The 141816-nt window shown below is 29.6% G+C and overlaps 18 protein-coding genes across 23 annotated transcripts; 17 read left to right on the top strand and 1 right to left on the bottom strand.

Annotated features, from left to right (window-relative positions):
* Positions 1–1613: 1613 nt before the first annotated feature.
* On the top strand, positions 1614–5396 carry LOC114185962 (beta-glucosidase 24-like). The gene is made up of 14 exons (XM_028073953.1): positions 1614–1921; positions 2208–2332; positions 2554–2623; positions 2939–2997; positions 3100–3175; positions 3282–3368; positions 3477–3564; positions 3665–3920; positions 4042–4157; positions 4239–4471; positions 4558–4589; positions 4681–4783; positions 4877–4988; positions 5071–5396. Exons 1-14 carry the CDS (start codon positions 1654–1656, stop codon positions 5252–5254), a joined length of 1809 nt encoding a protein of 602 aa, XP_027929754.1. The 5' UTR covers positions 1614–1653; the 3' UTR covers positions 5255–5396.
* Positions 5397–9562: 4166 nt separating this feature from the next.
* Positions 9563–13397, top strand: LOC114185963 (cyanogenic beta-glucosidase-like). Its single transcript, XM_028073954.1, has 14 exons — positions 9563–9835; positions 10180–10304; positions 10530–10599; positions 10913–10971; positions 11074–11149; positions 11256–11342; positions 11451–11538; positions 11640–11886; positions 12011–12126; positions 12236–12468; positions 12564–12595; positions 12694–12796; positions 12902–13013; positions 13096–13397. Exons 1-14 carry the CDS (start codon positions 9568–9570, stop codon positions 13280–13282), a joined length of 1803 nt encoding a protein of 600 aa, XP_027929755.1. The 5' UTR covers positions 9563–9567; the 3' UTR covers positions 13283–13397.
* Positions 13398–19484: 6087 nt separating this feature from the next.
* Positions 19485–22414, top strand: LOC114184779 (beta-glucosidase 24-like). Its single transcript, XM_028072090.1, has 13 exons — positions 19485–19646; positions 19743–19833; positions 19930–19988; positions 20100–20175; positions 20277–20354; positions 20444–20531; positions 20657–20912; positions 21043–21158; positions 21269–21480; positions 21576–21607; positions 21697–21799; positions 21948–22059; positions 22150–22414. The coding sequence occupies exons 1-13, from the start codon at positions 19485–19487 to the stop codon at positions 22319–22321; spliced, it is 1557 nt and encodes a 518-aa protein (XP_027927891.1). The 3' UTR covers positions 22322–22414.
* Positions 22415–28510: 6096 nt separating this feature from the next.
* Positions 28511–31622, top strand: LOC114183693 (beta-glucosidase 24-like). Its single transcript, XM_028070806.1, has 14 exons — positions 28511–28613; positions 28714–28897; positions 28999–29068; positions 29182–29240; positions 29356–29431; positions 29533–29610; positions 29701–29788; positions 29914–30169; positions 30283–30399; positions 30514–30724; positions 30811–30842; positions 30939–31041; positions 31185–31296; positions 31375–31622. Exons 2-14 carry the CDS (start codon positions 28736–28738, stop codon positions 31544–31546), a joined length of 1536 nt encoding a protein of 511 aa, XP_027926607.1. The 5' UTR covers positions 28511–28613; positions 28714–28735; the 3' UTR covers positions 31547–31622.
* A 699-nt stretch (positions 31623–32321) lies between these two features.
* Positions 32322–34404, top strand: LOC114183692 (endo-1,3;1,4-beta-D-glucanase-like). Its single transcript, XM_028070805.1, has 7 exons — positions 32322–32506; positions 32713–32734; positions 32908–33034; positions 33163–33253; positions 33372–33461; positions 33820–33920; positions 34225–34404. Exons 1-7 carry the CDS (start codon positions 32359–32361, stop codon positions 34366–34368), a joined length of 723 nt encoding a protein of 240 aa, XP_027926606.1. The 5' UTR covers positions 32322–32358; the 3' UTR covers positions 34369–34404.
* Positions 34405–43344: 8940 nt separating this feature from the next.
* On the top strand, positions 43345–45324 carry LOC114183723 (endo-1,3;1,4-beta-D-glucanase-like). Its single transcript, XM_028070840.1, has 7 exons — positions 43345–43581; positions 43701–43722; positions 43856–43982; positions 44210–44300; positions 44412–44501; positions 44669–44769; positions 44904–45324. The coding sequence occupies exons 1-7, from the start codon at positions 43434–43436 to the stop codon at positions 45048–45050; spliced, it is 726 nt and encodes a 241-aa protein (XP_027926641.1). The 5' UTR covers positions 43345–43433; the 3' UTR covers positions 45051–45324.
* A 3372-nt stretch (positions 45325–48696) lies between these two features.
* Positions 48697–51235, top strand: LOC114186171 (endo-1,3;1,4-beta-D-glucanase-like). Its single transcript, XM_028074198.1, has 7 exons — positions 48697–48947; positions 49067–49088; positions 49276–49402; positions 50051–50141; positions 50243–50332; positions 50676–50776; positions 50915–51235. Exons 1-7 carry the CDS (start codon positions 48800–48802, stop codon positions 51059–51061), a joined length of 726 nt encoding a protein of 241 aa, XP_027929999.1. The 5' UTR covers positions 48697–48799; the 3' UTR covers positions 51062–51235.
* A 5593-nt stretch (positions 51236–56828) lies between these two features.
* On the top strand, positions 56829–60188 carry LOC114186172 (endo-1,3;1,4-beta-D-glucanase-like). Its single transcript, XM_028074199.1, has 7 exons — positions 56829–56986; positions 57934–57955; positions 58228–58354; positions 58978–59068; positions 59161–59250; positions 59419–59519; positions 59882–60188. Exons 1-7 carry the CDS (start codon positions 56839–56841, stop codon positions 60026–60028), a joined length of 726 nt encoding a protein of 241 aa, XP_027930000.1. The 5' UTR covers positions 56829–56838; the 3' UTR covers positions 60029–60188.
* A 3377-nt stretch (positions 60189–63565) lies between these two features.
* LOC114186170 (beta-glucosidase 13-like) lies at positions 63566–69058 on the top strand. Its single transcript, XM_028074196.1, has 13 exons — positions 63566–63778; positions 64434–64503; positions 65148–65206; positions 65356–65431; positions 65530–65607; positions 65751–65838; positions 66156–66411; positions 67129–67244; positions 67399–67616; positions 67719–67750; positions 67849–67951; positions 68571–68679; positions 68777–69058. Exons 1-13 carry the CDS (start codon positions 63611–63613, stop codon positions 68946–68948), a joined length of 1545 nt encoding a protein of 514 aa, XP_027929997.1. The 5' UTR covers positions 63566–63610; the 3' UTR covers positions 68949–69058.
* Positions 69059–73202: 4144 nt separating this feature from the next.
* On the top strand, positions 73203–79342 carry LOC114185600 (DNA topoisomerase 6 subunit B). The gene is made up of 19 exons (XM_028073432.1): positions 73203–73570; positions 73660–73712; positions 73811–73908; positions 74022–74127; positions 74357–74494; positions 74699–74750; positions 74869–74933; positions 75068–75174; positions 75251–75353; positions 75515–75600; positions 75680–75876; positions 76346–76461; positions 76587–76672; positions 76941–77013; positions 77447–77538; positions 77910–78048; positions 78130–78224; positions 78328–78502; positions 79035–79342. The coding sequence occupies exons 1-19, from the start codon at positions 73480–73482 to the stop codon at positions 79179–79181; spliced, it is 2019 nt and encodes a 672-aa protein (XP_027929233.1). The 5' UTR covers positions 73203–73479; the 3' UTR covers positions 79182–79342.
* Positions 79343–80571: 1229 nt separating this feature from the next.
* On the top strand, positions 80572–85159 carry LOC114183576 (glucose--fructose oxidoreductase-like). 2 transcript variants are annotated; one of them, XM_028070649.1, is made up of 13 exons: positions 80572–80683; positions 80782–80909; positions 81016–81156; positions 81476–81524; positions 81763–81780; positions 82787–82902; positions 82968–83081; positions 83600–83650; positions 84010–84098; positions 84178–84238; positions 84366–84440; positions 84520–84630; positions 84825–85159. In XM_028070649.1, exons 2-13 carry the CDS (start codon positions 80784–80786, stop codon positions 84951–84953), a joined length of 1080 nt encoding a protein of 359 aa, XP_027926450.1. In that variant the 5' UTR covers positions 80572–80683; positions 80782–80783; the 3' UTR covers positions 84954–85159. The 2 variants fall into 2 exon arrangements, with proteins under 2 accessions (XP_027926450.1, XP_027926448.1); XM_028070647.1 differs by having other exon boundaries at positions 84822–85159.
* A 6236-nt stretch (positions 85160–91395) lies between these two features.
* LOC114183195 lies at positions 91396–97937 on the top strand. Its single transcript, XM_028070122.1, has 13 exons — positions 91396–91511; positions 91590–91717; positions 91805–91945; positions 92393–92441; positions 92665–92682; positions 94906–95021; positions 95092–95205; positions 95727–95777; positions 96379–96467; positions 96547–96607; positions 96718–96792; positions 96867–96977; positions 97559–97937. The coding sequence occupies exons 2-13, from the start codon at positions 91592–91594 to the stop codon at positions 97685–97687; spliced, it is 1080 nt and encodes a 359-aa protein (XP_027925923.1). The 5' UTR covers positions 91396–91511; positions 91590–91591; the 3' UTR covers positions 97688–97937.
* Positions 97938–103205: 5268 nt separating this feature from the next.
* On the top strand, positions 103206–105323 carry LOC114184778. Its single transcript, XM_028072088.1, has 6 exons — positions 103206–103329; positions 103596–103657; positions 103739–103949; positions 104024–104226; positions 104341–104785; positions 104888–105323. The coding sequence occupies exons 1-6, from the start codon at positions 103206–103208 to the stop codon at positions 105304–105306; spliced, it is 1464 nt and encodes a 487-aa protein (XP_027927889.1). The 3' UTR covers positions 105307–105323.
* A 6-nt stretch (positions 105324–105329) lies between these two features.
* LOC114184777 (mycosubtilin synthase subunit A-like) lies at positions 105330–108625 on the top strand. The gene is made up of 2 exons (XM_028072087.1): positions 105330–105506; positions 105614–108625. The coding sequence occupies exons 1-2, from the start codon at positions 105330–105332 to the stop codon at positions 108623–108625; spliced, it is 3189 nt and encodes a 1062-aa protein (XP_027927888.1).
* Positions 108626–108960: 335 nt separating this feature from the next.
* Positions 108961–111380, top strand: LOC114184776. Its single transcript, XM_028072086.1, has one exon. The coding sequence runs from the start codon at positions 108990–108992 to the stop codon at positions 111378–111380; it is 2391 nt and encodes a 796-aa protein (XP_027927887.1). The 5' UTR covers positions 108961–108989.
* A 1160-nt stretch (positions 111381–112540) lies between these two features.
* Positions 112541–115521, top strand: LOC114183779 (FT-interacting protein 3-like). 3 transcript variants are annotated; one of them, XM_028070910.1, is made up of 2 exons: positions 112541–112676; positions 112881–115521. In XM_028070910.1, exon 2 carries the CDS (start codon positions 112915–112917, stop codon positions 115237–115239), a length of 2325 nt encoding a protein of 774 aa, XP_027926711.1. In that variant the 5' UTR covers positions 112541–112676; positions 112881–112914; the 3' UTR covers positions 115240–115521. The 3 variants fall into 3 exon arrangements, with proteins under 3 accessions (XP_027926711.1, XP_027926712.1, XP_027926713.1); XM_028070911.1 differs by having other exon boundaries at positions 112553–112676; positions 112876–115521; XM_028070912.1 differs by having other exon boundaries at positions 112553–112700.
* A 6066-nt stretch (positions 115522–121587) lies between these two features.
* LOC114184958 (ETHYLENE INSENSITIVE 3-like 3 protein) lies at positions 121588–124732 on the top strand. Of its 2 annotated transcripts, XM_028072384.1 has the most exons (3): positions 121588–121903; positions 122560–124336; positions 124430–124732. In XM_028072384.1, the coding sequence occupies exons 1-2, from the start codon at positions 121869–121871 to the stop codon at positions 124304–124306; spliced, it is 1782 nt and encodes a 593-aa protein (XP_027928185.1). In that variant the 5' UTR covers positions 121588–121868; the 3' UTR covers positions 124307–124336; positions 124430–124732. The 2 variants fall into 2 exon arrangements, with proteins under 2 accessions (XP_027928185.1, XP_027928184.1); XM_028072383.1 differs by having other exon boundaries at positions 122560–124732.
* A 2508-nt stretch (positions 124733–127240) lies between these two features.
* Positions 127241–136283, bottom strand: LOC114182984 (pre-mRNA-splicing factor ATP-dependent RNA helicase DEAH7). 2 transcript variants are annotated; one of them, XM_028069793.1, is made up of 19 exons: positions 135969–136283; positions 135738–135815; positions 135505–135646; positions 135141–135362; positions 134720–134790; positions 134053–134266; positions 133663–133833; positions 133404–133549; positions 133066–133163; positions 132484–132592; positions 131512–131689; positions 131185–131414; positions 130916–131092; positions 130441–130512; positions 130156–130332; positions 129881–129942; positions 129630–129782; positions 127827–129551; positions 127241–127664 (listed from the first exon to the last, which is right to left on the bottom strand). In XM_028069793.1, the coding sequence occupies exons 2-18, from the start codon at positions 135741–135743 to the stop codon at positions 127952–127954; spliced, it is 3828 nt and encodes a 1275-aa protein (XP_027925594.1). In that variant the 5' UTR covers positions 135744–135815; positions 135969–136283; the 3' UTR covers positions 127241–127664; positions 127827–127951. The 2 variants fall into 2 exon arrangements, with proteins under 2 accessions (XP_027925594.1, XP_027925595.1); XM_028069794.1 differs by lacking the exon at positions 135969–136283 and having other exon boundaries at positions 135738–135834.
* Positions 136284–141816: the final 5533 nt, after the last annotated feature.

Below are 141816 nucleotides of genomic sequence, written 5' to 3'. Positions count from 1 at the left end.
TCCTAGTTTGTCTTCCTCCACCGTTGTTGGAATCTTCCATGGCCACTTCACCATTGTTTTTTTATTTCCACAAAACCACACAATGAAAGACATACAACTAAAAACTCACTTGAAAACGGGTTCGAGATTGTGTGAACACGTGAAATTATTACGAGGGTAGTGCACAAAAAACTAAATATGAAGAGGACAATTTAGTAATTATGCCTCATTCACCTTCTAATCTTACCAACACTAGTGGGATGTCATTTACTACCAATCCTACTAATCCTCGCTCCATGTCCCTTTCCTCACCCCTCACTCCAAAAACAACCACGTATTCACTTTCTAATCGTCTCTTTCCATTTCTCATCAGTAAATTCACCAAAAATAACACAGTTTAAAACAATCTCACTTTTAACCAGATAAAGTAAAAGAGTGGTATTTCCACTCGAACTTCGGTTGAAATTACAAAATAAAAAATTAAGTAGAATTAAATTTGTGTTTAATTCTAACATTTTCTTTTCATTCAAAAGTCACGAAATGTCAATACGAATTTGTTATAAGAAGTCTGAAATCGTGTTATTTATGCATAGTTTCCCATGACAAAATTATGTCATGCAAATATGACTTGTCATTACAAAAAAATCTCTAAATTTGGTATAATTTTAATAATTAAAAATAATTAGTCATTATAATAATCAATTCAAAAATTATTTTAATTATCGAGAATCTTTAATTTATAAATTAGAATTTAAATTGATCACTATGACTAATTATTTTTTATTTTTGAAATTAATCATTATTTAAAAATTTTCTTGTAGTATATTCATATACATAAAATTTATAAAATTTGTTATTTCAATAACTATTATTTAAAATTACATTAATTATTAAAAATTCCGAAAATGTAGTTACAAAAGTATAAACAACTACTATTTTAATCATTTTGTTATCTTTTATTACTAATTTGTTTGACTTCATAGTAAGCATAAGAAGAGTCTAGATCTAGTGCAGGGATATAATTTGTGGAAAATCGAAATTAGAAGTAATAGTAGATCTAGTAACAGATACTAGGTTTTGTGAGCAATCGGAACAGGGAAAATGAGAATGGGTGGGAGCGTTGAACTTTCATCAGATTAATTGAAAAATCATCGGCACCTTTATGTGTTGAACTGACTAGGAATTATTGTAATTCCTCTTAAAAATTCCCTGTTAAAATATAATTTTTGTAGTGTTTAGTGTAGAGATGTAATTTTTTGAAAATCGAAATTAGAAGTAATAGTAGATTTTTTTTCTTTTTTATAATAAGACTCTTTATATTATTTCATACTAAAACCTACATTCCACTTCGTTTCGTGGCACGCGGAGCTTGTAACTTTTGAGACTTGAATTTAGTTATAAGCAACCTTCAATTCCCTCGTTTGCCTTTGGGTGAATAAATATGGAGTTAGATAATCTTATTTATCCATTTTGGAAATATTTTCGAAAAATACCCACGTGGATGGTGCAAAACCCTAAACTTTGAAAACACGTGAACGGTAACAGACATCAGTCTACACCGGGACACAACTTTTTAATAGCTGTAGAGGGTTCTTCTGCATGTCATAAACTCTATATATAGTGGCTCATTCAGAGGCCAAAGATGTGAACAATTTGTATTCTTTGAGGAGAAGAATGGCTTACACACAAGCTTTCTTGCAGCTCCGTGCCCTAACCACCCCGGTCAGAGCTTGGCCACACCGGGAAGTGAAGAGCACCACACGAAACCACATTGTTTGCAAGGCGGAGAAGGAGGACGTGGAAGAGGGTGACGCCTCCACCCTCAGCCTTCTCTCTCGCAGATTGGCCCTCGGCACTGCCCTCATCGGTGGTGCTGCTGTTGCTGGCACTAAGGCCTCACCTGCAGATGCTGCTATTGCAAAACGCTCTCTGGAGAAACCTAGTATTTTACTCTTCATCACTTCTTTTATCACTCAACATCTGCATGTTTCTTTTTAACGTCTTAGTTCTAATTTCATACCTCGGATATCAAAAATGAATGTCAATCTTACTGTCTATATGTCGTATGTTGTTGGAAGTCTACTAGAAATAATTTCAGTATTTTCGAAATGTTTATTATCTATAGCATAAGATATTATTTTACTGTATCAGTACTGCATTAAGCAGAATCAGAGTGTGGTAATAACTGAACATGGCATGTAATGAGTTTATTGTGTTGGGTACTGTAGCAGTTAGCGTATTACCAGCAGTAAGTACTGAGGAATATCCTGCATCGGTTGTGGAAGCTCTTTCTCTCAATCGAAGCAGTTTTCCCGAGGGCTTTGTTTTCGGGACAGCGTCCGCGGCTTACCAGGTATATGCACTCCATAAAACATACGTATGCTTTTGTTACATTTTATTCTATTTGTCGCATAAATAAATTTTTTTATTTTGTGTAACTAAAATTTATGATACGTAAATGTTTCTCTATATATAAATTAAACATCACATCACTTTATTCTGATGAGAAGTTAAGCTTTGAGATTTCAACCTAAACTCACGTGATTTTGTTATGTTCATAATATGTACCTACAGTACGAAGGAGCGGCATCTGAAGGTGGAAGAAAAGCAAGTGTATGGGATGCATTCACCCATAGATATCCAGGTTTTTCTCTCTTTCTGTCTCTAACATTATATCAAGGAGAGGGGAAAATAATTTCTTTCATTTTACTTTATTTCTGTTTTAATAGTTAGTTGTGAATATCTAATTACTTAAGTGAAAATAAATAAATAAAACGCGAAGGAAAAAGAATAATTAAAAGTAGTATAATTGCACGATGAGAGAAAAGTTATAAGAAATAACAAAACTATTTGAACTAAAACAATTATACAATATAAATTTATAAAAAAAAAAAATTGTTTCTAAGATTTTTAGAGTTTATATTATATATTCTTACTACAAATTTGTAATAACTTGCAGAGCGGATAGATGACAGAAGCAATGGAGATGTAGCAGTTGACGAATATCATCGTTACTTGGTAAAGTCCAATTTCTTAATGATCATAACGTAGAGTAGTCAGTTATCTTGTCCTTCAAAACGATTCATTAAATTTTTATGTTGTTTTTCATTTATATAACAGGAAGATGTTCAGATAATGAAGGATATGAATCTGGATGCATACAGATTCTCCGTCTCGTGGTCTAGAATAATACCAAGTGAGATCAAAGTTGATGAACTATTATTGTGTTTGTTATCATTGTTATGGGATCTTTCATTGTTAATGATTTCAATCTTCTTTTTTCTTAAATTATTGATATATAGATGGAAAAGTGGGCGAAAACGAGGAGGGTGTAAACCAAGAAGGAATCGATTATTACAATGACCTCATCGATAATCTAATAGCCAACGGTGAATATCCACGATTTCCTCTCCTGGTTTTTCTTCATTAAAATTTACATTTGAAAGGAGTTTCTTAAGTAAATGACAATAATCATGTTTTACATATTAACCTCGCAGGTCTAGAACCCTATATCACACTGTTTCACTGGGATACTCCCCAAGCCTTACAAGAAGAGTATGGAGGTTTCTTATCTCATCAGATTGTGTAAGTTATTCAAAACTTATCCTTCATTCAACAAGAGTTACTTACTATTTATTAAGTTACTAATTTTAAAATCTATATTTTGTTGTATTCTTGATTTCAGAGATGATTTTAAAGACTTCGCAAAAGTTTGTTTCAAATACTTCGGAGACAGGGTGAAACATTGGATCACTCTGAATGAACCATGGTCTTATAGTAATGGTGGTTATGCAATTGGGGCCTTTGCACCAGGTCGATGTTCTGAATGGCAAGATCCAACTTGTCTCGGTGGTGATTCAGGAACAGAACCATATATAGTTACACATAATCTCCTACTTTCTCATGCAGCTGCTGTAGATGTGTACAGGAATGAGTTCAAGGTTGTTTTTTTATCAGAACTTTTAAATCTTCAAATTTTATTAGATTTCCACATCGCTACGAGTGTTCAAGTACTTTGGTACAACTCTGTCACTAAATTAACGTTTGAAACACTTTATCCAGGAAAGTCAAAATGGAATGATGGGCATAACAATTATTGCTAATTGGTACGAGCCATATACTGATGCCGCAGAAGATGTAGCCGCTGCGAAACGAGCACTTGACTTCATGTTTGGATGGTAAGTGCTTAACTCTACATAAGTTAGAAACAAACAAAAATAATCTGAATTTGATATTTTGATTTGTGACAATGATTATAGGTACATGGAACCATTGACATCAGGAAAATACCCAGACACTATGCGTAAATTAGTTGGTAAACGATTACCAGAGTTCAGTGCAGAAGAATCAACACTTCTTGCTGGTTCATTTGATTTTCTTGGATTAAACTATTACACCACTAACTATGCTGCGAATCGACCCAAAGTTGAACCTAGTACTACATCCAAAGACGAACCTAGTTATACTACTGATGCAAATGTCACTTATCTAAGTGAGAAATTCTCTATCTTTCAATTATGTAAATTATATATCTTGAATTTCTTAATATCTCATCTTGCTTTTGTTTTCGTTGCTCAGCTGAACGCAATGGTATTCCGGTCGGTACTCCGGTATGTATATGAACATGTCAAATTTTAATATTATTATTATTATTGTTATTTTTATAATTTTATTTCATGTAACTTCATATTTATTTTGCAGACCGCTTCTGATTGGTTATATGTATGTCCCAAAGGATTTAAAGACTTGTTGCTTTATACCAAAGCAACGTACAATAATCCTTTGATTTATATAACTGAAAATGGTAATTATACAAAAAAAAAGAATTATTATCTTTGAAATATAGTGTAAAGAATTCTCTTTTAACATAGTGACGTTTATTGATTTTAAATCACAGGTAGAGGTAACGATGTGAATGATGAAGCACAGACACTTGAGGAAGCTCTTCTTGACATTTATCGAATCGATTATTATTATCGCCATCTTTATTATCTGCTTTCAGCAATCGGGTAATGGTTTTTCTTTTTGTTTTTCCTTATTTGAATCATTATTTTAAAATCTAATTTGAATTTCTTATGTTAATTTTGTAAGGGAGGGCGTGAATGTACAAGGATATTTTGCATGGTCGCTGTTAGATAATTTTGAGTGGAAGAATGGTTATTCAGTGGGATTTGGACTGAACTATGTTGACAGAAACGATGGTTTGAAGAGATACGCCAAACTCTCTGCACAATGGTTTACGAATTTTCTTAAAAAACCATCACTTCCCAAATGATGAGAGCATCTAAAGCAAACTTCTGTTCAAGACTTTGGAAAGACTCTCTAGTGTGATGTTGCCAGTTTAATGCATTTCAATAAAGTGTGTGCTTGTTAAACTTTTTATCAATGCAGCTTTTAATAAATTTAGTTATAAATTATTTCCTCATTGTTCTTTATCAGAGAAAACATATTTATTTAATTATTCTTATTCGATTTCTGTTAGAAATTCAATTATAAGTTTAAATTTTATATTAAATAAAAATGAAAAAGTTAAGTATTATATAAAAATTAAAATTTTTAAATTATGATTTTTATTAGAAGCCGTGTCAATTACCGAATTTTGACACCTATTCTTTTTTAATTTACAGTTACCCTGACCACAAAAAAAATAGTTTTTCACTTCAGTAATATATGTTTCTGTTGTCTTCAAAACTAAAATCTAATACAATTAAAAAAATATTTTAATAAAAAAATTAAAGAAACAGACCTAGATTTTTAATCACAACTGAAGTCTATTTCCTTTCAATTTCAAAAACCTAAAAGAGCATATTCGATTATATGTTTCGATTCTAAGAACAAATCTAGAAATTAAAAAAATGGGGTCGAAAGAAAATAAAATTTAATATAAAATATATAAATTTATATAAAAATTTAAATAAATCTCTTTAATATATTTAACACAAGTTTTCCTTACATACTCTCTTGAGTTTTATTAAGTTCTGGTGCATTAGGATAAAATTGTTGAATTTTTGCAAAAAAATAAAATTCAAAGGATTTTGAATCAATTATATTATTATCGTTTGTGAATCATTTATAATACTTCACAAGATCGAGGTTCTTATTAATCTAATAATTACGATGCACTGAATAATCAAATATTATTAAAGAAGTATTGAGCACACATTAACATGAACGGTGTAACTAAAGCGTGTTCTAAAGTATATATTCAAAAGTATGAGATGGAATTATAATTTTCACTGCTCAGAACAAGAAGAAATACGTACTATTACTTCCTTCTTTGTTTTTCAATATGGGTTGGGACAACAATATTACTACTATTAATATTTTTATTCTTGCTGATAAAAAAATATACTATTATCATAAATACACATAACAGTTTTTCAAAGAAAATATTGGAGTATAAAAATTAATTAGATATTTAAAAAGCAACTATGATGTAACTATCTCCTTTAGATATAATGTTTATTTTCTTAACTTTTATTAAAATTATTTCTTATAACATATATACCACATCAATTAAAATATATTATTATAAAAAAACCAAAAATATATAAAGTGAATTATAAGAACAATTTATTAATAATATAATAAATATAGCTCAAATATTTTTTAATTTAATAAATTAACGTAAACAAACACACACAAAAAGATAATTGGTGTATACACACGTGTTTTAACCTAATTTATATAAAAAAAAAATGGAAGAGAAAAATCCTAAAAAACTCTCGTTAATGCAAATTATGCTCGCACAAATTACTACCTTTTTTTGTATATAGATTTGAACAATAAGATTAAGACTGATCGAAGTTTCCTATATTAAATAATAAAAACACGCTATAAGCCAATTTAAATTAAATAATAAAAACACACAAGAAGCCAATTTAAATAAATATTATAGAAGAATATCATCAATATTAGTTAAACCTACTCTAATTTAAATAGATATTTAAAATAAATAAAATTAATATTAACTAAGTCGACTTTAACTAAAAAAGTTAAAAATAAATTAAACTAACTTCAATTCAGTTAACACTAAATTAAAATAAATGACAGAAACGTCCATTTAACCTATTTTAACTTAATTAAATATAAATATTAAAATTATAGTATATTACTATGAGTATATATGCTAACTTTAATATAATTAATTTTTCATTTTAATTTAAAATTAAATTTGACTTAATCTAATCTAAATTGATTCTATCTACGTCAATCATACCACTAATACTATTAATTGACAGCTAATTAACAATGTTTTTGTAGTGTATAAATGTTATGCTTTAATATTACTAGTCAATTTACATTTAAGGAACTGACCCAAATATTCAATGCGTTTTCATGTCTATGTACATTGCACATTGTAATTTACAAGAATATGTATTCACCATAAGACACATTGCTCGCAATTTATATATTTACCATAATTAATTTAATTATATTTTTCATACAAAACTCAATTCAGCTTAAGCTTAAAAAATATTTAAAAATTATCATCTCAAAAAACATAAGGACTTCTTCAAATATAAACAGCTAAATATCATTTTAAAAATATAAAATGGACAACCTTATAATTCTAAAATTTAATTGTCTGATTAAAAAAATAATAAATTATATAAACAAAAAAAAATTACACTCCCATTAAAAAAAAACGAAATAGTCACATGGTGACTTCACTTAAAGTTGTCATATGTGAAGACTTCCATTTAAAAAAATTAAAAACAAAACTGTCTTGATTAAAACTATTTCTGCTCTATGATTATGTCCCTTATGACGACTTCTTAATTAAAAAAAATATTAACAACTTATGCTCATAATGAAATCGTGCACCTAAAGGACTTATTTATCCGTATTCGTAATATTTTAGAAAAAATACCCACGTGAACGGTGCAAAAACCCAAACATTTAGATCTGTGTAGACTTTAACATAACTGTCCATGAAATTTAATAAAATAAAAACTTTAACATAGTTCATGAAATTAAATATATATATATATATATGAACAAATTAGAAAAATAGTTATAAATTTATTGTTAAAAATTTCATGGACAATTATGTTAATATTTTTTTATAATACATTTAGAAAAGAATCTCATTTTTTTATATCAGTAAGAATGTCAATTTGTTTATCACTTTTCAAATTTAAAATTTTTCTTAAGTTATCTAATTATGAAAATAAATTAAATTCATCAATATCCAACAAATTATCATGTTTTAAAGATCATTCAAGGTTAAAACATTTTTCTTTTAAAAGTGTACAATGTAATGATTTTAATTTTGTAATACTAAATTAAAAAAAAAACAAAATATCTTCATATATTTTAAATTATTCAAATCTATTTTGAAGTGTGGTAATTATTTTATCTACGATATACAAAAATTAGTTAATTCTAAATGATATTTTAAGAGATTTTACAATTTCATTCTCAACATTTTCATGCAATTGTTTATTGTTACTTTTCACGAAACATAGGATCTATATTCATTGCAAAGCATTTTACTTGGCATAAATCAATAAATTTTCATTTTCAAATCCACTTTTTGTACTTTTCAACGAATGAAACAAGGAATGTGGATATAACTAATCAGAAAGAAAAAAAATATATACTAACCAGAGATCAGGATAAAAAGATTAATACACAAACGAATTTCAAAGAATGTAATTTTCCAAAACACTAAAAAAACTCTAGGATAGAAGAAATAAAAAAACAAAGATAGACAAAATAAATCATAAAGATATAAAAGAAGAAAATAGAATCAAAATTTACTATAATAAAATAAAGATAACTGAATATTATCTTTATAATTTACTAAAAAAAATAACTCATTAATTATTATGTTTAATACATATAAAAATTAACACACAGTAATAATAATTTAATTAAATTTTATTTCTATACATAAATTTATAATCAATTTAAGAGGAGTATATTAATATTAAAAAAATTGATTTTTTTTCCTTAAACATAATTTTATAATTAATTTAATAAAAAAATATTGATACTAAAACTTTTTTAGGTTTTTTTAGGCATAAAACAAGTATTTTATCTGTTTTACCGTTGAATCATCCTTGTTATGGAAATAGTGAAATGATTTTTTTTAAATAAAAATCTATATTGCGTAAAAGAGGGGATACAACTTTAGTCCTTTGCATATACTTATAAAGAAAATTGTCTATATTTTGGTTGGCATATGTTATGTGAGGTACAATCTAGTTTTATAGCTCTTTATAATGATTATAGTATTTCATACTACCACCTATATTCCACTTCCTTTCATGGCACACAGATCTTGTAAACTTCTGAGACTTGTATTTGGTTATAAACCGACCTTCAATTCCCTTACTAGTCATTGGGTAAAAAATATGGAGGTAGATACACATATTTATCCATTTTTGAAATATTTTTGAGAAATACCCACATGGACGGTGCAAAAACTTCAACTTTGAGAACACGTGAACTGTGCAAACCTAAACACTGGAACACTAGTTTTAATAGCTGTAATGGATTCTTGTACATGTGATTAGACTCTATATATAGTGGCTCATTGAGAGGCCAAAGAATGTGAGCAATTTGTATTCTTTCAGGAGAATGGCTTATACACAAGGTTTCTTGCAGCTCCGTGCCCTAACCACTCCTGTTAAAGTTTCGCCAAAATGGGAACTTAGGACCACAAAACCAAACCGCATTGTTTGCAAGGCACAGAACGAGGATGTCGAAGACAGTGATGCCACCAACCTTAGCCTTCTCTCTCGGAGGTTGGCCCTCGGCACTGCACTCATCGGTGGTGCTGCTGCTGCCGGCACTAGGGCCTCACCTGCTCGTGCTGCTGATGCACAACTCACTCTCCAGAAACCTCGTATTTCACTTCTTTAACCAATCAACTATTTGCATGTTCCTTTTCACGTGTCACTTTTAAATTCATATCTCGGATATCGAAACTCAAACTTAATCTTACTGTCTATTTGGTTTGTCCTTTGTAGCTTCTAATTCTTAGTATGTGACAAAAAAAGGAAGCTGTTGAAGTACTTTCCGTTTGAACGCAGATCATATATCAAACATGAATTAAACGATTTCCACGTTTTTAAAATGTTTATTATATAAACACAAATATAATGTTTTAAACCCTTTTTTGCACTGTATCACTAGTCCCACAAGGACTGAACATGGGTTGTAACGAGTTTATTGTGTTGGGTACTGTAGCAGTTACTACATTACCTGCAATAAGTTATGAGGAATATCCTGCATCGGTTGTGGAAGCTCTTTCTCTCAATCGAACCAGTTTTCCCGAGGGCTTCGTTTTCGGGACAGCATCAGCGGCTTATCAGGTATATGCACTCAATCAAACATACAAATGCTTTTGTTGCAGTTTATTCTATTTCTCACACATAGCAAATGTTTATTTTATGTAACTCAAATTTATGATACGTAAATGTTTCTAAATATATAAATTAAACATCACATCACTTTGCTTTTTCTTATGAGGAATTTAACCTTTGAGATTTCAACCTAAACTCACGTGGTTTTGTATTGTTCGTAATATGTACCTACAGTACGAAGGAGCGGCCTTTGAAGGTGGAAGAGGACCAAGTTTATGGGATAACTTCACCCATAGATATCCAGGTTTTTTTTCTCTTATATCAAGGAGAAGGGAACATACTTTCTTTGATTTTATTTTTGTTTCTATTTTAATTGTTTGTTGTCAATATATCTATTTCAAAAACGCGAAAAAACGAGGAAAATTAAAAAGTATAATTAGATATCGAGTGAGAGAAATTAAATGAAATAACAAAATTCTATTTGAATAAACAATGATAAATTATTTCTTATGATTTAAAAGAAATGTTTCTAAGATTTTTAGATGTTATATTATATATTTAAAACTTAAGAAAAACAGTAGATGATAGTCTTAATATAAATTTGTAATAACTTGCAGAGAAGATAGAGGACAGAAGCAATGGAGATGTAGCAGTTGACGAATATCATCGTTACTTGGTAAAGTCTAAATTCTTAATGATCATAACGTAGAGTAGTCAGTTATCTTGTCCTTCAAAACGATTCATTAAATTTTTATGTTGTTTTGTATTTATATAACAGGAAGATGTTCAGATAATGAAGGATATGAATCTGGATGCATACAGATTCTCCATCTCGTGGTCTAGAATAATACCAAGTGAGATCCAAGTTGATGAACTATTATTCTGGTTGTTATTATTGTTGTTGGATCTTTCATTGTTAATGATTTCAATCTTTTTTTTTTCTTAATTATTGATATATAGATGGAAAAGTGGGCGAAAACGAGGAGGGTGTAAACAAAGAAGGAATCGATTATTACAATGACCTCATCGATAATCTAATAGCAAACGGTGAATATCCACGTTTTCCTCTCCTGCTTTTTCTTCATTAAAATTTACATTTTAAAATACTTTTTAAGTAAATGACAAGAATCATGTTTTACATAATTAACGTCGCAGGTCTAGAACCGTATGTCACAATCTTTCACTGGGATACTCCCCAAGCTTTACAAGAAGAGTATGGAGGTTTCTTATCTCATCAGATTGTGTAAGCTTTTCAAAATTTAGCTTTTATTCAACAAGAGTTATATATTTAATAATGTTAACTTAGGTATTCAAAAACCGATTTTGTCGTGTTCTTGATTTCAGAGATGATTTTCAAGATTTCGCAAAAGTTTGTTTCAAATACTTTGGAGACAGAGTGAAACATTGGATTACTCTAAATGAGCCTCGGTCTTACAGTAATGGTGGTTATGCAGCGGGGGTATTTGCACCAGGTCGATGTTCTGATCCAACTTGTCTTGGTGGTGATTCAGGAACAGAACCATATATAGTTACACATAATCTCCTACTTTCTCATGCAGCTGCTGTAGATGTGTACAAGAATCAGTTCCAGGTTCTTTCAGTCTTTATGAGAACTTCAAATCTTCATATTTGACTAGGTTTTTGTATTGCTACGAGTGTTCAAGTACTCTGGTATTTCTCTTTCACTAAATTAATGTTTGGAACACTTTATCCAGGAAAGTCAAAAGGGAGTGATAGGCATAACATTAATCACTCATTGGTTCGAGCCATATTCAGATGCCGCAGAAGATGTAGACGCTGCGAAACGAGCACTTGACTTCATGTTTGGATGGTAAGTGCTTAACTCTGCATCAGAATATCATCACTCTCTAAAGAAATGATTATATATATATATATATATATATATATATATATTGAAGAGAATGTAATAATGATTATAGGTACATGGAACCATTGGCATCGGGAAGATACCCAGATAACATGCGTAACTTAGTTGGTAAACGATTGCCAGAGTTCAGTGCAGAAGAAGCAAAACTTGTTGCAGGCTCATATGATTTCATTGGATTAAACTATTACACCACTAAGTATGCTGCTAATCAACCCAAAGTGGAACCTTCACCTACGTCCAAACCTCAACTTAGTTATCTTACAGATGCCAATGTCAAATATTCATGTGAGAAAAGAAAACCTCTATCTATTCATTATTTAAGTTATATATATATGTTGAATATTTTAATATAACATTTTGCTTTTGTTTTCATTGGTCAGCTGAACGTAATGGTGTTCCAATAGGCACACAGGTATGTATGTCATCATGTCAAATTTTAAGTTCATACTATTATTATTATTATTATTATTTTATTTTATTTTATATAACTTCATATTTATATACCTGCAGACTGGTTCTAGTTGGTTATATGTATGTCCCAAAGGAATTAAAGACTTGTTGCAGTATACCAAAGAAACGTACAAGAATCCTTTGATTTATATAACTGAAAATGGTAATTAATTATATAAAAAATAATTTTTATTGTCTTTGAAATATATATATAGTGTAAAGAATTTTACATTAACATGGTGATATGTATATTGTTTTTGATTTATAGGTAGGGCTAATGATGTGAATGATGAGACACAGACACTTGAAGAAGCTCTTCTTGATATTTATAGAATTGATTATCATTATCGTCATCTCTATTACCTACTTTCGGCAATTGGGTAATGATTTATTTATTTTTTACATATTTTAATTGTTGGTTTTAAGTGTAATTTTGAATTTGTTTTGTTGGGTTTTTATAAGGGATGGCGTGAACGTAAAAGGATATTTTGCATGGTCACTCTTTGACAATTTTGAATGGAAGAGTGGTTATTTAGAAGGATTTGGACTAAACTATGTGGACAGAAACGATGGTCTGAAGCGCTATGCCAAACTCTCAGCACAATGGTTTAAGAATTTTCTTCAAAAACCACCAAATCGCAAAGGGTAAACATTTGTAGCACACATTTGATCAACACTTTGAAAAGACTCTAATGTCGTGTTGTTTGTTTAGTACATTCATTTCAAAAAAGTGTGAGTTGTTAAATTTTTTATTAATGAAATGTACCTTTTAATTTCAATAAAGTGTGAGTGTTAAACTTTGTATTAATGAAATGTAGCTTTTGATAAACTTTTACTGCCTTTGTTATTTATTACAAGAAAACATATCCATTTAATTATGTTTATCTTTTAAAGTGAGTTGCAATTAATAAATTTGGAAAATACAAATATCGTTTGTGAAGGAATTTGCTTAAGTTTAGTCAATGTAAATTCTTACTAATTTGGATTAAAACATAAAAGTATTGGTTCATACTCATTTAGCCTGTTATGATAATTCTAAATTCAAAAGCTTACAAAATTATAATTAAACTTCTATTACTTGATAAAAGCAAAGATTTATTGGGACTGAATTATATGAACTCAACTCAATTCAATTTTTCTATATTATTTTGCAAACCAGTTCCATTATTATTGAGCCAAAAAATTATAAAAGTAAAGTTGATTTAAAAATTAAAATTTGTACTTATACAGTTTTAGTTTTTATACAATATGTTTTTTTAATAATAATTTAAATTTTAGGTAAGGTTACACGTTTAAACAATGTATGGTGATAATATAAACATAATCTATCTCATCCCATGTGCTTGGATGACACGATGTTCAATATCGTTGGTTTCGGATGAGATTTACTCCTATTTTATACATTTTATTAAGGTTTAATTAGGCAAATGATATCTATCTATTTTTGTTTAAATGTTTCAGTTTGGTATTCACTTTTAAAATGTGTCAATTTAGTCTTAACTTTTGAAAAAGTGTCTTAATCAAGTCTTTTTCAGATAAAAATTACTAAAACCGTTAACTTAAATCATGAATTTTACCACTAAATCTTAATATAATTATCAATACTTAATTTTGAAAATCCTTTTAAATATCAATACCGTTAACGGTATTAATAACTTCTTGCTGAAAAAGATCTAATTGAGACATTTTTACAAAAGTTTGAACAATTGACACATTTTTAAAAATAGATACTAAACTGACACATTTAGATAAAAGTGGGTATCATCTGACTAATTAAACCTTATATTAATTTTAAAATATCCTTAAACATTCTTATTAAAATTTATTGGTTTTAACAGACGCAGTATTTGAATAGAAAGGATAAACAGTTTGAGGATAAAATAAACTAATATTTATTAAAAATTGAGAAGATAAATTAATTTTAAAAATAGAGGACTATGAAAATAAAGAGGCATTAATTATGACTAATATCGATTGATATATCACTTTTCTCTCTTAATGTATTGGTAGAATTAATAAATAGGTATAAAATAATGTGAGAATAATGATAAAAACAAGTAATGCTTAATTCAGTTTTTGTTTTTGGAAAGAAAGGACCATTCGCTACAGTGCTGCTGACTCGCGAAAATGACCCTTTCCTTATCTAGACAAAGTGTCACACCTAAAAAATGTTCTTTCTCTGTTCAAAATAACATAAAAAATTGTTTTTTCTCCTGTTGTGAAGGACATAAAACATGTTTTCCTCACATCTCCCGTCTTCCCTATCTTATTTTTTAACTAAAATAGTGAAATTATATTCAAAAATTTTGAAGTTTGGTAATTTTGAAAAACTTAATCTCTTGTTTCGATGAAGTAATTTAAAAAGATAATTCATTTATTTAAATTTAAAATTTATTATATTAAAATAATTTGTTTGGATAAAGTTTTTCTTATCAGTATTTGTTTGGATAAAGTATTTAGAAAAATTTGAGAGATTTAAGAAATTTTGGAAATAATCACACATGAATAAAACAAAATGATTTCAAATATTCTAAATAGTATAAGAAATTTTAAATCTTACTTATTTTTATTCCTCTCACTCTACTCACGAGCGTCAAGCTGAGTTAGATCAAACCGAAAATACGGTTGACTTGACTAAAACAAAAAACTCAGTCAAATTAACTTAGATCGAAGGTCAAATTAAATCAATCTGGATCGAAAGACGAGTCAGGTCGGATATAATTCTTTTAACTCAATGATGTTAATTTCTTTTACGTGTAAAACGTTCAAATTATTAGTTGAGCTGAAATGAATCAAATGTAGTAAAAAATTCAAATACTAGTTTGAAACAATGACACATGAAGAAAATATAATGCAATTGGATTAGAAAAATTATTTCTATTCATTATTAAGATTTAAGGACAAATTGTATTAAAGTTTATGGTAAGGATGAGTTTAGATTTTACATAAGTTTAGCGACCAACAAAAATATATTTAATTGAATTGATTACAAGACATTATCATGTGAGCTGACACAAACTGACAGAAACGTTGACATCTACACGCAACAATGACATTATCACATGACACAACAAGAACATAACATATGACATATATAAATATAACATTAACGACATTTATCTAAATCTAATGAAAAATATCTAATTAAAATATTTTATCAAAAATTGGGACTTATTTATGAAAATATAAAACCGTGACGGAGCTAAAATGCTCCAAAGCGGACAATACCTCGGGAACGTGGTGGTTGTTCCTAACGATGGCTGTCGGATGAACTTGGGTCGGAATTGGAACATTGGCGCCCACCGTGGGGCCCGACAACTCCCCTTCAACTTCCTTTGCCCTCGACTGGGGACTTGTTTCGGTACACCCAATAAGTCCCACATCGCTTAGAAGTCGAGGTCAAGCAAAGTTTAAATACTCTTACCTCCCTCCACCCTCCACCCTCCGAAGTGCCTTTTAAGGACAAAACCGTGACGGAGCTAAAATGCTCCAAAACGGACAATATCTCGGAAATGTGGTGGTTGTTCCTAATGATGGCTGCTGGACGAAGCTATAATGCTTGAAAGATCAAATTGAATAATCTTAACAAAAGTTAAAAAAATTTAAATTAAAACCTTTAAATTATATAATTATAACATTATAAGATTTGAAAATTTTAAAATCTTATAATTGTTTAATCATGTAATATTATAATTTTTTTACGATGTTATTTTTATAATTTTATAATCGTATGATCTTATAGTATTATAAGTTATAAGTTGATAATCTTATATTTTATAATTTTATTTACTTTTTATTTTAAATAATTTTAAATATAATTTTATTAATTAAACAAATCCTAAAAAGAATTATTTATCTTAATAGCTTCTTTCAATAAAATATTATATAACAACATTTAAATTTATATAATAGTGAAAACATATACATTACATAGATATGTATATTGACTTTTTGTTAGGATAATAAAGTTATTGTTATGGTTATAAATTAGATATAAATAATTTTTATAATTTTACTTCAAATAATTTTTTGATTTATTTTATAGATAACTATTTAATTAAAAAAGTAGTTAAGTTCAAAAAATTATCAAACGAAAAAATGATTAAAATTAAAAAATTGTCACTTAAACAATAAAACTGATAAAATAGTTATTTTAACTTAAAAAATTAATTTAAAAGATAAAATTAAATATTAAATATTGACACTAAAAAAATATTTTTTTATATAAGTAAATAATTATTTAAAAGATAAAATTAGAAAATAAATGTCAATATAAAAAAGAAATTAAAAATGAAAACTTTAGAATCAATATTGTAAGTATCAAAATTTTATTATTAAAGAAGATGATTCACAAGAGTGGTTTATTATTAAGGAAACAATAAATAAACTTTAATATAACATTTTACTTAAAATTTTGATTTTTAAAATAAGTGATAAAGTAATTAATTTATTAAATAATCATGTTGAAAATTAAATCTATGAGAAATTTTTTTTAATATATATATATATATATATATATATATATATATATGATAAGCAATCAATATCAGTCAACTATTACACAACTGAATTGAATATATATCTTTCTTATCAACTATCCTTATTCTGGAGATAAAAAGTCTATAAACATTGTTAAGATTTTAAAATTTAAAATCTTATGATTTTAAAACTTTTCTATAATCTTATAATCTTAATCGTATTATCTATCATTTTATAATATTAAGATTCTATAATTTTATAATTTTATAATTTTAAATAATTTAATAATCTTATAATGTTTTAATATTTAATAATTTCATAATCTTGTAAATTTATAATATTATAGTATTGTAAGTTTATGATCTTAAAATATTATAGTCTGATAGACTTATAATTTTATTATTGTACAATTTTAAAATTTTAAAATTTTAAATTTCATTAATTTTTATTTTTTATTTTAGTTAATTTTAAAAATAATTTTATTAATAACAATAAGTCTTAAAATAATATTTATTTTAATAATTTATTCTAACAAAATTTATTATTATATATTAGTGATAATATGTTACATGTGTGTTTACCTTTAATTTAGAATAATAAAATTATTGTTATTATTATAATTATGAAATTATATATATATATATATATATATTATTTTATTATTTTATTTTAAATAATTTTTATTTATTTGATTCGTAAATTTTTAATTAAAAAATAGTTAAGCTAAAAAAAGGGTTAAATTTAAAAAAAAAAAAAGAGTCCACTTAAATAATTAAATTGATAAAATAATTATTTTAATTTTAAAGAAAAATTAAAAAATAAATATCGAGTTTAAATATAAAAATCCTCTTTGTATAGATAAATAATATTTTAATTTTTAAAACGTTGTGAAAAGATAAAATAAAAAAATTGTTTAAAGGATAATATATCTGATATAAGCAATCAATATCAGATTACCCAACTGAATTGAATATCTGCAAGTTATATATTTTTCTATCTACTATCTTTTATTCTACACATCAAAAACCTATAAATATACACTAATACTACATTAATCCTCACTCACTTCAGCTTACACAACCTTTATTTGGTGCTCTTCATCATTAACTCTTGGTGTTCACGTCGTGAAGATCAAAGTCTGTTCTTTCTGCTCCAAGTTATCAGGTTAGAAGAAAATCAATTTCAACTATTTTTTTTATTGATAATTATAATAATTATTAATCGTTAATATTTTGTTAATGTCTCATCTCGCTTTAAAATCCAATGTCAAAAAATCATTCTCTCTCATTTTCTGTAGCAGTTCAAATCTATCATTGAATGCAATCCAATCCAATGTATACACGATTTATTGTTGTATAGAATACTTATAAGTGCCAAAAATTCTCAGAAAACGACAAAAAGAAATTAATTAGACTTTTTGTGTTGAATTGAGCATTTGCCACAATGGCAGCGACTAGTGTCTTATCAGGATCGCACTTTTTTCTCTTTTATTCAGAATCACATATCTCATATCTATATCTCTGATTTTTGCACTGAGATGATGAAGCTAATTTTAGAAAGTTACCTTTCTAAGTTTATTTATCTTTTATTAAGAAATTGTTACATTTATTATGATTTCAGTGTTTTTATAACTCTTTCAATAGAAAAGATTATCGCAATATGATTTTATTTATTTATTTTAATTTAAGCAGAAGTAGATTTTAACTTAAATTTTCCATGTAGTGTAGACTTATTTTCTCTGTGTTTTTATATTTTATATTAAAATATATATATATATATATATATATATATATATATAGTAATTTAGGTGTTTGATTTAAATTTAAGAATTAAATTTTGTAATTATAAAGTTGTGTTTTTATATTTCAAAATAATATTTAGATTATATGAGATTATATTTTAAAATAGTATGAGATTCTTTTAGATGATAACTTTTATATAAGTTGAACTAAATTAAATATTATTTATTTGTAGTGAAATTAAATTAAAATAAACTACAGTAAACATTTAAATCGAAGAAAAATTTTGATTCACACAAAAGAAAAATATATACATAAATGTTCAATCATACAATGCATGAAGACAAAATAAGAAACACGATCATAATATGAAAAGAAGAACTTAACTCTCTAGACAGATCGGCAAAAATCTACACACTAAAATCAGAAAGAAATACAAAGACTTATAAATAATTTTATTTTATTGCATTTAGAAAATCTGATACCTCATTCTTATCCACTCTCATCCGTCACTATTTATTGAAACATATGTATCATCTATGTGTTTATAATACTTACAAAGTTTTTGAGCATTATATAAAACGTTAACACGTAGCATTTTGCATTAAGCAGAAACAGTGTTCATCACTGAAGATGGCACGTAGAGGGTTCATTCTGTTGTTGTTCTTCGCTCTTACCACACTCTCAACGATTGGTTTTGCGCAACACCAGTCATCTGTTGTCGAAACTCTTTCTCTGAATCGAAGCAGTTTTCCCACAGGCTTCGTTTTCGGGACAGCATCCTCGGCTTACCAGGTAAATGTTTTTCTTATTCTTATCGAAAAACCCTTCGCATTTCAACCTAACCTTGCATTGTTTTCTTATGTTTCTTCATCGTATCTACGTGTATAGTACGAAGGTGCAGCAAACGAAGGAGGAAGAAAACCAAGTATATGGGATGCATACACTCACACATATCCAGGTTTTTCTTTTATTTTTGGCTGTGTTTTTTAATCTCTAATATGATGTCATTGGGTTGTACTTTTTAAACTTAAAAATAGTTGATAATAGTATGCTAATAAATGTGTAATACTTGCAGATCAGATAAGCGGTGAAGATAATGGAGATGTAGCCATCGACCAGTATCATCGTTACAAGGTAAAGCTCAAATTTTAGTGATGATATTTAGAACAAAGGATTAACGAAGTTTGTTTCCCAAAAATAATTAATTAAATTTTTGGATGTTGTTTTATGTTTATTATATAACAGGAAGATGTTCAGATAATGAAGGATATGAATCTGGATGCATACAGACTCTCCATCTCTTGGTCTAGAATCCTACCAAGTGAGATTGATCAAAGTTCATCCACAATTTACATTTTTGAAATTATTGTAGTTGGATCTTTCACATTAACAATTTCGATCTTCTTTGTTGTTCATATATAGATGGAAAACTGAGTGGAGGTGTAAACCCAGAAGGAATCAGATATTACAACAACCTTATCGATAATTTGCTGGCCAACGGTCAACATTCTTGTTTTACTCTTTTGTTTCTTATTAATTAAAGTTTACATTTTATGGTAAGTGACAAAACATAAATATTAATGTTGCAGGTATAGAACCATATGTGACACTTTTTCACTGGGATCTTCCCCAAACTCTGGAAGAAGAATACGGAGGTTTCTTAAGTCGTCGCGTCGTGTAAGTTATACAAAAAATCATTTCTATTCAAAAACCAGTAGTAGCATAATTACAAAAAATCTGCTAAATTTTATGATATATATGATATTTAAAATAATGATTTTGTTGTATTCTTGATTTTTCAGAGATGATTTTCGAGACTATGCAGAAATTTGTTTCAAGCACTTTGGAAACAGGGTGAAATACTGGATTACTCTGAATGAGCCATGGTCTTATACTAATAATGGTTATGCACTTGGGAGCTTTCCACCATGTCGATGTTCTAAATGGGTCGATTCAACTTGTGTTGGTGGTGACTCAGGAACAGAACCTTATATAGCTTCACATAATCTACTACTTGCTCATGCAGCCGCCGTACACGTCTACAAGAAAAAATTTCAGGTTTTTTTTTTTGCCTTCACCAAAGCTATTAATTCTTCACATTTTATTAGAATTCCACATTATTGCGAGAGTTCAAGTACTCTCTGGTACAACTCTTTTGCGTATTTAACATTCAAAACACTTCATGCAGAATACTCAGAAAGGAGTCATCGGCATAACACTTATTTCTCATTGGTTTGAACCATATTCAAATAGTCAAGCAGATAAAGACGCAGCCATAAGAGCACTTGACTTCATGTTTGGATGGTAAGTGCTTAACTCTGCATCAGAACACACACTAATATTGAAGACAATATTATGTCTTTTGTTTTCAGACATTCTCAAATTTGATATTTTCGTATGTAACAATGATTAAGGTACATGGAGCCATTGACATCAGGAAGATACCCAAAGAGCATGCGTTCTTTAGTTGGTAAAAGGTTGCCCAAGTTTTCAAAACATGAAGCAAAACTTGTTGCTGGTTCATATGATTTTCTTGGACTGAACTATTACACCACTTACTATGTTGCCGATGCATCCAAAGCCAACAAACCTAGTTATACAACAGATGCTAATGCCAATCAATTAAGTGAGTAAACCTAATTTTTATCTATCAATTATATATTTAAGTTATAAATGTTAAGTCTATGAAAATCACATTTTGCTTTTGTTTCCATTTTTCAGCTGTTCGCAACGGAGTTTCTATTGGTCCACAGGTATGTATATTTGGTCATGTCAAATTGTAGAAACATAGTGTTATTAGTTATTGGTTTTTCTATAACTTTATTTGTAATTAATGTTGCAGTTTGGTCCGAGTTGGTTATTTATCTACCCCAAAGGAATTAGAAAATTGTTGCTTTATACCAATACAACCTACAATAGTCCTTCCATCTACATCACAGAAAATGGTAATTATACCAAAATTCATTTTTATTATCTTCAAAATATATTTTAAAGTGAATAATATTTACACTAAATTATTCAAAATATAAAGTTTGTACCTTTATATGTAATTTTTGTTCTAACATTTTAATGTACATTACTTTTTATTTTTAGGCATGGGTGATATTAACACTGATCCAACACTCTCGGTTAAAGAAATGCTTCAAGATACTTATAGAATTGATTATTATTATCGTCATCTTTATTATATACTCTCAGCAACCAGGTATAATAATAATACATCATTTTTTTCACACTTTAATATTTATTTTTGTTAAATTAAGCTAATTTAAAGTTATTCTTTTTTTTCTATCAGGGATGGCATAAAGGTAAAAGGGTATTTTGCATGGTCGTTGTTGGACAATTTTGAATGGAAAGATGGTTATCAAGTGCGATTTGGACTAAACTTTGTGGATTACAAAAATGGTTTGAAGCGGCATGCCAAACAATCTGCAAAATGGTTCCAAAATTTTCTTCGAAAAGATTAAACTTCAGGGATTCTAATATTATATTTCCTATTACACACTCTATTATTATCCTTTATATAGTTTCTTTAATGTAATGCAACCTATTTCATATTAATATTCAATAAAGTGTGTCTCTGTGTTTTATTAATGTAGCGAAGCTTATTTAATTTTCATTCTTTCCTTTGTTAAGTGTGGTAGAAAAATATTAATTACATTTTTATTATTTGTACTCTTATCTTAGGGTAAAATAGAAATTTCTATAAATATTTTATTAAAGTAAAAAAAAATATTATATTTGTTAGTTTTTCTAAAAGAAATTGAAACAATATAACACTCCAAAATATATAGTTTTAGTATAACGCACCAACTACATATTATCTTCTCAATCATAATAAAATCCTAAAATACAAAGAGATAATAAGGTGAATTAACTATTCATTTTAACATATAAGAATCAATCTTAATATGGTTCGTCCTAACTATTCCATTCAACATATAAATATTATATAAATATTAGGCCTATCAAAGAATTCAACATATTAATATTTTGCACAAGTGTTGTGTTTGATTCCAGCTATGAAAAACACGTGTGCTTATTTAAGAAAGAAAATTAGAATTTCAAGATACAAACGTATATTCTACTAAATAAGATTTTTCTGAAATCTTTTTTCGCATACGCGAAGATATATAAAGAAAGAACCGAGAAAAAAAAACTGGACTTAAAATAAGTACATATACTCTTATAATAAAATAATAAATTTACTACTAGAAATTTTGATATTACATGAAATTTTTCTTACAAATTTGTTAAGAAAATTTGCAAGAAAATACTTTTTTCTACCGTTTTTTCTAAGAATTTTAATTGGTAGGTAATTTCTTCGTGGGTAATCATTTCCTACGAAATTATAAAATTTGCAAGTATGTCCTACAAAATTTGTTACGAAAAGTATTTTATACAAAATATTTTGCAAGAAAATTGGTAGCAATTTATTGCAAATTTTTTTTCACAACAAAATTTATAAATATTTCCTACAAAAAAAATTCCAAAACAAAATTTGCATGAAATATGAGTTTTTTTAGTAGTGATTATAATAAAAATTATAAAATATTATCTATTATTAAAATAATAATAGTAAGTAAATAAATTAATAAATAGTAGTAGTAATAATAATATAAATAATAATAAAATAAATAATATAAATAATAATTATCTAATTTTATTAATTAAATTATTTTTTTAATTTATAATATTATAATATCATACACAAATTCTCAAATCCATTAAAATTATATCATATTCTTTTTAATCTAAACAATTATATTTTCATCCTCAAATTTATTTAAATTCACTCTTCCAAATATATCCTTCAATCCGAAAAGTTTAAGATGTGAGATCCATTTTCTTTTTACATCTTGTTCTGTAAGGGGTTGAGTCTGACCTTTTCGAGGGCCTAAGGATCAACCCACTTTGGACCCTCAAGACCCCTCTCACAACCACTTATTCTCCATTCTGTCACCTTTACAAAAAACAGTTCCCTCTTCTCCCTCCAACTCTTGAGCAGCAGTTCTACTGGGGCTTGCACAAGTTTCTCGATTCCAACCGTTAAAGCCTCCTTCTACCACGTAAGTTGATCCCTCCTCTTGTTTCCTTTCTTTTTCAGCTCCTAAACTTTGATATTTTAAAATTATTATATTTAAAGAATAAAATTGATATTTTAAAATGTGGACAAAAAAATAAATCTATTTATATATTGTTATAGATAATACCAGTAACTAAATTGTTTGGATAATATACTGAAAAAATCATAAATAAGAAAATATAAGAAAATATAGATAATGCAATACAATGATTAATAAAATTGGTTCACCCCCACATTATTATCGGTTTGCATGGTTACTGTATATTTGAAAAATAAAAAAGTCAACAAACTTACGTGTAATTTAGTGTGGTAAGATATTAAATACTAGGAAAAACCACATTATCACGTGCGATGAAAAACCATATCATCTCATAATTTAGTGTGATAAGAAATTAAATAGAGAAAATCATTAATTATCTTTTACTTACCTATCAGTTAGAGATGTCAAAATGAGTTTCAACCCGTGAGCCAATCCGGCTCACCACGAGTTTGAGCTGGGTTGGGTTGAGAAAAATTTAACTTTTTCAAAAGTGGGTTGAACTCAACCCGGCTCACTTAATCCACGGGTTAAACGGGTTCGAGCCGGGTTGAAGGTGGGTTGGCCCACTTAACCCACCAACATTTTTTTACAATTTTTTTTAATTTTCTTTTAATTTTTTTAATAATTATTTACTATTCCTATTATATTTGTTCACAATTTCATATTTTTAAATGCTAGAATGTTGTTTAATTATATTTGAATAGTTTAAATGTTTAATTAATTTGATTGTCAAGTTATATATATGTTGATACTTTAATTTTTAACTATAATCTTTATAGTAAATTACTCAAGTAACCGTCTTATAAACAATTTTTTCTAAATTAGCATGAAAAAAATATATAGTTTTTTTATTTATATTTTGTTGAATAGCATGACAGAAAATTTGTAATATTAGCCATGCTTCCTTAGACTAATGGATATTTTCTTGAAAATAATTCTTTATATATTGGTGGTGGGCATGATCAAAATATTAGTTCTTGATTTTACTATGATTGTCATTTCATGGGTTACTTAAAAATTTATTTAAATATTTGAATACTAAAAAAAAATTTAGGTGGGTTGGTGAGCCAACCCACTTAACCCACCAGTCCGTGGTGAGTTGAGCCGGGTTACAGAATTTCTGGCTCACTAGAAAGTAAGCCGGGTTGGATTCACTCATTTTTAACCCGGCTCGTGGTGAGTCAATCCGTGTGAGTCGGGTTGGCCCACTTTGACATATCTACTATCAGTCAAAGTCAATGTTAAAAATTAGGGATGTTAAATAAGTATTTAAAAGTGGAAGAAGAAACCTCCAATTAAGTAAGTATTAATGTTATTTGGACGAAGAAGCCTCCAATTAAGTAAGTATTAATGTTATTTGGACGTTTTAGATTTTTTTGATTTCTTGTTTTTTCTGTTGAGTATTTATTTATTTATTTATTACTCCGTCATTGTCTTGTCACTGTCTCTTAAGAAAGAAAGAGACAAAGAAAACAAAAAGTGTGTTGGATGGTTTGGTACTATTATAAAACAAATTATTGCTACTATTAACACAAATTTGGATTAACTAACATATATCAAATTATTATGATTAATATATATTAACTTATTATAACTAGTATATATTATTATATATAAAATTTTCTGACTTGATATTTGAAATATGAAAAATTTATTATTAAAAAGAACTTGCAATTGTTATAATTATGAAAATTTTATTACACTACAAGAAAAATAGGATTTAGAGGTGGTCAAATATCGACTCAAGAGAAAAAAAAAAAAAAAAACTGACTCTAAACAAAAAATAGTTCAGACTTTACTGGACTGTTTTAACTCAGTTCTAAATAGTTTGTGTTAATTACTTATTCTACATCAAGTTAGAAATACAGAACTAGGAATCAATTGTAACCCTATCATTGATTCCTTATCATATATCTATACATATAATATTTATAAGAAAATCACCATACAGATATAATTTTCAATCACCTTGATTAACTTAATTTATAAATTTTAGAAATTTAATATTTTAAATAAAATATTATATTAAAATTGTTTCATTTTCTTTCTTTAATATATATAATAAATCATGCTTCTCAATTCTCTTATAATGGATTATGATAATTATTAAAGAGAATTATGATTTATTAATTCTCTAATAATGAATTCATAGTTCATAGTAATTAAAGATAATTATAATGAATTATGATAATTATCAATTCTTATTTAATGAATTATGATAATCATTAAAGAAAATTCATAATTATTAATTTAATTCTCTTATAATAAATATAAAAACATATAATTATTAATAGAATTGAATTAAAAATCATAAATTCATTTATAAAAGAATTGAATTATGAATTATAACGAATTAATAATTAACATAATTCATTAAAGAATTATTAAAGAGAATACGTAATTATATTTATTAATAATTCTAAATAATATTTAATTATTAAATAATTTAATTCTCTTATAACAAATTATAATGAACTATGATAATTATCAATTCTTCTTTAATGAATTATGATAATTATTAATTTATTATAATTCATAATTCAATTCTCTTATAATGAATTCATAATTCATTACAAGAGAATTGAGAAGTATTATTTATAAATTAGTTAATCTAGTTGATTGAAAATGATATTTGTACGGTGATTTTCTTATAAATATTATATTTATAGATATATGATAAGGAATCAATGATAGGGTTACAATTGAATCGAGTAGGAAACTATAAATTATATCTTTTAATTTTTCTAAAAAATGATAAAATAATTAATCTATTAAATAACTATGTTTATGGAAATTTATATCTGTAAAGTATTTTCTTATAAATATTATCTTTATAGATATATGATAGGGAATCAATATGATATGGGTACAATTGAATTGAGTACAATACTATAAATTATATCTTTTATTTATTTATTTTTAAATTTGATAAATTAATTAATCTACTAAATATATATGTTCACGGAAAATTATATCTGTATAGTAATTTTCTTATAAATATTATACTTATAGATATATGATAAGGAATCAATACGATATGGTTAGAATTGAATTGAGCACCAAACTATAAATTGTATCTTTTAATTTTTCTAAAAATTAATAAATTAGTTGATCTAATTTTCTTATAAATATTATATATATATATATATATATATATATATATATTCTTGTAATAAAAATATTTATAAATAATATAATTCTAATATTTTGTATATTGAAAGTATTTTATTGTGAATTTGGATATTAAAAAATCAAGTTGTAAGCTACTTTTTACTAACATATGCTTATGGCTCGAATTGAGTTATATGCGGAAGACAGAAACAATTATGTGGGTAATGGTTAACATAAATGTGTTTTTTTTTTTTCTTTTTCAGGGTGGGTTCATGGGTTCGTCCACATAAATTCCACACAAGTATATGAGCAATATGGGTGATTATGACTTTCACTATTTTCTATGTCAGATGATTGAAAGTTTTACGTCTATTACAAATAAAAGATTAATTTATAGAATTTAAATGGGTCTAAATTTTATCTACGAACTAATTTTATAAGATTATATGTGATTTAAAGTATACATTTTGATAACTGATTTTATAAAATTATATTTGATTTAAAGAATACATTTTAATATTATATGAGAATATATATGAGTTATAATTTATCATGATAAAGTTTGTTTTTTCTTAAATATATTATTTCACTCGTTATTAAATTATTATTAAACCATCTATTAACATTTAATCTTAAAATATATATATTTCAACGTAAAAAAAACGTATTAGAAATCAAATTAAAGTTAAAGTCTTCTTCCTATAAATCCACACAAAATTATCATACATATCATGTGAAACAAACATGCTACTTTTTCTCATCTTTATCTTCGTATACAAACAAAAAATTTTCTTTACACAATAAATTCCCCTTAAAAAGAAAATAACGTTATTGATACATTGAATATTTATATTATAAGAGACTATAGAACTATTCTTTATTACTAAAGAAAGAGAATGAAGCAATTTTAATATAAGATTTTATTTAAAATATTGATTTTTCTAAAAACTGATGGTAAATTAATTAATCTGGTTGAATGAAAATTATATTTGTACTATGATGATTTTTTTTTTCTCTTTAAAGTGATATCAAACCTTTATTTCATCTATTAAAGTGATATTAAACTTTTATTTTATCTATTAAAGTATTACCACGTGTAATTTATTAAAACTTTGTTAATAAAACTTTATAAAAATATAATTTTCCATATTTTTATTATCTAAATCTTTATTGTAGTAGAGTGCAAAAACCTATAAATAGATGTACAATGATAGTTTAACTATTAAATTTTGACAACTTTATCTTATAATTTTAGATGACATATTTTGAATGGTTCTTTATTCTTCTGTTTAATATCTTAAAATCACTCAGAATATATCATATAAAAATATAAAAGAAAGTAGTTAAAATTTAGTAGTGAGTCGCGATAGTCATATATACTCCCTATTTTACAAGGAATGCTCATTCGCTATCCATAGAGTTAAAGAAATTTCTGGAGATTGATCTTGAGTCTTCATCTTGGAAAATCAAACTCAACTTCCCGCAGATCTCACTCTTTCCACTTCAAGCAACGTTGCTTCAGGTTAGACGAAAGTCAACTTCAATAATTGTTTATCTATATATTTATAATCCTTAGCATTGTGTAAGGGAACGTTAACACGTAGCATTGTTGCAATAAGCAGAAACAGGTGTTCATCACTGAAGATGGCACGTGAAGGGTTTATTCTGTTGGTGTTCTTCGCTCTTACCACACTCTCACCGATTGGTTTTGCGCAACACCAGTCATATGTTGTCGAAACTCTTTCTCTGAATCGAAGCAGTTTTCCCACAGGCTTCGTTTTCGGGACAGCATCCTCGGCTTACCAGGTAAATGTTTTTCTTATTTTTATCGAAAAACCATTCACATTTCAACCTAACCTTGCGTTGCATTGTTTTCTTATGTTTCTTCGTTGTATATGTATGTATAGTACGAAGGTGCGGCAAACGAAGGTGGAAGAGGACCAAGTATATGGGATGCATACACTCACAAATATCCAGGTTTTTTTTTTTTTTTTCTGTGTTTCAATCTGTAATATGATATCATAGTATTGTACTTTTTAAACTTAAAAATCATTGATAATGATGTGATTATAAATGTGTAATACTTGCAGAGAAGATAAGGGGTGAAAGTAATGGAGATGTAGCTGTTGACCAGTATCATCGCTACAAGGTAAACTTCAAATTTTAGTGATGATGACAACATAGGATTAATGAAGAAACCAATTATCTCTCTCCCTCAAAGTAATTAATTATTTTTCGGATGTTGTTTTATGTTTATATAACAGGAAGATGTTCAGATAATGAAGAATATGAATATGGATGCATACAGACTCTTCATCTCTTGGTCTAGAATCCTACCAAGTCAGATCGATCAAAGTTGATCAACAATTTATATTTTTGAAATTATTGTAGTTGGATCTTTCACATTAACAATTTCAATTCTTTTTGTTGTTCATATATAGATGGAAAACTGAGTGGAGGTATAAACCCAGAAGGAATCAGATATTACAACAACCTTATCGATAATTTGCTGGCCAACGGTCAAAATTCTTTTATACTCTTTTGTTTCTTATTAATTAAAGTTTACATTTTATGGTAAGTGACAACGTACATAAATATTAATGTTGCAGGTATAGAACCATATGTGACACTTTTTCACTGGGATCTTCCCCAAACTCTGGAAGAAGAATACGGAGGTTTCTTAAGTCGTCGCGTCGTGTAAGTTATACAAAAAATCATTTCTATTCAAAAACCAGTAGTAGCATAATTACAAAAAATCTGCTAAATTTTATGATAATTATGATATTTAAAATAATGATTTTGTTGTATTCTTGATTTTTCAGAGACGATTTTCGAGACTATGCAGAAATTTGTTTCAAGCACTTTGGAAACAGGGTGAAATACTGGATTACTCTGAATGAGCCATGGACTTTCACTAATACTGGTTATGCAGTTGGAAGCTTTCCACCAGGTCGATGCTCCAAATGGCTAGATTCAACTTGTTTCGGTGGTGACTCAGGAACAGAACCTTACATAGCTTCACATAATCTAATACTTGCTCATGCAGCCGCCGTACATGTCTACAAGAGCAAATTTCAGGTTTTTAGTTTTAAATCTTCATATTTTATTAGATATCCACATTGATGTGAGAACTCAAATATTCTGGTATAACACTCTTACTATTTAATTAACATTCAAAACACTTTATGCAGAGCACTCAGATAGGAGTCATCGGAATAACACTTAATTCGAATTGGTATGAACCATATTCAAATAGTGAAGCTGATAAAGAAGCAGCCATAAGAGCAGTTGACTTCATGTTTGGATGGTAAGTGCTTAACTCTACACCAGAACACACATTAATATTGAAGACAGTATTATGTCTTTTGTTTTCAACCATTCTCAAATTTGATATTTCCGTATGTAACAATAATTAAGGTACATGGATGGAGCCATTGACATATGGAAGATATCCAAAGAGCATGCGTTCTTTAGTTGGTAAAAGGTTGCCCAAGTTTTCAAAACATGAAGCAAAACTTGTTGCTGGTTCATATGATTTTCTTGGACTGAACTATTACACCACTAACTATGCTGCCAATACATCCAAAGCCAACAAACCTAGTTACACTACAGATGCTAATGTCAATCAAATAAGTGAGAAACCTTTTATATATCAATTATTTAAGTTATAAAGGTTGAGTATAGGAAAATCTCATTTTTCTTTCATTTTCATTTATCAGCTGTTCGCAACGGAGTTCCTATTGGTCCACGGGTATGAATTTGTTCATGTCAAATTGTAGAAACATAATGTTATATTGTTATTAGTTATTTTGTTTTTATATAACTTGATTTGTAATTATACTTGCAGTTTGGTCCAAGTTGGTTATATGTCTACCCCAAAGGACTTAGAAAACTGTTGCTTCATACCAATAATGTTTACAATAGACCTTTGATCTACATCACAGAAAATGGTAATTATATCAAAATTCATTTGTATTGTCTTCAAAAAGTGAATATTTGAACAAAATTATTCAAAAATAAGAATTTCAATATAAAGTTTGAATCTTTATATTATTTTGTTCTGACATAAATGTATATTACTTTTTATTAACAGGCATGGGTGATATTTACACTGATCCAACATTATCTGTTAAAGAAATGCTTCAAGATACTTACAGAATTGATTATTTTTACCGCCATCTTTATTATCTACTCTCGGCAATCAGGTAAATTCATCATTTTTCACACAATAATATTTATTTTTGTTAACTCTAATTTAAATTTATTTTTGTTGATTTTATAAGGGATGGCGTAACCGTAAAAGGATACTTTGCATGGTCATTGTTAGACAACTTTGAATGGAAAGACGGCTATGTAGTTCGATTTGGACTAAACTTTGTGGATCACAAAAGTGGTTTGAAGCGACATGCCAAACAATCCGCAAAATGGTTCAAAGCTTTTCTTCATAGAGATTAGACTTTGAGGGCATTCTCTTTAATGTAATGCCAATTTTATTTAATAATATTCAATAAAGTGTGTGTTATTATTATTATTTTTTAGTTAATGTAATGAAGTTTATTTAATATTCCCTCCAATCCTTTGATATGTCTGGTAAAACAATATTAATTACATTTTTGTTATTTGTACTTTTACAGTAAGGTGAAGTAGAAAATTTCATAAATATTTCATTAAAATAATATTATATTTTCTTTGTTTTTCTAAAAGAAATTCTAACAATGTAACAATCCAAAATATATATTTGACTATTTTTCTAAACTGAACATTTTTTTAATTATAAAACTACATACAAAATAAATAAAAAATATTTACAATAAAGTTAAAAATTAATTCTATAATTATAATAATAAAAATAATAATAATAATAATTTTTTATAATAAATTCAAAAACAAACCCAAATTAGTAAAAAAGACCATTTTTCTCAACTCTATCTTCATACACGGATACAAAAAAGATATGTGATACATTGAATATTTGAACCTTTTTAATATTTTAAATGTTTACTCTTGTTAAATGCATTTATTTATTTAAACTAGTAATAAAGAGAAAAAAAGTTATTTTTCAACTTTATGGAAAGATATAAAAGAGAGAGGAAAGCATAATATATTTTAATTCTAATTTTCATTTCAACCGTTAGTTTGATTTCATCAAACGGCTTGTAAAAGACGTGGAAAAGGGTCACAGAGAAATCGTGTAGGAGAGAATCCCTTTCCTATAAATATAAGAGTAGAGGGAAGAGCATAGCATAGGGAAGAAAACAGAGAGAGAAATGGTAGGAAGTGGATGCTTTTCAAACGCTCCTATTCTCAACGCTTCGAGCGGCGTTGGCCATGTTGTCAATGTCGGTGGTGTTAACTCCTACGTCACCGGTTCTCCTCTCGCCGTTCTTGCCATTCTTCTTGTTTCTGATGTTTACGGTATTCAACAATCTTCTTCTCTTTCGATAATTCGAGTCTTTCTGTGTGAATAATTCAGTTCGATGTTTATGTATATGTGATTTCGCTCCTTTCGGTTTTGCTGTAGCATATCAGTTTTACTCATATTGCTTTCTCTTACTTCCTTGTTTTGTGTATCAGTTTTATTATCTTCATTTAACTTCAGGCGCTCAATCTCTGTTTTGCAGGATTTAAAGCACCTCTGCTAAGGTATGGTGCTTAAATTAAATTTCATTTAACAATTCAACGTCTAAACCACAAATTAAACACTCATTTAGTTTAATAATTTAATGTCTAAATCACAAATGAAGCTCGCAGTTGATTTAACGATTTAATGTAATGTGTTCCGTGTTGATCAATGTTATCTGTTATGTATTGTGAAGGAAAATTGCAGACAAGGTTGCAGCTCATGGGTATTATGTCCTGGTTCCTGACTTCTTGCATGATGATCCTTATGATCCTAAGAATTTGTCGAGGCCAACCCGTGTTTGGTTAAAAGATCATGAACCGGTTAATTCTTACTTAATTATACTTTCTTGTTCTGATTTTGACAGAGGATTCACATGTTACAACTTGTGACTTGTATGAAAGTTGCACTGCATTCTGTGTGATGCTTACATTGCATATTAAATTTGTAGGGAAAACCTTCTGAAGAAGCAAAACCTATCATTGAAGCCTTAAGAAGAAAAGGTGTTTCCGCTGTTGGAATTGCTGGTTTTTGTTGGGGCGGTGAGTGATTTTCACTGAATTGGTGTTCTTTATCTCCTCTCCTATGTGTGATTTTGCAATTTTTGGTCACCTTTGGAATAATTCACAGAATGTTCTGCGTTTTTTCTCTTTCTCTCAGCCAAGATCGTTACCAACCTAGCAAGACCTGAACTTATCCAAGCTTCTGTGCTATTACATCCATCATATATAACTGTGGATGACATCCGTGGTATGAATTCTCAATATTTTAGATTGTTTCTTAATTTACATATTCTCTGTACACGATTCCAACTTCAAGTAGTACCTTCGTAAAGGAAAATTTGCTTTAACTAAACATGTTTTCATGCAAGAACCAAGAAAAATCCCTCTTTATGAATGATTAAAACGTTTCAAAATCACTAATGTTGTTTTTATTTCAAAAAGAACACCTGTAATGACTGAGATCAGTTTTTTTGTATTTTGTTTTTTAAATCTCCTTTCTTTCTGTCTTTCATTACCATTTCTTTAATGGTCGAATAATGATACAAATCTTAAACCAGTGATTGAGATGTTTGTATTCTCAAATAGTTAATTCTTGATCTTTTCAGGTGTTAATGTTCCAATTGCTATACTTGGAGCAGAGCATGACTCCCTCTCTCCTCCAAAGCTTTTGAAACAATTTGAAGAAGTCCTGAAAGCTAAACCTCAGGTACCATGAATGTTTTTCTTCTTTTTCTGATTATGTATTCTAATTTAGTATTAACTTGATGATTTGGTAATTAACTTTTGTAATTAGTTGCGTATGTGTTTTTGATATTATTATTGCAAGTCATTGTTGTCTTTTTCTAGTTATACAAATTTGGCTAGCTTTTACGTTAGACACGTAAAATTTGAGTCGGACCAAATGATTTTACATTAATCATTTTTAGGCATCCAAAGTATCTGTTTATGGGTCAATTTTGTGTATTCTCTAGTGGAGTTTATGACTTTGTACCAATTTTTGTTTTATGCAGATTGATAGTTATGTAAAAGTATTTCCTAACGTCTCACATGGTTGGACTTTGAGATACGACCCTACAGATCCAAAAGCTGCTATGGCTGCAGGGAAAGCTCACACAATCATGATAAATTGGTTTGATAAACATCTTAAGAAATAAGAAATCTTGTAATGTGATTTTTTATTGTACCAATATGTCATAATAATTCTCTGTTTGATAAAAAAAATTGTCAGACCATATGTTATGGGTACGACAAACTGACAAAAAAAAGTTCCCAATTTCCACCTAAAATTTGACAAAAACTAATTTTCAAATGTTGTATTAATAACTAATTTAATAATCTAATTTGCTGATTTGATTATTTTAGTCTCTTATTACTTTTTAATTCAATTTAATCATTTAATTTTTTTAAAAAGATTAATTTAGTCCTTTTTTTATTGAGTTGACGTTCAGACATATTATATGTCAATTTATAAAAAAATTAATTTTTTATTATTCTTTATTAATTTTTATTAATTTTTCAAAATTAAAATTGTCAGGTAATAATGGTAATAATTATTTTTTAATTTAGTCCTTCTATCTTTTAAAATGATCCAATTTGGATCTTTTCCATTTGAGATTAAATTAGAAATTAAACTTAACCAATAAAATAATATGAATATTTGGATGGAGTTATTTTATGTATAAATTTAAAAAAAATCATTTTAATATGTATATATAATTTGTAATTATCCTCATTTACTGATTTGGTCTTAGAGAGGAAATTATATCCTTTTAAAAGATAAAGAGGCTAAATTGAATAAAAAATTTAAATAGGATGACTAAATTAGAAAAAAAATCGCTATAACTAGACACAACCATAACTTGACACTTACACGTGACAATTTAAATTAAGAAAAAATATCCACAAATTGAGATGTGACCTACACAAACACAATGCTAATATCAATCTAACAAAAATTACCAAATTAAACTTTAAAAAAAAATTAAAAGACTAAATTGAGTAAAAAAATAATAAGAGAATCAACATGAACCAAGCAACAAATTAGATAATTATAAATAATTATTGTCATAAACTAATGTTTTATAAATCAAAACATTCTATTGTTAAAATCTATATAAAATATTATGAGGTATCAATCATGAATACGTAACCCAAATAAAATATCGGTTAATCATATGTGATATTTAATAAGTAAAAAGGTTATATAATTCATATGTTATTTTATGAAGAGAGTGTTTTACATAATTTTATAAAGTAGAGAATGAAATACTTAATTTAAAGATTAAACGCAAGTTTTCATAACAATATGAAGACAAAAATCATATTTAATTATAAAAAAAATTACTATCTAAAAGTATAATGTTTGTATTAGTGAATGTTAAATACATACATTTGAATTTAAAACTTTAAATTCTGTCCTTAGATACAGTTATTAATATAACGATAAATACATACAAAAATCATATTTAATTCTAAAAAAATAATTATCTAAAAGTATAACGTTTATATTAGTGAATGTTAAATACATACATTTGAATTTAAATTTTTAAATTTTGTCTGTACATACAGTTATTAATATAACGATTGCTATTTAAATGAATTATTTCCATTATCAAAAGAAAATATATAATATGAAAATATTTCCTGTTACGTCACTTAATTAATATGATCATAAGATAATTCTCCAAACGTTTGATGCATTAATTTTTAAAAGGCACACAAGTTGCATTTTTCTATGGAATAAGGTGTATATTTGTTAAACAGTAACTCAATGGATTATCGCAAACACTTTATTTTATCAGCAAATTCAACGAATATGTTAACAATGGGCTCAATAGGAGATCAGAAATGTTATTTCCTTTAAATGTTAATAAAGAATAAACTTTGGTGGGTTATTTTTCTTACTTGAGTTGTATTATTTTTATTATACATTTTTTACTTAATTAAATTTTAAGAATTTTATAAGTATAGATATTTTTAAATTGAGTTTTTATTGTAAAATTTGATTGCATTATGTGTATAAAATCTTTACATTTTCTGAGTCCCGATGACTAATATTTAAATAAAATCAAACCCTTTGTATTAAAACTATAAAAAACTTAAAGTTTAATTATGTTTTATGTAAAGATATGTGAGTAATGATTACTTCAACCAACTTAACAATAAAAATAAACGGAGAAACATAGTTGAAAAGTATATAATTTTAGATATTCAATAAAGTGAAACTGTTTAATAGAGTATTAATAAAAATGTTTAAAGTATATAATTTTTAGATATTTAATAAAATGATTTTTTTAATAAAGTCTTAATTAAAAAGATTTTAATTTATGAGAAACTGAAATTTTAATTAAGTCTAGTTTTTCTTCTTCTTTTTTTACTTATTTTATATTATTTTATTATAGTTATTCCTTGTTAATAAGTCAAATTTTCATGGTGGATAAACCAGAGATAAAGACATATACATATTTATAAGATGAAAGAAGACACAGTAGCATAAATCTAAATGTTCGCATGATCTTTTGAGAAAATGTTTCTTAGTTTAAATATTTTTTTGGTCCTATTTTTTTTTTTTTATTAATTTGGTTTTCATTTTGTTTTGGTGTTCAATTAGGTTATAATTTTGATCAATTTGATATTTTGTGTTAATGATATTTAGATAGTTAACGTGTATGTGAATGTTATATATAAAGTGTTAGTTTATGATTTTTTTTAAATTTTTTAGATTTTTTAGTGTTTTAGATTTTTTGAATTTTTCTAATTTAAAAAAATTGTCTCCATGTCAAGTTAGTATCGTGACACATGTCAACCTGATCGTCACATGTCACTTCATCATTATGTCATTTTTTTGTTCAATTTAGTTGTATTTGTTATTTTTGTTCAATTCAGTCATAATTTCTATTTTAATGAAATAATTTTGTCTTTTTCAAATTGAGACTAGTCTAATTTTTATATAAATGTTATACTAATATTTTTATTAAAATTGACATTTTTATTAATTATTTATAAAATTTAATTATAAATTACTAAGTTTAATTATAAACTCTATATAATTGTTAGATTTAATTATTAAATAGCATATAATTAATAGTAAAACATAAATTTAATATTTCTAAAATGTTTTGATATTTTTAGATGTAAAGTAAAACATAAATATAATATTTCTAATATTTTTAATATTTTTAAATATAAAGTAAAACATAAATTTAATATTTTTAAACATCAATTTTATAAACATTAGTGTATTTATAATATAATTATTAGAAGGAAAAATTTAATAATTATGTTATATTAATATTATAATAATTATATTCTATTTAATAATTGAATCTAAGGAATATATTAAGTTTATAATTAAATCTAATAATTTATAATTAAATTTTAAAAATAATTAATAAAAATGTGAGTTTTAATAAAAATATTTATATAAAATTTTATTTTAGACTCAATCTAGAACAATAAAATTGTTTTATTTTAACACAAATTAGGATTGAATCAAACAAAAATAACGAAAATAATGAATATGGATTGAATTAAACAAAAGATAATGATATAACCCTGAGTTGATATGTGTTTCACGATGTTGACACTACTAAAAATTCTCATATTACATGAAATTTTTTTTGCAAATTTGTTAAAAAAATTTGCAATAAAACACTTTTTCCTACTATTTTTTCTAAGAATATTAATTGACAAGTAATTCCTTCGTGGATAATTATTTCCTACAAAATTATAAGAGTTGTAAGTATTTTCTACAAAATTTGTTGTGAAAATTATTTTATACAAAATATTTTGCAAAAGAATTGACAACAATTTCCTATAAAAAAAATTCATAACAAAATTTGTAAGTATTTCCTGCAAAAATAATTTAAAAACAAAATGAACAGAAAATATGAATTTTTTTAATAATATGACTTGACATGTGAACATTATTTTAAAATTTAAAAAAAAATAGAAAACAAAAAAAATAAATATATTCATATACATTAACTATTTAAACGTCTTTAGAAAAAAATGAAATTGATCAAAATTATATTTAATTGAACAGTAAGATAAAATTATGTCAAACTAAACTAAATAGATGTTGTAAAATCCTATTTTATTGAGTGACCTAATGTTAAGGGCTGCCACACTGTTGGGCCTAAAGGGTTGGCCCATATGGTGCCAAGGCCCCTAAAGCAACCAAGGTCCCTCAATTGCAAGTCATTCTGGAAAATCAGTGTCCTAACTCACCATTTTCTCTCCACAGAACCTCTGCTAGGGTTTGGAGATCTACCCAAGTTCAAGTGAGCTCAACCTCCGTCTCCCGTTAGTTCTCGAACCTAGCCTTTCTAAGTTGTTTTCGTGGTTTATGTCGGGACTCACTGTGTGAATCCAATCTCCTTTGTCGTGCCACTGTTTCAGTTATAGATCTGTCCTTGGAGCTACTGGTTTCGCTGGCTTAAGAGTCGAAGTCCAATATTAGCACTTTTCCAAGTAAGGGAAGCTAGGTTCTTTTTCGCGTTTTTGAAATATGTGGTTTGTTTTCGTTTCTGTTTCATGCTTAAATGATTGGAAAACGTTAGTTTTGGTATATTTCTGAGTTAGGGGTTCAAATATTCATGAAACTGTGATGTTTAACGTCATTTCTCGTATTCTGATGCGTCGCACAGTCGTTGGCGAGTTTCTTGGCTTGCTGGGCGACGGTGTATTTTTCTGATATGCGCAATTTTAGTAAAATTGACTTTCCCGACTCATTAACCGTTGGATTGAGCTCAAATTTTGACATGTGGTTCATAACATGCTATTTTATGGTTTGTCTGGTTGGATTGTCAATTAGATGTCTATAGCTTGAGAAATGTGTCACGCATTACTGCAATGATTTTGGTTTTGTGATAATAAATTTTCTTGAGAATTTTGGTGTAAGAATTATGGTTGTGGGTTGTGCTTGATTGTATGGAATTTCAAGTATTTAAATGTTAGCACTCATTTATTTGGGATGAATACTATTTTGTGATATATGTATGTCTTGGTATGCATTCATGGAGTGTGAATGATGAACTTTGATAAATCTTGGCATGCGATTTCAATGAAATGGTTGGTTATATATGTGGTAATGAATTCGATATGAACAATAAGGTTACATTGATGGCATGGTATTGGTATGAGATGAAGTTCTATATCCCCGAATTGGGAAGAATGGGATGGTATAAAATCAACATGGAATATGAATGAGGATGGGTTACAAAGGATGGCGTGAGGTGTTAAATGCATGATCAATATTATTTGTTTGTTTGGAATGTGATTGGTATGTTGTCAGTACGTAAATCCTTGAGATCTCTAGGTGGGATTTCAGAGTCGTGTTTCAGTGGTCGGGACGTAATTCCATGGTCCTTATTAGTGGGTGTCCATGGTGGTGCCTCATCTGTATAATTTGGTAAGGATTCAAGGTAAGGTTGCATCTTGACACTCTAAGGAGTCAGTTAGTCTCACTTAGAGCGGACTGACTCTTGTGGTGAGAGTAGCAGAAGGCCTGAAACTCACCAAGGGATAACCTTGTGTGTGAGGGATTGATTCATTGTAACACTTGTAACACATAGCTCGGGGGTGAACAGAGGTATCCACCACAAGTGCAAGCATCCGCTGAATCCGACCAGATTATATGTATCCGGATGAGTCGAGTTGAGTCTTAGTGTATTGATTGGAAGGTCATAATCTGCTTGGATGATGTATGTATATTGGATTGTGAAAGTATATCTGATTGCATGATAAAACTAATTTTGGCTCTAGCTTACCCTTCTGTTGTTTGTTGTATATTTTGTGGTGTGGTTTTTTCTTTTGCAATGATCATCAACTTATTGATGTGAGCAGAGGTGAGAACTCCCCGTAATCATCAGGGTGATGGAGGTTTCGCTGCATAGTCTGCTTGGACTGGATCTAGGTTTACTTGGACTTTCCTTTAGGGCTATGGCCCGTGTACCGCTGGTCTTTAGGCTTAAAATTCTAAATGTTGATGATTTATATTTTATACTTTGTTATGGCATCGTAGTGTGTCCTTTTCTTATTCGGATTTTCTCTTGGATAATCTAGAGGAATATTGTCTACACTCCAGGACTTTGTTTCTAATACTATTCTGCGTGACATTCTTTTAATTAGCATTATTAATTAAATGAGGTGTTAGAGATGTGGCGAAAATAAGGATAAAATGTATTTAAGCCTTGTTTTTCTGATGAATGATATTATTCAATTTATATTTTTGCATGATTTAAAGATCAACATCAATTAGAATGAGTTGACTTTTGTTGATAGTTCTAGTACATATCTAAGGATCATAATGTTATCAAACCAGTAGATTATATCTAATCTCATTCAAAACACTTAGAATTAATATGCAAACCCAAACTGAAGTGGATATAGATACATAATATCAAAATATCAAATAAATATCTTTCAAAAAAATTGTATTGAACACGTCTCCAAAAAAAAAAATAATACTTAATTCATTCTAAACACAAATGATAGAGAATCTCAACTCTATATAGGTCCCAGTGTTTGGTCATAAAATTTGATATATGGTTTTAATATGGTTGAAAGAATTTTCAAGCCATTTATATTAAATTAATTGCGATAAGAGTGCATACTCTAAATCTCTTTTGAAAAAAAAAAAAGTTTCTCTCTCTCAACCTTTTTTCTTTATATTAAATATCAGTTTATTAGTTTTTTCAGATGCTCCGACAAATGTAGTATTACATTTTTTAACTATTAAACTATGCTACTTTGTTATATTTTTTATTATAATAAATATGATCAGTTATTACACAATATATATGTATATTATTTTGGTAATTCAAAATTTTTATATTATTTTTTAATATGTAATTAGTTTTAATTGTCACATTTTGATTATTGACTACTATTTAATTTGAAGAATCTTAAATTAATCATGTACTACTCTTAGTTAATATTTAAAATATTGTTTTTAGTATTATTTGAGAATTAAGAATATGATTATTTGAATCATATTGTAATATATTGTAATAAGATTGGCCTAATAATGAATTGGACCAGGACTAATAATTGGACAGTTGACGAGTCCCTATCTATTCTAAAAAATATTATAAATTTGTCATCCATCGAACAACACGTCTTGTCTAAATAATTTCCTAAGATGTGTACAAAAAACCGTCAAGAATAAAATTCAGTGATTCTTACAGATAATTAGGTATATATATTCTGTAATTACATTGTTTTCGTATTTATAAATATTATTTTATAAAGTTCCTTTATATTCTTCGTAATTTAAAATTTTCAAATTTTTATTAACATTTTTTAGGCATGTTTAATATATGAATATTAATTTTTTTAATTTTATTTAAACTCTATTTACAACTAAGATATAATTAAACTCGATCATATTTATTTAGTTTTGAGTATTATCTATTAAAGAAAAAAAAATCTAATATTCAATTAAAAATGAAAGAACCTCTGCTTTTTCTTATTTCTAAATTTAAAATTCTAACTAATATTTTCAATGTGAATCATACATGTATACTGATTTTTATGTTAATTAATATATATAATAATTATTAAAAATTAAATATATGTCCAAATATCTTAATTATTAAATAAATAATAAAGTTAATATTTTTACAATAAAAATATAATTTTTAAATCATCATATATTTAAAAATAAAATATGATGATATTTATTATAACTTTTAGTTTGCTATTATAATTAACGAATGCATTATTAGCTGCATCTAGACGATTTGTAGATATGATGTGATGATATATGTCTATCTACTGCACCTACGAACAAATCGATCACAATCTCATAGCATTCATTTTTTCAGTCAAACCCGAAAATCATTCTTCATAAAGAAATTCAATCTAACACCATTTGTTTCAAACCTTTAGGAGCATAAAATAATTTATTAGCCACGTTTCAAATATTATATTCCAACATTACATTTTGTTCACTTTACCATTCAAGTTATTAACACTTTAATCTATAACAATATATAAAGATACATGAAGAGATTATCTCTTTTATATCCACATTTCAAAATATCAATTTTACTCTTTAGAATATAATTATTTATTAAACTTTTGAGAATTAACCGTTACTTTTACAAGTTCTTTTATAAAATTGTATATCTTTACTTCTTCTCTTTTTCTCTATTTATCAACAATTATTTTTTCATTTTTTTTTATATATTTTATTTTATTTTTAATAAATAATTTTATTTTATATATTAACTTAATAACATTATATTATCATTTGCTATTAATATAATATCACGTATATTTAAAAATGCCAAACACGACAGTACCTATGTGATGTGTGTATGATGGTATAATATAACGTGTTTATTGAAACTGAATCAATATTGAGCTGCCTTAATTAGACCTAATTGTATTCCACCTAATAGAATTACTCAGTCTCCATTGGGACGACATGTTCCCGACCACTTCTTACACCGGCCACTCATCACACCTTCCATTCCGACTCTACCAGTCAACATTGCGTGTTACTTTCAGTCTTTATTATATTCCAAATGTGTAGAGTATGGAACTCAAATGCCGGCAACAATCCTGCTCAAGATACAATAACTTAAGGACAGGAAATTAATACTACTATGCATGTGTTAGACTTTTCAAACATTTTTCTTGATAAGATTATTTTCAATGTTCAAAATAACATTACTTATTATATTTTATTATTTACTTAATTTTTAATTTATTGTGATTGAAAACCGACAAAGATAAGATTTTATAAATTTCTAAATAAACGAATTTTAAACAAAGTAAACAAATTTCTACATAATTTTTTTAACATAATTAAATAAAAAAAAGGAAGCTTCTTAGTATTTCTTAAAATACTTTATCATTATAATAACTTTTCTTAAAAATGAAGTAACAGTCACAACAAATATTTAAGAAACTTTTATGAGAGATGTGAGAAAAAATACTTTAAACAACACTTAACTGTGTATATAGGGTGGACAGATATTATCAACATAGCATAATTTAATGGCGGCTTTTATGGTATTGCATGTTTCAAACATCAAATTTTGTCTTCTTTTTTTTTGGTCAACACCAGTAATCCACATAATATTAAATAAGCAAGTGGCACGTCCTTTCAAAAGTTTGATTGTAATGACCATTAAAACCCTGCATCAGTCAGGCATATAAGGTGAATAGGAATGTGAGCATAGCAGAAGGAAAAGAGAGAGAGACAACAATGGTGGGAGGTGAATGCATTTCAAACCATCCTATTTTCAATACTTCAAGTGGTGTTGGTTATGTTACCAATATCGCTGGTGTTAACACCTACGTCACTGGTTCTCCTCTCGCCATTCTTGCCATTGTTCTTATTTCTGATGTTTATGGTATGCTGTTCTTTCTTCCAAACATTATTACTGGGTTCTGTTCTGTTTCTTGTTATAGAATACTGAAACCACTGACTTGTTCTTCTTCTGATTCATTCCTTCTTCATTTTGTCTTGTAGGATTTAAACCGCCACTTTTAAGGTATGTTACTTTCAACGACTACTAATTTACTGAGTAAGAAAATACTATTTCTATGGAGGCAACAAGGCATAAAATCAATTGAATTCTTAAAATAGTTTAATAACAAACATTTTGAATGGTTTCAACTGTTTAGGAAAATTGCAGACAAGGTTGCACACCACGGGTATTTTGTGGCGGTTCCTGACTTCTTCCATGGAGAACCCTACAATCGTGACAATGCCAGCAGGCCTTTCACTCCTTGGTTAAAAGATCATGACCCGGTTAGTTCTTACTTTACCATAATTTCTTCCATATCATTGTCATTAAGAAAAAAAATGAATCCAGATTATTTATTGAATTTTTTAGTGCTCTCCTGTGTTTACACTATATTTTAAAATTAACCATCATTAATATATTTTAAAAACACGACAGATAAACAGTACTGAAAAATTGAACAGAAAATCCAAATTCGTAAATAAGGTTCCGACACCGGCTATTAAATGTGCAGGCAAAAGGTATTGAAACTGCAAAACCTATTATTGAAGCCTTGAAAAGAAAGGGTGCTTCTGCTGTTGGAGTTGCTGGTTTCTGTTGGGGTGGTAAGTGGCTTCCACTATATTAGTGTTCTTTTATCTCCTCTTCTATGTCTACTCTGCAATTTCAGGTCACCTTAAGTATAAATCTGTAATGTGTTTTTCTGTTTCTCTCAGCTAGGACTGTAACTAACCTTGGAAAAGCCAAACTTGTTAAAGCTTCTGTGCTATTACATCCATCATATATCACTGTGGATGACATCCGTGGTATGAATTCTCAATCAGATCAATAACTTCAACTTTTTTGTGAATTCAACTTGTTATAGTGCTTCTATTTTCTTGTGAATCTGTTTTTAATGCTGTCTTTCATTTACCATTTGTTTATGGTTGAATAAAGATACAATTCTGAAAAGCAGTTATTTGATATTTTTCAGGCGTTGAAGTTCCAATTGCTATACTTGGAGCTGAGCATGACTCACTCTCTCCTCCAAAGCTTTTAAAGCAATTTCAACAAGTCTTAAATGCTAAACCAGAGGTAGAATGAAACTTATAATTAACACTTTTTAGTTATCCAATATTTGTATTTTGTATGGCCATTAATGGACATATTTAGTGAAATATCTGTGCACTTTATGAGTTGTGTATTGATTTTTGTTTTGGTTTGTTCAGATTGATAGTTACGTGAAGATATTTCCTAACGTCTCACACGGTTGGACTGTGAGGTACGATCCTAATGATCCAAAAGCTGTGAAAGCTGCAGGGAAGGCTCATAAAATCATGATAAATTGGTTTGATAAACATCTTAAGAAGTTCTGAGAAATGCTGTCATGTGATGTTTCGTTTGTATCATTGTGTCTGGTTGGAGGATGAAGAAGAGGAGCTTCTCATTCCACGTTGTGTTTGTATCAGGACAGATGTAAGAGTGTGACAGATTTAACCATAAAAATATTTTACAGAACCCAATTTTTAAATGCCCTGTTTAAAGTTATTTCCAAATATATTAAGGGCGTCGTATATTGTTTTAGATCAAACTAGTGTATGTCTTTTAAATTTTAGATAAAAAATAAAAATAAAAAAATCCATGTGACCATCACCATTCATTACCGTTCATTATTTAAGCAGTATCAACAAAAAATATCAAATTGAACAAAATTAATAAAAATGGAAACCTGATTAAAAAAATAATATTTGAATTAAAATGACAAAATTTAACAAACATAAAAACTAAATATGTATTTTAACCTAAATATTGACTCCTTTAACCTCAATAAAATTCCAATCCTAAAATGTTATAGCAATGAAAACCAAAACAATGCTTGTTGAAATACAACAATTTTGTGTGTGTGTTTGGTCTTAAATTTGCAAGCTCATATTCAAATTTATTTTGCATTAAAAGCCACAATTTAACAAATTTTTGTTCTAATTTATTGAGCTTCAAACATAAATTGTTTCAAAGCAAAACTATAAAGTTTTTCCATTTAATAAAATTTTCGGTTTTAATCAACTAATTTTATTTTATTTAATATTGCTTTCAATATTATTTGAGAATTAATAATATGATTATTTGAAATAAGATTGGCCTAATAAATAATGAATTGGAGCATGACTAATAATTGGACAGTTGACGAGTCCCTGTCTATTCTAAAAAATATTATAAATTTGTCATCCATCAAACAACACGTCTTCTCTAAATAAATTCCAAAGATGTGTATACAAAACTGTCAAGAATAAAATTCAGTGATGCTTACAGATAATTAGGTATATATATTCTGTAATTACATTGTTTTCGTATTTATAAATATTATTTTATAAAATTCCTTTATATTCTTCGTAATTTAAAAATTTCAAATTTTTATTAACTTTTTTTAGGCATGCTTAATATATAAATATATTTTTTTTAATTTTATTTAAACTCTATTCATAACTAAGATGACTAAAATCGTATTTATTTAGTTTTTAGTATTATCTATTAAAGAAAAAAAACTCTAATATTCAATTAAAAATGAAAGAACCTACACTTTTTCTTATTTCTAAATTTAAAATTCTAACTAATATTTTCAATGCGAATCATATATGTATACTGATTTTTATGTTAACTAATATATATAATAATGATTAAAAATTAAATATATGTACAAATATCTTAATTATTAAATGAATAATAAAACTAAGATTTTTACAATAAAAATATAATTTTTAAATTATTATATATTTAAAAATAAAATATGATAATATTTATTATAATTTTTAGTTTGCAATTATAGTTAAGATTAAAATACTCCGTTGATCCTAATTTTTGTACCAAAATCTCAAGTTGGTCTTCGCATTTTTATTAATCTCAATTAGGTCCTTATTTTTGTAAATTAGTATCAATTAGGCTATTTCCGTTAGTGTAGAACTAACATGTTAAGTAGGTGCCACGTGTCAGTTTCTCGTTTTTTTGAATTTTTAATTTTTTTTTGAATTTTTGAATTTTTTTTTAAATTTTTGAATTTTTTTTAATAAATATTTATGCCATGTGTTACGTTTGTAGTGTGCCACGTGTCAATCTAATATGGTGACACGTGTCAAATTATTGTATGAATTTCAATTTTGTCTTCATATTTGTTAATTTGATTTGATTTCAGTCCCAAATTTTTTTAAAAAAATTTAATTTCATGTGCTCCAAATTTAGACCAAATTTAATTTTTATATAAATGTAATGATGATATTTTTATTACAAGTGATATTTCTATTACATATTTTTAACAATATTTAATTTATTTAAATTTATATTTTACATTAAACTTTATTTAAATTTTATTTTAAAATTATAAATATATAGATTAATAAATTTTTATTCGAAATATTTGTATAACATTCTATATCAACAATATTTTAGAGTTGACTTAAAAATAACAATTTTATAAATTCAAATGTAAAATTTTAAAATAATTTTATAACAAATTAAAATAAATATATTTAAAATTTTAATATTAAATACAATTAATATTATTAAAATATTTAATAAAAATAGTCACAACATTATATAAAAGTAAAATTTGGTCTAAATTTAGTGTGTCTAAAATTGAAAATTTTTAAAAAAATTTGGGACTCAAATCAAATCAAATTAACAAATATGATGACCAAATTGAGATTCAAACCATAATTTGACATGTATCACTGTATTAGGTTGACACGTGGTACACTACAAACGTGACACGTGGCATAAAGATTTTTTTTAAAAATTTAAAAAAATTTTAAAAAAAAATAAAATAAAATTCAAAAATTCCAGAAAATGAAAAGCTGACACGTGACACTTACTTAACGATGTTAGTTCTACACTACCGAAAATAACCTAATTGATATTAATTTAAATTAATAAAATTATGAGAACCAAATTAAAATTTTGATAAAAAAAAATGAGTACCAACAAAGTATTTTAACTTATAATTAACGAATGCATTATTAGCTGCATCGTCTAGACGATTTGTGATTTTTAGATATCATGTGATGATATGTCTATCTACTGCACCTAGGAACAAATCGATCATAGCATTCATTTTTCAGTGAAACCCGAAAATCATTCTTGATAAAGATATTCAATCTATCGCCATTTGTTTGAAACCCTTAAGAGGATAAAATAATTTAGATAATAATATTTTGATCAATTTCTTTTAATCATTTTTAATTGATCATTTTCATCATTTGTACATCATATCATTTAAAAAATTCAAAATAAATAATTAAAAAAGATTAGAATAATAAATAAAAAAATAAATTAAAATATCATTATCTAAATAATTTATTAGCCACGTTTTAAATATTAAATTCTAACACTGTACACCTTCCACTCTGACTCTACCAGTCAACATTGAGTGTTACTTTCAGTGTTTATAATATTCGAAATGTGCAGAGTGTGGAACTGAAATGCCGGCAACAATCCTGCTCAAGATACAATATAATATACTAAGAAATTAATACAACTATGCATGTGTTAGACTTTTCAAACATTTTTCTTGATAAGATTATTTTCAATGTTCAAAATAACATTCCTTATTATATTTATTATTTACTTAATTTTTAATTTATTGTGATTGAAAACCGACAAAGATAACATTTTATAAATTTCTAAATAAATAAATTTTCAATAAAATAAACAAATTTCTAAGTAATTTTTTAACATAATTAAATAAAAAAATAGAAGTTTTTTAGGAGTTTTTTATAAAATACGTTATCATTATAATATCATTTCTTAAAAATGAAGTAACAATCACAACAAATATTTAAGAAACTTTTATGAGAGATGTAAGAAAAATACTTTAAACAACACTTAAACCGTGTATATATGGCTGACAGATATTATCAACATAGCATAATTTAATAGCGGCTTTTATGTTACTGCATGTTACAAACCTCAAATTTTGTTTTTTTAAGTGGTCAACACCAGTTATCCACACATAATAGTAATGAAGCAATTCAAAAGTTTGATTGTAATGACCATTGAAACCCTGCATCAGTGATGCATATAAGGTGAAAGGGAGTTAGGAATGTGAGTATAGCAGAAGGAAAAGAGAGAGACAACAATGGTGGGAGGTGAATGCATTTCAAACCATCCCATTTTCAATACTTCAAGTGGTGTTGGTTATGTTACCAACATCGCTGGTGTTAACACCTACGTCACTGGTTCTCCTCTCGCCATTCTTGCCATTGTTCTTATTTCTGATGTTTATGGTATGCTGTTCTTTCTTCCAAACATTATTACTGGGTTCTGTTCTGTTTCTTGTTATAGAATACTGAAACCACTGACTTGTTCTTCTTCTGATTCATTCCTTCTTCATTTTGTCTTGTAGGATTTAAACCGCCACTTTTAAGGTTTGTTACTTTCAACGACTATTAATTTACTGAGTTTACCTCTCTATGCTTATTCTCTGGTATGAGGCTATATATCATGTCTTCCTTTGTAAGCAAATACTATTTCTGTGGAGGCAACAAGGCATAAAATCAATTGAATTCTTAAAATAATTTAATAACAACATTTTGAATGGTTTCAACTGTTTAGGAAAATTGCAGACAAGGTTGCACACCACGGGTATTTTGTGGCTGTTCCTGACTTCTTCCATGGAGAACCCTACACTGATGGGAATGTGAGCAGGCCTTTCGATCCCTGGTTCAAAGATCATGACCCGGTTAGTTCTTAGCTTATGATAATTTTTCTTGATCGTTATCGTTAAGAAAAAAAAAAAGTTAAATGTTTTTGTCTTTCAACTTTTATTCCAAATTGGAATTAGTCTCTTTTGAATACCTTGAATCATTTTAATCCCCTATTTTTAGAAATATGTAAATTTAGTTCTTTAAATCAAATTTTTTAAATTTATTTAATGTTTTAAACGGGTTTCTCATCTAACAATTAAAAAAATAATATGTCAAATGGTATAAACAAACTAAAATACTATAATAAGATGTGTTTGAAATGTCAAATAAATTTAATGAAATTTATTTAAAAGGATTAAATTCACGAATTTCCAAAAATACAAGACTAGATCGGTTCAAGATTTCTTAATAGAATTAATTTTAATTTTCACTAAAAATGAAAAGAGAAGACCATATTAAACCTAGAAAAAAATCTAGATTCTCTATCGAATTTTTTTTATACCGTTATCTATTGAAAATTAAAGATATATTACATTGGTACTTTAACATTTTTTTGATATATTTTAAAATTTTAAAATTAATAACTACCAAAATATTTTAAAGAGAGAACAGAAAAACAATATGCGTGCACACAGAATCCAGATTTGAAAAAAGTGTTCTGACACTGGCTATTAAATGTGCAGGCAAAAGGAATTGAAACCGCAAAACCTATTATTGAAGCCTTGAAAAGAAAAGGTGCTTCTGCTGTTGGAGTTGCTGGTTTCTGTTGGGGTGGTAAGTGGCTTCCACTATATTAGTAATGTGTACTCTGCAATTTCAGGTCACCTTAAGTATAAATCTGTAATGTGTTGTTCTGTTTCTACTGTTTCTCTCAGCTAGGACCGTAACTAACCTTGGAAAAGCCAAACTTGTTAAAGCTTCTGTGCTATTACATCCATCATTTATCACTGCAGATGACATCCGTGGTATGAATTCTCATTCAGATCACAAAAACTTCAACTTTTTTGTGAATTCAACTTGTTACAGTGTATCGTAGAAATTTAAATGTGAGTCTAAATTTTATATCGAGTAAAAATGAAAAATTTGAACACTATATAAGAATCAAGTCCCTTAAAACCATTTAGATTGAGAATGGTGTCAATGTCTTATGAAATTGAATTCAGGTCTCATTGATATTTGTTCTCTCCAATAAAACCCCTCGGTAAACCTAATACTTGTAAATCTGTTTTTGTGCCGTCTTTCATTTACCATTTGTTTATGGTTGAATAAAGATACAATTCTGAAAAGCAGTTATTTGATCTTTTTCAGGCGTTGAAGTTCCGATTGCTATACTTGGAGCTGAGCATGACACTATCTCTCCTCCAAAGCTTATAAAGCAATTTCAACAAGTCTTAAATGCTAAACCAGAGGTACAATGAAACTTATAATTAACACTTTTTAGTTATCCAATATTTGTAGTTTATTTTGTATGGCCATTAATGGACATATTTAGTGAAATATCTGTGCACTTTATTAGTTGTGTACTGATTTTCCTTTGTTTTGTGCAGATTGATAGTTATGTGAAGATATTTCCTAACGTCTCACACGGTTGGACTGTGAGGTACGATCCTAATGATCCAAAAGCTGTGAAAGCTGCAGGGAAGGCTCATAAAATCATGATAAATTGGTTTGATAAACATCTTAAGAAGTACTGAGAAATGCTGTCATGTGATGTTTCATTTGTATCATTGTGTCTGGTTGGATGATGAAGAAGAGGAGCTTCTCATTCCACGTTGTGTTTATGATGAAACCAATAAATTGTATCAGGACAAATGTAAGACTGTGACAGATTTAACCATAAAAATATTTGACAGAACCCAATTTTTAAATGCCCTGTTTAAAGTTATTTCCAAATTTATTAAGGGTGTGGTATATTGTTTTAGAACAAACTAGTGTGTCTTTTACTTTTAGATAAAAATTAAAAAATAAAAAAATCACGAAGTAACACGTGCAGTCATTATTAGGGATGACAATGAGGCAGGACGGACACGAGTTTCGCTATCCCATATCCATCTCCGTAAAAAAAATTCACCTCCTCCCCATACTCAAACCCAACGGGTATCAAACTTTTGTCACATCCTCATCCCAACCGGATAACGAGTATAATCTCGTACATATACCCATTTTCTTACTACTATAATATTAATTTTAATTAATTTTTATAAAATAATAAAAAATTATAGTAAAGGAAAGATAATATTATCAAATATTCAATATTAGAAGGATGATTGTTTCTTCGATATCAAATACTTTAAAATAAATTATAATTGTTTACATTTTAAATTATAATACCAAATAAAATTTCATGAGAACCAAAACAGTTATTAAATTTGAAAATATTAATGAAACATAGTTGATAAATTTAAAAATATTTTTTTAAAAATATAAAAGAAAAACAAATATTCAAATTAAAATATATTTTAAATATTTGTTTCTTCAATCTTTTAAATTCTAATGAATCTCTTTTTTATACACTAATAAAAGTTATAATACATTATTTGATCAAAATGATACAATCATAACAAAAGTTTAAAATAAATTATAATTTTTTACATTTTAGATTATAATAGCAAATAAAATTTCATGAGAATCAACTCATTTATTAAATTTACATACATTAATGAAACCTAATTGATAAAATTTAAAAATATTTTTTAAAAAATATAAAAAGAAAACAAATATTCAAATTAAAATATATTTTAAATGTTTGTTTACTTCAATCTTTTAAATTGCAATGAATCTTTTTTATACACTAATAAAAGTTATAATACATTATTTGATCAAAATGATACAAAAAACAAATAATAATCATAATAAAAGTTTAAAATAAATTATAATTGTTTACATTTTAGATTATAATACCAAATAAAGTTTAATGAGAAACAACACATTTATTAAATTTGCAAACATTAATGAAACCTAGTTGATAAAATTTAAAAATATTTTTTAAAAAATATAAAAGGAAAACAAATATTCAAATTAAAATATATATATATATATTAAATGTTTGTTCACTTCAAGCTTTTAAATTTCAATGAATCTCTTTTTTATACACTAATAAAAGTTATAATTTATTACTTGATCAAAATGATACAAAGAACAAATAATAATCATAATAATAAAATTTTAACATACATCTTGTATCTTTTGAACTTCAATTATGTTGGATGGTGATAAAAAATATTCATGACAATTACATTAAATTTTTATATTATAGTAAATAAAATTTATTTATACAATTATAGTGAAAAAATTACAGTATGATTGATAATGAGTTAGAAAATAAAAGATAATTAGATAAACTATATCGAAATGATATTTTACATAATGAAAATAAACAACAAATAAAAATATTAAAAAATTAACAAATGTTTACAAACAATTTGAGAGACTATTGAAAGAAATGGCACAAAGAAAAACAAATGTATAATTAAGGGCATGATATGTTGAGAAATATCTTAGAGATCTAAGAAAACTTTTCAAATATCAACATATATACTAAATGGTTGAGAAATAACAAAAATTCTTTTAGCGAAACAAAAGTTCTTCAAATGAAACAAAAACTAATAATAATAAGAAAATGATTTTTTTGTATTACTTAGTAAACGAAAGGTTTGTGCTATTAAATACTTAAATTAAGAGTATTAAACATTCTCATGTGAAAAGAAAATATACAATAAATAAAAATATTAAAAAATGATAGAAATATTCAAATGTGAGACGTAAAATTTTTTTAATTGACATACATCTTTTAACATAATTACATAAAGGTTATGAGGTTATGATAAGATGGAAAATATAATTGAGTTGCGAATGAGTTTCATGACAAACCAACTAATTAGAAGAAATAAAAAATAATTATATATATATGATTACTTAATTAATTGTGAATATTTTAATAATTTAAACGGGGACGAGTATTATGGTGAAGATATGTACATCCCGATACTCATCCTCATACCCAATTGAAAAAGTCGGGGATTCTCCATACCCATACCCATGCCCACAGTTAATGCGAGAATTTTCCGTCAAAATGGGACGGGTTCGGGCAATACCCACGGAAACTGTGTTAATTATTTAGACTGTGTTAATAAAAAATATCAAATTGAACAAAATTAACGAAAATTGAAACCTGATTAAAAAAACAATATTAAAATTAGAATAACAAAAACTGAACGACCATAAGGACTAAAAGTATATTTTAACCTAAATATTAACTCATTTAACCTCAACAAATTTTCAATCCTAAAATGTTACAGGAATGAAAACCATAACAATGTTGGTTGAAATACAACAATTTTGTGTGCGTTTGGTTTTCAATTTGCAAGCTTATACTCAAATTTATTTTGTATTAAAAGGTACAAATGGTCTTGGGCAAATTTTTGTTCTGATTCATTGAACTTCAAACATAACATAGATCGCTTTCAAAGCAAAATTATAAAATTTTTCCATTAATAAAATTTTCAATTTTATTCAAGTGATGTTAATTTTTCTAACTACAATCGAATCACGCTCGTTACCATATTCATTCCTTTCGTAAACCCCAAAGACCCATGAGAATTGTATGCTTTTAAAGTTTTGATAAAATGAAAGAAAGCAAATAGATTTGATGGAGCCGTAGATTACAAATAGATTTACCTTATAATCTCCAAATCAACAAATAGAAATTTCAGAAAACTTTAGGAAGTAAAAGAAGCTTCGTGATAACATACATTTACCAAATATTTGTGCACGTTTTTAAATCTTTGTTGTCCATGGCGTCTTTCATTCAGACTCTAGGTGCTACATAGGACAAAGGCTAAGCAACATAATAGGAAGTAATAAAAAATATATATTAAATAGGAATCAAATTTAGACACCAAAACAAATAGTTATTATATTGATTATGTTAGACTCCGTTTTATAAATTAAAAACTATTTTCATTCAAAATATTCTTTATTACTAATAAAAAGTTATAATTAATTTGTAAATTAAAATTTAAATTAATTTTTAATATTAGTTACAAAAAATTTAAGTACTTATTTTTTTTATCGGTTTTAGCTATTTAGTTATAATTGTTTACATTTTAGATTAAAATAGCAAATAAAATTTTATGAGAATTAAAATATTTATTAAATTTGCAAATATGAAACCTAGTTGATAAAATTTAAAATTATTTTTAAAAAAATTATAAAAGGAAAAAAAATATTCATATTAAAATATATTTTAAATGTTTGTTTACTTCAATTTTTTAAATTCTAATGAATCTCTTTATAATACATCACTTGATCAAAATGACGCAAAAAATAAATAAGAAATATAATAATAAAACTTTAACATAGATATTGTATCTTCTCAACTCCGATATATGTTGGATGGTGATAAAAAAAATCATGATAGTTACATTAAATTTTTATATTGTAGTAAATAAAAGTTATTTATACAATTATACTGAAAAACTACAATATGATTGATAATGAGTTAGAAAATATAAAATAATTAGATAAAATATATCAAAATAGTATTCTACATGATGAAAATAAACAATAAATAAAAATATTAAAAAATTAACAAATGTGTGTCTTATAAACAATTAGAGAGACTATTGAAAGAAATCGCAGAAAATAAAAATAAATGTATAATTAAGGGAAGTAAGGACATGATAAAATGAAAGATACCTTAGAGATATAAGAAATGTAACATCCCATTTAATAATTTTTCATGCTATCAAATAAAACATTATATTATGATTAAGCATAGCAGATAGTAGAAATAACAGTTATATACACATAAGTATATACTACTGGTACAGTCATTCAAAATTTGTCATAAAAAAAATCCTAGAAGGCAAGAGTAGATGTATAAAATGCCTAAACTACTCATCAAGTTAAACTTCACAAAATTTGGCCCAAAACTACCACAGTAGTGAGTAAGGATCAATTCCTGCTCAGAAGGGGGGGCATCATCATTTGGATTCGGCTATGCTCACACCAACCGTAGGTGATCATTGCAAAGGAGAACACACAAGGACAAACAAACATAAACAAAAGGGTGAGCTAACTGAAATAAGAGAAAATAATACAATTCACAACATAACATCATTCATAACACATAGTTCAATAGTATAAATTCTAGACTCGATATCCGGATTGTGTAAGCGACATTGGAGCTCTTGGTAGCTTGCACCTGTAACGGTTCCCAGACTCTGCAGAGTCTGGATACAAGGAGTTATCACCCGACCGTTTCCAGGGTAAGTCCCCTTCGCGTCTAGGATTGGATCAAGTCCAAAGACTAGGACCTCCTGCTACTCCTCACGACATAATCCATTCTACTTTATCTAAGCGTGAATGATTATTGGAGTTTCAGGATACCAACCAATATGGATTTCACACGTCCTTACACACACTAACAAGTTCACATGAATTTCCCTTGAAATTCTATTCTAGCCACCACTCTGTATAACTCATATTCATCCAATTTCATCACACAATACATTAATAATTGACAATTCAAGCATATAAGAACTTCTTTGCACAAAACCACATTAGAACATATCATTTTACTCTCTAAAACAGAAGCTGAGGTGCCCCACTATAGTGACTCTCGCTTAAGCTAGACATTCTAGCCCAGGCAAGAAGTCATCCCGCTTAGGCGAGTCGGTCTCGCCTAGGCGAGGCTCGAACAGTGGCAAAGGTTCAAAAACTGAGTGAACTCTCGCATTGAACCAAATTGAATCTCTTTAGATAATTGGGATACTAAATTAAACAAACCAAAATATATGGGTACCAAATTGAACTTAACCAAAAAGTGGGATACCAAATCAGTAATTATACCTATAATATACTGAGGAAATTAATACTACTATGCATGTCTTAGACTTTTCAAACATTGTTCTTGATAAGATTATTTCAATGTTCAAAATAACATTAATTATTATATTTATTATTTACTTAATTTTTAATTTATTGTGATTGAAAACCGACAAAGATAACATTTTATAAATTTATAAATAAAAAAAATTTCAACAAAATAAACAAATGTCTAAATAATTTTTTAACGTAATTAAATAAAAAAAATTGAAGTTTTTTAGTATTTGTTAAAATACGTTATCATTATAATATCATTTCTTAAAAATGAAGTAACAGTCACAATAAATATTTAAGAAACTTTTATGAGAGATGTAAGAAAAATACTTTAAACAACACTTAAACCGTGTATATATGGTTGACAGATATTATCAACATAGCACAATTTAGTAACGGCTTTTATGTTACTGCATGTTACAAACCTCAAATTTTGTTTTTTTAAGTGGTCAACACCAGTTATCCACATAATAGTAATGAAGCAATTCAAAAGTTTGATTGTAATGACCATTGAAACCCTGCATCAGTGATGCATATAAGGTGAAATGGAGTTAGGAATGTGAGTATAGCAGAAAAGAGAGAGACAACAATGGTGGGAAGTGAATGCATTTCAAACCATCCCATTCTCAATGTCTCAGGTGGTGTTGGTTATGTTACCGATATCGCTGGTGTTAACACCTATGTCACTGGTTCTCGTCTCGCCATTCTTGCCATTGTTTTTATTTCTGATATTTATGGTATGCTATTCTTTCTTCCAAACATATCACCAAACATTATTACTGGCTTCTGTTTCTTGTTTTGTTGTTTTTTTTGTCAAAAATGTGTATACTTATATAATAGAGTATTTGAGATACTCTAACCTTTATATACACATACTTACAAGATTACCAAAATACATATGAAATGTAAATGAAAGACCTTAAAGTTTGTATTTAACCAATAAGTCTACAAAACTATCCCAAACTATAGTATATAATTAGACAATCTACCAAGAGGAGAATACAACACATTGAACAACTAAGATACTAGAGCAGAACATAAATTCTCCAGTAAAAGTTCACTTCACAAAATCTGCCTCCGCATACATGCCTATATAGAGCTATCAATCTTTTTAAACACCTACAACAACTTCCTTAATGACTTTGGCATGAATATGTTGCGTCCATGAAAAGTATCTATATGCGATTCTTCCTTAGTAGAAACTGAACACTACATCTGCAACACAAAAAAAAAACACTCTAGACCATAAAGTCTAGGTAATAAAACATAGATATCCCTTTACAAATATCATATTGTTCTTCCTAACTCACGAATGCTCTATTCCTCTCGCATGCTACACCTTTTAATATAAAACCTTCCTGTGGTAAAAATCTCTCAAGACTAAGTACATTCCTACTTCCAAAGATTCCAACCTCTGAAACCAGTGACTTGTTCTTCTTCTGATTCATTCCTTCATTGGTTTACAAATAGAAATAATGTTTCTATTTGTAACGTAACTGAGTTCTGTTTCTTGCTAAGAGTAGAAGATGACGATGCTTTAATTTTTGTGTTTAATTAATTCAGTTTAGTCTAGCTTTTTCCATGACATTGTTAATTCCTTGTTTGGGTGTATCTATTTGTTTGCCTCTGCCGACAGTTATATTATCTTTAACTAATTTCTTCACATGTTCATTTTGTCTTGTAGGATTTAAACCGCCACTTTTAAGGTATGTTACTTTCAACGACTATTAATTTACTGAGTTTACCTCTCTATGCTTATTCTCTGGTATGAGGCTATATATCATGTCTTCCTTTGTAAGCAAATACTATTTCTATGGAGGCAACAGGGCATAAAATCAATTGAATTCTTAAAATAGTTTAATAACAAACATTTTTTGGGTAAATTAATGTACATTATGGTTTGAGTAAATTAAATTACAAAAGATACTTCTGAAGTATTTTTACATGATGAAACTATTTGAATTGTTATGTTGCATAGGAAAGTTGCAGACAAGGTTGCACAACATGGGTATTTTGTGGCGGTTCCTGACTTCTTCCATGGAGAACCCTACAATGATGGGAATGTGAGCAGGCCTTTCGATCCCTGGTTCAAAGATCATGACTCGGTTAGTTCTTAGTTTATGATAATTGTTTCTTCATCAAGTTAAATATTTTTATTCATTCAACTTTTATTAAAAATTAGAATTAGTCTTTTTTGAAAATTTTAAACCATTTCAGTCTCTTATATTTAAAAATATATAAATTTAGTTTTTTAAATCAATATTTTTTAAATTTATTTGATGTTTTAAACGCATTTTTCATCTAATATTGAAGAAAAAAAATGTCAAATAGTGTAAACAAACTAAAATACTATAATGAAATGTGTTTGAAATATCAAATAAACATAAAAGAAATTTATTTGAAAGGACTAAATCCACGAGTTTACAGAATTGTAAGACTATATCGATTTCAAGGTTTTTTAGAAAGACTAATTTCAATTTTCATTAAAAGTTGAAGGACAAAAAATATTAAACCTTAAAAAAATAATTCAGATTCTTTATTAGATTTTTTGACAGAGTGATCTATTGAAAATTAAAAATATATTACATTGCTACTTTAATTTTTTTTTTAATATATTTTAAAATTAGTAACTACCAAAATATTTTAAAGAGAGAACAGAAAAAAATATGCGTGCACACAGAATCCAGATTTGAAAGAAATGTTCTGACCCTGGCTATTAAATGTGCAGGCAAAAGGTATTGAAACTGCAAAACCTATTATTGAAGCCTTGAAAAGAAAAGGTGCTTCTGCTGTTGGAGTTGCTGGTTTCTGTTGGGGTGGTAAGTGGCTTCCACTATATTAGTAATGTGTACTCTGCAATTTCAGGTCACCTTAAGTATAAATCTGTAATGTGTTTTTCTGATTCTATCAGCTAGGACTTTAACTGACCTTGGAAAAGCCAAACTTGTTCAAGCTTCTGTGATATTACATCCATCATTTTTGACTGTGGATGACATCCGTGGTATGAATTCTCATTCAGATCACAATAACTTCAACTTTTTTGTGAATTCAACTTGTTATAGTGCTTCTATTTTCTTGTAAATCTCTTTTTGTGCCGTCTTTCATTTACCATTTGTTTATGGTTGAATAAAGATAGAATTCTGAAAAGCAGTTATTTGATATTTTTCAGGCGTTGAAGTTCCAATTGCTATACTTGGAGCTGAGCATGACACTATCTCTCCTCCAAAGCTTATAAATCAATTTCAACAAGTCTTAAATGCTAAACCAGAGGTACAATGAAACTTATAATGGGTTTTAAGCCTAATACAAAATCGACTTGTATTATCTTATCTTTAGTTGATGTGAAATTTTCAATACACCTCCTGATACTAGGATAGGTTTTAATATGGTTCTGATATTATGTTAGAAGTTTTAAGCCTAACTTAACCTTACAAAATTCACTTGTAAGGTGAGGTTTGCACTTCACTTATATATTTTAAAATTATATTTTATCTCTAGTCAATGTTGATTTCCAACAACTTTTAGTTATCCAATATTTGTAGTTTATTTTGTATGGCCATTAATGGACATATTCAGTGAAATATCTGTGCACTTTATGAGTTGTGTGCTGATTTTTGTTTTGTTTTGTGCAGATTGATAGTTATGTGAAGATATTTCCTAACGTCTCACACGGTTGGACTGTGAGGTACGATCCTAATGATCCAAAAGCTGTGGAGGCTGCAGGGGAGGCCCATCAAACCATGATAAATTGGTTTGATAAACATCTTAAGAAGAACTGAGAAATGTTGTCATGTGATGTTTCATCATTGTGTCTGGTTGGATGATGAAGAAGAGGAGCTTCTCATGCCATGTTGTGTTTATGATGAAACAAATAAATTGTATCAGGACAAATGTAAGAGTGTCACAGATTTAATAACCATTAAAATATTTGACAGAACCCACTTTTTAAATGCCCAATTTAAAGTTTATTTCCAAATTTATTAAGGGTGTGGTATATTGTTTTAGATCTAACTAGTGTATATCTTTTACTTTTTTTTAATTAATAAAAGTAAAAAATATTATTTTATACATCAAATATTTTGATTATTCGTAAGAATATTGAATAGGCTGTCTTTTTAACATATATGTTATTTTTTTATTAAAATGATTTTATCAAATTGATAAAGAAATATATAAATATTAGTATGAGAGAGTATTTTGATATGTATATATATTAAGTCTGATTTCTCTGCTGAATTTATTTAATATTTTAGAAACTATTTGAAGATACAGTTAAAATAAATAAAGAATATGCATATATGTGATTGTTTTGAATGAATTATAAATAATTTAATATTGTGATTATTTTTTATTAGTGTTTAATGCAAACTTTTGTATAAATGAATTTGTTTCTTATTCCCTTTAATGTACTGAATGAGTTTTGATATGTATATTTATTACTCTGTGCATTGTGATTTTTGTATTTTATACTAATTATGGCTTTAAAATGTACTTATTACTAAATGGAAAAGTTAAATCTAACAATAAAATGTTTATGTATAATTTATATTTTACAAATTATTTATGAAGACAATGTCATTGTAAGTTGGTTAAATCTATCAGAAATTTGTTTGACGTCAGACTATCCGGAGTATTTAAAAAACTTTAAATTAAGTATGAATAACTTTATATGCAAAAAAAAAAAAACTAACATAGTAAAAATACTGCAAAGTTAAACAGCTCAAACAAAGTATAAAAAACTTTAATATCAAAGTCTTACCTATTCATTTAGTTGAAGACAGAAAACATATTGTGGTTCTTTTTCTTCAAGAAAAGTTGAAATAAAAAATATTACCACATTGCACCTAATATTTTTTTTGACAAAAAAATAAATAGTGTCCAAATGTCATACAAAACAGGAACCACAAAGAAGTAAAAAACTTTAGGAAGTAAAAGAAGCTTCGTGATAACATACATTTACCAAATATTTGTGCACACTTTAAATCTCTGTTGATCTATATTTTCTAATATCGATTTATATTACTTATCATATGATATCATCTCAAAATTATGTTTAGAAGGTCGACATCTCCTCAATCAACATTATATTATATATGTCGGCCGTGAGAGTAAAGGCAAAATTTGACTAATTAAAAATACTTAAGATTATATTACAAGACTAATTAACAAGTTCATGATTTGACTATTAAAGTGTCTTTTACAATATTTGTTTAGCAAAGTTTTGAAGGGTAGAGAACTTATTGTAAAATCTTTGTAGGATACTTTCACTCCTGCAAGAATATTCTTCGATTAAATCAAATCTTCTCATCTATGTAATGTAAATAAGAAAAATTTAACAAAATTCGATTGCAGGATTATGGAAAGTAATTCCGATGAAATATCCATGGCAAGTCAAACTTCTTGAGTAAGTCTTATCAAATAATGGTGGTCTTTTTCGCGCTTAATTATTCTAACTCCTTTGCAAGCAACCTATGATGCACAGATACGATATGTGTATCGGATACGATACGTATCCGATACGTCGATACGTTTATTTTCAAAATAATAGGATACGATATGTGATAGATATGTGATATATGAATATTGAAAAATGTACAATAATTCTTACAAATGTAATAAATATATGATTGGTAATGTGTGAATCCAAAATTTCTAATTAGAAACCAATTATTTTAGTAACCAAAACTTGGTAGCTAATGTTAGTGAACAATTTAAAAACCAATTCATAATTGAAATTATTTTAATTATCAATTTAAAAACTAATTATAATTTTTTGGAACTATTTTAGTTGTCAATTTGGTTACTATATAATGACTAATTATTTTTTGTCACTAAAATTATTCACTATTCAAAAAATTTATTGTAGTGTATTACGACTTTATAAAGTAAATACTTCATTAATAAGTATTATTAAAATATCTTAAAGTATCGGATAAGGATACGTGACCCAAGTTGAAGTATTACGTATCGGTGCATCATAGCAAGCAACTAATCATTTATTGGTTTAAAAAAATTTCTCCTCTCGTCATAAATACGAAGATTTTGCTTATAATTCTTAATTAAAAAATTGTCTCGTCTTCAATATTTTGTATCTTTACTGTTTACTAAGATTATTTAAGTGATAAATTGTAATTAAATGACACTTCAATTATTGAGTACAATTTTTTTTATTTTATTTTAAGGGTAGCAAAACACGACACTTCAATGTAATTGAAATTTTTAATTCATTAACTCATCTTGACTCGTCGTCTCCCATGGACAAGTGCATGCATTGGTCAATAACTTTTGATGTATATAATATGTGTAAAAAGTGAAAATGGTTTATTATAATTAAAATAAATAGAACTATAATCTTTTGGATTGTGACCTTATATTTTAATTATATAATCGTATAAAGTTTTACGATATTAATGCAATAAAAAAATGTAAAATGTTAGAGTTATTTTTGTTAACAGGCTATTTGATAGTTTTTTTTTATGAATATATTGAGAGATTTGATATCAATAAATGATAAACAAGTTTATATAAATAATCGAGATATCATTTTAGAAAAACAAAATTAAGAAAATGAGTTTATATTATGATTTATCTTATTCACTTTTATTTAATGTGTGACTTCCAATTCATATTAAATTCCAAACCATATATATTCTTCAAGTATGAATTTCTAGAACACTCATGTCAAGCACAAATATCTTAACCATACATGACACAATGAACCCTTAAACCTTAGAATTATTTACCTATTTTATCTCATACCCGTTCGAGTCATAACTAAGATGAAATATTGACTCGCATACTTAGTTTTTTCCCATAACAGATATTGGAGAAATTTGACACTAATAAAATGCATATAACATAATACGACACAATTCTTAACCTAAAATTACAAAATTATATTATTGATCTTCTACTTATTTATTATTGAATATTTTTTTAAAGTTATACCAAAATATATATATATATATATATCACATTAATTAATTTGAGTATATTAATGGATATAAATTTCATTTTATACGTAAATCTTATAGATTTAAATTTAAAAACGTCCACTTATATAGTAGTGTAACTTGAAGTTATCTATAGTTGATATAAAATTTAATTAAGAACAGTTAAATACATTCAAAGTAGAACACTGGTTCAACGGCAAAGCAAACACATGGCAAGAGTAATAAAGAAATAGAAACGGTGGTGTTTTTCTTGCTTGTGTTTATCTCACGAGACGGCGAAAACGACAGGAGAAACAGAATCATGTTTGAAAATATAATACGCGGTTTTCCAAATCCGGCCATGCCTGCAGTGCAGTCTATATATTCGTGCATTAAACAGAATCATCACTTCATTCTTTTTCTCCTGACATGGCATACAATGCGTTTTTTCTCACCGTTGTTGCTATCGTTACAACATTAGCATCGGTTACTCTTGCTCAACCTGTTCCTGTTGCACCTATTCTCGATGTTTCTTCTCTCAACCGAACCAGTTTTCCACCAGGATTCGTTTTCGGGACAGCTTCCGCCGCTTACCAGGTACATTACATTTGAAAATTTCTTTTATTATCATTTGAAATTATCACGTCGACAAGAGATAAGGTCAATTCACAATATATAAGTGAAGTGTAATCTTTCCTTTACAAGCCGGTTTTGTGAAGTTGAATTAGACTTAAAATCCATTTTTAATATGATATTAGAGTCCGATTAGAACCTATTCTAGTAAAATTTCTTGGATATATTGTGAGTTCATGTTTTCATATATAGTGTGTATTCGGATCTTGGTTTGTAATTGGTATGTTTTTTACGACAAATTCTCGTTAAAATCTCTCAAATAACAATACAAGTAATAAGAGTTACTGATGCAAAACTCACGATGAACCTGCTACTAATTTTCACATCTTGTGCTTGAATCTGCAAGAGAAGTAATTTTTTAGTTGTTTCTACATCTTGTTTCTGTTGGACTTATATAATTTACGATATAATTAGTAGAGGTAATTCTTGTGTAATCTTAAACTTAAACTCATTATTAATAATTAAAAGAAAAAAAGTAACCAGAAAAAGATGTGAGCTATTTTCCTGTTGTTACAAAAATGTTCACTTATTTAGTTTTTAATATTTTAATCAAATTCAATGTGTAGTGAAAGCAATTTGTTAATAGATTTTTTGTTTTGGAATGCATGAATATATATAGTATGAAGGTGCGGCGAAGGAAGGTGGCAAAGGACCCAGTGTATGGGATACTTTTACCCATAAACATCCAGGTTTTTTTTTTGGTCTATTTTTCTAGTAAAACTGATTTTTTTCCTATTTTAATTTTTTTTCTCTATTCTTGATCTATATTTGGTTTAAATAAGTTTTTTTTTTTTTTATAATTGTTTAAGAGAAAAAATTATTTCCATTTAGGATGAGATGTTTATAATTAATTTATAAATTAGAATCTAAATTAATCTCTAGTATTAACTATCAAGATTTTAGTTAACAAGAAAATAGTATTTAAATTAGTCTTTAATTTAAAATTAAAAGATAATTTAAAATTAATAATAACAAGTAGACACAACTTTGATAATTAATTTTATAAGTTTAATTCATAAACTAATTATAATTTTTTGTTCACGATAAAAGTTATTTTAAAAATTAATAAGTTTTAGTGTATAAAATGGTCTTTAACTTAGTCAATACAGTGACTAAGTATTATGATTAAAAACAATTGCAAGGAAACCAAAAACTTGATTCTGATTTTTTTTTTGTATTTTTTAAATACTTTTCTAATTAAAATATGATTCATAATAATTGTAGTTAGTATATAAAAAATAAAGTAATATTTGTTTCGTTATTTTTTTCAAACCCACTATATATATTTTAAGCATCATGGAATTAATTGAATAATAAATGTGGAATTCTGCAGAACTGATACAAGATAGAAGCAATGGAGATGTTGCCGATGATCAATATCACCGCTATAAGGTAAAATTCAAATTTCAGACAATCTAAAAGGTCAAACATATGACATTGTGATAAAACTATTAATGGAATGAAGTATTATATAATATAGTTTTTAAGTTACATTTTTTTTATATATTTAATTACCCTTACGATTTGTTATACTTTATTAGGAAGACGTTGAAATCATGAAATACATGAACTTGGATGCATACAGATTCTCTATTTCTTGGCCAAGAATTCTTCCAAGTAAGTTAAACATTGATGATTGTTTAATTATTATCCCTTAATTATTTTTAGCGTTATGTTTAGTGTTAACCATTTTAAATGTTCTCATAAATATTCAGAAGGAAAGCTTAGTGGAGGAATAAACGAAGAAGGAGTCAAATATTATAACAACCTCATCAACGAACTGTTAGCTAAAGGTAAAAAATCCATATGTACTGTGTTTTCTTATAATATTGTTTTAATCAATTTGTATTTTAATATTTTCTTCAAGTAAGTGAACAATCACAATCACATAATTAATTTAATATTAATATTTGTAAATAATTAATTAATATTACAGGTATTGAACCATTTGTCACCCTCTTCCATTGGGATCTTCCCCAGACTTTAGAAGACGAGTACGGTGGCTTCCTAAGTCCACGCATTATGTAAGTCATACAAAATTTAATAATTATTAATCCAATTATTGCTATTATTATATTTACATATATGACTACATGATGTGTATGTGGATTTTCTTATAGAATCAATTATTCCATCTATTCTAAATAATTTTTCTTTTAATATGCTATTTTAAAAATGATTTTATTAAAAATTACCTTACTTTTATTTGTTTATGAATAAATATCTATTGGATAGATATCAGTTTATTAATGATAGTTATTATATATGTAATTTTTTCTTTCACTCTTTTTCCACTATTTCTCAATACAAACATGCAACATAATATACGATTATTTTTCAGAAATGACTTCGAAGATTTCGCAGAAGTTTGCTTTAAAGAGTTTGGAGACAGAGTGAAATATTGGATCACTATAAATGAACCATGGACTTATAGTACATTCGGCTATGCAACTGGACTGATGCCACCAAATCGATGTTCTAAATGGTTAGATCCAAAATGTGTTCATGGTGATTCTGGAAAAGAACCTTATTTAGTTTCACATCACCTTCTCCTTGCTCATGCAGCCACTGTCAAAGTATACAGAAAAAAATATCAGGTTCATCACACAACTTTCACAATAACTGTTACATTTATTTTTAAGATTTACTCATAGTTCCAAATAGTGATAACAACAGGATGGTAGATACGGATATTAGCTCTCTCATACTCTATCCTGGATAAATATTCATTATGTACCCCTATCCATATCCGTACGGGTATCCATGCGAATACCCGTATATTTTTCTAATATCCATAGATATTCATGGGTACCTGCAGGTATTTACAAAAGAAAATTTTAATATTTAAAAATATATTTTAATTATAAATTCAAATAAAAATAGAATGAATAATATTTATAAATTTCAAAAAAAGTGCAAATAACTCATTTAAGTAGTGCTGGATGACAATTTACAAAGAAACGAAGATTTTTTAAAATCAATTGATAAAAAATAACCCATTCAATTTCTATGTATTAATGTTTTAATCATTTTTTTAGTTTTTTTTTTAATTTAAATTAAATTATAGCAGGTACATGTATTCACGGGTACGGATACTATAATACCCGTACTCACTCCGTTAACATACGGGTATAAAAAAAATACTCGTACCCGTTATCCATTTACAATATTCATTTCTTATCCGTTGCGGATTTTATTCGTAAATACTTGCGGATTTAGATTTTTTCTACATCCCTAATTTCAGTGGAAAAATAAACAAAGCACTTTATTTATCTCTACTATTATTACTAACACCGTGAAAACTCTTTACACAGGTATATCAAAAAGGAGTGATAGGCATAACCCTTGTGTCTAATTGGTTTGAACCATTGTCTGATACCAAATTAGATAAAACTGCTTCTGAGCGAGCTCTAGATTTCATGTTGGGATGGTGAGTACATAATTTCATCTAAAAGTTCCAATTTTGAATTCTTATTTGCTTTGTAATGTATACTTGTAATAATGGTCACAAACATAAATCACTTAACTCATTAACAACAGCAAAAATCTCAAATTGAATAGTTCCATTTGTACAATTTTCTTAGGTTTGTGGGACCATTAACATCAGGAAAATATCCACAAAGCATGCGTTCTCTTGTCGGTAATCGATTACCACAATTCTCCCAACAACAAACGAAACTCGTGAATGGTTCATTTGATTTTATTGGATTAAACTATTACACCTCTAATTATGCTACACATGCACCTAAGTTAGGTAATGTCAAACCTAATTACAACACAGATGCCAATACCAATCTTACAAGTAAGATTTTTGTTTTATCTATTATTTCTGTACATTGATATCTATATTTTACACACACGGGTGTGTTTTGATTTTGATGATATATTTGTTTTTTGGGAGTAGCTGAACGGAACGGGATTCCAATAGGTCCAACGGTACGTGTCCATTGCCATGTTAAATTACTTAGCTACATGTGATTAACTTATTTTATTATATTAATTATATATGTAACTTTTATTTATTGTATTTGTAGGCTGCTTCAAGCTGGTTGTATGTGTATCCCAAAGGCATTAGAGAATTATTGTTGTACATTAAACAAAAGTACAACAATCCATTAATTTACATAACTGAAAATGGTAATTGCATTAAATTTATATTTATTTTTTTACTGTCAATTTTATGAGATTGAAATAAGTTTAAAATATGATTATGGGATAAAAATAGATAAGATGAATAATGAATAATAGATAAATATAATGACTTATATATTTATTATTTTAAGTTTTTAAGTTATAAATGATGTTAATCATTTACATAGATTTGACTTGTATTTTAGGTTTTAATGAGGATGTTTATGATTCATTGATACCAAATTGGTATTTTAAATTTCTTTGAAGAACCTAATGTAAAATAAATCTATACACTATATTAAAGAATTGTAAGTGGTAATTTTAACGTTTACGTTTGATGCTCTATGGTCAGACGTAAATTTATGTCTGACATAGGCCGTCAGACATAAATTTACGTGAGACTGCAGTCAGAAGTCAACTGGTGATATTTATGTTTTGATTCTAATGCATCAGACGTAAAAATTTAATCATTTATTTAAAATTTGTTACCAGTCATTTTTAATGTCTGATTCTTTTGCATGAGACGTAAAATCATAGACGTTAATTGTCTATTTTATGTTATCGATATGATTTTTTTTTTCTTTTACTTACACGTTATGTTATGTATAACACTTTTTATACGTAGGTGTTGATGAGTTCAATGATCCAACGCTATCATTGGAAGAGTCTCTTCTAGATACTTTGAGGATAGACTATCACTATCGTCATTTATTTTATCTTCTTTCAGCGATTAGGTAATTGCTTCTTTTTCTTCGTTCCTTTTTCTTTTTAATATTTGAAAAGTATTTTAGTTATAAATCTTATTTTATTTTATTTTATTTGCATTACAAGGGACGGCGTGAATATAAAAGGATATTTTGCATGGTCATTACTCGACAACTTTGAATGGAACAGTGGTTATACTTTGAGATTTGGAATCAACTTTGTGGATTACAAGAATGGCTTGAAGCGATATCAAAAACTCTCGGCAAAATGGTTCAAGAATTTTCTAGAAAAATATTAGAATTTATGTGCCTTACACTTCCAACTAAATGATGTAATGAAGTACAACTTATTATAGCTTTGCACTTTTCCAAATCAAAAATTACAACTCTTTAATTATTTTCCTTTCTATCTTTCTGGTATTTGAGATGAAGATGGAAAGGGATGAAAAATGCGAAGAGAGTGGAAAGTGAAGTTTTTTAAATAGAGAGAAAGTGAATAAAATATAAATAAAATGAGAAAAAAAGTTGCAAAATACTGAATTAATGTGGTAAAAGAAGAATAAAGTAAGTTATAAAAATACCCTTAATTTGATTTTAACAAAAATTAATTAATTACAAAGTAATTAATTTATAAAATTGAAAATAACATTTAAATTTCTTTTATTTGATAACATTTAAATTAATAGATTTGAACAATATTTAATTTTTTTTAACATAATGTTATGTTTCCAACTTGTTAATATCCATTTTGCGAGGAAAAAAAAACTAGTATCAACTAGAGTCATTACAAATTTGATGACCAGCTTAAATCATGAACGAAATACAGTAATTTCTACCTTCTTACTTATGGGTGTCTTTATGACATACAAATGTAATTAATTTCCAACAATAAAAATACTCTAATATTTGAATTGGTGTATTGAACAATTTAATTTTACAATTTCAACTTCAATGAAATTTTAAATTCTTATAATTAGAATTTAAAAACATTAAATAATAAAATTCTATCGATAAAAGATATGGGATGAATCATACATGTAAAGATGAAAAAAGTTTTGGATCGAGTACAATTTGTTTTGTTACTTGTTGAGTTTTTGTGAAAAGTATTCACTTTTTTATATTTATGGACACTAAATGTTTTCATATTTTATTTTCTTAAAATTTTAAATAAAATTATTTAAAAATAAATACTTAAAATATAAATTTAAATAAAACATTAAATTTTAAGTAAAATTCTAATCAAATTATTAAATAAAATATTAATTCAAATTTAAATAATAAATTTAATTGAGCTGTGTTAAGATATAAATTTTAAAAAATTATTTCTTATAAAATAATTACAATTTCATAGATTTAAATAAAAAATAAAAAATATATGAACTCAAATAATTAACATTTCTTTCATTAATAATTATTTTAACTACTTAAATTTAAAAAAAAAAAACTCAAATAAAATTTATTTATAATTATTACAGGCATTGTAATATATACTACAAAAATAAATAATTATAATGGAGGTTTACTAGTTCGGGTTAAAAAACTTCTAGTAGAAAAAAAGACATAGGAGAGGTTTTAGAAACCTTTGTTAATCATCGGGGTAAAACCTAGTAAAATTATTTTCACCTTATTCTTTTATTATTTTTCTTCATGAATTTAAAAAATTTTAATTTGGCTATATAGTTATTCCTTTGCTCGTTATCGGTGTGTCTCCTTAATAGGAAGAAAAGCAAATCATTCCTCTTCACTTTTGCTTAGGGAAAGTGCGTACCTCCCTTTTATCTCCATGCTTTCGATATCATTTTTGTTTCTGATTTCATCTCTTTGATTTCGTCTCTCTACATTTGATCTTCCGATTTCGATCAAGGTAAAATGTGTTCGCTCAAGGTAAATGCTGATTTTGCTTGTACTCGGAAGATGTTTGCTCTTTCGATTTCATCGTTCTTCCTGGAATCAGGTAATGAATACCGTTGTCCTGCCTTCAATTTCGTCATAGCTATATTGATTTCATTCCCATTATTTCAGTTTAGTCTCAATTCAATTTCGTCTCTCTGATTTTTAGTGTGCCTCTCACCTTCTTCCTGCTTGTTTGAAACTCAAGGTAATAGTTCCTGCTTTCATTTTCAATGTTCCTCTTACCATTTTGTTTCCATAGTTTTTATTTAAATGTAATATTCTAATACAAGTCCATATAAAGACGTGTGTTTGATTGAGAAATAGTACTATAGTAATGGTTATTCACTTGCTTTTCTCCTTCTCTCTTCTCTTGCTATGTGCCTAATTGAAAAAAAGTCAAATACATTTGTTCAGTTGTTTTGTAAATGAAGTTGATCTTGATGTATGCTCCAATTTTTCTAACTTGATGTACTAGTATTACTGTGTTTGGTTTAGTTTCTCATGAAGAAAATAGTTGTTTCTCCAATACTTTTACATGTTTGGATAACTTTGTAGGGTTAAAAAAAAAAACAAACTTCTAGTTTTGTCTGCTTTCTACATCATCACAAGAAATTCTCACATACACTCCTTGTCAATTTAATTAAAATGTACTTACAGCACAAATTCTTTAAATTGTTATGTAAATACATACCGTGTAATGCTTTATTTTGAAATTAAAATTTATGGTATAACAATATTGTAAGACAATGTGGGTTATTCTTAAATTAGTATGAATTAAGCTGGAGTTGTGCTTGGTGTGAATTTTGATAATTTTCATGACAATTGATGAACTTTTGTAGGTGTTATCTACAATATTAGTGTCTACAACCTATGTTTACTCATATCCATATCATCAATAAACAGATAAATAAATACTCATATTTATTACCATTAAAATATCTATTTAATATATCATAAATTTTACATAAAAAAATTTGTATATACAAATTATTTTTTATCTCTAATTATATTTGCATATATAGACATAATATAAATTTGCCTCAAAGTTTCTTTTTCTCTATCAATCTAGCTATATTTATGTACCCTATAATCAAATATACTTACTACATGCCTTACTTCACCCTACTTTTGTGGATTAAAACAAGTGGAAAGTATTTCTTTTAATATTGTTTATATATAAAACATCATATGCTTTCTCTATTTCTATGAAATAACTTCACCTAATACATTTTATGGAATCTTCTATTTTAACCACATTTTTTAGTTAACAATAGTTAATTTTGAAATATTATTTAAGAAATCAAATGTACCTTTTTCGGATACCGGATACCCGATTTATTAATTGTAAAATTACAGTGAAAAGTTATAATTGCTAGCCACAAGATAAGACTTAATTACATAAAACTACAATGTTTATAAAAAATCAATCATCAATATTTGTATTCCAACTTTCGGTTTCGTTTGAGTTTATTTAATCACCTTTTTAACCAGAAAAAAAATATATTATTTTTTGTTTTTAATTATCCAAAAAATAAATAAAAAATAAGTTGGTGAAGAAAGTAGTTTTCAAAAACAAAAGTTCTATGAAAAATATTTTTTATAATTAATTGAAACTAAATATAAGTAATGCCTTTTCTTTTTCCAAAATTTATTTATTAATAATCACTTTTCTCAAGAATACTTTATTTTAAATTTAAACAAAGAACTAATCCAATTTATTTTACACAAGTGTTTAACAGTGTTCAAGATTTGTAGTTAGTCTATTTAAGAATTTTTGTATCATTCATTGTTTCTATTATTAAAGAGTTTATTATTTATATTTTTCTACATTTCTAATCAATAAAATAATTCATTTAAAATAAAATTTATTTCTTATTTTTTATTAATTCAATTTTAATTTATTGTTTAAAATAATTATATAAAATTGCTAAAAATATATATAAATAACTTGAATATATTTTTATTATAAAAATAATTAAAAAAGAATGATTTAATTTTATAAAATAAAATATTTATAATAATTTAATTATATTTTTATAATTTAAAATTAATTTAACAAATATATTATACATATAATTTTTAAAATCCATACTTACAAATTCAACATATTAAGGAAACTCTTAATGATGATTGATTTTGAAAAAGTTAACCATAATTAATTGTTATTCCACAAATTTAATACGTATCTTTATCATCTAAAACTAGACATTAATAACATTTAAATTTAATTACAATGTATTGATAACACAAAAAAAAAGAAGTATACTATCATCTACAAATAAATTATCCTCTGTAGTAAGTTTATGACCTCTTATAACAGTTCATTAAAAAATTAAACTTCGATGACTTTTAATAATGTAAAAATATGTATGAAAATTAAATCGCAACATTCTCAAATAGACAAGAAAAAATAATTTTAGTTTCTTGACAAAAATTGTACAACACAAAACATTTGGCAAATTCAATTTCAAATTTCAGTGTAAGTCAAAGACTTTCACTCACATTAGTTTTGGAATATGCAACAGTGGTGCACGGGAACAGAAGGAGACTTTGGTTGGCGGGAAATAACAATGAATTTTATAAAGAAAATACCTTGACGATGCTGATTGCAGAGCAGACAGTAGAGTATACCAATTATCATGGATCTTGGCCGTCCAAGTATCAGGAATCAGCGATCGAAGTATAATAGCCGTTGATCAAGAGATTCTGTTTGGCGACTGACCATGGCAGCGTGATCCGCACTGCGGACGATACCACTGGATCGCGTGCACGACAAATTCAACTATTTCCTGTATTTTCAGCTTAGAACCCTAGCGCTGGCTGGGTGCAGGAGCCAGCTGAATCGAAGTTACTCACTCTCTCATTCTCAGCTTCTGATTCCAAATCTGAACTCAACGGCTCCTTGGAAATAATTCAAGATTCTAGGGCAAAATTTCAATGGATGGAATTAGCGATGAAAGCCCAACTGAAACTAAGAAAACCAAGTCAAAGACCCCTCGAAAATCGAAGGAAACTCTTCTGAAGCAGAGTCTCTCTCTCTCCATGTTGCAATTTCTGTTTAATTTCATAGCATTTGTCCTTTGAGACTGATTATTATTGTTTCTGTTTACTTTGTAGAATCTCCTGCTGAGTTCTTCGCGGAGAACAAGAACATTGCAGGATTTGATAACGTACTTCAATTATGTTTTTTATTTGTTATACTCAAGCAATTTTGTGATATTCTTTTTGTGTGTATGTTTTCTCTGAAATTATGTGGATTTAACTACAGCCTGGAAAATCTCTTTACACTACTGTTAGAGAGCTTGTGGAAAACTCACTTGACTCGGCGGAATCCATATCGGAGCTTCCCGTGGTCGAAATTACTATGTAAGTGTGCAAGGACAAGTATGATGAATGATGAACTAGTAAATGTGCTAATGTGAACATGCGGTTTTTCTTAAAGTGTATCAATTTCTTTGATGCTGGCTTGGTTGTTGTAGAGAGGAGATAGGAAAAAGCAAATTTAATTCCATGATTGGTCTTGTTGATCGTGAACGTGTTGATGCTGCTTTGTATGACGATTATGAAACTGAGAAGGCTCGTGAGGTGTGTTTAATTTTGTGTCGTTACATTGATTGTGGACTTCTTGTTCTGATATATACTGACCTGGATTAAACTCTGTGATCGGGCTTGGTTAGTATAATTTGTTTCACAGTAAAAAATTAGAAATTATTATCTTGGTTCATTCATAGAAACAAGTAGTTGCAATTGAGTAGACTATAGGAGAAATGCTCTCTAGATAGGGTTCTGTTTGACATAATAGCTTCTCATGCAGAAACGACTAGCAAAAGAGGCTAGAGCTCAAGAAATGCAGGCAAAGAATGCGGCCCTGGGAAAGAAAGTGAAAGAAACTCACGCTCCAAAGGTTGGCAAAGGTCGAGGTGAGGCTTCGTTTTACAGAGTTACATGCAAGGTGCGTGTGGTTTCTGCCTCAGGGCTTACTCTATGATACCGTGTTGATATGCATCATCTTTATTTGTTGATTTTGATTTGGTCAGCTGAACCGTTTGATCAGATTTTGAATCCAGTTTGAAAATTTTCCCATTTTCTGTCGTATCAATCTCATTCCTGTTAGTAGACAGTTTGTAGACAGTCTCATTATTGTTACTAATTGCAGGATAATGGAAAGGGAATGCCACATGATGACATCCCAAATATGTTTGGTCGGGGTCAGTCAATTTCTTCTTGCATTAGTTATCTGCAATCAAGATGTTTTGAAATTGCAGTTGTAATTTTGTTCATAGGAACTAGAAACCTCATTCGCTGTATGCTTGTCTATTCATGCAGTTCTATCTGGGACAAAATATGGCTTGAAACAGACACGGGGAAAGTTTGGTCTTGGTGCAAAGATGGTATTGATTGACAACAGGCACTAGTTTATATATTATTTCGCTCTGTTTTTGTTACAGCTGGCAACTTTTCAGTAGAAGTTGTATTATATACTGGTTTCGCTTGGCCATATTAATCAGGTTTTTAATGTATACAGGCATTAATATGGTCGAAAATGAGTACAGGGCTTCCTATTGAGATCTCTTCTTCAATGAGGAACCAAAATTATATTTCATTTTGCAGGCTGGATATTGACATTCATAAGTATGACTTTATTTTAAGTACTTTTATGAATTAATACTTAAACTCCTTCCAACTAAACAAATGCTTCAATTTTCAGGAATATACCCCATGTTCATTTACATGAAAAACGGGAGAATAAGGAACACTGGCGAGGAGCTGAAATTCAAGTTGTCATAGAAGGGAACTGGACAACTTACCGTGTATGTAATGCCTGTTTGATGAAATTTGAATAATTTCACTCCAAACTCTAGATATAATTAAGCGGTTCCATAAATAAACTGTTATCATGCTTATTGATTTCATTGAAAGAATACTTGTGGTCATGTTTCATTAATGTGACCTCCTTTGTTTGTATATGCAGTCAAAAATATTGCATTACATGAGACAAATGGCTGTCATCACTCCTTATGCACAATTTCTATTTAAATTTGTGTCAGATGCCCCTGAGTATGTATATATATCTTTTCAGATTCTGTCCCCAAATCAACTTGCACAATCTTCTTATACAAGCTGTTCTCTTTGGCAGCAAGAATGTCTCTGTAAGATTTGCTCGCAGAACAGATGTAATGCCACCCATTCCTATGGAGACAAAGCATCATCCATCTTCTGTTGATTTACTGCTAATTAAACGACTTATTACTGAAACATCAAAGCAGAATCTTTTACAGTTTCTTCAGCATGAATTTGTAAATATCAATAAATCTTATGCTGAAAGATTAATAGGTGAGGAAAAACAGTAATTTTATTAATAATTTGTTGGATATTTTTTATTCTTATTGAGCAGATAGTCTTCTGAAGCAGCACCTTATATGGTAGTTACGTAATCCAGTTAACTGTTTGGATTCATCATTCTTATAGAATTGATGAAATTGGTATTTGGTTAGGCAAAGGGAAAGATTATAGTAAGCTAAGGTTCTCCACTTAACCATAGTCAGTTATCCCTGATGTAAAATTCTGCAATAAGTGTAGAAAGAAGATATTTCTGGCTCTCTTTGTTGATATTGAAATATGGGAATGCTTAAGGGTCTTTTTTCTTAATTGCATTCCCTTTTCCTTCCTAAATTAGTGAGGGGTTAAGTTGCCTGCTGCGGCTCTGTTATATGTGTATATTTTTTTTCTTGACATGTTTCAATGTGTATATGTTATAGATGCTAGATATGTTTTCTATTTCATTCTGTACTCTCTTTATCAGGAGAAATGGGTACAGACTTCAGCGTAAAAACGCCTGTGAAGTCTCTAACTTCACAGCAATTAGTACGCATTCATCAGTTGCTTCGGCAAGCCAAGTTTGATGATCCTAGTGGTCATGTAAGTATGTAGTCTGTATCATGAGCCCCTTTTATTTATATTTTATCATTCATTTTTCCATTATTATTTGTTATATTATATTCCTTACTTCTGTCATTTTATGTGTCCATATTACCTATTTTCAGTGTCTTAGCCCTGCTGGTGAATACAATCTTCGATTAGGAATTATAAAAGAGCTGCACCCGGACATGGTTGCTACTTATTCAGGCAGGTAGTGGTTCAGTATCAAAGTTTTTCTACATGTTTCTCTTATCTCAAATTATTACTTCTTGGAACTTCCTGATCTCTTAATTTTGTATCCTTGATATTGATCATCTTGAGTCTTTAGCATACTTGTGACTCTATTTGTTGGAAGTTCTAAAGGGTAAATCGAGCCATTATGCTAGGGCCCATGAGGGATCTCTTGGTTTTGGTTGTGGTTGAATTTTCTGGTAATTCATAATGATTTAAAGCTAATTTCTTCTGCCATTGATGCACAGTGCTCAAGTTTTTGAAGGTCACCCATTCATTGTGGAAGCTGGAGTCAGTGTAGGAGGAAAAAATGTCAAGCAAGTTAGTTTCAATTCCAAAAATAGTTATGTTTGACAATAGATTTGAAATACATGTGTTAAATTTACCGTATAATCTTTAAACAATAGCTGGAGATAGAGTGAAAGGCTATAAAAGCTGTAATAAACATGGAAAAGAATATGTAATAGAAAATAAACCTTTTGTTTGATATGCAAAAGGATTGGACTCGTACTGTTTTATGTTCTTTTTCCTTGTTTGTGTTTTAACATACTCCTTTTCTATAAAGAAAAAAAACTAATTTAACTTCTGATTATTGTGTTATTGTTTGATTGCCGCCACCGTCTTAAATTAGGTGTTGTTGGGTCATTCTTGGTCAACTGAACAATGTTAGGAGCTAGTTATGAAGAAATGTTTCATTCTGCTATTAGAAAATGGCAATAGTTTCGGTGACAGAATATATAATACTTGTTTCCAGGGTCTGAATATATTTCGATTTGCCAATAGAATTCCTCTACTTTTTGAGCAAGGTGCCGATGTTGTTACCAGGACCGCGCATAAAAGGATTAAGTAAGTATACACATAAAAGCATATGATTTATTTTGCCTCTCTAATTATTGTTTTGTTTGGATGAGAGAACAAAATGAGAATAAAAAGAAAGAAAAGGAGAAAATAATGGTATACGATGTTGTTTGGATGAAGAGGAAAGAAAATATAATCTTGTTATGAAGAGGCGAGGGTATAAATGATGTTAGGAATTAGAAGTGAATACTTTTTAAAGATCAGTCCTGCTATATTTTTTCTTTCTTGCCAAAGCCATTTGTTCCAAGTAGTGTGTTATGATAAGGTGACAGAATAAGGGTCAATAATTGCTTCCAAAATTCTCTGGCGTCACAAGGCAACCATAACCTATGAAATCCTGTTGTTAAATACTTTTTCAGCTGGAGTAGTTACAAAATCAATCAGATACAAGATAAGATTGGTGTCTTTGTAAGCATTGTGAGCACAAAAATTCCTTTCAAAGGAACTGGGAAAGAATACATTGGAGATGACATAACTGATATTGCTTCTGCTGTCAAGGTTCGAAGTTTTTAATTTGCAACTGTTCAATTTTTGCTATGTAAAATAAACTAACAGCTTTTATTTTTGCTGTATCTCTAGTATGCTATTCAGCAATGCTGTGTCCAATTAAAATCCAAGATTGTGAAAAAGATGCAGGCCCGTGAGCAGCAGGAGAGGAAACGAAATCTCAGCAGGTATGCCAAAGTTTTATTTGTCCCTCTCATAATTCCAGCAATCTCTGAACGATGATACATTTTTTTAAGTATGAAATAAAATATAAGTCCTACCAATTGGCAGGTATATCCCCGATGCTTCTGGTGCAGTATACAACGTTTTGAAAGAAATGACACAGTTACATGCGGCAAAGAAGATTCGTTATGGGGATGATGATGTAGAACTACTGAGAAAAGTCTCAGAGAATTTGATTACTAAGGAAACATTGTGTGAAAAGCTTGCTAAACATGTTGAACAGGTAAGCTATCTGGCGGCGTGTGTGAGTGTGAATATTTCTTCGTTTTCTTCGTATATATAAACTAAAGGGATACCTCAACCTGAATAGATGTAAGTGTCAGAGTGGCAGTAAATGGATCTAGTGGAACAACTCTTATCATACGAGTATGTCCACCTTAAAGTTAAAATATAGATTTAGTTTTGGTTGTATATAAAATAAGGGGTTGCTTGAAGAACTTCGAAATTAGCGTCATAAAACCTGTTCGTCTTTTTTCTTGGGCAACAGAAATCGTTTCTCTCGATCACATAACTTTTCTATTCATTCTGGATTATCTGCGTAACTGCTTATTAGCTTTACTTGAGTTCGTCTTTTAGGGAAACAACTATACCTTTTGCTTACACATGAAATGAAGCTTTTAGGCAATACCCCCTAGGATTCTCTCCTAAATAGACTATGAACCGAGTTCATACAATGAACAGAAGATAAAAGACGGGCTAGGTGTACTTGAATTTTGATTTATTCATCAAATTTTGTACATAATTTCTGTATGCAGGTGGACTATGAAATGGCATTGGAGTATGCCACGCAGAGTGGGGTGAGCGAGGAACCCAGAGATTCAATATACATACAATCATTGGATGGTGAAAATAAGATGATCGACCTACAGACTCCATTTTTTGTTTTCAGAGTCTTTCAGTAGGATTAGAAGATTGATTTGATGATGAAAGGAAATGAAAGGGAAGATGATTTTCCCAAATTAAATTTATATCGTGGTACAAGAAATAACAATTATTGTATCTATTCTTTTCAATTGTAACAAATACCAATAAGATTGATAAGATATTGCATTGTGTTCTGAAATAGTGTTTTCTGGTGCGTGCCTTTATAGTGCAAGAATTTGAATAATGACTCAACTCAACCCACTAAGAACAAGGTTCTTGGCCAGTGAAAACAAAAGCTGATAGCAGTTTATTGTGAGGCTGTTTCTTCCTGCATCCCCATCAAATATGTGAGTTTCTAGATTTTATTTTCCTGAACACTAGTCAGTAGTATTAATATCTTTTCAGAAGACACTAATCAATAGTACTAATATTTTGAATAACTTAAGTAGTAACATCTGCTTGCAATAAAGATGTATAAAAATTCCAATTACATAACTCTGTTTTTGGTACAAAATATTATTTCAGTATAGAAAAAGATTTATTGTTTGGTATTTTAATTTAACATTATTTCTTTTCAATATTCAGTTATTTTATTGTAATCTAAAGAAACCCTGACGCTATGAAGTTTCAAAAGCCAAATTTTGTTAACCTTTAGAATGAATTAAAACAGCAAAGCCCATTTGTTTAATGATAGGTAAAAAACGTCACCTAGAAACTTTTATATTATAACCAATAAAAAAGTTTCAATCACTTTTTAGCTTATTAATTATATATCCTTACAAAGTTAAAATTTGCCAAGTCTTTATTATAAGTAATTATGGTCGTTACTTATAAAGTTTTACGATAATAATGATGAATTTCATTATTATATATGATTAGTTTAAAAAATTATAAGCAAATTCAAACATTGTTAAAATATTTATGTAGTGGTTAAATCACAAAACATATGTATGTGAGAGAGATAATTTTATTAACTTTTATAATATTATCTTAAGAATTATATTAATAATATTTTTTATACTGATTTTGCATAAAACTTATATTAATAATGTTTTTTTTTATCTTATGAATTAAATTAATAATATTTTTTATACTGAAAACGCATAAAACATAAAATCAAATTATGAACTTATCTTTTTTTATAAGGTTAATTAACTACTTTATAAGAAAAACCAGTTCATTCAATTCATAATATTAAATGTGTAAATTAAATTTACTTCATCAAAATATTTCTGACATTAATAAACATTTTTAATCACTTAAAATAGTTCTCCTCCAACTAGTAATGTTGAACTAAGAAAAACACTTTAAATAAACAATGTTTTTAGACAAATTATTAATACAAAAAAAAAACATTTTAGATTAATCGGAAAAAAAGAACCTATACTACTAAATAAATAAATAAATAAATAAACTTCACATCAAACAATTGATTGAATGGTAATATATAGTACAAATACTTTTTATGGTGTTTTTTGCCCTGGAGTTGGAACATACTCACCACTTCATTACAAAAATCAAACAAGTTAGAAGAAGCAAGGTGAGATTTGATTCGAAAACAGAATCGGTTCAAACATTACACTGCACTCTATATACGTAGTGAAATTTGTGTGGCATTTTCATTGTATTGTATTGTAGTTATGGCGACGAAGGTTCCTCAGATCGCTATTCTGGGAGCTGGTATCTTTGTGAAGGCTCAGTACCTTCCTAGACTCTTCGAGATCGCTCACCTCTTCCAACTCAAAGCCATTTGGAGCCGCACTCAGGTAATACCATTCCTCCATTACTATTGCATTGTTTTATTTTCGCCTCTCTTTTTTTTTTTCCCAATCTCCTCGGTTACTTTCAATTCATTCTTTTTTTTCTGCGCAGGAATCTGCCACGGTGGCCGTAGGCCTAGCCCGTAAGCGTTTTCCGGCAGTAGAGTGTAAGTGGGGAGACAGCGGTCTTGAAGATATCATCAAAGATGGATCCATAGATGCAGTTGCTGTCGTTTTGGCTGGACAAACTCAGGTTTCTTATTTCTCTTCTCTATTATCACATTTGCCTTTTCTCATTCTCAACCACTTGTTTACGCATATCAATTAAGGTAATATTTCTCATTTATGTTCTAATTAAATCAAATTATAAATAATAACAATCATGTTGCTGTCTACGTGCTGCATTTATCGCCCTGCTGTGTATTACCTACGTTCACAATGTGGATTTGGTTATCTTAGAACCTGATTGTTTATCTGTCAACTTTAATTGAAATTGGAAGGACTTTTATACTTGAATTTTAAAGAATTTACAATTTCTTTGCATTTTCTTTACAAACAATCAATTGTTGCAGGTTGACATTTCACTGAAGCTGCTAAAGGCTGGTAAACATGTTCTTCAAGGTAATGGTTTTTGTAAATGTACGTGTGTACAAGTTTGTTCGCCAGATATTATCTTTCTTATGATAAGGGTCAGATTAATTGCATCGATGAGGAACTTGCCTGGCCACTTCACGTCATGCTAGTAAATTTACTTTGATACAAATTTGTTTTTTACATATATCTTTTGTGCCATTGACTAAATTTTATGTTTGTTCGGATATATTTTATGCGCTGGATGCCTAATTTGGTGGATATAAAGAGAAACCTGCAGCATCAAGTAAGTAGTGTTTTGTTATGGTAATTGTATACTTCTATATACACTAAATTGTATAATAGTTGAGAATTGTTTACTGATGAGGGAGTATTGACTAAGAATGAGAAGAATTGGTTCATCTAGTATGTTCAAGTCTTTCAGCTGTTGGGTTAGGGTTAGTGTTTCATAGTAAAGAGTAAGGTAAAAAGGAAAAATTAGAAAGGAACTTGAAAGCAGGAGAGTAGTATGGATGCTTACTTGATGTGATAATCACATTTATTTGTAACAATCACGAGTCAAATACCAAGATGTACACAAGTTAGAGTACAAGATTTCACCAGGAGGTGTTATAGACCATGATTCCCATCTCACTCTTATATTGAAAATCTATTAGGACCCAGCGATACCTTTGATAGTTACTTGGAAAAATACCCTTTCCTCTGTCACATTTATAACTTTTATGAGGTGTTCATTGTGTAATGGTATATTCTCTCTCTTTCTAATGGCCAGTTACCTCTCATCATGTTGGTCTTAACAATTTGTTGATTGTATTGTTGTCATGTCTTGTAGAAACGACATTCTAAGATGCTTTCCATTCTAAACTTAGGCCGCCTGGGATGAAGGCGGAGAGAAGGAGAATTAAATTTTGTAGTTTGGTGTTGAGAGTGAGAAAGAATTGAAGAAGATGGGCAAAAAATGAAAAAAAGAGAGTAAAAACTACTATTTTACTCCTAAATGTTTGATCGTGTTGTATGTGGTGAGGGGTATAATTAGCATTATACTATTCAAATAATTTATATCCAATCAAACATATCAAATTACCCATTTCCAAAAAGCTTTATCTCTATTTCTCACCTATTTCTAATCTATCAAACGACTAAACATTTAATTTTATTCCTTACCTTATTTATCTTTTCTCAACTTATTTCTCTATTTTCACCCCCTCTATTTCTCTTTCCAAAACCCTCTATATTTCTCTTCAAAATAAAACAGGGCAATAGCATAAATATACATCAATATAATAATGCAGGTACAAGTGAATTGGAAACTGCATTGTCTAGCTACAAATCTATCTCCGCTGATGCTCCTGGTCGATCAATATGGTCCGTGGCTGAAAATTACCGATTTGAGTCTGGCTTATTAGAGGTATTCGTTTGTTTAAGATCTTGACCAATGAATCCAACTGTGCAGTCACATAAGTTTTTTGGCAGTGCAAGAAACTAATGGCTGGCATTGGGAAAATGATGAGTGTTCAAGTTATTATTGAAGGATCAATGAACAGTTCAAACCCCTACTTTTCAAGCAATTGGAGGCGCAATTTCACTGTATGTGCTTTGTAATCAAGTTGCGCTGTATTTGAATATTTAAATTTAAAAGAGCATTTGTAACACAACCTGTGTTTTGGATCACTTCAACGAACTACCATTCTGACCTATAAACTAAAAGAACTCTACTATTTATAATATAAAAATTGAGTAATATATAAAATCTTAATACATGAACTTTATGTTGGTAGTGAATAAAAAGGAGGTATAATGTTATTCCTCTCCTAAATTCTAATCCATGGAGTTACCTTTACAATACATGACTGGAAATCCAAGTTTTGATTCTTTATATGTCTTAATCTAAGGAGTACTGAAACAATGTAATCCATTTTCAATAAGAATTTATCTTTTTGTGTATTCCCTTTTCTGTTGCTATATACTTGATAGCTAAAATATTGCAAACCCAAAATTTCTTCAATAATTTGCCATGTTAGCATGACAGTTTATGTCTGTTTTATTGTACTAATTGTTGATTTTTGGTTCCTAATGTGAGGTTGTTCCTTTTTTCTTTCTTTTAGGGAGGTTTCATTTTGGATATGGGCGTGCATTTCATTGCAGGGTTAAGAATGGTAATCTTTAACTTACGGTGTGCATTTTGATTGTTTTATTTATTATCTCATGTCTTTCTGGTGTTTCCAATGCAATTTATGGTGGCAATGATCTCTTATTATTGGTCTTATCAAACTAGTACCCTTTGGCATCTTACCAAAACTGTTATTAGTGTTTAATGCTCTGCTACCAAAATACACTTGGGCAATGAAAAGTTATTAGTTGTATTTTGACCTGCTTATCGTAAACTTGCTTGTTATTCTAAAAGTTGGTAAAGTTTTCTTTCAACTTACTTCTCTATTAGGAATCCTAGAGAAGGGGCTTATATATAGGCCTGATTTCTCTATATAATGATGTTCTTGAACTTTTCTTTTGGCAGCTTGTTGGGTGTGAGTTGGTTTCAGTTTCAGCAATGACATCTCATGTAGATACGACCTTACCTGCACCAGATAATATATCATCTGTCTTGTAAGCCTCTATTTCACGGAGTTAACTTTACAACACATGACTGGAAATCCAAGATTAATTTTGGAATGTTTTGCCTTAGTCATTTGGAGAATGGATGTTCAGGAGTGTTTGTAATGGTTGTCTCCTCCAGATCACCCAAGGCATGTTGTCAAAAATCATTCTTCTTACAAAAGCACACTTGTGTCACGCCTGCTAGGCTGTAGATATGCTTGCTATTCATGCATTTATTTTTGTATGTCTTTACTCATGATCTTTAATGTATTATAGACCTTGTGGCGAATTGTTGGCTTGAATGGAACCCTGCAAGTTGAGCGTGGTTTCCAAGGAGAACATGGTTACAAGGTATGTACTATAGTTTAAGTTACTGGTTTTCATAAATAAAATGGCATCATTTTTTTTTTTGTGTTGTAATGCTATGTAGGTTTCTTTTTATGGTGCCGATGGACCAAAGCAGAGCTCCTTCTTTCCATTCAATGGAGTAACTGAGGAATTAAAAGCTTTTATTAACGATGTATCTGAAAACACCCTCAAGGTAAATTGAGTCCTCATGTTTGAATTCCTAAACAAAATTCTCTAGTTGATTGTTCATGTTACCTCTTTTTATCATTTGCTTGTCCAAACATTCCTGGAACTAGAGATCAAGACTTCATGCACATTATATTAAAAATATGAAGAACAACCTTGAACAGGATGCTATTTCTAGTCTAATTTATTTCCTTGTAGCAGAAAGAGGGTCAGTTTGTGGCTGAGCCCCGTCTCTCTTTTGTTGAGGGTGCAAGAGATGTTGCTGTGTTAGAGGCAATGCTTGAATCTGGAGCTAGACAAGGTGAACTTGTTCAGGTGAAAAAGTTTTGAGGTAATCATGGAACCCTTTTTCACCAGCCGCCTAGATCAATGTTTACCAATATTTACTCTGTAATGTTATAGAACAATGAACTGAGCAAGGCGGTTAAGTATAGATGAATAAGCTTGTGTTTAAATAATTACCCTCATCAATGTCATTGGATGAAGTTGTAGTATTTGCTTAAATTTATTGAAATTATTGTTGGCATGCTCTTCAATCTGAAACTGCTAATAACTTGAGGCTCTGCTAACTTTTATAGGGCCAAAGCTTCAAAATGCACAATTTTACCTGAACGGATTAACTTTTTAGAAAGCTAGGTACATTTGGAAGGATGCCTTTGTGAAGAAGAAATTGCGTATCAAACACAGTTTTAGTTTCTCATGCTCAACTCGACTATTTTTTTTTTAATTCACACTAATGTCTTTTTACTATTATAATTTTGACCTTCTTTTAACTTACACTAAAATTATATTTGTAAATATAATTTAGTGTAAATTAAAAAATATTAATGTGTCTACCTAAATTAAAAAAGAAAACTTAAAATTGTATTTCTAACTTCTATAAATTGCTAGATTGTAAATTTTTAAATTACAATTATTTTTGTAACCTATTGATTTCATATGAAATGTTAACGTAATTGTTAGATTTATAAAATTTAAATTCTGTAAGTTAATAAAGTTATGTTTTACACCCGAGGTCATTTTATCGATCTGTTTTTGTACTCTAAAATTTGTTAAATTTAGAATTAGTGTTGTGATAAGATCATATTTATTAACTTTGATATTGACCCTGAATTATTTAATGTTATTGAAAAATGTTAAAACTAATTCACATATACTTTGGTAATGTATAAAAATTGAAATCCTTGGTTCTTTCGTTTATCAGTGCTCAAGTTTTATAGGAATTAAGATAAATATTTTTTGTAGGTATTTTAGAGAGCTATATATGTGGATAATGAGATGTGGGTAATAAGTTTATGAAATTTTTGTAATGGGTATTTATAAAAAATTACAGGAGGAAAAACAGTAGTTTAATCTTATTTTTTAGAATGAGAAAAGCTTGTTATTACGGTCCAAATAATTCTGGGTTCTGGAAAAACTGAAGACAATTGCCCCGACTTTGCAAACGTGTAGTGGATAATAGTGATTAACATATCTGATGAGGGTCTTTTCAAAGGCATTCTATGATCTTTAATTATATTTTTTTATTTAATTGTGTTATTAGTTTTTAAAAAAAATTAATGTGATTTTTCTTGTTAAATTGATATTAACATCGTTCTCGGTGAATATGTCTCAATATGAGTTTGTTGTGTATCAAAAATTAACTTATTTTTCAATTGAATGTGGCAGATGTCAAAATGAGAGGTGTTTTAAAATAGATGACTTAGATTTCAATATGAATTTGTCATGTATCTAAATTTCAGTTGAGTGTAACACACGTCAAGAGGTGTTTCAAAATAAAAGATGACCTAGATTTTAATAAATAATAAATCTAAATTATAAAAAAAAGACTACAATAAGTTTTTTATATATAAAAATGGAGACCTAATTAAATAAAAATATATATAAAAACCAAGACAAATTAAATACCTAAATATAAAAAAAATATCTTAAATTAGAAGATTAAACACAAATTACAAAATGTAGTTAAACATACAAACATCCAATCATAAAAATGTGTCCTTTTTTTTCAATAAATTTAAGATAAGTTTAATTAATAATTTAGTGTTATATTTTGACTTGTTTTAATCCTTATATTTGTTCTTAACTTAACTTAAGTTCATAAATTTTTATCTTAAAATTAGAAAATCTAGCGCAAATTATAGCACAACAACACAAAATCTAACTAAACAAACAAACCTCTTATTATAATTTTTTTTCAACAAATTTAAGATAAGTTTAATTAATAATTTAGTGTTATATTTTGATTTGTTATAGTCTTTATATTTGTTTTTAACTAAGTACTCATTTCTATAAAAAGACTCAATACTCAATTTGTTATCTTTTGTTATATCGATCATGTGTCTAAATTTAAGTATTTCATGTGTTAAATTATCTTTTATCTTAAAATACATCTAATTTGATAAATGAAAATTTTGCATCAAACACTTTCAACATAAATGTCAATTTAAAGAAAAATTTACGTCGAGTCTCTTTTTAAAAAAATATAAACTTAATTGAATCTTAAAAAAAAATAAAAACTCAAGTAAGAAAAAAATAAAAACAAAAATGGATAAAAACATAAATATGAAGATGAAATTACAGATTAAACCTTTAGAATAGTAAAGAATTGGTATAATTAGTCGCATAGTACCCAGTTTGGTACTGAAGTTTCTAATTGGTACCCGGTTTAAAAAAAGTCTCAATTACGTACCCAAATTAATTTAAGTGCACCAATTGAGTCCATTTGACTTGACGCCGTTAGAAAGGTTAACGTTGACTGATAGTGGTTGGTCTCTGAATTAAATTTGGAACACGTGGTGATCAATTTTGACTGACGTGGAAATGTGGGGCAGAATATTCAATATGTCTTGTAATGAAAAAAAAAAGAACGAAAATAAAAAAAGAAAAGAAAGAAAATAAGAATTAGGGGCGAGAAGTTAAAAAGAAGTGGCAGAATGCTGGGAAAAAAGGTGAAATTGGGGAAAGGTGAGGTAGGGGAGACGAAGTGGTGCTCGATTGTTCGCGATTGTAATTGAATTTAGATGCTTTTAAGCACCTGATCCAGATTCCCCCGAGGCAAGTGTATAAAAAACATGTTATTATTTTCTATTTGGTAATGGTATTATCATTTTGTCTTATTAGTTATGGTATTATCATTCTGTCTTTTGTAACTAGATTTTGGTCGAGATCAAGGTTCGTACCAAGACCAGCCTGTGATACAGTTGTGAACAACATGTCTGAGGGTTTCAATAGCACAATAGTGGATGCAAGGAGTAAGCCCATCATTACCATGATGGAAGAAATACGCATTTATCTCATGAAAAGATGGGCATCAAATAGGAAAAAGATAGCTGTAGTAGAAGGTCCCATTTGCCCAAAAATAAAAAGCAGACTAGAGAAGGAGACTGAAAAAACTAAGTATTGGATACCAAGGTAAAATGTTCATTGTTTATTTCTCATTTTTCGTTTGTGCATGACTCTCACTTTGGTTTTGGTTTATTGGCAGTTGGTCTGGGGAAAAGCTGTTTGAGGTCAGTCACACTTGCATCATTGGGGAAAAGTTTGTAGTAGACATAGATAAACGGGAATGTAGCTGCCGCAAATGGAGCATAACAGGAATCCCCTGCTGTCATGCTTTGACTGCCATGAGATTCCTAAATTTGAATGGACAGGATTACTTGCCACATTACTTTCTGAAGTCAACCTATGAAGAGACTTATTTGTCAATGATCTACCCCGTTAATGGTCCTCACCTATGGGAAATGACATCATACTGTGATGTTTTGCCTCCTACCAAAAGAATCCTTCCTAGAAGACCAAAAAAGAAACGCAGGTTGGAGTCTTGGGAGCTGAGGAAGGATGATACACAAGTACGACAAGGTGGAACGCGTAAAAGGTGTGCCATATGCAGACAGCTTGGACACAAACGAAATAATTGTCCCCAAGCACCTCCACCTCAGCAGCAACCAACCCCAACTCCATCTGCTACACAACAAGGAGGTACAGAACCAAGTGAAACTCAAGGTACTCAATCCCACCAAGGGCAAGTAGTGCAACCCATTGAATCTCAGCCAACACAACCAGTTGAAGCACAGCAGGTGACTCAATCACAGATTACTGCAACTGCGCCTATTCTACCATCACAACCACAACATGGAACTCAAACAACTCAGATTTTTTCATGCAATGTCAGTGACCCACCAACAAGGCCCACATTCAGAGAAAAAATATCATATAGGAGGGGTCCAATTTCGAAGCAATGAGTTTAATGTGTAATTGCAGCAGCTTTTTGGAAGAACGGGGTTGGGACAGTTTTGGTGTAGGGGTTGTGTATTTTGAAGAACATGGTTTTTTTGTTTCTTAAGTTTAATGTGTAATTGCAGCACCTATTTAACCCAAACATGGTTATTTATTTTGGTCTAGGGGTTATGTATTTTGAAGAACATGGTCATTTTGTTTGTTAAGTTTAATGTGCAGCAGCTTCTTGGAAGAACAATGTTATGTACTTTTGTGTAGGGGTTATGTATTTTGAAGAACATGGTTATTTATGATTAATACCATTTTGGATTACTTATATGCTTCATTCCTTTCTGTTCTGAATATGATTCATTTTATATTACTTACATGGTTCATTATAAATCAATAATACAAACCACTTTCTCAAACTTCTCGTCCATTTAAAAACAGTTCATTACAAAAGCAAACAACAAAATACAGACCAATTACATAACTTCCTACTCACTACAGAACTGAATTTTACAGCACTTCATGGGATGTGTATCAACTTCCAAACCAATATTACATTGATCAAACCCAAACAAATTATAATCCCACTTAAAAACCTAACCCATTTTCCAGAAATTACAAGTGACTTTTCCATATGGTATATCTTTCTCCTTTGTCTAGCAATGGTAGCATCTTTTTCATCTCCATTATCTTCGTTCAACCACTTGAAGTAATTGCACCCTTTAAATACATCATTGCCACCACTCCGCTGCTTACAAAATACAAAGAAAAACACACAGCCTCTGATTACAGTCCACCACTGCAGAATGAATGAAAAAGAAATTAAAATCAATGTACAAACCTTGAAGTTGGGGCAGCCCCAAAACTCTTTTCCAGCATTCCTAATAGTTTTCGCAACTCTCAACACAGCTACCTCCCCACAATAACACATTGGTCTTTCACCCAAACCCCTATTCCAACCACCAGGGGAGGAGACGCTTTGCTGCTGTGAACCCCACGAAGAACAGCCACAACCTTCTTTACGAGACATTGCGGAATTGGAAAACGAGTGGAAGAACAAACCAAATTAGGGCACAAGATATTGTGCGAATATTGATGCAGATATTGATGCAGAAAAAACCAAATCACTGTGCGGATATTGATGCAGAAAAAATTGATCTGGATTAGGGCAGATACTACGGGAGGAAGAAGACAACAAAAATGGGGCAAATCTCCTTCAAATGTAAATACCACGTGGACACTGTACAATTATAATTTCAACCACTCATGTCTTATTATTTGACACGTATCGCTTCTGCACTGCCACCTTACCACTTTCTAAACGCCGTTTCGGAAGATTTAACGGTTTGGACTCAATTGGTGCACTTAAACTAATTTGGGTACGTAATTGAGACTTTTTTAAAACCGGGCACCAATTAGAAACTTCAGTACCAAACTGGGTACTATGCGACTAATTATACCTAAAAAATTTAACTATAACATTAACTTCTAGGAATACGACAATTCCAACAAGTCTGCTTGTTATGATCCCACGGAAAATAATTTCATCCTCAATTATTTTAATCCACTTTTTTTAATTCATTTTTAATTTATTATTTTTATCATTTCTTAGATCATCATATTATTAAAAAAAATTAAAATTATAATTTAAAAGTAACAAAAATGATGAGTTAAAAAAAAAAATTATAATATCATTATTCTCACTGTATTACTACCAAAGATACCACCACCAACAACCTAAAAAACGAACATAACATGATCAAGGTGTCAGTGACCACAACAACAAAAAAGTGTCAACGACAACAAATCAAAGACCAACTCAAAAAGCATAATAGGGACGAAGAAGGGAGAAAAATGGAGGAAAGAAAAACTGAAACCTATCTAATTTAATTTTCTTCAAACTTTAGAAATGCATTGAGCTCACAACATAATAAAATACTGGTGGTGATAGATTAGTACTCATCAAACAATCAATACCCACTTAATAATTTAAAATAATAAATTGTTTAATTTTTAATTAAAATTTATAATATATATTATTATATTATTAAAATTGATTGTAAAATAAATATAATTTTTTAGAAATGTCAAAAAATATATTTTCTAAATATTATTATAGGTTGCTATCTCAACTGTTGTGAAGTAGCCTAGTGAACCAAGATGGTCCACGTATTAAGACTCTGTGATTCATTTCCCGAGGTGGACGGACTCTGAATTGGTGGGCTCAGCCCATATGAACAACATACAGACAAACATGTGTAACATGTGGATAATTGAACTAACTACTATTATATTATCTTTATAATTATATTAATAATATTATTTTTTATACTGAAAATGCATAAAACACATGATCAAATTCTATGTTTGAAATAATATTTTTTATAGATCGATTAACTAATTTATCGGTAAAACTAGTTAATTTAGGGGATAATATTAAATGTGTAAATTAAATTTTTTATTTTAAATATTTCTGACATTGATAATTTTTTTTTTATTTTTAATCACTTTAATTATGTGGTGTATATTGGTCGGGAGTTGACAGCAAGGTACATAGTCAACAGTTCATTAGAAATGCTGAGCACGTAGAAGATATCCGTTAAGACTCGCAGCTGAGCAGAAACAGTGAGAGAAGAAAAAGAAAGAAAAAGAGAAAGCAAGGTGAGATTTGATCACAAACCTTTCAATGCGTTTTGTAACAGATAGTGAAATTTGTATGTTGTTGTTGTTGAATTGTAGTTATGGCGACGAAGGTTCCTCAGATCGCAATTCTGGGAGCTGGTATTTTTGTGAAGACTGTGTACATTCCCAAACTCGCGGAGATCTCTCATCTCTTCCATCTCAAAGCCATTTGGAGCCGCAGTCAGGTAATACCATTCTTCCATTGCTGTTCGCTCTTCTTTCAATCTCATCATCGGTTATTTTGAATTTTTGAATTCACGTTTTCTGCGCAGGGATCTGCTACGGCGGCCGTAGAGATAGCCGGTGAGCATTTTGCCGGCGTGGAGTGTAAATGGGGAGATAGCGGTCTTGAAGAGATCATCCAAGATGGATCCATAGATGCCGTTGCTATCGTGTTGGCTGGACAAAATCAGGTTTCTTATTTTCTCTTCTCTGTTCTCATCTTTACCTTTTCTCACTCTCGATCACTTTGTGTATGCATAGCAATTCAGGTAATTATTTCTTGTTTGGCTTCTAATTGAATCAAATTATGAATAATAACAATCATGTTGCTGTCTACCTGCTGCATTTAATCGCCATACTGTGTATTACCTACTTTCAAAATGTGGATTTGGATATACAGGTAGGTGCTTTCCAATCTCAATTTTCCCACTGTGCTTTCCGATAGTGCTGATGTGAGGTTGTGCATTCAGAAAAGAAAAAAAAAAAAAATCTAAGTCTCACTATAACTAGACCTCTAACTCTGAGAGCTAGATTGTTTATCTGTCAAGTTTAATTGGAATTGGAAGGGCTTTTGAACTTGAATTCTACAGAATTTACAATTTCTTTACATTTTCTTAACAAACAATCGATTGTTGCAGGTTGACTTTTCACTGAGGCTGCTAAAGGCCGGTAAACATGTTATTCAAGGTAATGATTTCTTTTTGAAACCTATGAGTGTACAAGTTTGTTCGCCAGATATTATCTTTCTTATCAGGTTAATTGCATCGGTGAGGAACTTGCCTGGCTACTTTACACCATGCTAGTAAATTTACTTTGACACAAATTTGTTTTTACGTATATATATTTTGTGTCATTCACTAAATTTTTGTTTGTTCTGACGCGTTGGATGCCTAATTTGGTGGATATAAAGAGAAACCTGCATCATCAAGTAAGTAGTGTTTTTGTTATGGTAGTATTTGCACTAGATTGTATAAGAATTGAATTGGTAAAATAGTTTCTATGAGCTAAACTGAAAAAACAATTTTAATTAAGTGTAAAAGTGAAAGAAGTGTTGTGACAGAGAGAAGTACTTTCTATGGATATAAGGAGTGTGCCAATGGGGGGTTACTAGTTTTTAACGAGAAAGGTAATATTTTTCATCTTTAAACTGCGAACAGTTCGGGTCAGCAGGGCACTGAAATACTCTTTTTGCAATTCTTTTTTTTTTTCTTTTCAAACTAAACTTCAAACATAGTTTACTTTAGTTTTTCCTAAAAGCAATTTATGTTTTTTTTTTCTTAAATTAATTCAATGCAGTTTCTGAAAGTTCAATTCTATTTTTGCCCACCTCCTTATATAGGGGTGGTAAATAAATCAATCCTTCTGGATATTTTTTGAATCCATCTCCATTTTATAAAAAAATATCTATATTAAGTACGTGTAATATTTAAAATTTTAAATAATATATATATATATATATATAATATTTTTAGTCTTTAATTTTGTAACTCATTTTTTTTTCGTATATATTTTTTTCTCCTCTTTTATTTGTTTGAGTTGTTTTATATCTATGAAATTTATTCACATCTTGGAGATGTGAAACTGTTTTTATGATTCTCATTTGAATATTTTTAATCCTTCTTAATATTTTTATTTATTCTTTATTTTATTTTCTTATGTGAATTTTTAACTTAATTTTCAAGTATTCAATCAAATGAATAAGTAATATAAAAAATTTATCTTCTTTATTATTTTTTATCTGACATAGATTAAAATTCAAAAAATAAAAATTTGTTAATTTTAATTATTATTAATTTAATTTTTGTTTTTATGAAATTTTCTCCTAATGATGTTTTATAATTTTTATTAATGTATAAAAAAATATTTTATTAGAATTTAGACGAAGAAATTAAAGAAACATTTAAAATATATATAATTATAATTTATTTTTAAATATTTGATATTAAAAAAATAATAATAAATTATTTCGATATTGAATATTTAATAATATAATATCTTGTTTGTCATAATTTTTATTTTTTAATAAAATTTATTTAATTAATATTGAAATATTAAAAAAGTAAGTACGGATCGTTATCTGATTGAAATAAAAATGTGATAAAATATTTATATCCATCGAATATGAATATGAGTATAAGAAAGAAGACCCCTTTAGAATTCTATTTACAAAGAATGTAAGCTCCAACATTTGCTAAAGTCTTAGACACTCGTTAAAATAAACACATTGCAAAAGTCCAAGTAAAAATAATAATAACAACATAATTACATTACTAACATATTTAAAAAATAAATAAACCCTAATTCCTAAATATTTTAGTATTATCAAATTTTTTTTATTGTTGTTGATGGAACTCCAACAAATCCTAATCCCTAAATTCTTATCTTTTAGTTTATATTGTAGTCCAAAAATCTTGTGTCGTCCACATCTTGTTGAAATTCTTTAATCAAAGTTAAAACCTTAAACACAAGAAAAAAATATTCATAGAGTTAAAAACTCGAGACTTCTTTCTTAGAGACTTCTTAGTGAAAAACAAAAAATTTATTCTCTATTCATATTATCGCTAAACATTAAAACTTCAAAGCTTGAATCGTCTAACCGTCTTTAACCACACTTTCTCACTTTTCATGTTTAATGTTTTTGTGTTCATCTTCAACCTTTCAACGTAGTAGAGTGAATAAGAAAATAAGAAAAAAACTAGGATAAGAGTTAGAACCCAAAAGTGCTGCGTGAGATTGATAAAGTTCACAAGAGTGTGGAGAGAAAGAGAGTCTTGGGAGAAAGTGAAAACAAGCATAAAATTTCTACTCTATCAAACGACTAAGCATTTAACTTTATTTCTTACCTATTTATACTTTCTCAAGATGTTTCTCTATAGGAAAATGATATTTTAACTTACTTTTTTTGATCCACTTTTAATCCATTACTTCAATTACCATTAGATCATCTTTTTTTAATTCTTTTTAGTGATGTGATGTAATGATCTAATGGTGATTGAAGTGGTAGGTTAAAAGTGGGTCAAAAAAAATGGGTTAAAGTATCATTGTCCTTCTCCATATTCATTCCCTCTATTTCTCTTTCCAAAACCCTCTATATTTCTCTTCAAAATCAAACAGGGCAATAGCATAACTATACATCGATACAAAAATGCAGGTACAATTGAATTGGAAACTGCATTGTCCAGCTATCAATCTATTTCTGCTGCTTCCCCTGGTCCATTAATATGGTCTGTGGCTGAAAATTACCGATTTGAGTCTGGCTTACTAGAGGTATTCGTTTTTTTGAGCTCTTTGACCCACCTATGAATCCAACTGTACAGTCACATGAGTTTTTTGGCAGGGCAAGAAACTGATTGCTGACATTGGGAAAATTATCACTATTCACCTTACTATGGAAGCATCAATGACCACTTCAAACCCCTACTATTCTACCAGCTGGAGGCACAGTTTCACTGTATGTGCTTTGTAATTAAGTTGTGCGCTGTCTGAGTATTTAAATTTAAAAGAGCATTTCTCATATAACCTATGTTTTGGATCACTGGAATGAACTACCATTCTGACCTATAAACTAGAAGAACTATACTATTTAATATAATAATTCAATAATATACGAAATCTTAATATCTGGATCAACTTAATGTTGGTAGTGAATAAGAATGGATATAATTTTATTCCTCTGCTAAATTCTAATCCATAGAGTTACCTTCACAATACGTGACTGAAAATCCAAGTTTGGATCTTTATATGTCTTAATCTATGGAGTACTCAAACAATCTAATCCATTTCTATTAAGAATTTGTTTTTTTTTTTTTGTATTTTCTTTTCTGTGGCTATACTTGATAAGTAAAATATTGTAAATCCAAGTTCTTCAATAACTTATCATGTTATCTGCATAACAGTTTAGGCCTATTTTACTGTACTAATTGTCGATTTTTGGTTCTTATGTGAAGTTGTTCCTTTTTCTCTTTCTGGCAGGGAGGTTACGTGCTTGATATGGGCGTGCATTTCGTTGCAGCGTTAAGATTGGTAATCTTTTTTTTTTGTTATTATTATGGTAATCTTTAACTTGTAGTGTTCATTTGATTGTTTTATTCATTGTCTCATGTAGTTCTGGTGTTTCCAATGAAATTTATGGTTGCAACAAACTCTTATTATGGTTTTATCAAACTGATATACTCTTTGGCATCTTACCAAAAACTTTGTTATTAGTGTTTAATGCTCTGCTCCCAAAATACACTTGGGCATTAAAAAGATAGTGGTTGTATGATTTAATTTTTTTTAAGAAATACTGTCTTCTTACCTGCTTGAAGTAAAGTTGCTTGTTATTCTAAAAGATACTGTCCTTTCAACTTATTTATCTATCAGGAATCCAAGAGAAGGGGCTATAGGCCTGATTTCTCGAGTTCAAATTCTTTTCTGGATGTTTTGGCATTGTCTTCTATTGATCACTAAAAATACATTGATGTTGGTATATTAAATTTCTTTTCAATATATTTTAAAACATAAAAATCGGTGTCCAAACAATGTATTTTAAAGACACAGCGTAAGAACAATACAGGAAAATCCAAAAAATACAAATTCCTGATTTCGTATATAATTATGTTCTTTGAACCTTTTGTTTTGGCAGATTGTTGGGTCTGAGGTGGCTTCAGTTTCAGCAAGGACATCTCACGTAGATTTGAACTTACCTCCCCCAGATACCATATCATCTGTCTTGTAAGCCTCTATTTCATGAAGTTAATTTACAACACATGACTGCAAATCCAAGATTAATTTTGGAATGTTTTATCTTTAGTCAGTTGGAGAATGGATGTTCAGGAGTGTTTGCGGTAGTTGTCAACTCCAAAACACCCAAGGCAAGTGGTCAAAGATCATTCTTCTTACAGATGTGTCACACCTGCTAGACTACTACTATTCATGCATTTATTTCTTTATGTATTTACTCATGATTTTTATTATATTATAGTTTTTGTGGCGATTTGTTGGCTTGAATGGAACCCTGGAAATTGAGCAAATTTTCGAAGGAAAACAAGGTTACCTGGTATGTACTGAGTCTCTGATACTGGTTTTCATAAAAAAATGGCATCATTTTTTATGTCTTGTGATGCCATGTAGGTTTCTCTTCATGGTGCCGATGGACAAGTCAAAAGGTCCACCTTTCCATCCGATGGAGTAATTGAGGAATTAAAAGCTTTTCTTAGTGATGTATCTGAAAACACCCTCAAGGTAAATTGAGTACAAAATAATTCCTCATCTTACGTTTGAATTCCTAACAAATTTTCAAGTTGATCATTGTTCATGTTACATTTTTTTTTATCAATGACTTCTCCAAACATTTCTGAAACTAGATTCAGACAACTTCATGGACATTATACTAAAAAGGTTAAATATGTTTATAGTTTTTAAACTTGGATGTGAAATTGTAATTCATCTATGTTTCAAACTTTGATTTATTTTAGTTTTCAAAGTTTAAAAATGAATAAATATAGTCCTTTTAATCTAAGAATGTAAAATTTTCACGTGCTAAACGATATTCCAGCATTTGAGCTTAAACGTGTTAAACGGTAAAACAGCTCAAATGTCAGCAGCATGAAACATCATCATCAAATAAATTTTGGTTGGAAAGATTATATATCTATTACTTTTTAAGTCTAAGAATCAAATTATATCACAGTTTGAAATAGAGACAAATTCTAATTTCGTCTCAAAATTTAGGAACTAAAAACATATTTAACTTTTGATAAAAATATAAAGAACAACCTTGAACAGGATGTTGTTTTCTAGTCTAATTTATTTCCTTGTAGCAGAAGGGGAGTGAATTTGTGGCTGAGCCCCGACTCTCTATTGTTGAGGGTGCAAGAGATGTTGCTGTGTTAGAGGCAATTTTTGAATCCGGAGCTAAGGAAGGTGAAGTTGTTCATGTGAAAAAGTTTTGAGAGAATCGCGGAACCCTTTTTCACTTGCAGCCTAGATTAATGTTTACCAATATTTACTCTGCAATGTTATGGAACCCGTCTCTCTATTGATGAGTAAGCTTGTGTTTGAATAATTACCCTCATCAATGTCATTGGATCAAGCTTTTGTATTTGCTTAAATAATTAGTGTTGTAATAAGACCATGTTTATAAACTATGATATTGACCTTGAATTATTTAATGTTCATATATACTTTGGTAATGTGTCACAATTGGAATCCTTGGAATTTCGCTTTATTAGTGCTTAAGTTTTGTAGGAGTTAGGATAAATATTTTTTTATTAGTATTTTAGAGAACTATATCTGCCGATAATGAGATGTGTGTAATAAGTTTATGAAATTTTTGTAATTTATAAAATTACAGCAGAAAAAAGAGAAATTTTGTTTATTGTTATTATTGGCGCTGACTTTGCAAACGTGAATGATCATTTTCTTTTCAAACGCATTCTATAACATTTGTTTTTCAGACAAAAAAAAAATGTTGACGTTAAGATTAAAAGACTAAATTATGGTATAAGTAAAATAAAAAGAATAAAATTATAGTAAAATATCATAGTGAAATGGATATTTCTTATGATTTTAGTTCGTAGTTTGGGTTTGGTTCTTGTTCGGTTCACCATAGGCAGAAATGTTTGAAAGAAAGGAATCACCACGTAATCAAATTCACTTTGGAAATTGTCAATAGATAGAATGGATGTTTCAAAAGATGTTTACGTCAATATTATGTGAATTTTTTTAATAGTTTATTTAATAGAATCTTATAAATATTGATGATGATTATAGTAATCTTATAAATAAATTACATAAAGAACACCTACCATTCTAGATAGAAAAGAATAAAGTTGAGAATGTAATGAAGATGCTTTTCCTCAGGTAACAGAAATGTATATTATGAAATTAAATAATAGAACTTCCGAAAGATATTAAAAAAAATTGTGTGAAAGAGTTTGTTTTTTTTTAATGACAAATGTAAATAGTTTGGTTGAGAAGCATGGCATAATCTTTCCAATTGGCAAACCACAAAGTAATATGATTTCAAGTAGCATCGTTCGTTCTGTGACTCATTATTAAGAATTAATCAACTTCTAAACTTTATATTTATTACCCAAATGTCTTTCTCAGAAAAAAATTACCATTTGTCTCTGAACTTTATAATGAAAACGAAATCACTGGTCACTTTGAACAATTTGAAATTTTGAATATAAATTTAAGTTTTATATTGAGTAAAAAGAAATTATAAAGAGGAATAATATCATATGTAAGAATTAGGTCAAATTTGAATTTGAATATATATAGAAAGACTGAATTGGATTCGGTATATTTATCTTGTGCGTTGAACAAGAAATTAGTGAGTGGTCTGTTAGCGACCCAATATCTTTTAACATGACTCTGATATCATGTTACAAGTGGATTTTTAAGCCTAACTTAACTCCACAAAACCAACTTATAAGGTAATTGCATCTCACTTATATATTATGAATTGACCTTATCTCTAGTCGATGTAGGACTTCCAAGAGGGTCTTCCACATTATTTTGATATAAACTCAATCTGTTTAAGTTAATGACTTATGATTTAGGTAATGATTTTGTACTTTTAAATCTAATGTTTCAATTTTTTTTAGTTATTATTTTTGTTATTATTTTTTAAAATTAGGACAGTATTTAAGTTTTTTGAACTGTATTGACGCAATCCAATATGTCATCAGTCGGGTTGATTTGTTTGGATTTAATAAAAAAAACATAAATTCAATCTAATCCAAATTAAAATACTTTAACGAAAATAGATAATATATTTATTTAAATTTAATCCAACATTGACTTGTGTTCGCCTCTGATAGGTGCTAGCCTAGCTCATTCAACCTAACCATAATAATTAGATTATCTATATAATTATATCTCCTACACTTGAAATATCTTATATAAGATAAAAAAAATAGTTACTCATGATTCCTTTTAATAATAAAATTGTTGTATAACAAAATACATATTTTTTAAAAGAAAAGAAACAAAAAAATTGTGTCTCTCGTATGACATGAAGGTTATAAAATGAAAGAAAAATATAAAACTTTTAATGTTGAACAGTTTTGTGTTGAATAAAACATCATATTAAAAAAATTATTAACTGAATTTTGTAATAAAAATATAAATTTTGAACTCAGTTTTTAGCACATTAAAACAACGTTGATATCGTAGATCCAAATGCACTTATACACCAGGATTTTTCAGCAGGCTACTTAACTTTTCTGAATACGAATATTTGCACATTGTGTAAAACATTCAGAAAAATTATTAAACAAATAAAATATGTTATTAGAAAGTGGAATTATGTTAAATGGATAAGTTTGTAGAATTACAAAATCAGTTTTCATAATATAGAAAAATAATATCATATTTATAAACTTCTTTCTCTTCTCTTTTGTTTTTCTTGTATGATTTTTCTTCACTTATTTTATATCATATATATTTGAATAAGGTATTAAAATAAACCATCCAGTTAAAATATTCTTGTTGTATTAAAAAAAATTAAGAAAATTTAATAAAAAGGTTCATATGTAAAATCAACACACCACCTCCAAACTAAAATTATAAGATAATATATTTGTAGTTTTTTTATTATATTATTTATCTTGCTAAATTAGTTTTATTTTGAGTCCATGTGAGATTTTCATCACATCCTTTCACATCAAAATATGTATCTTTCGAGTATGAGTTTAGACAATAATGATTCGACAAGGGTAAAATAATAGATTCAACAAATAAGAAGTTAATGATTTTGATATTATAATGACAAATGATGTATAAGATGAAGTTTGTATCCATTTATATATTTTAATTTAATCTTATCTATAATTGATGCAGACTTCAAACAAATTTCTAACTATATCATCTTTATAATATAAATAAATAAATAAATAAATATATATATATATATATATAATAATGTCAAAGACTTATGTCCATAAAAAAAAATGTAACAACAATTTTATATTTATTATGGAAATGTCGTTATCATTAAAAAGGAACAATTTGTAAATGCACTACAAATTGTATATAATTAATTTGTAGCAATGGTTTGAAGCACATATGGTTGAGTCATGGAGAAGGCGAAATCACAACGGCCGGCTATGCTACATTGCATCACTAATATACAAACAATACATTCCTAATCATCATTTTTTGACTTTCATAACCTTTACATCAATGCTTCATAAAACCACTTTTTTTATTATAAACCCATATTTTACGTTTTATTCGATTTCATCTCTTAAATTTTAAAAGTTCAATTTATTTATTTTTTATATCTTTGAAGTGATTCAAAATTATCCTTTGGTTAACTTAAAATTAATCTTTCTTTCTTTCTTTTTTCCATCAAACTAAATCTCTTCATGTACTCACACCTACACCCAACCTATTCTTTAACAGTAGATAATGTCTTCAAAAATAATAGCAACAAAGAAAGAAACTTCATTTTTCAATGAGAGAAAGGTCAAGTCAAAGTTTTTGTAACTTCTTTTAGCTTTGACACAAACAATAACTAAAAATTATCTTTCGATGAGAGAAAGGTCAAGTCAAAGTGAAATTTTGGGATGTCATTAAACATTTAATGCAAAGTTTTAATTTTTATTTTTTGGGAGAAAAAAGAAGAAGAAAAATAATTGAATGGTGAATAGGGAATCTGAGAATTGAGTGCGTGGAGGAGAAAAAGAGGGAAATGACATGTATTAATTTAAAATATTATCAAGTTTAACTTGACAAAATAAACATTTTAAACCACCTTAAAAATATAAATAATTGAGTTAAATTTTTAAAAGACAAATGATTGAATGAAATAAAACACAAAAGATAAATGTTAGCCTTTACATTTATTTATTTATTTATTTAATTCCTTTCAATACTTGTCAAGCAATTTCTTGATTTTAACCAATCATTTTTTATCTTAACTAGTTCTTGAAGTTTTTAACAATGCTTTACTATGGACAAAATTCAGGTAAGAACACTATGTATCATTCCATATGTGATAAGATTCAAACCGAATCACTATTAATTAACCTTGAATTTCCATTATTTCATACTTTCCTACGAACAATGAAAAAAAAATGCCAAAGTGTGAGTAAAATAGCATATTTGGTATATGTTTTCTTTTCGTTTTTAAACAAACATGTATTTCTATATTATATGTCTTTAAAATATTAATTTCCGAAAAAAAAAGAATGTCAAATTCAATGTTTCTTTTCTAGTGTGCAAACATATGCTTAGGAAAAATCACAAGAATCAAAGTTAATTTATAACGTAAAATACAAATATGTTATATGTTACGTATCATCAATTCATAACTAAAATGATATTAAGTATATTATTGAGTTTTATATTAATTAGCTTAAAATTCATATTCTTATTGAAAGTATAAAAATTGATTTGTACACTACTAAAGCTCACGTACATTAACGACAAATTAATTAGTAATAAAATCATTTTTAAATAATCTACTAAGTGATGGGAAAAGATAATTGGGAAACAATGAAAAAAATTCTCGAATATTCTTTATTTTATTCTTTTGTAACAAAGATAGGGTAAAAGAAGATTGTGTTGAAATTTGAAACCAAATATAAACATCCTGGCTATGGTTCCGAGGTGCTTAGAATTTTTTTTCCATAGAAAAGTTCACTAAGATTTTGCATTAATAGTTTTGTTCAAATCTCTTAATAATAAAGTTCAGTCAACCTGTATTTGAATTCCTTAATTAATAACATAAATACGACATCAAACATTAAGTTATACCAACCAATTAACTAATAAATTGTTTGAAAAATATCATAAAATTTAAAATAATCCAGGGATATAGTATATACCAGAATTAAGAATCACTTTTCAATAGAATTGGTCTAAGCCAAAATCCTAGTTCATGAAGGATATCCTTCAAGATAAATCTCAATTACAAGCATATACCAAAAACTTTGAAGTTATAAAAACATTAAGTTAATTTAACCAAGCATCAAAGAAGATTAAGATTAAACAACATTAGTTATTATCTATGACAAGATTGAGGTAAAATTGAGTATCACGGATTCCACAAAGGGAATATTTGGATCTCCAAATGCAATGTTTAAGATTTGATGTGTTGGAAAGAAAGTGAAACTCTCGTAGATATCGAAGACCGGTTGAACAACAGTATCAACTTGTCGCTACTCTTAGGAGTACTTTTGGAGTTTTGAATCATTCTTTTTTATATATTACTGCAATGCAAAGCAATGCAATGACCTCACCTCAATTCATTCCAAGCATCAAAACAGTATCCAACTCAACTTCAAATAACTCTTCATTTTTCCACACATGCCATTTGGCATCATGCACTACAGAAAAACTTAACGTGCTCCATAGTCACTGAGGTAACTACAATAACTACTTTTCTTCTCTTCAGTCTTGCTTATAACCCTTTTTTTCACTCATCATGGCCATGAACTGCCATATCAGTATCTCAGCATGTCTCCTCTTTTGTCTCGGAATCTGTCTGAAATTTTCCTACCACTTTCATCTGTGTTGCTTGTGCTGTGCACTTCAAATTTACGAGTTTATGCTTACAATGACATTGCAGTCACATCAAGAGGTGCTTGCAATAATGGTCCAAGCTGACTGAGAAGTCCTCTTCAAGAGAAATTGCTTCTGTTAAGGTATGTGTTGGTTAACTTCTCTAAAAACATTGCTGCAATTTCTTAAATATCGAAGAGCAAGTCAAACTCGTGAAGTGGTCTTTTCTAAATTTGGCAACTTTCTTCCCTTAAGGAAACAAAACACCTTGTTAATTTGTTTAGAAAAAAAAAACTGTTTTCTGATTCTTTATGATTGTACGTTAAGTTCTAACAACACTATCAGAAGAGAAAACTTTTGAGCATGATCATGACATTCACTTGTGTACTGTGAGATTGGAGAATGATGTATGTATATGGATTAAAACTGAAGCAAGTGAAGTTGAAGACAAAGTTGTCAATTGATCTCACAACTTTCACTGATTGCAGGATTCTGAGATGGATCCAGAAAAATCAGTAGAGGATCAATTCTCCAAGCTTCATCCTTCCATGCCAGTAAACACCAAAATTGGAATAGTGGGTGCTGGTCCAAGTGGCTTATCAGCTGCTTATGCATTGATCAGGCTTGGATATAATAATGTCACTGTCTTAGAGAAACATCATGCAGTTGGGGGCATGTGTGAGTCTGTAGAAATTGAAGGTATTCTATATCCAAATACCATTCTCTGGTTAATCCAATTGACTGTGGATTTTAATTGTATGTGTTCTACACAGGAAGAGTTTATGATCTAGGTGGCCAAGTTCTGGCTGCAAGCAGTGCTCCAATCATCTTTCACTTGGCAAAAGAAACAGGTTCTCCACTAGAAGAAATGGATTCCCACAAGCTTGCTGTTATTGACAGTTCCTCAGGAAAATACCAAGATATCAAAGTTGCTGATGATTATGTATCTGTCATGTCACTTACATTAGCAATCCAAGTTAGTCTCTACTACTTTTCTTTCATAGACACACAGAAAAATCCTTAGTTCCTAGAACTTCAAAATTGAAACTTGTAAGTTGAATGATGTTAACTCTACTGTTGCTACTGACAGGAAAAGGTGAAGCATTCGGGTCGTTTAGGGGTTCATGCTGTCAGTGAAGTTGCTTCAGACTTAGCTCCAGAATATCTTGAGCAACATGGACTTAAATCTATCCCTAAATCCGTGGCTTATGGTTACACTGCTTCAGGATACGGGTTTGTTCAAGATATGCCTTATGCCTACCTTCATGAATTTACCAGAACTTCCATGGCTGGAAAAATTCGACGATTTAAAGGTGGATATACGAGTCTTTGGCAGAGGATTGCTGAATCACTTCCTATAAAACTTCACTGTAACACTGAAGTGCTCACAATCAAGAGGAACTCTGACAGTGTGACCGTTAATATCAAGTGCTCGAATGAAATTGAAACTATGGAATTTGATAAGATCATAATCTCGGGTAACTTCCCACTAAAATATGGAAGAACTTATAGATCAGTGCCTTCAACAAACTTAGGTATGTACATTTATCACTTTAAAATTTATATCTAAGATAGGTTGTTCTGTAAAAATCTTTATACCAACAGTATGTCAAAATCAAATCTTTTTCTTGTGGCAGAGTGTGAATCAGAAGTCATGGATGTGAGTGAACTTGAAAAAGATTTGTTCAGCAAAGTTGAAACAAATGACTACTACACAACTGTTTTAAAGATAAAGGGAATGGAACATATGCCTGTTGGATTTTACTATTTTAGAGAATATATGGAAGATCCTAGCACAATTGGAAATCCAGTTGCCATGCAGAAGTTTTATGCAGACAGTAACATATTCTTGTTCTGGTCCTATGGCAACTCTGCTGATATTAAGGGTCAAACGGTCACTGATCTTGCAATCAAATCAATAAAATCCATGGGGGGAGAAGTTGAGAATTTCATTCTTCAACGTCGTTTTAAGTACTTTCCTCATGTCAGCAGCCAAGGTATTTTTTTTTTCAGTAGTTTTCAAAATTCAGCTTCCCCTTTCAAGCAAGAATTCTAAATCTTGAAGTTTCAAGTGCAGATATGAGAAACGGATTCTATGAAAAGTTGGAGTCTGAGCTTCAAGGTTCAAGGAATACTTATTATGTCGGTGGGCTTATGGCTTTTGAGCTTACAGAGAGAAATTCATCTTATGCCATGGCTTTGATCTGCAAGAAATTTTCAAATAGCAGTGATTTGCCAGAGTTTTCTTACACTAAGGTAATATAGCAATTATTACTAGTCATTCACTGATTTGAATAATCTAGACTTTACATACTTTGATTAGTCATGTATAGAACTGCACTTACTAGAAGTGTCTTCTGCAGAGTTTGTTTCCCTTGCAAACTGAGTTCCAGAAAAAGGAGCCTAAAGAACTAGGTGAATTGCCTGGGGTGCAATTTCCCGATTTGCCAACTTTGAATAGCTATTTAAAGCATTGGGGAACTGATCCAGTCACTGAAAACAGAACTCTTTACACTTGGATAAATGAAGGAGGAACAGTGGGTGGCAAGAGAACATATAGAGAACAACACTTGAATGCTTCTTGTATTGCACATAAGCTCTTAACAAGTGAAAAGCCAGTGATCAAGCCTGGTGACAGGGTTCTCCTAGTTTATGTTCCTGGCCTAGATTTCATTGATGCCTTCTTTGGATGTTTAAGAGCAAAAGTTTTACCAGTCCCAGTTCTTCCCCCGGACCCCATGCAAAGAGGTGGACAAGCACTTCTAAAAATTGAGAACATTGCCAAGTCATGTGGCATAGTGGCGATTTTATCAACAGTGGCTTATCATTCAGCAGTACGTGTAGGTCTAGTGAAAAGTATGATCTCATTAACTGGAAAGATTGGGAAATCCTCAGCTCAATGGCCTAAACTTCCTTGGCTGCACACTGACACATGGGTCAATAATAACTCAAGAAATTTGGCTTTGGGAGATGCTGGTGAGGATCAATGTGAATCCAAGCCTGGTGATATATGTTTCTTGCAGTTTACCTCAGGTTCAACTGGTGATGCTAAAGGAGTCATGATAACACATGGAGGGCTTATTCACAATGTGAAGTTGATGAAAAGTATATACAAGAGCACCTCAAGGACCATGCTAGTGAGTTGGCTTCCTCAGTATCATGACATGGGGCTGATTGGAGGACTTTTCACCGCTCTTGTTAGTGGTGGATCTGCTGTGCTTTTCTCACCGATAACATTTATTAAGAAACCACTCTTGTGGCTTGAAACCATGAGCAAGTATCAAGCAACTCACAGTGCTGGCCCCAACTTTGCTTTTGAGTTGGTGGTTCGAAGGTTAGAGTCTGAAAAAGACAAGCTTCAGAATTTAAACCTTTCATCCATGATTTTTCTCATGATTGCCGCTGAGCCAGTGAGGCAGAAGACCCTGAAAAGGTTTCTTGATTTAACTGCTTCTTTTGGTTTATCTCAGAAGGTGATGGCTCCAGGATATGGCTTGGCAGAAAATTGTGTGTTTGTCAGTTGTGCATTTGGTGAAGGGTATCCTATTCTTGTTGACTGGCAGGGAAGAGTTTCTTGTGGATACATTCACCCTGGTGATGCAGATATTGACATTAGAATAGTTGATCCAGAGAATGGTGAAGAGCTTCGAGAAGACGGAAAGGAAGGAGAAATCTGGATAAGTAGTCCAAGTGCTGGAATAGGATACTGGGGAAAGGAAGAACTGAGTCAGAAAACTTTTAGAAATGAGCTTCAGAATCATCCTGGACGAAACTACACAAGAACTGGAGACTTGGGAAGAATAATTGATGGGAAGCTATTCATCACAGGGAGAATCAAGGATCTTATCATTGTGGCTGGAAGAAACATCTACTCTGCAGATGTTGAGAAAACAGTGGAGAGTTCATCTGAATTTCTTCGTCCTGGGTGTTGTGCAGTCATTGGTGTCCCTGAGGAGGTTCTATCAGCAAAGGGGATTACCCTGCCTGATGGATCTGACCAAGTTGGCTTGGTTGTGGTTGCTGAAGTAAGGGATGCTAAAGCGGTGAGCAAAGATGTGATTGAGCATATTCAGACTCGTGTGGCAGAAGAACATGGAGTAAGTGTTGCTTCTGTCAAGCTGATCAAGCCAAGAACCATCAGCAAAACAACATCAGGAAAAATCAAGAGATTTGAATGTCTCAAACAGTTTGCGGATGATACACTGAATTTGGTGCCTCAACCTATTCAGACAAGGAAATCACTGTTAAGATCATTTACTACAGGAACATGCACAGAAGGAAGAACACCCCGGGCCCAGCTGGTGAGAAGTAGTAATCCTCTGCCTATTCCAAGAATCAGTAACAAGGAAATTGTGGAACACTTGAAAAGGCTTGTTTCTGAGCACTCTGGAATCCCAGTCAAAGATATCTTAGTCACTGAAAACATGTCTGCATACGGAATTGATTCAATTGGAGTGGTTAAAGCAACTCAAAAACTCTCAGATTTCCTGGGTGTGCCAGTTGCAGCTATAGATGTCTTCACTGCATCATGCATTCAAGAATTGGCTAACTTCTCCGAGAATCTTATGTTAAAGTCTCAACCTGAACTTATGAGCAATTCCCATGCTCCAGTTGCTGAAATTGACACTACTGAAATTGTTGTGGATGTGTCCAGGTCTCGCCAATGGGGTATCCGTTTACTTCAACTCCTAGCACTAATTTATGTTTCTATCATGCTGTTTTCTCCTGCTTATCTATCCATCACTGCTTTTCAAAGTTTCATACCAAATGCCAGTGAATCGGTATATGGAATGCCTTGGTCAAACTATTTGCTTTCCTTGACTTTGGCACCTCTTTCTTGGATCCTTTGCATGGTTTCTACTTGCATTTGCATTTCACTTTTGGGGAACTCTTTCTTGAGGCCAAACTATGCCCTGACACCCGAAATATCCATCTATTCCATGGATTTTGTAAAGTGGTGGGCGCTGTATAAAACTCAGGAAATTTCTTCAAAAGTTTTGGCAACACACCTCAGAGGAACAGTGTTTCTGAAATACTGGTTTGAGATGCTTGGTGCAAGAATTGGATCCTTAGTTTTGCTGGACACAGTTGATATCACAGACCCTTCTCTGGTTTCAATTGGAGATGAAGTTTCCATTGCTGAGGGGGTTTTGATTCAAAGCCATGAGGTGAAGAATGGAATTCTAAGTCTCCTCCCTATTAGGATAGGTAAAAATTCTTCAATTGGGCCTTATTCTACCATTCAGAGAGGAAGTGTGATTAAAGAAGGATCTGAAGTAGAACCCTTGCAAAAGATTGAAGGAGGACAACATGTACCCAAACCTGCTAAGCTTAATAACGTTAAAGAGGTCAGTACATGCAAATTGCTGAAATAACTGAAACTTACTTTGAGGGAGGAAATGTGGTTTATTTAAATTTTAGCCTCCATTGATTGTTCTATTGCTACAGTTCTAATACTTATGAATATTTAAGCTTGAACTAATAACTAGGGTCTTATATTTTTTCTTTTGATTTCAGAATGCGGTGTTGCTAGTTACAACCAGCAAAACTCAATCTAATGCCATGTACCATTTTCTGGGGATCTATCTCACTGGCTTTCTCAGCTCCTTTGCTGCAGCCATTGCTTACATTCTGTACATATGGTTCTTCCAGATACCTGCATCATTCCAACACTTTTCATTTGTTTGCTTATGTGGGGCATTCCATTGGGTCCCATTTACCATTGTTGCATATGCCACCATGTTTTCTGATATCCCATCAAATCCTATTTTCTTTACCATTTCGTTTTCCTGCGCGTACTTGCTTCATGGTCTCATACTCACCTCTCTCACCTGCGCCTTGACCCGTTTGCTCAAATTCAGTCAAAACCAAAGCCATTTTAAAACCTGGCTCAGACATCAATTGACCATTTCCTGCCACCAAAGATTTGCCAAGCTTCTCTCGGGAACAGAAGCCTTCTGCATATATTTACGCCTTTTGGGTGCAAAAATTGGCAAGCACTGTTCCATTAGAGCCATCAACCCAGTATCAAACCCCGAGTTAATGTCAATAGGTGATGGAGTCCATCTTGGTGATTTTAGCAAGATAATCACCGGTTTCTACTATTCAAACGGATATGCTTGTGGAAAAATAGAGGTTCAGGAAAATTCAGTAATGGGAAGTCAAAGCCTGATCCTCCCAGGCTCTGTTGTAGAAAAGAATGTCATTCTTGGTGCTCTTTCAGTTGCTCCAATGAATTCCATACTCCATGAGGGTAGCGTGTATATTGGATCTCAAACCCGAGTTGCAATCAGGAACTCTTCAAACTCTTTAGATGAACGGATAGAGGAGATGAACACGGAATACAAGAAAGTGGTTGCAAATATGGCTGCAAATTTAGCTGCAACAACTATCAATGTCAAAGCAAGATACTTCCACCGCATTGGTGTCAGCGGAAAGGGGCACTTGAAAATCTATGAAAAACTTGATGGCATTCCACTGCACAAGGTTTTTCAACCTGGTAAAAGCTACCCCGTCATGGTAAGACACAGTAATAGCTTGAGTGCTGATGATGATGCTAGGATCGATGCACGTGGTGCATCTTTGAGGATTCTTTCTGATGCACCCGATTCTAACCATGTCCCCCTCATTGACCTGACACTAAAAACTGGCAATGCGTTTTATGCTCGCACTATTGCTGATTTTGCAAGCTGGCTTGTGTGTGGACTTGCTGCGAGAGAGGAACTTGTGAAGCGTACCCCACATGTTCGTGACGCAGTGTGGAATTCACTCAGACATGCTCACTCATATGCTGAATTGCATTACTACTCAAACATTTGCAGGCTCATGCGCTTCACTGATGGACAAGAAATGTACGTGAAGTTTAAGATAAGGCCTATTGACACAAGCATTGGTGAGGACACAGGTAAGGTAAAACCAACTGGGATTCTTCCACCCGAAACAGGTGCAATCCCAAGGGATGAAAATGATACACGTCCGTTACTTTTCCTTGCTGAAGATTTTCAACGGCGCGTGAGTTCCCCCGGTGGAGTTCGCTATGTCTTCCAAGTGCAACTCCGAGCAGTGCCGGAAGATGAAGCAACACGTGACATTGCACTAGACTGCACCAAACCATGGAATGAGAGTGAGTTCCCTTACCTTGATGTTGGAGAGATAAACATCAATGAGAATCTCTCAAGGGAAGAATCAGACAGGCTTGAATTTAACCCCTATCTCAAAAGCCACGAGTTGGATGTGATCCCTGCCACTTCCAACACCCAAAGTGCCTCAATCGATCATGGCCGCTCATTGATCTACGAAATTTGCCAGCACGTGCGTAATGGACTGCCACTCCCAGTCTCTTGGAGAAACCTCGTAGAACAATCTAGCGTTAAGGTAGACTTGTCCTGCTGTCCTGTCGCAGCATCTGTAGCAACATCAAAGCCCAAAAAGGAGACAAAAGTGGTGACAACCTTAACCTTAACAAGAACCTGGTACCAGACATTCTCGGCGGTTTTCACCCAACCGTTGCTACAAGCAGTTTTACCTTACACGGTGGTGGGTTTGTCTGTTTTTTCCCCTTTGAACTTTGTGATGAACATGAAGAACGCTGAGAAAGTCTCGGTGCAATGGTTGTTTCCTTTGTTTTGGATTCTCTCGGGTGTTATGGGCGCTCTGGCATGTGTTGTGGCGAAATGGGTTCTGGTGGGAAGGAAGAGAGAGGGTGAGAGAGTAGCCTTGTGGAGCAAAAGGGTGACCATGGATAGCACGTGGCAAGCCATTAGAACGTTGGTTGGGGAGTACTTCATGGACATAGGAAGTGGGTCGTTTTTGTTTGTGTTGTGGATGAGGTTGATGGGTGCAGAGATAGACATGGATGGTGATGTTTACGTTGACAGCATGGGGGCTTTGTTGAACCCAGAAATGGTGAAGATTGAGAGAGGAGGGAGTGTGGGAAGAGAAGCATTGCTATTTGGACACATATATGAAGGTGATGAAGGTGGAATGGTGAAGTTTGGTGGAATCAAAATTGGTGAAGATGGGTTTGTGGGAAGTAGGGCCGTGATAATGCCTGGTGTTCATGTGGAGAATGAAGCCAATCTCCCAGTCTTGTCTCTTGCCATGAAAGGAGAAATAGTTAGGTCAAGATAAACTATATATATAAATAATTATATCATGTAATTTTCATTTACTATGATCCCATCATTACTTAGGTTAGATCAAGGTAATAATTATCTTGAAACTTGTAATAATGATGTGAGATATAGATGAATTGTGATCAAAACTTTATTAGAATAAAGATAACATTTAAAAAAAAAAAAATATATATATATATATATATACTTATTATAATTAAAATTATTTTTACATAATACATTACAAATTACGACTGCTTTTGTGTGTTGTGTATCTTATTTTAACCATATATACGTTTCATAATATATAATATATATCAATATTTAAAGTAATATATATATATATATATATATATATATATAATAATAGGAGATCAATACTGTAATTCGATAAACTATTAAATAAAAAACTATGATAGATTTATTGATTTTTTGTAAAGATTATCTCAGAAATTATATCACTATATATAAACTTTGATTTACCGCTAACATAACCACTTAAAAGATTAAGTAAAATAAGAAGATTATAACTATATTTAAATATCATAGTAAAATGGACATTTCTTATGATTTTAGTTCGTAGTTTGGGTAGGTTCCTGTTCGGTTCACCAAACGCAGAAATGTTGGAAAGAAAGAAATCACTACTTAATCAAATTCACATTGGAAATTGTCAATAGATGACGTGAATGTCTTAAAAGACTTCTATGGAATTTACAAGGGTCTGTGAAAAAATTAATTTTACAAAGTTTTTTTATTTTTATTTTGATAGAATTTAACCATTTCAATGTAATCGTCTCCTTATTATAAAGAAAAATATGCAAACTCTTCTAGACAAAAGGAAGAGACAGAAAGTTGCAGAAGGTAGTTGCTAACTTGTACCTGTTATGTTTCAGCATTGTAGATAATCAGTTTGCACCAGTCACAATTTTTTCTTTTCTTGTTTCATTTGGATTTCACATATTCTGTTTTTGGTGCATCTCGTGAAGAAAGTTGCAGTGACGCTTGAGATTAGTGCTTTATATCTTCTATGTATGTTGCGTGTGCATGAACTTCAAAGAACACCAAATATTTGGTGAGTGGTTGTGGTAGTTGAAGAAACAACACTCACGCACAAAACCTGCTCCATGAAAAATAAGCAATCCATAAAAAATGCAAAAAGTGCTACACGCTCAACTTTTGCCTTTGCCTCATGCCATGTTTGTTTATTTGTATGAAATTTGTATGAAATGTTTCTTTTGAGCAAATTGAGAATCTGAATACAGTAGAAGGAAACACACGGGTTCTGAATTAAATGGTTCTTTGAACGCATCAGGTTATTGTTGATTTCTTTTCCAAGGTTCATTCTTTGTAAACATTTAGCTTAGCTTTTGTTGAGAATCACTATGAAAATAATCAACTCTTCATCTCTATGATGGGTTTTTTTCTGCTCTCTTCTTTATTATTCTATGTGGGACCTGTGAAACTTTGATGAATATCCACTTTCTTCATTTGAAGTGGTTTCCTTACATTAGTGCAGGTTAATTGGTGAGTGTAGTGTCTGAGAGAGTACAATGCATAAGCCAGAAGGGCCACCAGAGTTTGCTCTCAAGGAGACCAGACCAAACATAGGGGCAGGTGCAGTCATGAGGGACAAGCTCTCCTGCACCTATGACCTGGTTGAACAGATGCAGTACCTTTATGTTCGAGTGGTGAAAGCCAATGATTTACCAGGGAAGGATGTTACTGGTGGTGTGGATCCCTATGTTGAAGTGAAGCTTGGAAACTACAAGGGCCTCACCAAGCACTTTGAGAAAAAGTCCAATCCTCAGTGGAACCATGTTTTTGCATTCTCCAAAGAAAGGATTCAAGCTTCTGTTCTGGAGGTGGTAGTGAAAGACAAAGATGTTGCTGTGGATGACTTTGTAGGGAGAGTGATGTTTGATCTTAACGAAATCCCAAAACGGGTGCCACCAGATAGCCCTTTGGCTCCACAGTGGTACAGACTAGAAGACAGAAGAGGTGAGAAAGCCAAGGGAGAGTTAATGTTGGCAGTTTGGATGGGAACACAAGCAGATGAGGCATTTCCTGATGCATGGCATTCTGATGCAGCAACCGTTGGTCCTGAAGCTGTTGCAAACATAAGATCAAAGGTTTACCTTTCACCTAAGCTTTGGTATGTCAGGGTGAATGTGATTGAGGCACAGGACTTGGTACCAAGTGACAAAACCCGGTATCCTGAAGTTTCTGTGAAGGCCAATCTGGGAAATCAGTTTTTAAGAACTAGAGCATCTCAGAGTAAAACCATAAATCCTATGTGGAATGAGGATTTGATGTTTGTTGCTGCTGAGCCATTTGAGGAGCCTTTGGTTCTGACTGCAGAAGACAGGGTTGGACCAAACAAGGATGAAATCCTGGGAAGGTGTGTCATTCCTTTACACAATGTGCAAAGGAGATTAGACCATAAGCCTGTGAACACAAGGTGGTTTAATCTTGAAAAACATGTGGTTGATGAAGGGGAAAAGAAGAAAGAGATCAGGTTCTCAAGTAGGATACACTTGAGGGTTTGCTTGGAAGGTGGCTACCATGTGCTCGATGAATCAACTCACTACAGTAGTGATCTGAGGCCAACAGCAAAGCAGCTATGGAAGCCCAGCATTGGAATTCTAGAACTTGGGATTATAAGTGCACAAGGGCTGATGCCAATGAAGACGAGAGATGGTAGAGGAAGCACTGATGCATATTGTGTAGCTAAATATGGTCAGAAGTGGATCCGTACTAGGACAATAGTGGATAGCCTTGGTCCAAGGTGGAATGAGCAATACATTTGGGAGGTTTTTGATCCATGTACTGTTATCACAGTAGGGGTGTATGATAATGGTCATTTACATGTTGGAGAGAAACCAGGTGCATCAAAGGATTCAAGAATAGGGAAGGTGAGAATTAGGCTCTCCACTCTTGAAGCTGATAGGGTGTACACACACTCTTATCCTCTTTTAGTTCTGCATAATTCTGGTGTGAAGAAAATGGGAGAGGTGCACTTGGCTGTGAGGTTCACAAGCTTATCTGTGATAAACATGTTGTCTATGTATTCACAGCCATTGTTGCCAAAGATGCATTACATTCATCCTCTATCAGTGATTCAACAAGACAGTCTTAGGCATCAGGCTATTCAGATTGTGTCAATGAGGTTGAGCAGGGCTGAACCACCACTGAGGAAGGAGGTGGTGGAACACATGCTAGATGTGGATTCACACATGTGGAGTATGAGAAGGAGCAAAGCCAATTTCTTCAGAATAACCATAGTTCTAGGAGGTTTGATAGCCTTTGGAAGATGGTTTGATCAGATATGCAATTGGAAAAACCCCCTCACAACCATACTCATTCATATCCTTTTCATAGTGCTGGTTCTCTATCCAGAACTAATACTTCCAACAACTTTTCTCTATTTTTCTCTGATTGGAATCTGGAACTTCAGATTGAGGCCAAGACATCCTCCTCATATGGACACTAGACTATCTCATGCTGATGCAGCACACCCTGATGAACTTGATGAAGAGTTTGATACATTTCCTACTTCTCGATCATCAGATATGATCAGAATGAGGTATGATCGTTTGAGAAGCATTGCTGGGAAGGTTCAAACTGTTGTAGGGGACTTGGCCACACAAGGAGAAAGGTTCCATAATCTACTAAGCTGGAGAGACACAAGGGCCACCACGCTCTTTGTCACATTCTGCTTCATTGCTGCACTAGTTCTCTATGTTACTCCTTTCCAAGTTGTGTTCCTTCTCATTGGTTTCTATGTTCTGAGGCACCCCAGATTCCGCCAGAAACATCCTTCAGCCCCTTTCAACTACTTCAAGAGATTGCCTGCTAGAGTTGACACCATATTGTAAACATTGTTGATCTCTCTCAAACTTTTCCACACCATTATTACCTTTGATCAGGTTTCAAGCCCTCTGTCACAATGACTCTGTTAATGTTACGTTTGTCCATAGAAAGTATAAAATTTCATGTCACTGAATTTACGCTATAAACAGTAGTATTTTCACTGTAATTAACCCTGCGATGTTTTCAGTGTGAAAACTTTCAGTGTTGTGTAGTATAATTAATGTTGCTATTGTACTGATCTCATTATATTGACTTAGTTAATTATTTCACCGAAGGTTTTAAGTATAAGGAACCAAAATTGTTTATTCCTCCTATGCTATCCACTTCTCATGATTCAAGAGTTCAGGCTTTCGGCGATTTTTCAGGTGAATCAGTTTGGTGTACGTGTTGGCCATGCGAATTGATTATTGACTCATGCAACGTTTTTATTTCTTATGCAGTTTTGTTGTTGCTTCTGAAAAATCAATTATATAGATTTCATCCATTTTTGTTTGAGAATACTCATTCTCTGGAAAATTTTCTTCTAAAGATGCTTTTTGTCTTTGACCAAAATATTTATTCCCACACATCTCATCTCTGCTTCAAGATATGCTATCATAACCAATAATACATAATAAAACATACATCAAACACGGACAATATACAATAATAATAAAATATATATATATATATATATATATATATATATATATATATATATATATATAAAAGTAACTTCGTAGAAGTTGTTCGATGAATGAATGAAATGATATTTACTTTTAAAACTTTTAAAATAATCCAAAATACAATAAAATAATAATCAAAACAAAAACTTAATATAAAAAATTAGTACATAATTAGAGACAAATAAAATAAAATGAATAAATTGGAGTTGTAAATAATTAAAAATAAATTAAATGAAATAAATAAATAAATCAAAATAAACAAGATTAGTATGAACTAGATGTAAAATTAAATTAAATAAAAAAAATGATAACAATATAATGGAGACAAATAAAATAATATATAATCAAAAGTAAATATAACACGTGAATTTATCAAGATTAATGGGAGTTTATTGAGCTTAATACAAGAAGAGTTTAATTTCACTCCTCTTTAATTTCACTCCAACTTCTCTCACTCTCTTCCTTCTCTCTCTTTCTTTCCTTTTCTCACATAACCACTTTTTTTTTCATTTTTTCATTTTATCATGATTACTTTTAGTTAATGTAAATATTCCTTCATTAAAGACAAATATACCTTTCTTTATTTTGTTTTTATATAATTCACTCTTCCCTCGTTTCTTTTCCACCTTTCTATCACATGATATGATGATTGTTTGCATTAAAATGTAATCTTATTTAGAATTATCAAAATGGGTAATCTAGTCCAGTCCAGCTCGATCCATCTTGGATTAATCATTTAGTGAGTCAATTCAATTTATAATGAGCAAAAAAAAATTCAAACCCAGTCCGACCAACCACAAGTTGGTAGATTAAATGGATTGACTCACGAATAATTAACAAAATACGATTTATTTATTTATATTTTAGTCAAAATTAAATTATAATTCTAATTAAAATTTAAATAAACTTTAATACAATCCAAATACAAACCAAAATCATAAAAATACAAATTATCTATGTGTTTGCTAAAAACAATAACATAATCTAACCCAAATACAAAATCCAACTTAACAAAAAACACTTGTATAATCTTTTATTTGCACCAACCGACTCATGACGGATTCAGTACGGATAAATTGGATTCTAGGTGGATCGAATTAAAAATCAACCCATATTCAACCCATATTTGCACAAACCAAATTTACTTTGGTTTTATTTAATATATTTGCCGATAGAATTTAAATAAAATTACGTTAAATTTTGTGTACATATATGAAAAGATTTCTACAACAAATTTTTATTTCTATAATTAATTACATTTAAAAGTACAATTATCGTATTACAAATATGTTATTAATATTTACATGCATTTTCGTAACATATAATTAATTGAATTAAACATGATTAACCACATACTGTTAAATATAATTGAATGTATTGTTTATATAATTGATTATTTTTATATGTTTTTACTGCAATAAAATAAACAATTAAAAAATAATGATGAAAATAACAATTATATATTATATATTATTAATTTTTATTATTTTATTTTTAATTTAAATTATAATATTTTCGATCTCTTTCTTTTCTTTTCCTTTTACATTTCATTAATTCTTTTTACCAAGTATAAAAAATAAAAAATAAAAAACATAAAAGAATAGAATGAAGTGTAGACAATCTAATCATGGGCATCTTGATTTGATTGATTCATACTTAGATTAAAAGTGCTCAAGGGAGAATCTATTATTATTCCTCTCTAATCAGAATATTAATTGAGTTATTTACTGCAGTTACAGTAATTGCTATTTTTAATATTTTCTTAATTAAAATATTAATATGTATTATTCATGCATAATTATTCTCATTTAATGGTTAATTATTGGATAGAATTGTAGCAGATGAGGAGACTCATGCATCTTAAATTCCACACGGATTAAAGTTTTTGAAAAACAGTCATAAGAGAAAATCTCATACAAATCAATTTTCACCACAAAATTAATTTAATTTGTTCTTTTCCTAGTTTTTTTTTTTTTTTTACAATACAACTAACCCTTCATCTTATCAAAAACACTATAATTTTAAGTATGAAAAAAATTCAATGACTTACTTAATTTTCACAAAATATTATTATTCTAGTACGGTAGAAAATAAATATTTATTTAATATAACTAAAATCATAACAGGTTAATATCTTAATTATTCATTTCATTCTTATAATTAATAATTTTTTATTTTTATACCTAAAGCTTATTTATTTCAGTTTGTAGATATATTATTTTCAATCTATTTCAGTTTCTATAAATGAAAACAATAAATACTTAAAGACATTAAAAAATATGTATAAAGGCCTAAGAATACTAAATTATATATAAGGATTAAAATAAAAAATTTGTTTGGTACAAAAGTTAAAAGATAAATTTGTAAAGTTACAAAAATGAAATATTTTTAAAATATGAATTAAATTTTTTTAATTTACAGAAATAGTTATATTCACGGCTATAATGCAATGCTATGGCAACTCAAGATAAACTAAAGGAGAAATGAATTAAAATAATCCTTATAATGTATAATAAAGATAATAATTACTATAGTTTATAAAGGCATAACTTGAATCTAGTAGGTTGAAAATATTATGAAACACCGGCATAAACAGGCGCGATAAATATTTATAAATTATTTAAATTTTAAAAATAATAATTAAAAGAATAAAATTAAAAAAGTAAAAATATATTTATTTATAAAAAAATAAATTTTAACTTATAAAATAAAAAAAATATTATAAATTATATTAAGAATAATTATTTAAATTATTAAAATAATAAAAAAGTAAATAATTCTTTATAACAAATAATTATTTTAATTATAAAAATAGTTATTAAAACAATAAAATTAAAAATATTTTTTTATTATGAATATTTTTTTACATTTAGAAGTTAATAAATAAGAGAGTATCTCTTATATATGGTTTATATATGTAGATATCTATGATGTATTGACACTTTAATTTGGGTCATGTATCGTGTCCGGTACTTTATGATACTTTATCGATATGTATCAATGAAGTATTTATTTTATAAAGTCGTAGTACATTACAAGAAAATTTTTAATAATGACCAATTTTAGTAACAAAAAATAATTAATCACTATATAATAGAGATGTCAAAATGGGTTTCAACCCGTGAGCCAACCCGGCTCACCACGGGTTCGAGCCGGGTTAGGTTGAGAAAAATTCAACTTTTTCAAAAGTGGGTTGAATTCAACCCAGCTCACTTAACCCACGGGTTAAACGGGTTCGAGCCGGGTTGAAGGTGGGTTGGCCCACTTAACCCACCAACATTTTTTTACAATTTTTTTTTATTTTTTAATTTTTATTTTTTAATAATTATTTACTACTCCTATTATATTTGTTCACAATTTCATATTTTTAAATGCTAGAATGTTGCTTAATTATATTTAAATAGTTTAAATGTTTAATTAATTTGATTGTCAAGTTATATATATGTTGATACTTTAATGTTTAACTATAATCTTTATAGTAAATTACTCAAGTAAACATCTTATAAACATTTTTTTCTAAATTAGCATGAAGAAAATGTATAGTTTTTTTATTTATATTTTGTTGAATAGCATGACAGAAAATTTGTAATCTTAGCCATGCTTTCTTAGACTAATGGATACTTTCTTGGAAATAATTCTTCATATATTAGTGGTGAGCATGATCAAAACATTGGTTCTTAATTTTACTATGATTGTCATCTCATGGATTACTTAAAAAATTATTTAAATATTTGAATACTAAAAAAAAAAAAAAAATTTTTTAGGTGGGTTGGTGAGCCAACCCACTTAACCCATCAACCCATAGTGGGTTGAGCCGGGTTACAAAATTTTTGGCTCACCAGAAAGTGAGCCGGGTTGGGTTCATTCGTTTTGAACCCGGCTCGTGGTGAGCCAACCCGTGTGAGCCGGATTGGCTCACTTTGACATGTCTACTATATAATGACCAATCTTTTAAAAACTAAAGTTTATTAGCAACTAAAAATAGTTTCAAAAAATTATAATTGATAATTAAAATAATTTCTATTAAGAATTGAGTATAAATTGGTCACTAACATTAGCTACCAAGATTTTCATTACCAAAGTAAGTGGTTTTTAAATTGGTTATTAACATTAGCAATCAGATTTTGCCTACCAAAATAATTGGTTTCAAAATTGGTCTTCAATTAGAAAATTGGTCTTTAACATATTTTTGGTTACTAAAATTGATTATTATTTAAGAATTTTCTTTAATGGTACTTTTATGATAACAATAATTTATATTTTTTATGTTGACAACTTTAGTACATATAATTTTATTTTAGATTTACACAATCACGATCATATATTTATTATGTTTTTTAAGAATTATTGTTCACTTTCTCAATATTCATATACCACGTATATATCCTATTATTTTGAAAATAAACGTATTAATGTATTGGATACGTATAGTATTCGATATAGGTATGTAGATATAAATATTTTAAACTTAAAAAAAAAGAGCAGCAATTAATTCATGTGAAATTTTGTTTTAAAAGAAAGGTATAATTACTGATTTCGTACCCAACTTTTTGGTTAAGTTCAATTTGGTACCCATATTTTTTGTTTGTTCAATTTAGTACCCCAATTATCTAAAGAGATTCAATTTGGTCCTTTATGTTAAGTTGGAGTTAACACTGTATCCATACATGACACGTGTCAAGCCATGAAATTTTTAATTTTTAAAAAAAAATATTTTTTTTTTCAAAAATTTTTAAAACTGACACGTGTCAGATTATTATCGTGCCACGTGACAGCTTACAATCATGACACATGACAGTGGTAATAGTTGTTTTCAATTTAGTACCAAAATTTAAAATTTTTTGTTCAATTTAGTACCTCAATTATTTAAAATGATCAAATTTCGTCCTTTCCAATTTGAGACCAAATTAGTAATTAAGTTTAATTATAACTTATATGTACATGTTCAAATAATTGTTTTGAATTTATACATTAAATCACTACACTTAAATATTTAAATTATTTTATTTTTTACAAGTGTAAAAAAAATCATGTGTAAAAAATTACAAAGGTTAAAGTGTAAAAAATAAAATAATTTAAGTATTTAGGTGAAATGATTTGACGTATATATTAGAAAAAGTTAGTGTAACATGTATATATAAGTTGTAATTAAGCTTATTTACTAATTTTGTATTAAATTGGAGATGACGAAATTGGATCATTTTAAAAAATTGGAGTACTAAATTGAATCAAAAATTTAAATTGGGTACTAAAATGAAAACAACTATTACCACTGTCACGTGTCATGATCGTAAGCTGCCATGTGATATGATAATAAACTGACACGTGGCAGTTTATAAATTTTTTGAAAAAGAAAATATTTAAAAAAAAATATTTTTTTAAAAGACAAATTAAAATAATTAAAAATTTCATGGCTTGACACGTGTCCTATACATACACGATGTTAACTCTAACCTAACAAAGATGATCAAATTGAATATCTTTAAATAATTAGAATACTAGATTCAACAAACCAAAAGTTTGGATATCAGGTTAAACTTAACCAAAAAATTAGAATATCAAATCGGTAATTATATCTAAAAGAAAATAATAAAATTGAAGTCACGGATCGGAGAGAAAGGAGAGAAGAATAAAAGGTTTGACTGATGAAAGGGTGAGGTGCACAGTACATAGGATAGGCGGAACGCAGAGAATTTTCACTTTGAATGGCACACTTTCAATTAAAATTGTCTTCTATCTCTCTCTTTCTCTCTCATCTCTCTTTCTCTCTCCTCTCTTTCTGTCTCACCCCAAAATCTTTAGGCTCAACCCACCATCCAATTCCCAACCATAGTTCGTCACAAAAGCTAAAACCTTTTTAGGGTTCTTATCATCTTCCCTCAATTCGCCAATAACAGAAAGAAAAAAGAAAAAAAGCAGGACACCCAGAACGAAACGAATCCGAAAGTTCAAATCTTTCTGCGATTTAGATGGCCGAAATGGAAGAAATTGGACCTGATGTCTGGTGTGTCTATTATGTTTTTTTTTTTTTTTCAGGACTTTGATTTATTAGCATGTTCTTCTGTAATAAAGTTTAATGTTTTCTCTTTGCCTAGTCTTTTTAGTTTTTCTTTTTGTTGGTTTATAATTTGTGAATGCTCTCTATGTTTTTTTTATAATAGCCTTCCTTCTTGAATTTCTATTGGCTATTGTCAATCATAACTTAGTTGGATTTTTGGATTCATCCTACTGGGATTTCATACTGGTTGTGGGATTTCAATCTGATATGTGGTGTCAAGTTGTTAACTACTGTACAATAATTTTACTGAAAGAATCTGTCATTTGGAGAGTGTGTGGGAGATCATTGAGCCATTTAATCTTTAGTTATAACAGAAATGATTTCTGGTCCGAGGAAAATGAAATGAGGATGTGATTTTGATCGGTTATTATTAATTAGTCAATCCTGGTACAAATAATCGAAAAGTTACATTTTTCCATTGTACTTTGAATGTTCCAGTGGTCATTTAGGACATTAGAGTTCAGTTTTATGTCTCTTCTGATTAGTGGTGACCAAGTTAGTCTAAACTTTTTAAGTTCAAATTTGTTCCCTTTTAACCAAACCAAGAGATTTTGTTCTATAATGAAGAATCTTGTGACTAATAGTCATGAGTTGAACTGCAGTTCGGATTTAGAAGTGGATGACATTAGATGCCCCAATATAGCAGAGAAAGATGTGAGTGATGAAGAGATTGATGCAGAAGAATTGGAGCGGCGAATGTGGAAGGATCGAATCAAACTCAAAAGGCTAAAGGAAAGACAGAAGCTGGCGATTCAACAAGCTGCAGAGAAGCAAAAGCCAAGGCAGTCCAGTGATCAAGCTCGAAGGAAGAAAATGTCAAGAGCACAGGATGGGATTCTGAAGTATATGCTGAAGCTTATGGAAGTGTGCAAAGCTCGTGGATTTGTGTATGGGATCATTCCTGAGAAGGGGAAGCCAGTTAGTGGTTCCTCTGATAACATTAGAGCTTGGTGGAAGGAGAAGGTAAAGTTTGATAAGAATGGCCCTGCAGCTATAGCCAAGTATGAAGCTGAGTGTCTTGCTATGAGTGAGGCAGATAACAGCCGAAATGGTAACTCGCAGAGCATTCTCCAAGATCTGCAAGATGCAACACTTGGATCACTCTTGTCTTCTTTGATGCAACATTGTGATCCTCCTCAGAGGAAGTATCCATTGGAAAAGGGTGTGCCTCCACCATGGTGGCCAACTGGTAATGAAGATTGGTGGTCACAGTTGAATTTACCTCATGGTCAGAGTCCTCCTTATAAGAAGCCACATGATTTGAAGAAGATGTGGAAAGTGGGAGTGCTCACTGCTGTTATAAAGCACATGTCACCTAATATTGCAAAGATAAGGAGGCATGTTCGGCAATCAAAATGCTTGCAGGACAAGATGACGGCAAAGGAAAGCGCGATTTGGTTGGGCGTTTTAAGTCGAGAAGAAGCTCTCATTAGACAGCCTAGTAGTGACAATGGAACATCTGGAGTAACTGGAATGCTACCTGGTGTTCCTGCTGAGAATAAGCAAGCTGCTAGCAGTGCAAGCAACTATGATGTTGATGGTACTGATGATGGCATTGGTTCTGTTTCGTCTAAAGAGGATAGGAGAATTCAGATTGTGGAAACCGAACCACCAGTTAACTTGCGCAGGGTTAGGAAGCCTGGCCAAGATAGAGATCAATCTAAGCAGCGACGGCTGCCGAAAAAACCCCGAGTGTCATCAAGGACTGTTGACAAACCGCCAGCACAATCTGACAACGAAGTTTTGCATGCTGAGCCAAGAAGTAAAGGGCTGAATATTAACCAGACAGGAGCAGAAGTAGCTCGAATCCAGATTCATGGAAATGAACAGTCCAATGAGACAGATTCTGCTGCAAGGCCACTGGAAAAGGAGCTTGAGGTGCCTGCACAACTACCAGCACCCGAGTTTGATCATTACTCTTATTTACATACAAACAACTTAATTTCCTCAGAAAGTATTTATACGAGTGGAAGGCCAATACACTATCCTGAGTTGCAAAACCCTGGCATGCATCATCATGAACCCTCTTATAATCTTTATAATCCAGCAACAGGGTATGAACCTGGTCATAGGCAGCAGCTACATCCTGGGAACAACAGTGAAGGAAGGCCAGATATTGATGCAGTTCATGCACAAGGTGTGCATATGAAAGGGGATGAAATGACTGGAGGTGATTTGCAATACTTTGGTAAAGATGCATTTCAGAATGAGCTTGATAGACCTATGGATCACTCTTTCTTTGGATCACCGCTTAGTAACATGTCATTAGATTTTGGAGGACTTAACAGTCCATTCCATTTAGATGATTTCTTGGGTGATGATGAAATGATACAGTACTTTGGAGCATAATTTATTGAAACTGCTAGCTCAGCAGAGACAGTAAGTGCTATTATTCTTCCTCTCTTGTATAATGCTGTGTAAAAATTGTATATCATGATCCATGACTTCTGTATTGTATTCATCCTTTTCCAGGAATAACAAAAATTCCAGTACCTGTTGCTTATCTGGGTAAAGGTTCCCAGATTGGTATTAGTGTCTATGGAGTTTGAGGTTCAATTTTTTTAACTAACAGGTCATAAGCAGGGTATTAGAAGAACTGAAGCATGAACTCCTGTATCAATTAGCCCATTTCCATAGCAATAAATATGTTTTAGGGTTGAATGTAAACTTATCAATTGGTGTATTCACTGAACTGCACATATGAATGAATGTTTAGTATTTTTAGATTTTTAGAATAGGGTTGCCTCCAAATTTAATAAATTATCTTTGTTTCCATGCTCTTTCCCTTGCTTGTGTAGGTTTGCATAAAAGTGTGTGATTGCATGTGCTTGTTTCCAAGACTATTGATTGGTGCATCCCCCTTTGCATAACATTTATATGTTTCCCTATGGATGAAAAGTTTGACAAGTTCAACTCACTTATTGTTTTAAAGTTTCATTTTATAATAATATATGATATAGTAAGAAAAATTATGAAAGGATTAGGATCTGATACAGTGAATTTGAGGGTTTTCCAAGGAATGAACAATTGTGGTGTTGTCCATATTAGGAATATAAAAGATGGGTATCTCTGTATTATTTGATGAAAAGGTCACAGACATTGTGATGAGTGTCACTTAGGCTTAGTGCTCAACTACAAACTATGGAATCAATAAATGCGCACAACGTAAGCAGTCACTGTCATGCTGTTTTAATATCATTTTTACTCAACTTTCATCAATTACGATTCTTCTTCTTTTGTTGTACTATTTTTCTTGGTTCCTTCCTTCCCCTACACTACATCACACCCTCAACCCCTTAAAATAATAGTTTTAAAATTCTTTTTAAGGGTTAAATGTTTTTAATTCCTAAATTTTAAGGTGAAATTTAAAGGTTTTTATCCAAATTTTGATAGTTTGGTCTTTAAAAATTGAAAAAACACATTAAAAAAACAGATATAATTATCTTAATTTAATTGTATTTCGTGTTAAATAGGTTGCATTTTTTTTGTTTGACATGTTTTAGTTTAAATATCAATTTAGAATGTTATTTAACAAAATAAAATTAATATCATTTATCTATATTTTTAAATTTTGAGATTAAAATATATTAAAATAAACGAATGTTAATTTTTTTAACATTTAATTTTTTTTAAGGTAGGACTACTATCAGAAAACTTTCTTTTTCTTTAGGATTTAGGGTTTTATTCCCTATCTTAAACAAAACACACTATATGTTCTCATCTACGCTAAACATCTTGTGATTGATAAAAGGTGCGGGGAAAAATAATAAAATTCAAAGTCTTTATGAATAAAGTTTAAGTTTTCACCAACTTATTTAGTATTTAAATATTGCATAATATATAGATCAAATATCTGGAAGAAACAAGCCTATGCTATACTTTTGTTTGTAATTCTAATCTTTGTTTTTCACTTGGAGAGTATTTATATTACATCCTCACTTTTTCTTTATAAAAATGATTATAAATATTAAGCCTATATTACTTTTTAATCTTTAAACTATTTTTAAAGGTTTCTTTTGATCAACATTTTAAAATTTTACATTTGAGTTTTTAACTATTTTCAATTCTTTCTTAATACCAAAACGACATCTTTCATCTAACATAAACTATATATACTTAAGAAGACTTTTTAAGAAATTGTTCATTTTTCCTTTTATTAAAGCTAATCATTTTTTTACTCAAACGAAAATGTATTCACAAGCTAATATCTATGCTTTTACCCAAAGAATTCGTACATAAGGTTTGTGTAAGTCATTAACTTTTCTTAATTGTGCTCCACCCCTTTTAAAAAGAACGGAAGAAATAAATTGCCAAAGAAAACTATCCTTAACCAATCGAATTGTAACTCAGTAATAACTCTTTAATATCAATGACCTGAAAATTCAATTGGTGAAAGAGTTTCATGAAGAAGATCAAGTTCTGCTCCTTGGTGGAGTTGTTCCTTCAGCTCTTGTGTTACCCATTTGTACCTTCGTCTTCTTCTGCATCCTTTGATCTTTGGGCTTCAAATTCTGAGATTGTTTCTCGCATTTGTACATCACTTTAGGATAAATTGAATCGGGTTTTCACTAAAAATTGTTGCTCTTATTTTGAATCATCCGTTTGTTGCATTGAATGTCATAAATGGATATTTTTATTTTTCATCGTTTGGTTTTAACTCATTTGATGAATTTATGACATAAATTTTAGTCCGTTTTGACTATGATAACTGGAAGCCACTTTATGTATATTGACTATAATGATCATCTGTTTGTATGTGCTGTCCGAATAACTAATAACTAATATGAAACATTTATTAAATACTAATAATTATTTTTATTTTTATTATACGGTAAAAAAAAATATTAGTTTTTGTCAAATCATAAACAAGCAGTTATCGGGTTAAGCTTTTTCGTGGCTACAGAACCTCAAATGCTTACTGGAAAGTAACTGCTCGTTTGTACAATGAACATGGCCAAAACTACTTTGCATGCCAGCCTGACTAATTTGTCTCATTTAACCTTTTTCATTTATTGTTATTAGACAATGTGACCACTTTAATTCATCGTTTATTCGAGGCATTCCTTCGCACTGTTAATTAAACACTGCAATTATTCTTTCCTTTGTGCAGAAAATTTTGAAAATGACTTTCAATTCCCCAAAGTCCCTACTAACAAAATAGTGCCAATAACAATAAAAAAACTTCTAAATGAAAAAACAAATAGAGAATCCAATCATCCAACACATCAATTTTACCTCCTTTTCCTTTTCCCTGCTATTGATAAAAACACAAGACAAACAGCATTGATTGATATATATTCTGCATTTAAAATCGAGAAAACAGTCATTGTATTTTTTTTTCCCATAACGTACAAGTTAAAACTCAATTCTCATTGCACTGAACAATATGCTAAGGAGTTCAACACGAGCTTACAATGAATAAAATACAATGAAAGGGGGAAAGGTGAGGTCGTCAATACTAGAAGTGGTCAAATGCACCTTAGGAGTTACGAATACAACATACATAATGAGTTGTTCCTATGGACAGTTTCTGCCTTTTGCTTGCATTGGATGTGACAATGTTCCAAGAACCCAATGTTATTACCAAAATAGATATAACAGTATTTTGGATATTGTTTTCCATATAATATAAATACAGTGTTCCTGACCGTCCTGTGCTGATCTCGAAAGAAACTTATCAGCTACCTCCCTTACATATTGTCCTCAACTGAAACAAAACAGACAATGGTATAGAAACTGCTTACTTATTCAATCATAGCTGAAGATATTTTTACACAACAGGGATGCAAAAAAGATATCATTTAAACCCGCATATATAATATATTTCAAGTCTAGGAAACTCTAGTTATACTATAAGACAGTGAAGTACCTGCGCCGCCATCCAATAAATCTGCAGACTTCTCTTAGGCAGCCGATATTTCTTTCATCTCGTTACAATCAGAATTCAGCCTTCTCTTTCTCGTTCTGCTGATATTTCAGTATTATCAACATAATTTACAAACCAAACTTCTTTGGTCTCAAGAATGTGGAGGAACCCTTTCGTAAACCTGGCATGGAGATTTGCTGCTGATGCTTAGCTGTCTTTTCCTTCTCCTTCTGTTTCCTTTCTCTCTCAAACTCCGCTTGCACCTTCTTCAAGTTCTCCATCTCCTCCTCCATGGCTGTTTTCTCTTGTTTTTGTCTCTTCTTATGCTCCAGTAACGATGTATCAGACTCCTTAACAGAGAAAAACATGGGTCCCAACTCAGCCAGCCACTGGGGCTCCACTGCCGTGGCACACTGCATGTACTCCTTCGTGGTCAGGATTAACTCGTGATAAACCACATACTCAGGAGTGCAACCCATACCATAGAGAGCACTACTAGGATGAAGATGGCAAGGCATGCCATTCCTGCAGTTAACATACTCTCCCACACCCTTTAACCTTGCTGCATTGTGAAAATATGCAGAACAAATCGCTTTTCTAACAATGTCTGTATCAGGCCAACAAGAGGTTAAGGGGATCTTTAAAGTCTTCAGAATGTCAAGCAACTGGGATCTCACCTCTCTAGCCTTTCTTAGACCTTTGACATGCAAGAAATGATCATTACACCAATCACCTCTGTAATCATGCTGTTTCCATTGCTGATAAACATTGTACAGGGTTAAATGATCAGACTCTGGCACAAAAAATCTTTCCCGTGCAGCATCACTCTCCTCTGCCCGATCCTTGGGTCTAAAGAAAACAGAGGGCACCGAAAGCATGGACACAATTGTCAAAACCTCCTCAAGACACCCTAACAGATCACCTGTCAAAAGCATCTTGGCAAGTGGAGGGTCCAGCGGAAATTCAACCATTTTCCACCCAAGATCAGTTAACCCCCCAACATTGTTAAGGGCACCCAGAACCCACAACTGGTACATAGAATTGAGAATATTATCTTGCGGAGGTGGATCCATGAAATCAAAATCAAGTAAATTTTCAACTTTAAGAGATTTCAGCAACAAGACCACATTACCAAGGTTAGTCCTCTGAATCTCTGGAACAGGACTAGACAGCATTTCATTTAAGTAAGCACTCTCGGTATACAACCTATAGCATGTACCAGGGCCAGTTCTACCAGCTCGACCAGCACGCTGGTCAGCAGCAGCTCGGCTAACAGGGAAGACCTGGAGAGCGTCCATGCCCATCCTAGGGTTATACACCTTCATTTTACCATAGCCTGAGTCTATCACATAAAAGATACCATCAACAGTTAATGATGTCTCGGCAATATTAGTGGCTACAATACATTTTCGGGCTCCATCTTCAGCTTTTTGAAATATCTTAGCTTGCAAGTCGGCAGGAAGCTGAGAGTATATGGGAAGAATCAATAGTTTAGGAACAACTTTATTTGAAGATGACATCATCTGCTCCATTCTTTCTGCAAGGGCATAGCAAGCTGCCTCAATCTCATCTTGCCCAGTCATGAAGATAAGGATGTCACCAGGAGGACTGGTTATATGAATAGTCATGGCCTGCTTCACTGCACCTTCAACATAATCTTCAACTGGAGTTTTACTCCACAATATATTCACAGGAAATGTTCGCCCAGGAATGTGAAAAATCGGTACACTGCAAGAATGCCACAATTAAGTTGAGTCTAACAAAAGTCAATAACAAGAAACAATGCAAGATAACAAAGTGAATTACCTTCCAAAGAAATTTGAAAATTTCTGTGCATTCAGAGTTGCAGATGTGACAATCAGCTTGAAATCACGGCGTTGGGCTACAACTTTCTTCAATATTCCAAAAAGCACATCAGTGTTTAATGATCTTTCATGGGCTTCATCCATGACAATAACCCTGAAACAGTTTCAAACAAGACGGTTGATAACTGTTTTTTATTACAAACAAACAATAATGTGTGAACATAGGGGGTAAATTTGTTAATATTTTCATACCGATACTTGTCTAGATCAGAATCTTTGAGTGTTTCTCGTAGAAGCACACCATCAGTCATGTACTGTAAAATTTAACAGCAAAAGTTTAGAGCATATCACAGTTCATGATTAATGTGTCCACAACCAACATAATTACAGTATATGCCCACATCGTGATACAGGATGTAGACACCCGATGTCAACTAAAGAATGTATGTATATATAATGAAAAGAACTTACAAAATAGCATTCTAACATGAAATAATATTTATTTCTAATAAATATTGGGGGTTTACCTTTATAATGGTACTTGGCCCGGTCACATCTTCAAAACGTATAGCATAGCCAACTTTATCACCCAACTCTGTATCCATCTCTTCACTAACTCTCTTGGCAACACTCATAGCTGCCACACGTCTTGGTTGGGTGCAACCCACTATACCACCTATAGTATAGCCATCTTCATGCAGGTACTGTTCAGAAAAAAACAATTGTTAAGATGTCTATATGGGATTCTGTTTTTGATTGGATAAACAAACAAATAAAAGATATTGGCAAAGAAAATAAAAAGACAAAAAAACCTGTGTTAATTGGGTTGTCTTTCCTGAACCAGTTTCTCCAACCACAACTACCACCTGATTCTCGCGAACCACCTACAAATTGTACATCAACAAAAAATATTGTTCAAACATTTATGAGCCAAGACTGAAAGAAAATGAAAATTCAATTGGAAAAAGGACATAAAAAATTACAAAATGCAAAACCAAGACAGGAGGAAAGAAAGAAAAGGGATTTGGTTATGCTACATCAAAATCATATAATGATAAATATCGAGTTGACATGTTCAATTGTAGTCTCCTTCCACATGATATAGAGATGGATAAAACTATGATGACTGACATATTCATGTCCTAAAATGCTGAACAGTTAGACTGATTGATTGATAGTGATCATTAATTACATAACCCAAAAGATTGAATTCCCATAGGTTCCTAAAATTTTGACAAAACGAACCTATCAATAACTGCACATGCATAACCAAGAGAAAAAATCAACCTGTAATAACTCTTCTCTCACTGAAAAAATAGGCAGATATTGTCTTTGCTCTGCAATGGTTTTTGACTTGGCAAAGTCACTCACAGCTTCTCCCTTCTTCAAATGCTGTGAAAACTTAGCTTCTTCCTTAAAATCAATTTCACCATCTTCCCCCACTTCAGCAGTGTCTGCATCAATCTAGCATTTCAAAAATTTTAAATTAGATGAAGTCTTCAAACATGAAAAGAAAAAGCAAAGGACACAACTATTCCAGATTTCCAGAAGAATACCTGCTCTGCTGTTTTCTCAACACCCAAGATATCACCAAGTTTCGAGCCTGCAAGTTCCCAAAAGCGTTGGCGAGACTTGTTCATACTCTGCTTCTCATGGATTTCTCTAACCAGAGTTGACCCTTTACGAGATATTATAGCCATGTCAGATGTTGGATCTTTTATTGGCATAATTGGCTCAGCCTGCTTAGTAAAAACAACTCTGCCATCAAGGAAAGGAGGCTTTGTATCTGTGGCCAACATGGACAGGTTAATTAGTAAAACAATGGAGTAATACCACACAAACCACATTACAACATCAAAGTTGGCCGGATGATGAATATATACCATGAACAAGTAGAATAACTTTGTGTTCTTCCTCGTCATCAAATTCGGTCTGAACCTCTGTACCTCTAACAGCTCCAGATCTCAGCAGTTGCCTATCCTCCCATTGAGCATTATCAGCTGTGAGCTGGGACAACTTCTTGCTCTGTGCAAGGGACATCTTGGTCCCATCTCTTCTAACCTGAATTATTGATAAAAGCACTTGTAAGATAATAAAACCCATACCAACTTGCCCCAAAAAACATGCACCAACACATTAAATGGTTCTTAAATAAGCCAAATCAAGTATATTTCACCATATACAACAATAAGAAAAAATGTGGATGATACAAACATACAGCACGTTGCAAATAATGCCCCTAAAACACAGATAATGATTACTACGAGAATAGCTATTCTCTATGATTCACAAATACAGAGACTATTGGATACCAAACAAGTGTCTGATATAGTAAAACAAATTTTTATATAGTGTACAAATATACTTACAACACATTCAAAACAATCAAATTCCTCTCTATAGATTAGTATAACTATCTTGAACATATGCGTATACCCAAATGTCATTCACCCAAAAGCCCCATGAGATAGTAGATTGCAACATAAAATATATCCATTTAGCTTACCAAACCACAACATAGACACAGATCTGATCCAAACAAAATCATGTTACTCATAAGAATAACTTTCATAGATTTCAGTCTCTAGCTAGATGAGATTAAAGTAAACATAACTAAATTAAAGAATCACAACGAATAAATTTTTCCATGCAACCATCTATAAACTACAATATACAAAGACAAGATTAGAACTTTTTCTCATGCCAGCTTTCCATTTTATCAGATCTTCTTATGGCCAGTAACTGTAGTTCATCTACTTACACTTTAGTTAGTAGCAGCAAGCTAAATGCCACAAAATTGTGCAAATACATGCAAGGAAAAGTTAGTATATACGTTAAGAAATTCTAAAAGTTACCAGTCTCTTGGCCAGATCAGCCTCTTTTTTCTGAAAGGAAGCTTCGTCTCCAAGAAAAAGTGATGAGCTGTCACCTTCAAACAATGTGCTCCCTTCCTCTCTGTCATACCTTCATGATATAATTATAATGAGATATTTTAATTAGATTAAAAAATAAAAAAAAACAGATTTAGCAAATTAAAAACTATAATGCACTGCGTAAAAGAATCATCTACAGCTTCAGTTGTAGATGTGCTACCTTCCTCTCTGTCATACCTTCATGATAAAATTATAATGAGACATTTTAATTAGATTAAAAAAAAAAAAAAAAAACAGATTTAGCAAATTAAAAACTATAATGCACTGCGTAAAAGAATCATCTACAGCTTCAGTTGTATCAACACTAAGGTAAAACTAGTGTGTGTGTGTGTGTATAAAGAAAAACATCAAGCAATTAATTGTAAAAGACAAGAACAAGAAGGGAACCATCATAGTATTACAATGTATCATTGTTATGCACTCTGGTATGTGATAGCACAATAATTTTCAAATTTAGTGATTTAAAACAATATCACCGAAAAATACTTTTCAAACTAGATTTACCATGCTCGGTCAGCATCGTATTCCATCTCCAAACGCATGCTTTCGGTAATCTCATACTTGTGTTCTTCACCCAATTCAGACTTATCAGCCACTTCATCCTGAGAACATGAAATTACAATTATATAAGATCATGATATAGCATGCATATTAAAACTAAAATGTAATCCATAATAATTAGTGTGAAAGAAGAAAACCAGAAGATATTCAGAACTTTGCTATATACATATATACATATATATATATATATATATATAACATTTATGTTATTTGTTCAGCATAATCTATAAAGAATCATCAAATTCACAAAGGAACTATCAGAAATGAGATGCAAAATATACCTGAAACGAATTTGAAGTTTCCGATCTAAAATTAAGCTGATGCGATCTTCCATTGTGTCTAGAAAGAGAAGATTTGGCTGAAGATCCAGACGCACGTATTGGGATAGGAGATGGAGAAACATGATCCCAGGGGGAAGATGAATTAACTACACTCAATTCAACGAAATAAATGTTATTTCACAGACTGTCATCATAAAATTGAATAATAAAGATTAAAAGCATTAAAATTTTGAAAATTACAATATTTGAAATAACATACAAGATGAATGAGGTGTGTTGCCCCCCAACCATGGTGAAACTAATCGAGCATCTGGTGAGGCACCTAAAAACATTGGTGATGGTGAAGGTTGATGACGTCTAGAACTAGAGACATTGTCCCTTCGAGGAGTTTCATTCCATTCCCACCTGCCATCATCCCAGTCAGACCTGCCTGCAAATGGAAAATAGATAACGCCTAGTCAAAGAATAGCTAGTTCTCCAAATGCACTTAGACTAATTGTAAAAAAAGTATCTTATATGTCAATTCAATATAATTGGAAGCAAAAGGATTTTAGTATTCCAAGTACAGATAAGTCAATGATATTTATTGCCTTCAATGCTTGGATTAATCCAAAACCTTAGAGGAAACAGAAAAATAATAATTACATACCAGGCGTTCTCCTGGAATCTTCATATCTGCTTCGCTTTCTACCATGATCTCGGTCATACCTACTATGTGAATCCCTTTCTGAATAAGATCCTCCCTTACGTTCATAGTAGTTCTGATGACGCACTCTTCCGCTACCACTTCTTGAATCATCCCTGGAATGCCTCCTCTCACTCCTGTGATCCTCCCTGTCATATCCAGAAGGTGATGGAGGAACCTTCAAAATTGATACAGCAAAATTAGATATATGCAGCATAGTGTCAAAATAGTGAGAATTTTACTGAATACAAATTGCTAATTGTGAAAGGGAAATACAATATTAAGAAATGAAAATGTTGAATTTTTATCACACTGATCAAGAAAAGGAGCTTTTTCTAAAACTTCCTATATAATAGCACTCATCTAACACTCTTCATCTTCTGCCAAGTATTTCAGGAAAACCAACAGGAAACAGCCACTCAAAAACTTAAAAGACAGCAATCTAAAGCAAAGTTTTTCTCATTCTTCACTTTTTTTTCTTTCCTTATCTTCGCTAACCTTTCAGCTTTTGAACATTATTTCACAAATTATATATTTGTTGGGATAACATCATGACACTTTAAATGTAAAGCAAATAAAACGAGTCCATTAAATATGAAAATAAATAGAAGGTAAAGAGAAAAATCATTACATTTGAGACTGCTTGCTCAGTTGAACGAACCTTGTTCGTATCACCATAGTGATCTTCACTCACAGAACTTTCTGCGTAGACAAAGCCACAGAACCTTGAGAGGTTATTATTTGCTTTGCTTGAGAAAAATCTAATAACGAAATCCCATCATATAATGTAAAAAATAAACGCACTTCATAAACAACTTTAAATTATCACTTTAAACAGATTAAACATGTAGAAAAAAAGATATTTCCTTTACAAATATCATACCATTTGTACTATATTTTTACTCACTTGACATATCCAGAAAGCTTTGAATATACCACTTTGTCAATTTAATTCCTCATAAATAACCCCTCAGATGACTTTAAACAGTACACACAACCATTAATGGATGTCTACAGGTGGCAACAACTATACAAAGGATAAAAAAAAGTACCTGCGTATGATGTTTCACTGGTAGTGTCACGGTATCTCCTACCACTGTGTCTGGGTCTGCTGACAATCCCACCCTGTTCACTTTCTTCAACAACAGACAACTCAGACTTATCTTCATCTTCTGCAGAAGCCGCAATGGAAGTCATCATTCTTTCCTTTGGCAACTTGAACCCCCCATCATACTGAGACCCTCCCCGTTTCGCACTGGCGAGGGCATCAAGTCCTATTAAATCATTTATTAAGATAAACATCTAACTGCATCAGCATTCAGCACCCAAAAATTGTAGAACATAAGACATAATCAGATAGTCAATAGAAAAAAACAGACTCGTGAAATAAAATGCATATCAAAACAAAAAAAATACCTAATCGTGATTTTCTCTCCGGAGGCACGTAAACCACCCTATCCTTTCCAGGAACATAGAGTCCACCACTGGTAGGTTTTTCTGGTTCCAGTGTCATGATAGTCTGGTTTATGTCAACCACTTCAGAGAAAGTTCCATTTTCCTATTCAAAACCGCCAACAACAAAAACCGATTAAACTAAAATTCGAAACAGTTTAGCAAGATGACAGCAATAAAACAAATTCAATACTAACCTCCATGATGTAAAGTAGCTGAATTCTGTCACGAACTCTTCACAGCAAACTCTATCAAGAAGATTAACAAGAATAACACTGCACGAAAATAGACTCTGAAATTAAGCAACCCAAAACCTTATTCCCTACAAGCCACACCCTCAAACAAATTAAACCCCAAATAAAAACACAAGTAGCCACACACACCACACCGCACCCCAAATTAAATTAATACGCGAGCGCCCAACTTACCTGGAAAACGAAAGAAGAACGGCGAAAGAAGAAAGAACGTAAGGAAGACCAGGCGACGGCAGGGGCACGACGAGGCACCGCACGGCAGACCGCTACTCGGAGTGCTGGTAGACGAAGAAGAAATGCAAGAATGAAGGTAAGCGATTGCACTTTGGGTCTTCGAGTAGGGTTTTTGAATTTCGATTTGGATTTCTGATTTGGGTTTTTGGGTTTTGATTATAGGTTTTCTGCGTGTTTTGAGTTCAAACTGCAAAAACTCCTTAGCAGTAAACAATTAGTAGGACCTTTGGAATAATCCAAAGACCACCAAAGAAAACGCAGTGAGAGGTATTATGCAACAATAAGATGTAACAAATGGGAATACTATAAATTTGATATAAAAATTAGCAAAAAATTATCTATATCTATACTAAATATTTTTTAATGGTTTCATATCTTTATTTCACAAACACACTTTTTTATCTTTATTAATATAAATTTTTTTATTATTTTAATTTTTTCAATTTTATAATTATTTTTACAATTTAATTAATTATTTATAATAAATTTATATTTATTATTTTACTTTTTAAATTTTATAATTTTTTAAAATTTAATTAACAATATATGATAAAGTTATACAAATTATTTATTTTATATATAATTTTTAATAATTATGATAAAAATTGATTATTTTTGTTATCATAACAAAAGAAAAAATAGATACACGTATAATTCCTTTTTTTTTCTGTAGATGAGATTTTTCTACTAAATTTTTTAAATATAAAAGATAATTTATTTTGATTTTTTTTTAAATAATAGGAGGTAATTTTTTCTAAAGATTAAAATTCACTTGCAATTTATGTTAAGAAAAATTATTTAGTTTTTCTACAAATTCATGACATTGAGTCATTTTCGTGATAATTTAAAATTCACCATAAAATTTGGAGATTTTTTTTGTAAATTTTGAAATCCTCGTTGATTTAATACAATTTGTTGTCAAATATAAAATCCAACAATGTATTATTCATTTATAAATAAATAATAAATGCAGACCTTAAAATTTTACAAAAAAAAAAAAACTAGGTACAAAATATCATGTAAATTTTAAGTTAGTAAAAAAACATTATCCACTAACACATTGTTTTCCATATTTTTTTCAAATTTTAAAAATTGTATGAAAATAATATTTGTTTATTAATTATCTGTTATTTTTATTTTTAACTATCATTATTTATTAATAATTTACAAAGAATAAATGAGACCTACACTGAGTGTGTAAAAGTGTTGCTGAGGGAGACGGAACATTTATTTCATTTTATTTCTTTTTTCTGTTTTATCCTCCTTTTTATCAATAGAGAAAGACCAACTTTCAAGAGTATATAATCATCATATTCTATAATTTGTCAAGGTTTATCATTTTTTTTCTTAAATAGAAGAAAATAAATTAATATTATCATATTTCCGAATTTTTTTCCAATTTTAAGTTTGTTGAGAAGAGTTGATTACATGAGCGTCCAAATTTCTTCAATATAACCAAATAGTAGATGTTTGTAAGTAAATAAAATGTGTATTATTTAAAAGGTTTAATTGAGTTTTAGATTTAATTGACTTTTAAGTTTTTTAATAAATTTAAGAATTTTTAATTAAATTTATTTATTTATTTTTATTTATACAGTCTTTAAATTTTTTAATTATTCAATTCAGTTTTTATTTTTTTATTGAGTTTTATTAAGACTTAAAATTTAATTAAACTTATTTAGAATTATAGGTGTTATATTTTTTAAATCAATACAAATTAAAACAGTTTCATTTAATTTGATGAAAAATAAAAAGTCTATAATTCTAAAATTCATATGATAAAATATGAAGAATGGAATAGAGCATATACAGTAATTTGGTGCACTTTTGCATTGTATTTTTTTATCAAAGTAAATTACTGATTTCGATAAAATACTACTTATACCATTATTTCAATAAAACATTTATACCATATAATTTTAAATATATATAAACCATCTATCACAACTCACTCAACAACATTATATAAAAGCAATGATATTAGAATGTAGGATAACACGAATTTTAAACTACTGATGATGCACGGGTATAAACATGTTTGTAATATTTCAAAATATAATTTTATGAAACATTTATTTTAAATATATATCACAATGATATAATAAAAATTCATCATGCTGCCACATCACATTGTGATAATGGTGTAAATATATATATTTAAAAAAATTATTATACTTCTATGTAGTTAGGTTAAGTTTGCTTATCTAAGATTATCTCGTATATCTTTATTTTTCATTCTTGGTTTTGACAATCATTTATAAGAAAACAAGACAGAAGAAAATATAATGTTATTTTTCAAATATATTAGTGACTAAAATATATATATATATATATATATATAATTCATATAAAGAAATATCCCTTCACTTCTCGAGTAAAGTCACCCACATGACACACAAATTTATTTCTAGTAAAAAATATTTTCGGAAGTACGTCCAATTAAATTTTAAACTTTAAATATAAAAAGAAAGAAAAAGAAAAAAAAATATATATATATATATATATCTCGAAAATTGATTCCAATACATAAATATATTTCTTTTCACTTTTACCTTTTTTTTCTTAAATTTAAAGTTTAATTACTTTTATTTTTATTTACTTTTCAATAAATCATAAAAAATTATATACGTAAATAGAAATATATTAAGATTTTATTTTATTTTTGAAACACATTTTAAAAATATTAAAAATTATAAAATACATAACTTTAAAAGAAAAATTACTTCAAAAAGTACATAATAAGTAAAAAAAATTAAAAGAAAAATTAAAAGTAAAATTGAACAATAATTTAAATGAAAATAATAAAACTTTAAATTTAAAATAAATGAAAATATATATATATATATATATATATATATAATAACTTAAAGTTGTACTATTTTAATTTAAATTTTTATTTTATTTTATTTTATTTTTATTTATTTTATAGATATTATTATAATAATTTTATTTATATAGTATTTTATATTTTATTTGAATTTTTTAATTCTGTTCAAAATTTAAATATTTAATTTTAATCATATTTTTTAAAAATATTTCAATTATATATTTTTTATTTTTTATTTTTTAAATTTAAATTTATTTTAATATAATTTTTTAAAAATTAAAAATAATTTAAAAAACGAAAAAAATATACATATATACTTCCGGTTTATATATATATATATATATATATATATATATATATATATATATGTAATTTTTTTAATTTGAAGTTTTATTATTTTAAAGAAAATATAAATATTAAATAAAATTAAATAGAGCAGAATAAATTTTCATTTTTTATTTAAAGTTTAATATTATTTTCATTTTACTTATTTTTATATTTATATTTATTTTTCAGTATATTAAATAAAAATAAAAGTATACATTCAAATATTAATATTTTTTTTATTTTTAAAATATATATTAAAAAATATGAAAACATAAAAAATAAATAAAATAATAAATAATAAACTAAAAAAAACATTTAAAACTTAGAAAACATAAATTTTAAATAAAATTAAAAATATTAAACATAGAATTAATTTGTTGACTTTCAGTAATATATTTTGACTTCCAGAAGTGGACTTTCGATAATATTTTTTGATTTTCGGAAATCGACTTTCGATAATATATTTTGACTTTCAGAAGTCAATTTTTGGTAATAATTTTTGACTTCTGGAAATCAATTTTTGGTAAGATATTTTGATTTCCGAAAGTTAACTTCCGGTAATATATTTTGACTTCCGAAAGTCGACTTTCGGTAATATATTTTAACTTTCGGAGGTCGATTTCCAGTAATATATTTTGACTTCCGAAAGTCGACTTTTGATAATATATTTTGATTTCTTGAAATCGAATTTCGGTAATATATTTTGACTTCCGAAAGTCGACTTTTAATAATATATTTTGATTTTCAAAAATTGACTTTCGATAATATATTTTAACTTTCAAAATTTGACATCCAAAAGTAATTGTGAAGGTCCGATGTCTGTAACTTTACTTAAATAGTTAAAAAGGTTTTTTTGAAATTTAAAAAAGTTTTGGAGAAGAAGAAATTTTAGAGTCAAAGAAAGAGTGAAAGAAAGAAAGACTCCATTCATTCCACTTATGTCTCTGTCAATGTTCTTTAATTAAAGATAAAAACAGAACTTTTTATTTACTTTTTAATTAAAAGGAAAATGATATTTCAACAAAAGTATTTGACAAGTTTTTTACAATGGTGACGTGGCAGCGGTTTTTTTAAATTTTTATTACCAAAATGTAAGTTAGCACGTGCGGCGGAAAGAAAGGAAACTGAAATTAAAATGTAAGTTAGAGAGAGAAAGTGAAGAAGAGAGAAAGGGGGAAAGTGAGGGTGCGAGAGTGCGAAGTGAGAAACCGTATCGAGAGAGAGAGGAAGCAAGGTCGCCGAAGTTTCTGGTTCACTAAAAGTGAGATTTTAGAAAGAGAGAGGATGGGAGAAAGCGAGAAACCGACAAAGGAAGAAACAGGAAAGCGAGAAAGATAGAGAGAAAGAGGGATAAAGCGAGAACGGAAATGAGAGAGTGAGAGGAGTGAAGCATTGGAGATTAGTGGTGGAAAATAGCAGTCATTGCCGCCGTTTGGGTGGGTTACCAGAGACAGGTCGTAGAGGAAGTCGTCGACGACAACAAATTTGTCTTCCTAAGTGTACAATTAATATTGTGTTAGGACATTTGTTAAAAGAAAAAGGATATCGGGAGTTAATCGAATTAGTCAATTGTCATTTATGTGAATGTTAGGCAGTGCATGAATGATGGATAAAGGAATTTGTAAATTACTGAAGTCATGAATGAATGATCCAAATAGCATATGTAAATGAACTTTACTGAAGTCTGTACTGAACAGACTAAACTTTGCATGCAACTCCCCACTTAGTTATGCGTCACTCCCCACTTATTTTTCGATTTGTTGTTTTGTGGGTTGTGTGTTGTTTGACAAAGCATCCAGTGTAGTTCATGGAGATTGGGTTATGGAGAAGAATTTGTAAGTCATTGAATGAAAGAGCAATGATCCAAATACCATATATAAATGACTTTGACTGAAGTCCGCACTGTCCATACAAAAACGTAAATGTTACTCCTCACATAGTTATTCGTTACTCGCCACTTAGTTTTGGATTGTTTTATTTGGTTTCCGTCTTGTTCATCAAAGCACCCAGTTTAGTTAATGGAGCATGGTTGATGGAGAAGACTTTGTCAATGATTGAATGAAAGAGCAATGATGCAATTACCGTATATGAACGAACTTTACTCAAGTCTGCACTGTGCAGTCAGAACATTGTGCGTAACTCCCCACATAGTTATTCGTTACTCTCCACTTAGTTTTGGATTGTTTTATTTGGTTTCTGTGTTGTTCATCAAAGCACCCAGTTTAGTTAATGGAGCATGGGTGATGGAGAAGACTTTGTCAATGATTGAATGAAAGAGCAATGATCCAATTACTGTATATGAATGAACTTTACTCAAGTCTGCACTATATAGTCAGAAAAGTGTGTGTAACTCCCCACATAGGTATTCCTTACCCCCCCACTTAGTTTTGGATTGTTTTATTTGGTTTCTGTCTTAATCATGAAAGCACCCAGTTTAGTTAATGGACCATGGGTGATGCAGAAGACTTTGTCAATGATTGAATGAAAGAGCAATGATGCAAATACCGTATATGAACGAACTTTACTCAAGTCTGCACTATGTAGTCAGAACATTGTGCGTAACTCCCCACATAGTTATTCGTTACTCCGCACTTAGTTTTGGATTGTTTTATTTGGTTTGTGTCTTGTTCATCA

The sequence above is a fragment of the Vigna unguiculata genome, chromosome 5 (assembly GCF_004118075.2).
Source record: "Vigna unguiculata cultivar IT97K-499-35 chromosome 5, ASM411807v1, whole genome shotgun sequence".
Lineage (NCBI taxonomy): Eukaryota > Viridiplantae > Streptophyta > Magnoliopsida > Fabales > Fabaceae > Vigna > Vigna unguiculata.
Note: the sequence above shows the minus strand (reverse complement) of the source record. Positions and strands in the feature narration are given on the sequence as shown.

Coding starts and splice junctions, on each gene's coding strand:
- LOC114185962 (XM_028073953.1), top strand. CDS start 1,654: ATGGCTTACACACAAGCTTTCTTGCAGCTCCGTGCCCTAACCACCCCG. Junction 2,333..2,553: donor CAGCGTCCGCGGCTTACCAG/GTATATGCACTC, acceptor ATGTACCTACAG/TACGAAGGAGCGGCATCTGA. Junction 3,565..3,664: donor TTCTTATCTCATCAGATTGT/GTAAGTTATTCA, acceptor TCTTGATTTCAG/AGATGATTTTAAAGACTTCG.
- LOC114185963 (XM_028073954.1), top strand. CDS start 9,568: ATGGCTTATACACAAGGTTTCTTGCAGCTCCGTGCCCTAACCACTCCT. Junction 12,469..12,563: donor TGCCAATGTCAAATATTCAT/GTGAGAAAAGAA, acceptor TTCATTGGTCAG/CTGAACGTAATGGTGTTCCA. Junction 12,596..12,693: donor GTGTTCCAATAGGCACACAG/GTATGTATGTCA, acceptor ATATACCTGCAG/ACTGGTTCTAGTTGGTTATA.
- LOC114184779 (XM_028072090.1), top strand. CDS start 19,485: ATGGCACGTAGAGGGTTCATTCTGTTGTTGTTCTTCGCTCTTACCACA. Junction 20,355..20,443: donor CGATAATTTGCTGGCCAACG/GTCAACATTCTT, acceptor TTAATGTTGCAG/GTATAGAACCATATGTGACA. Junction 22,060..22,149: donor TATATACTCTCAGCAACCAG/GTATAATAATAA, acceptor TTTTTCTATCAG/GGATGGCATAAAGGTAAAAG.
- LOC114183693 (XM_028070806.1), top strand. CDS start 28,736: ATGGCACGTGAAGGGTTTATTCTGTTGGTGTTCTTCGCTCTTACCACA. Junction 29,432..29,532: donor TTGGTCTAGAATCCTACCAA/GTCAGATCGATC, acceptor GTTCATATATAG/ATGGAAAACTGAGTGGAGGT. Junction 31,042..31,184: donor GATCTACATCACAGAAAATG/GTAATTATATCA, acceptor TTTTATTAACAG/GCATGGGTGATATTTACACT.
- LOC114183692 (XM_028070805.1), top strand. CDS start 32,359: ATGGTAGGAAGTGGATGCTTTTCAAACGCTCCTATTCTCAACGCTTCG. Junction 32,735..32,907: donor TTTAAAGCACCTCTGCTAAG/GTATGGTGCTTA, acceptor TGTATTGTGAAG/GAAAATTGCAGACAAGGTTG. Junction 33,254..33,371: donor TGCTGGTTTTTGTTGGGGCG/GTGAGTGATTTT, acceptor TCTTTCTCTCAG/CCAAGATCGTTACCAACCTA.
- LOC114183723 (XM_028070840.1), top strand. CDS start 43,434: ATGGTGGGAGGTGAATGCATTTCAAACCATCCTATTTTCAATACTTCA. Junction 44,301..44,411: donor TGCTGGTTTCTGTTGGGGTG/GTAAGTGGCTTC, acceptor TGTTTCTCTCAG/CTAGGACTGTAACTAACCTT. Junction 44,502..44,668: donor CACTGTGGATGACATCCGTG/GTATGAATTCTC, acceptor GATATTTTTCAG/GCGTTGAAGTTCCAATTGCT.
- LOC114186171 (XM_028074198.1), top strand. CDS start 48,800: ATGGTGGGAGGTGAATGCATTTCAAACCATCCCATTTTCAATACTTCA. Junction 48,948..49,066: donor TCTTATTTCTGATGTTTATG/GTATGCTGTTCT, acceptor TTTGTCTTGTAG/GATTTAAACCGCCACTTTTA. Junction 50,333..50,675: donor CACTGCAGATGACATCCGTG/GTATGAATTCTC, acceptor GATCTTTTTCAG/GCGTTGAAGTTCCGATTGCT.
- LOC114186172 (XM_028074199.1), top strand. CDS start 56,839: ATGGTGGGAAGTGAATGCATTTCAAACCATCCCATTCTCAATGTCTCA. Junction 56,987..57,933: donor TTTTATTTCTGATATTTATG/GTATGCTATTCT, acceptor TTTGTCTTGTAG/GATTTAAACCGCCACTTTTA. Junction 58,355..58,977: donor GGTTCAAAGATCATGACTCG/GTTAGTTCTTAG, acceptor TTAAATGTGCAG/GCAAAAGGTATTGAAACTGC.
- LOC114186170 (XM_028074196.1), top strand. CDS start 63,611: ATGGCATACAATGCGTTTTTTCTCACCGTTGTTGCTATCGTTACAACA. Junction 64,504..65,147: donor TTTTACCCATAAACATCCAG/GTTTTTTTTTTG, acceptor GGAATTCTGCAG/AACTGATACAAGATAGAAGC. Junction 67,751..67,848: donor GGATTCCAATAGGTCCAACG/GTACGTGTCCAT, acceptor TTGTATTTGTAG/GCTGCTTCAAGCTGGTTGTA.
- LOC114185600 (XM_028073432.1), top strand. CDS start 73,480: ATGGATGGAATTAGCGATGAAAGCCCAACTGAAACTAAGAAAACCAAG. Junction 74,128..74,356: donor AAACTGAGAAGGCTCGTGAG/GTGTGTTTAATT, acceptor CTTCTCATGCAG/AAACGACTAGCAAAAGAGGC. Junction 77,014..77,446: donor GAGGAAAAAATGTCAAGCAA/GTTAGTTTCAAT, acceptor ACTTGTTTCCAG/GGTCTGAATATATTTCGATT.
- LOC114183576 (XM_028070647.1), top strand. CDS start 80,784: ATGGCGACGAAGGTTCCTCAGATCGCTATTCTGGGAGCTGGTATCTTT. Junction 84,099..84,177: donor GATAATATATCATCTGTCTT/GTAAGCCTCTAT, acceptor GTTTTGCCTTAG/TCATTTGGAGAATGGATGTT. Junction 84,631..84,821: donor TATCTGAAAACACCCTCAAG/GTAAATTGAGTC, acceptor ATTTCCTTGTAG/CAGAAAGAGGGTCAGTTTGT.
- LOC114183195 (XM_028070122.1), top strand. CDS start 91,592: ATGGCGACGAAGGTTCCTCAGATCGCAATTCTGGGAGCTGGTATTTTT. Junction 95,778..96,378: donor TCGTTGCAGCGTTAAGATTG/GTAATCTTTTTT, acceptor TTGTTTTGGCAG/ATTGTTGGGTCTGAGGTGGC. Junction 96,793..96,866: donor AAGGAAAACAAGGTTACCTG/GTATGTACTGAG, acceptor GATGCCATGTAG/GTTTCTCTTCATGGTGCCGA.
- LOC114184778 (XM_028072088.1), top strand. CDS start 103,206: ATGTCTCCTCTTTTGTCTCGGAATCTGTCTGAAATTTTCCTACCACTT. Junction 103,658..103,738: donor CTGTGAGATTGGAGAATGAT/GTATGTATATGG, acceptor CACTGATTGCAG/GATTCTGAGATGGATCCAGA. Junction 104,786..104,887: donor AGTGCCTTCAACAAACTTAG/GTATGTACATTT, acceptor TTCTTGTGGCAG/AGTGTGAATCAGAAGTCATG.
- LOC114184777 (XM_028072087.1), top strand. CDS start 105,330: ATGAGAAACGGATTCTATGAAAAGTTGGAGTCTGAGCTTCAAGGTTCA. Junction 105,507..105,613: donor CAGAGTTTTCTTACACTAAG/GTAATATAGCAA, acceptor TGTCTTCTGCAG/AGTTTGTTTCCCTTGCAAAC.
- LOC114184776 (XM_028072086.1), top strand. CDS start 108,990: ATGTTTTCTGATATCCCATCAAATCCTATTTTCTTTACCATTTCGTTT.
- LOC114183779 (XM_028070910.1), top strand. CDS start 112,915: ATGCATAAGCCAGAAGGGCCACCAGAGTTTGCTCTCAAGGAGACCAGA.
- LOC114184958 (XM_028072384.1), top strand. CDS start 121,869: ATGGCCGAAATGGAAGAAATTGGACCTGATGTCTG. Junction 121,904..122,559: donor GAAATTGGACCTGATGTCTG/GTGTGTCTATTA, acceptor GTTGAACTGCAG/TTCGGATTTAGAAGTGGATG.
- LOC114182984 (XM_028069793.1), bottom strand. Junction 133,164..133,403: donor AAACTTCAAATTCGTTTCAG/GTATATTTTGCA, acceptor TCATGTTCTCAG/GATGAAGTGGCTGATAAGTC. Junction 129,552..129,629: donor TTTTCAAATTTCTTTGGAAG/GTAATTCACTTT, acceptor GCATTCTTGCAG/TGTACCGATTTTTCACATTC.